The 121,896-nt window shown below is 41.5% G+C and overlaps 1 protein-coding gene across 6 annotated transcripts; it reads left to right on the forward strand.

Annotated features, from left to right (window-relative positions):
• The first annotated feature begins 53,843 nt into the window (after positions 1-53,843).
• LOC134344179 (TNFAIP3-interacting protein 1-like) lies at positions 53,844-108,670 on the forward strand. Of its 6 annotated transcripts, XM_063043550.1 has the most exons (12): positions 53,844-53,901; positions 53,990-54,071; positions 89,294-89,395; positions 90,762-90,827; positions 91,882-92,004; positions 92,551-92,679; positions 94,931-95,056; positions 95,733-95,858; positions 96,011-96,085; positions 99,946-100,113; positions 104,485-104,563; positions 106,174-108,670. In XM_063043550.1, the coding sequence occupies exons 3-12, from the start codon at positions 89,306-89,308 to the stop codon at positions 106,203-106,205; spliced, it is 1,014 nt and encodes a 337-aa protein (XP_062899620.1). In that variant the 5' UTR covers positions 53,844-53,901; positions 53,990-54,071; positions 89,294-89,305; the 3' UTR covers positions 106,206-108,670. The 6 variants fall into 6 exon arrangements, with proteins under 6 accessions (XP_062899620.1, XP_062899621.1, XP_062899615.1 ...); XM_063043545.1 differs by lacking the exons at positions 53,844-53,901; positions 53,990-54,071 and adding an exon at positions 76,873-76,986; XM_063043548.1 differs by lacking the exons at positions 53,844-53,901; positions 53,990-54,071 and adding an exon at positions 84,922-85,301.
• Positions 108,671-121,896: the final 13,226 nt, after the last annotated feature.

Consider the following 121,896-nt stretch of genomic DNA (forward strand, 5'->3'; position numbering starts at 1 on the left):
GAGTAGTTTTTAAATGGTGAGAAGCTGAAAACTGCTCAAGTTCAGAATGGCCTTGATGTTGATGCACACAAATCAGTGAAGGATACCATGCTGATACCCTAAACTGTTAGGAGGACAAAAGAATAAGTTGGTCTTTGTTGCGAGGGTATTTTAACGTAAGAATAAAGACAACTTACCTGAATAATATAGTGCCCACATGGTACTGCAACTGAAATATGGTGCATGGTTCCAGTAAATAAAGATAAAGGGTACACATCTGGTTTTCAGTAAGCAACTAATGTCCTATCGGTTTAGTCAACTGGGCCTATCTTCTCTTGTAGTTTAGAACCCTGTGCGGTGATTACATTAAAACTACAAAATTGTGAAGTTTAACAAATAGCTCCAAGGACATAGTTCCTCCTGGCTAGGGCATCCAGTACCTGGTCTTAGAGTGAGGGGTGAAATGTTTTGGTTTTAAGATAGTGAGAAATTTCCTCACCACTCAGTAAAAAAATCTTTGGATTGCTCTATTTACATAGGCTTCTGGGGCCTCAATCAATAACCAGTTTTTGGATAATAAAAGAAACAAAGGATACAAAGTTGGTGCAGAAAAGTGGAGTTGAGCTTGAAAATTTAGTTGTGACTGTACTAAATGACAGGGTAGGGATAGGGGTCTGACGGTCCACTTCTGCTGCTATTTCTTATGTGTTTAGAAGTGTCACCTAGGGAAAGCAGAAAACAAAAGGGAAAAGAATTAGGGGTTGATTAACAGTAAACAGACACAAAAGATAAAAATAATAATTAATCAGATTGTCAAAAGACAGATACATGTAGCTGTAGCTCCTATCCTACCAAAACAGAACACTCATTTATTGGAAGAAGGTAGGAGGAAGAGCTGTGCAAAGTTTACAAGAAATTAATTTAAATCAGGTCCATTTTCACTTTTGTTCCTGATCTGTAGGGGTGGTGTAGTAGCATCAGTTTTCTGCTGCTGTCTGTAAGGAGTTTGTACGTTCTCCCTGTGATCACATGGTTTCGTCTGGGTGCTCCAGTTTCCTCCCACAGTCTAAAGATGTACAAGTTAGTACATTGGTCACATGGGTACAATTGAGCATCGCTGGCTTTTGCTGGAAATGCATGTTACAGTGCTGTATCTCTAAATATAAATCTATAAGATATATATAAAATAATAGTCTCCATTCCACTTTTCCATATTTCCTGATGGATATAGAAGGGAGCCATTTGTTCCTCAGGGTCTATGCTTTCCCATTCTCTACTAATATTCCCACTAATATTCCTCAACTATGCAACTATGGGCACCTGACAGTGGCCTTTTAACCTAAAAGTCCTCAAACCTTTGTGATGCGGGACAACATCCGACACTCAGTGGAAACACAAGGAGAATGGACAAACTCCGCATAGACAGCACCAGAGATCAGAGGTGTATCTAGGTCATTGGGAGCAGTGAGCATCAGCTCTAATAGCTGCCCCCACTGTGCACTCATGAAATCAATGAAATAGCAGTGCAGGTCTGAGAGGCAATTTTCCAGCATGATGCAGACAATTGTAGCAAGACTCTGCTCTACTGTCAGTGTCATTGTGAGGTTCAGCAGAGGGGCAAAGTGATGGACGCAGCATCGTCTGAGGGCACACGCGTGCATGTCCAGAACTCACAGCCATTCATTCAGAATCACTGGCAAAGCTCACAAGCTCCTATTCCTTGTTACTGCTGCTGCAGCTAACTGACAGCACTCTGTGAGACATCTCACAGTTCCCCAAGACCCTATGGTGAAAGGATGAAATCAGTGGTCACAAAGAAGCATTGGAAAAGTAGTCAGCAGAATGTGCATCTTTAAAGGAATGGCTGTTCCTGGATTTTAACTAGGGAATAGGATTTCTCTCTCAATTTGACTCACATTTTATGACTGAGGAAGTTATTTCTGGTGTCCCTAGTTAAGGTCAGTGATTCAACATTGAATCTGAAACTACTCAGAACTGCCTGAGTCAGCGCCTGTTACAAGGAACCAGGCAGTCATTTAGGGAACCTCTGAAGCCCATGCCTTCTTCAGCTTAACTAGATAAGGGCAGAAGGAGTTGAAGAATGCCATTGGCCTGGATTTTCTGTGGAAATGACAACAATATTGTCCTGTGGCAACACCAGAATTTCTACATACCCAGAAACAGAAGTCCCAACTTGGCCATTATGGTAACATACATCAAAGTTGCTGGTGAACGCAGCAGGCCAAGCAGCATCTATAGGAAGAGGCGCAGTCGACGTTTCAGGCCGAGACCCTTCGTCAGGACTAACTGAAGGAAGAGTGAGTAAGGGATTTGAAAGCTGGAGGGGGAGGGGGAGATGCAAAATGATAGGAGAAGACAGGAGGGGGAGGGATAGAGCCGAGAGCTGGACAGGTGATAGGCAAAAGGGATACGAGAGGATCATGGGACAGGAGGTCCGGGAAGAAAGACGGGGGGGGGGGACCCAGAGGATGGGCAAGAGGTATATTCAGAGGGACAGAGGGAGAAAAAGGAGAGTGAGAGAAAGAATGTGTGCATACGCTAGGCCCCACCTCCCCCTCGTACCCCAGCTGTTACTCCTTTTTATGCACACATTCTTTCTCTCACTCTCCTTTTTCTCCCTCTGTCCCTCTGAATATACCTCTTGCCCATCCTCTGGGTCACCCCCCCCCCGTCTTTCTCCCTAGGCCTCCTGTCCCATGATCCTCTCGTATCCCCTTTTGCCTATCACCTGTCCAGCTCTCGGCTCTATCCCTCCCCCTCCTGTCTTCTCCTATCATTTTGCACCTCCCCCTCCCCCTCCAGCTTTCAAATCCCTTGCTCACTCTTCCTTCAGTTAGTCCTGACGAAGGGTCTCGGCCTGAAACGTCGACTGCGCCTCTTCCTATAGATGCTGCTTGGCCTGCTGCGTTCACCAGCAACTTTGATGTATGTTGCTTGAATTTCCAGCATCTGCAGAATTCCTGTTGTTTACGTTGGCCATTATGGTGCTCAGTATGGGAGAGGTAACCAGGGCACTTCAAAGTGCATTCATTTCTTACCTCATCCGGCAAATAGTGTTAGTTACAGGAAGACACAACTGGTCGGAGTTAAAGTGAACGAATGTGGGAATCCAAGGGAAGAAAATATTTTTCAAATAGAATAAAAAAGACATTGTTTTTTGCTCTAATTGTGTTCTGTATTGTAAAAATTGTGTTTAATTAATGGTTAATTTATTCTGTATATTCCTTGTGAATGATACCATGTGCCTGTGATGCTGCAGAAGTGAGATTTTCATTGTCTGTGAGTACATGTATTTGTGTATATGACAATAAACCTAATTTCAACTTTTCTTTAATAGATAGTTTCTTATAAATCCATGAAAGATATTCCATTTAAATCCAGGTATATTTTTTTAAATATTTCATTCAGCCACCACCCCAACCGTGCATTCCATATACAGATTATGAGACATAAAACCATAAGGTATAGGAACAGAATTAGGCTATTTGGCCCATTCCGGCATTTCATCATGGCTGATCCATTTCCCTCTCATCCAGTCTCCTGCCTTCTCCCCGTATCCCTTCATGCCCTGACTAATCAAGAATCTATCAACCTCTGCCTTAAAAATACCAAAATACTTGGCCTCCACAGCTGCCTGTGGCAATGAGTTCCACAGAATCATCAGTCTCTAGCTAATCATCAGTCTCTCCTTCCTCATCTCTATTCTAAATGGGCGTCCCTCTATTCTGAGGCTGTGTCCTCTGTTCTTAAACTTCCCCACCATAGGAAACATCCTTTCCACATCCACTCTATCAAGGCCTTTCAACATTCGATAGGTTTCAATGAGATCCCCCCGTTTATTCTGAATTCCAGTGAGTACAGGTCCGGAGCTATCAAATGTTCCTCATATGACAAGCCTTTCATTCCCAGAATCATTTTCATGAATCTCTTTTGAATCCTCTCCAAGGTAAGCACATCCTTTCTTAGATTTTGGCAGCCAACCAGAAATGATGATGATGATGATGATGGCATCCATCTGTCTCAAAGGACAATGGAAGCGGCCTCTCCAGGGCACAAGCTCGGGCAGAAGTTATGGAAATATTGGGATATCCAGTCGTCAAGATCCCCTCTCAGCCTAACCGAAGGGCAGCAAAACAATATGTTTGGCACCAGCTTGGCTGTAGGAGCTGCTGGAAGGATGTTCAGTGCCGTCCAGACACCTTAGGGGCTCCATTCCAGATTTTTAGTCTGGGTTTACTCTCATAGCCTTTGCCTCTCCTGAGGCTGCTCACAAAGCAGTAGGGATATTTACACAAAGCTGAGGATTAGGTTCTCGAGCGCCAGGATGTGTCCATACACTAGTGGGCCTGTGTGCTATGTGTGCAGGGGTCAGACCTCCTCCCTGTCCTCTGTAGTTCAGCCTGAGCCCAAAGGGTGTTTATTTTCCATCTGTCTTCAGCGAGGAGGCACTACATGAGGCTTGATGTTGAAGAGGCTATGTACCGATGGGGAGAGACATGTATTCAGCTTTTCTTTTCAAGAGCCTGCTAGCCAGCAGTGGAAGCTGAAAGCGAGAATGACCAGCACTACCTGGTATACTACCACACTAGATGCAACACAACAACCATTTGATACACCAATAAAAGCTCCATTTATCCCATTCTTTGCCTCCTGCCAGTCAGTCCTCTATATATGCTGGTATCTTTCCAGTAATACTGTGCGTTCTTAACTTGTTAAGCAGCCTCATGTGTGGCAGCTTACCAAAGGCCTTCTGAAAATCCAAGTACACAATATCTACCGATTCTCCTTTGTCTATCCTGCTTGATATTTCTTCAAAGAATTTCAATAGATATGTTAAGCAAGATTTTCCCTTAAGGAAACCTGCTGACTTTGGCCTGTTTTTTCATGTGCCTCCAAGTACCCCAAAACCACATCCTTAACAATCGACTCCAAGATCTTCCAAATCACTGAGATCAGGCTAACTGACCTGTAAATCCTTTCTTCTGCCTCTCTCCCTTCTTGAAGGGTGAGTGATATTTGCAATTTTCCAGTCCTCTGGAACCATGTCAAAATCCATTGATTCTTGAAAGATCATCAGTAATGTCTCCACAATCTCTTCAGCCACCTCCTTTAGAACCCTGGGGTATAGACCATCTGGTCCAGGTGAGTTACATATCTACATTCCGACATTTCAGTTTCTCAATCATCCTCTCCCTGGTAATAGCAGCTTCACTCACTTCAGTCCCCTGACATTCTTGAACCTCCGACATACTACTGGTGTCTTTCACAGTGAAGACCAATACAAATTACTTATTCAATTGTATGCCCTTTCCTTATCCTCCATTATTACCTCTCCAGCATCATTCTCCAGTGGTCAGATATCTACCCTCGCCTTTGTTTTACACTTTCTATATCTGAAGAGAGTTTTGGTATCCCCTGTGTTCTCTCCTAAACTTTCTTCCACTCAATTTAAAAGGATGTCCCTTGGTAATTGTCATGGCTGCCCTAGGAAAAAGGTGCTGGCTGTCCAACCTATTTATGTCTCTCATAATCTTATCATCATAACCTCTATCATCATCCTCCTTTTTCCAAAGAGGAAAACCATAGCTCTCTCAATCATTCCTCCTAAGGTATGGTCTCTCATCCAGGCAGCATCCTGATAAATCTCCTCTGCACCTTCTCTAAAGCTTCCACATCCTTCCCATAATGAGGTGACCATAATTGAACATTATCTTCCAGTGTGATCTAACCAGAGTTTTACAGAACTGCAACATTACCCTAACTAATGTAAGCCATCACACCATATGCCTTCTTCACCAACTATCAAATCTGGACATTGACCTCAATATCCCTCTGTTCCTCCCTCTGTTACCTAAGAATATGGCCATTAACCTTGTACTCTGCTTTCAAGTCTGACTTTTCCGAGTGCATCACTTCACACTTTTCTGGATGGAACTCCATCCGCCAACCTCTGCATCCTGTCAATATCCTGTTGTAACTTATGACAGTCTTCTATAAAATTGATAACTTCACCAACCTTTATGTCATCCAGAAACTTATTAACCCACCCTTCCACTTCCTTATCCAAGTTAGTTATAAAAATTAGAAAGAACAGATCCCCGCAGAACACGACTAGTTATCGACCTCCAGACAGAATACACTCCCTTTACTACCACCCTCTGCCTTCTGCCAAGCTTCCATCAATTCAATGCTTCGTGACTTTCGAGATAAGCCTTCCATGGGGAACATTGTCAAAAACCTTACCATATTCCATATAGATCACATCCACCACTGTACCGTCATCAATTTGCTTCATCAATTCCTCGGAAAGCTCAATCAGGCTCAAGAGGCTTGACCTGCCCTTCACAAAGACATGCTAATCAGAATCAGGTTTATTATGCTGAGGACTTTAACCACAACAGCTTAAAGACTGTGTTCCCCAAATTCCTGCAATATGTGGATTTCAAAACCAGGGGAGACAACACACTGGACTTGGTTTATACCAATACACCACAGGCGTACAAAGCAGCCCCCCGCCCCAACTTGGTCACTCTGACCACATATCTGTCATGCTAACACCAACATATAAACCACTGCTTAAACGTGTGAGAGCAGAGAAAAGAGAGATAAGGGTCTGGCCAAAAGGAGCAGCCTTAGCACTACAAGACTGTTTTGTGTACACAGACTGGGACATATTCAAAACAGCAGCCTCCTATGATGACCATACAGACATTGAGGAGTATGTGGAGGCAGTAATCAGCTGCATAGCCAAATGCACGGAGAATGTCACTGTGATGAAAACCTTCACCGCACGTGAATGACAACAGAGGTGCATTCACTACTGAAGGCCCGTGACACAGCCTACAGATCGGGGGACAGGAGTGCGCTTCGCTCAGCCAGGTCTGCGCTTTCACTAGGGATCAGGAAAGTGAAAAGGGCCTACGCGGGCAAAATACATGGACACTTCTGTGACACAGGTGACACCAGACGGATGTGGCAGGGAATTAAAGCTCTGACAGACTACAAGATCAGGCAGAAAACTGATGACAGCGATGCCTCTCTTCCAGACAGGCTTAACAATTTCTTTGCACGCTTCGAAGCATCAAACACTACAGCAAGGGGGAGAGCCAGTCCCTTTTTACCATCTGACCAGCCGGCTCTAATCATTGATCCAGAGCAAACACGGAGGACCCTTGCCAGGGTCAATCCACGAAAAGCGGGAGGTCCCGACAACGTCCCTGGACGTGTGCTCAAGGAATGTGCTGATGTGTTAGCAGATGTCCTGACAGACATTTTCAACATCTCCCTTAGTCAAGCCATTGTCCCCAGATGCTTCAAAACCTCCACAATCATCCCTGTAGCAAAGAAATCAGTTCTAACCTGTCTGAATGATTACCATCCCGTTGCCCTGACCCCCATTGTGATGAAATGTTTTGAAGGGCTTGTCAAGCCTCATATCACAGCCAGCCTCCCCTCATCACTGGATCCTCTGCAGTTTGCTTATCGTCCAAATCGCTCTGCGGAGGACACAATATCCACCACACTGCACGCAGTTCTCTCTCACTTCGACAACAAAGACACTTATGCCAGAATCCTGTACACTGATTTCAGTTCAGCGTTCAATACCATCATCCCGCAGAGACTAGTGGAGAAACTGTCGCTGCTTGGCCTTAACACTGCCATGTGTCGCTGGATTCTGGATTTCTTGACAGACAGACCACAGTTAGTCCGTGTTGGCAGGAACATCTCTGACTCCATCACGCTGAGCACTGGATCCCCACAAGGCTATATGCTTAACCCATTGCTGTTTACACTGCTAACACATGACTGTGCAGCCGAATTCAAGGAGAACCTGATCATCAAAATTTGCTGATGATACCACAGTGGTGGGGCTCATCAGCAAAAATGATGAAACAATGTACAGGGAGGAGGTCAAATACCTAGAGAGCTGGTGCAGTGATAACAACTTGATGCTTAATGTCACTAAAACCAAGGAGATGATCATCGATTTCAGATGGTCTCAGCCTGAGCACACACCCCTCAGCATCAGCGGCTCCACAGTGGAGAGAGTGGAAAACATCAAGTTCCTTGGGGTGCAGATCTCGGACAATCTCACCTGGTCCAGGAACACCACTGGGATTGTGAAATGGGCCCAGCAGAGATTGCACTTTCTGAGGAAGCTTAAACAAGCATCACTCCCCACCAACATCTTAACTACGTTCTACAGAGGCGTGATTGAGAGTGTGCTGATCTTTTGCATCACAACCTGGTACTTCAGCTGCAGTGCTGTTAACAAAACAGCCTTGCAGAGGGTGGTTAGGGGAGCAGAGAAGGTTATTGTGTCACAGTGGCATTGGGAGCAAGGGTGGACCCAAATGCAAGACACATCTTGTGAGGTTACTTAGATTTAATTTATTGTTCGATACCAGGAGAGCAAGGTAGGAGCAGGAATAGCGAACTGGACAAGGGCTGAGGACTATGACCAGGCTGGGACCAAGGGTCTGGGCTAGGACTCGGAATCGGCTCCCAGAACTAGAGGAGACATGAAGAGGCTAGGGTATGGACTCTGAGCCCGAGACTGGGCAAGGACCCAGTACCTGGGTCTTGCCTCGGGCTCGGACCCCAGAACCAGGCATGGACATGACATGGGCTAGGGAGAGGAGGAACATGGGAACACAGGGCCTCAGTCTCGGGAGAGCAGGTACATGGAACCATGGACACATACACAGAACACAGAGTTGGGACCCCTCCTTGGGTACAGGACATAGGGCCAGGACTCATGACCCTCCGCGGGGCAATGGCAAGACAGCCTGACTACCCCACGGAGGCGAGGACAAGACACGACAAAACATGACCCCCCACGGGGCAACGGCAAGACGGCCTGACTTACCCCACGGAGGCAAGGACAAGACAAGACAGGACACGACTCCCCGCGGGGCAACGGCAAGACAACCTGACTTACCCCACAGAGGCGAGGACAGGACAAGAGAAGACCAACACGAATGAACACCAGACAGTACCTATCTAGCTCCAGTGATGGAACTAGACTGAAGTGCAGGCGGGAGCTGCAGACAAGGGCTAGAGGCAAGAGGGGCAGAGAAGGGATTCAGACAAGGGGGTAGGACAGGAATCACAGACCACCAGGGCCAGGACTTGACAGAGAACTGGGAAGCCGCAAGGGCGAGGACTTGACGTGGTACTTGGATGCTGCCAGAGCCAGGACATGGACGTGGTACTTGGATGCCACTGGAGCCAGGATGTGGACATGGTACTTGGATGCCACCAGGACCAGGACTTGATATGGTACTTGAATGCTGCCAGGACCAGGACTTGACATGGTACTTGAATGCCCCCGGAGCCAGGATTTGACTTGGAGCCTCCGGGTAGTGGTGAGCTCTCAACTCAGCCTGGGAACAGTAGACAGTGGTTCTTGATTCCCTCCGGCGGGTTAACTGACGGACCCACCTCGGTGAGGAAACTTTGCAGGCTTGCTTTGGTGAGGTAACTTGACAGGATTGCTCCGGTGAGGAAAGGTGAATTACCGGCACTCGTTTCGGGCGGAGACTAGGCTTGCTCCAGCCAGATGACATTGGCATGCCATGACTTTGCAGACGCTCCCGCACCGAATGGCTGAAAGCCGGAGACTATAAACTACTGCTTCAGCCGAGTGTTAATTGCCTCTAATCACCAAAGTCGAGGGACATGGGAAAACAGGGAATCAACGGTCCGGATCGTAACATAAACAAGCTAAATTTAAAGGGACCCTGATCCGGACTATGACTTATTGGGGTCTCCCTACAGTCTGTCCAAGACCTCTTTCAAAGTCGATGCCTCCAGAAGACACAGTACATCATTAAAGACCCCTCACACCCTCTCCATAAACTGTTTGTTCTTCTGCCATCAGGCAAACGTTACAGGAGCATCAAAACTAAAACCACAAGGCTACTAAATAGCTTCCTCCCACAGGCAGTCAGACTGCTAAATAGCTGCTCCACCTGACTTTGCTTTGGACACTTTTAACTTGCACTGGACACTTATAACTGATTTTAACTGACACGTGGCTGTTGTGTTTTACTATTTATTGTTACGTTTATTATTTAGTGTTGCGTTTGTTATGTTATGGTTGCACTGCTCCTGGGAAACACTGTCTTATTCTGCCCTGCAGAGCTGATGTACAGTTAGAATGACAATAATGTTTTTTGAATCTTTATCACCGGCGTGTGACGTGAAATTTGTTAAATGAGCAGCAGCAGTTCAATGCAATATTTAATCTAGCAGAGAGAGAAAAAAATATTAATGATAAATAAAATAAAACATAAAGTAAATTAATTATGTATATTGAATAGATTTTAAAAATGTGCAAAAACAGAAATACAGTACTGTATATTAAAAAAAAAAGTGAGGTAGAGTCTAAAGCTTCAGTGTCCATTTCGGAATCGGGTGGCAGAGGGGAAGAAGCTGTTCCTGAATCGCTGAGTGTGTGCCTTCAGGCTTCTGTATCTCCTACCTGATGGTAACAGTGAGAAAAGGGCATGCCCTTTTAATTATTCTTAATTAGACTATGCTTTTCCAAATGCTCATAAATCCTTTCCCCTAACAATCCACTCAATCCCTAAGATTTACCTTTGTTCCTTTCTTGAACAAGGAAAATGTTTGCCATCCTGTAATCTTCTGATTCTACTCCTGTAGCCAGTGAGGATGAAAAGATCATTGTCAATGTCTGAACAACCTCTTCCCTCACAATAGTGCTTGTGACCTCTAAAAAGTAGAAAAGCATAAGATTACATAGTAATCCTTATACTAAAGTAAATGGAAAAATAAAGCCAGAATAAGTGTCTCAGATTATGACCCTTTACAGAGTCATAATCATAGCACAGAAACAGGGCCTTCAGCATATCTAGTCCATTTAAGTTGCTACTCCCATCGACCTGCACTGGGACCATAGCTCTCGATACCCCTACCATCCATGTACCTATCCAAACTTCTCTTACATTTTGAAATCAAGCTTGCATGCACCATTTGTGCTGGCAGCTCATTTCACACTCTCACGGCCCTCTGAGTAAAGAAGTTTCCTCTCATATTCCCCTTAAGCCTTTCACCTTTCACCCTTAACCCATGACCTCTGATTGTAGTCCCACCCAACCTCAGTGGAAAAAGCCTGCTTGCATTTACCCTGTCTATACCCCTCATAATTGTGTATACCTCTGCAAAAATCTTCTCTAAATCTTCTATGTTTCAAGGAATAAAGTCCTAACCTAATCAATCTTTCCCTATAACTCAGGTCTTCCAGACCCGGCAACATCCTTTTATGTTTTCTTTGTACTCTTTCAACCTTATTTACATCCTTCCTGTAGGTAGGTGGCCAAAACTGCACACATTTTAGTTTACTTTCGTTTTCAAAATCTCATGAGTATATGCACTTCCTGCCCTCTCTACTCAAATACAGTTAGTGGGAAGAACAAACGTCAGTGCAGGTTGAGCAGGTTGAGTTTTTTTCAGTAATTTGCTTTCACACCTGTAACTATGTAAAAGGTATATTTCTTTTCAAACTAGCCCATTTCCAGTAAACGCCTGCCTGTGGGTTTCTGTGGCTGGAGCAAAGGTAAGCAGGTGACCTAAACCATTTGAAAGCCAGTGATAACTAGTCTGCAGTGGATCTACATACAAGACCCATGGGCTTTTTCACTCATGATTTACTGTATATTCAAACAAAACTTATATGCTTATTGATAAAAATTGTGTGAATGTTGCTAGACACTGCTTGTTTGAAAGAAATGCATGTCACAAAGTGAAATTAAAATATTTGATTGGCTTTATATCAGAAGATAACGCATTTTTTGAAAAATAGCTGAATAATTATTTCATAATTTTAGTGCACCATAATTGTTGCAGGGGTTAGCCAGAACAGATAGTGAAGTGGTTGTGGAGGCAGATGTTGTTAAGACCTTAGAACAGGGGTCCCCAACCTTTTTCGCACCACGGACCAGTTTAAAATTGACAATATTCTTGCAGACCGGCTGACCGGGGGTGGGGGGACGGGGTTTCAAGTAGGGTTAAACTCACCTCAGCATGTCTTTTACAGTTAGGGTTGCCAACTTTCTCACTCCCAAGTAAGGGACAAAAGTAGCAGTCAAATCCTGGGACACTTTACCCCAGGAAAGACTACTATGACCATGAAGCCTTGCGTGGGCACCTGTGTGCACATGCGTGACGTGCGCATGTGATGTGCGCATGCGTGTACGTGCCGATTTTTTTTCCCGCAAATTGGTTTTGCCTTCATCTTCCCGACTACACTGTACATACATTATTTCTACTTTATAAAGGCTGTGTATTTATCATATTATTCCTGCTTTTACTATATGTTAGTGTTATTTATTTTCGGTTTTATGTATTATTTGGTATGATTTTTTAGGTTATTTTTTGGGTCTGGGAACGCTCAAAATTTTTTCCCATATAAATTAATGGTAATTGCTTCTTCGCTTTACGCCATTTTGGCACAAAAGGTTTCATAGGAACACTTTACCTTAGCGGGGGAAATACAGGAAAAACCAATTTAGCCCAGTATACAGGATGTCCCTGAAAATACGGGACAGTTGGCAACCCTATGTTCAAGTTCAACAGTGCGCGACAGGGAATGAGGAAAGGGGCATCTGACTCATATCGTTTCCTTGCGGCCCAGTAGCACATGCTTTGCGGCCCCGGTGGTTGGGGACCGCTGCCTTAGACAAAGTCAGGAATCAAAACGTTGAGTGTGGTGGGGCCAATGTTCTGAGCTGTGTGCATTTCAATGTAAGTAGTATTGCAGGAAAAGCAGATGAGCTCAGGGCATGGAGCTTGTGGAATTATGATATTGTAGCCATTAGTGAGACTTAGTTGTGGGAGGGGAAGGACTGGCAACTCAGTATTCTGAGGTTCTGTTCTCTTAGATGTGATAGAACAGAAGGGATTAAAGGAGAAGGATTGGTGTTACTAGTCAGGGAAGAAATTATGACAGTGTTCAGTCAGGACAGACTGGACAAGCCTTCTACTGAGGCTTGATGGGGTGAGCTAAGGAATAGGAAAGGTATGACCACTTTAATAGTTCTATATAAAAGACCACCCAACAGTCCGCAAGGAGCATTCGTAATAAGGTGGATGGATGGAAAGTGCAGATTGTCATTAATGATCATGATATAGTTGGGATCACAGAGACATGGCTCCAGGGTGACCAGGGATGGGAGCTCAACATTCAGGGATATTCAATATTCAGGAGGGATAGACATGAAGGAAGGGGAGTTGGGGTAGCGTTGCTGGTTAAAGAAGAGATTAACGCAATAGAAAGGAAGGACATAAGCCGGGAAGATGTGGAATCGATATGGGTAGAGCTGCGTAACACTAAGGGGCAGAAGACACTGGTGGGAGTTGTGTACAGGCCGCCTAACAGTAGTAGTGAGGTCGGAGATGGTATTAAACAGGAAATTAGAAATGTGTGCAATAAAGGAACAGCAGTTGCTGAGGAAGAGGATTTCTTGGAATCTATGCGGGATGGTTTTTTGAACCAACATGTAGAGGAACCAACTAGAGAGCAGGCTATTCTGGACTGGGTTTTGAGCAATGAGGAAGGGCTAATTAGCGATCTTGTCGTGAGAGGCCCCTTGGGTAAGAGTGACCATAATATGGTGGAATTCTTCATTAAGATGGAGAGTGACATAGTTAATTCAGAAACAAAGGCTCTGAACTTAAAGAGGGGTAACTTTGAAGGTATGAGACGTGAATTAGCTAAGATAGACTGGCAAATGACACTTAAAGGATTGACGGTGGATATGCAATGGCAAGCATTTAAAGGTTGCATGGATGAACTACAACAATTGTTCATCCCAGTTTGGCAAAAGAATAAATCAAGGAAGGTAGTGCACCCATGGCTGACAAGAGAAATTAGGGATAGTATCAATTCCAAAGAAGAAGCATACAAATTAGCCAGAGAAAGTGGCTCACCTGAGGACTGGGAGAAATTCAGAGTTCAGCAGAGGAGGACAAAGGGCTTAATTAGGAAGGGGAAGAAAAGATTATGAGAGAAAACTGGCAGGGAACATAAAAACAGACTGTAAAAGCTCTTATAGATATGTAAAAAGGAAAAGACTGGTAAAGACAAATGTAGGTCCCCTGCAGACAGAAACAGGTGAATTGATTATGGGGAGCAAGGACATGGCAGACCAATTGAATAATTACTTTGGTTCTGTCTTCACTAAGGAGGACATAAATAATCTTCCAGAAATAGTAAGGGACAGAGGGTCCAGTGAGATGGAGGAACTGAGCGAAATACATGTTAGTAGGGAAGTGGTGTTAGGTAAATTGAAGGGATTGAAGGCAGATAAATCCCCAGGGTCAGATGGTCTGCATCCTAGAGTGCTTAAGGAAGTAGCCCAAGAGATAGTGGATGCATTAGTGATAATTTTTCAAAACTCGTTAGATTCTGGAATAGTTCCTGAGGATTGGAGGGTGGCTAATGTAACTCCATTTTTTAAAAAAGGAGGGAGAGAGAAACCAGGGAATTATAGACCGGTTAGCCTAACGTCGGTGGTGGGGAAACTGCTGGAGTCAGTTATCAAGGATGTGATAACAGCACATTTGGAAAGCGGTGAAATGATCGGACAAAGTCAGCATGGATTTGTGAAAGGAAAATCATGTCTGACGAATCTCATAGAATTTTTTGAGGATGTAACTAGTAGAGTGGATAGGGGAGAACCAGTGGATGTGGTATATTTGGATTTTCAAAAGGCTTTTGACAAGGTCCCACACAGGAGATTAGTGTGCAAACTTAAAGCACACGGTATTGGGGGTAAGGTATTGGTGTGGGTGGAGAATTGGTTAGCAGACAGGAAGCAAAGAGTGGGAATAAACGGGACCTTTTCAGAATGGCAGGCGGTGACTAGTGGGGTACCGCAGGGCTCAGTGCTGGGACCCCAGTTGTTTACAATATATATTAATGACTTGGATGAGGGAATTAAATACAGCATCTCCAAGTTTGCGGATGACACGAAGCTGGGCGGCAGTGTTAGCTGTGAGGAGGATGCTAAGAGGATGCAGGGTGACTTGGATAGGTTGGGTGAGTGGGCAAATTCATGGCAGGTGCAATTTAATGTGGATAAATGTGAAGTTATCCACTTTGGTGGCAAAAATAGGAAAACAGATTATTATCTGAATGGTGGCCGATTAGGAAAAGGGGAGGTGCAACGAGACCTGGGTGTCATTATACACCAGTCATTGAAAGTGGGCATGCAGGTACAGCAGGCGGTGAAAAAGGTGAATGGTATGCTGGCATTTATAGTGAGAGGATTCGAGTACAGGAGCAGGGAGGTACTACTGCAGTTGTACAAGGCCTTGGTGAGACCACACCTGGAGTATTGTGTGCAGTTTTGGTCCCCTGATCTGAGGAAAGACATCCTTGCCATAGAGGGAGTACAAAGAAGGTTCACCAGATTGATTCCTGGGATGGCAGGACTTTCATATGAAGAAAGACTGGATGAACTGGGCTTGTACTCGTTGGAATTTAGAAGATTGAGGGGGGATCTGATTGAAACGTATAAGATCCTAAAGGGATTGGACAGGCTAGATGCAGGAAGATTGTTCCCGATGTTGGGGAAGTCCAGAACGAGGGGCCACAGTTTGAGGATAGAGGGGAAGCCTTTTAGGACCGAGATTAGGAAAAGCTTCTTCACACAGAGAGTGGTGAATCTGTGGAATTCTCTGCCACAGGAAACAGTTGAGGCCAGTTCATTGGCTATATTTAAGAGGGAGTTAGATATGGCCCTTGTGGCTACGGGGGTCAGGGGGTATGGAGGGAAGGCTGGGGCGGGGTTCTGAGTTGGATGATCAGCCATGATCATAATAAATGGCAGTGCAGGCTCGAAGGGCCGAATGGCCTACTCCTGCCCCTATTTTCTATGTTTCTATGTTTCTATGTTTAGAGGAACAAATTTGTAGAGAGATCACAGGCTGTTGCAAGAATATTGGGTGAACAAGTAGTCTTTGGGTATTGCAAGTCTGTCTTTGCTGATGCTTTGCTGCACACTTGTGTGCTCAGTGGCGGGTGCTGATTCTTTTTTTTTTGCTGGTGGTGGAGGGGGGATCATTGGTTTCCTGCTACTTACACGTGGGAGGGGGGAACCAGGGGGGTGGGGGCTTTAGGGTTCTAACATTTAACTGGGGGCACTCCTCTGTTTTTGTGGATAGTTGCGAAGAAAAAGTATTTCAGGACGTATATTGTATACATTTCTCTGACATTAAATGTACCTTTGAAACATAAGGCCGTTATAGTAGGTGATTTTAACTTTCCACATACTGGCTGGGACTCCCATACTGTAAAAGAAGTAGAATGGATAGAGTCTGTCAAATGTGTTCAGGGAAGTGTCCTTAATCTGTACATAGAAGTCCCAATGAGCAAGTGTGCAATATTTGATCAGCTATTCGGGAAAGAGACAAGGAAGGGACTGACGCTTGTATAGGGGAACGTTTTGCACCTACTGATCATAATGCCATTAGTTTCAAGGTAATTGTGGAAAAAGATAGGTCTGGTCATGGGTTCAGATTTTATATTGCAGAAAGGCCAATGTTGATGGTATCAGAAAGGATCTGGCGAGTGTGGATTGGGACAAAGGTGTACTTGATAAATGGGCAGCCTTCAAAAGTGAAATTTTGAAAGTACGAAGTTTGTATGTGCTTGTCAGAATAAAAGACAAGATAACAGGTTTAGGGAACCTTGGTTTTTGAAAGATATTGAGGCCCCAGTTAAGAAAAAAATAGGCGCATAGTAGGTATAGGCAGGAGGGAACAAATGAGGTACATGTGGAGTAAATTAGGGTGGATAACTCCCCAGGGCCTGACATGGTGTCCCTTGGACCCTGTGGGAGGCAAGCACAGAGACTGCATAGGCCCTTGCAGAAATGTTTAATTCATCTTTTAACAACTGTTGAGATACCGGAGGACTGGAGGATAGCCAATGTTGTTCCACTGTTCCACTGTTTAAGAAAGGCACCAAGAATAAATAAACCAAGAAATTATAGGCCGGTGAGCCTGATACCAGTAGTGGGCAAGTTACTGGTAGTTATTTTAAGGGACCAGATATATGAGTATTTGTATAAACAAGGACTGATTACGGATAGTCAGCATGGCTTCATGTGTGCTAGGTCATGTCTAACCAATCCTATAGAGTTTTCAAGGCAGTTACTAGTAAAGTTGATGAAAGCAAGCCAATGGATGTTGTCTTCATGGACTTTAGCAAGGCACTTGACTAACTTTACTTACTTACTTTATACTTTATTGTCACCAAACAATTGATACTAGAGCGTACAATCATCACAGCGATATTTGATTCTACGCTTCGTGCTCCCTGGAGTACAAATCGAAAGTAAATATTAAAAATTTAAATTGTAAATCATAAATAGAAAATAGAAAAATGGAAAGCAAGGTAGTACAAAAAAGCCGAGAGGCAGGTCCGGATATTTGAAGGGTACGGCCCAGATCTGGGTCAGGATCCGTTCAGCAGTCTTATCACAGTTGGAAAGAAGCTGTTCCCAAATCTGGCCATACGAGTCTTCAAGCTCTTGAGCCTTCTAACAGAGGGAAGAGGGACGAAAAGTGTATTGCCTGGGTGGGTCATGTCCTTGATTATCCTGGCAGCACTGCTCCGACAGCGGGCGGTGTAAAGTGAGTCCAAGGACGGAAGATTGGTTTGTGTGATGTGCTGGGCTGTGTTCACAATCTTCTGCAGCTTCTTCCCGTCTTGGACAGGACAACTTCCATACCAGGTTGTGATGCACCCTAGAAGAATGCTTTCTACGGTGCATCTATAAAAATTAGTGAGTGTTTTAGGGCACAGGCCAAATTTCTTTAGTTTTCTCATGAAGTAAAGGCACTGGTGGGCTTTCTTGGCAGTGGACTCTGCTTGGTTGGACCAAGTCAGGTCATTTGTGATATTGACCCCAAGGAACTTAAAGCTTTTGACCTGTTCCATTTGCGCACCACCGATGTAAATGGGGTCGTGCAGTCCGCTACTCCTTCTGAAGTCAACAACCAATTCCTTCGTCTTGCTGACGTTGAGGGATAGGTTATTGTCTTTGCACCATGCCACCAGGTTCTTAATTTCCTCTCTGTACTCAAACTCGTCATTACCCGAGATATGGCCTACAATTGTGGTGTCATCAGCAAACTTATATATTGAGTTCGATGGAAACTTGGCTACAAAATCATGGGTGTATAGTGAGTACAGCAGGGGGCTGAGTACACAGCCTTGTGGGGCACCGGTGCACAGAGTGATTGTAGAGGAGAGCTTGTCCCCCTATTTTTACAGCCTGGGTCCTGTCTGTGAGGAAGTTGAAGATCCAGCTGCAGATCTGAGTGTTAAGGCCCAGGTTCCGGACCTTAGGAATCAGTTTATTTGGAATGATGGTATTAAAGGCAGAGCTGTAGTCAATGAAAAGGAGCCTTACGTATGCGTCTTTATTCTCCAGGTGTTCTAAGGAGGAATGTAGGGCCAGAGAGATGGCATCTGCCATTGACCTGTTGCTCTGGTAGGCGAATTGCAAAATGTCGAGGTTGACTGGTAGGCTGTGGTTGATGTGTGTCATAACCAATCTCTCGAAGCACTTCATAGCAATTGATGTCAGAGCCACAGGTCGATAGTCATTCAGGCATGCCACCTTGCTCTTCTTCGGCGCCGGGATTATCGTTGCCTTCTTAACACACGAGGGGATCTTAGACTGAAGCAAGGAGCAGTTGAAGATGTCAGCAAACACTCCAGCTAACTCGCTTGCACAGGCCCGGAGAACCCATCCTGGGATGCCATCTGGGCCTGTCGCCTGCCTTGGATTTATCTTCAGGAAGGCCCTTCTAACGTCCTCCTCGGTGACAATGAATCTCAATGCCACCAGGTCCGGTTCATCCGGAGGGAGTGGGACGCTCCTCTTCTGTTCGAATCTTGCGTAGAATACGTTAAGTTCATCAGGAAGAGAAGCGCTACAGTTATTGATATTCTCAGTCTTTTCTTTGAGCCCAGTGATCTCATTTAGACCCTGCCATAGTCTACCGGCATCCCTCTGGTTAGCCTGGGCTTCCAACTTGGCTCGATATTGCCTCTTGGTGCCCTTAATGGCTTTCCAGAGATCACGCCTGGATTCCGTGCAGCGACTGCTATCCCCGGACCTAAAAGCCGCAGCTCTAGCCTTTAAAAGGGACTTGATTTCATAATTCATCCAAGGTTTCCAGTTAAGGAATACCTGGATCGTCTTGCAAGACACACAGTCCTCCGTGCATTTCCAAATAAAGTCCGTGACAGCTGAGGCATACTCATCGAGGTTAGCTGCCGAGTCCTTGAATACTAACCAGTCCACCGATTCAAAGGAGTCACAGAGGACCTCATCCATTTCCTCCGTCCAACGCGACACTACTTTTGACACAGTGACCTCCCGCTTCAGTTTCTGTTTGTAAGCCGGGAGGAGGAGAACGGCCTGATGATCCGATTTTCCAAAGTGAGGTCATGGGACAGAACGGTAGACATTCTTGACTGCTGTGTAGCAGTGGTCAAGTATATTCGGGCCTCTAGTGGGGCAGGAGACATGTTGGTATAACTTTGGTAGCACCTTTCTGAGGTTGGCCTGGTTAAAGTCCCCGGCTGTAATGAGCAAAGTCTCCGGATACCTGGTCTCAAGTTCACTGATGTTGGCATACAGTATGTTCAGAGCACACTCCACGTCCGCCTGGGGGGAATGTAAACCGCTGTCAGTAAGACCGAGTTGAATTCCCGTGGCAGATAGTAGGGACGACAATTCACTGACAGGTGTTCCAGGTCCGGGCAGCAGGAGCTTGTCAGTGCCACTGTGTCCGAGCACCACGCAGTGTTGATCAGTAGGCAGACACAACCTCCCCTCGTCTTGCCCGAAGACGCCGTGCAGTCCATCCGATGGATCGAAAATCTCTCTGGTCAGATGACACAGTCAAGGGTGGCAGGGGAGAGCCACGTCTCAGTGAAACAGAATACACAGCAGTTCTGCATCTCCCTGCAGTTGGTGAGCATCCCTTTAAGATCATCCACCTTGTTCTCTATGGCTTGCACATTAGCTAGTAGGGTGGTGGGCATAGGGACCCCAAAGCCCCTCAGCTTCAATCTGACCAGCAGCCCAGCTCTTTTCCCATGCTTCCTCAGTAAATAGTGCATCTTTCCAGGTTTCAGTCGATGCAGTGTATTGTTGTCAGCTCTTTGAGGTTGGTGGATGCGTCCCATGGGGATCGATCGGCGGGTTGCGTCGTCAGGCGCTCCGGGTCAGGCCAAGTGACAGGGGAGACTCCGCTGCCACTTCCAGCTGCTGGGGGCCCAGGCTGTCAATTGGGTCGGGCCCCGAAGCCGACACCTAATCCCAGAGGGCCGGGCTCCTGGCTGAAATAAAGCTGTGAGCTGAGTCACGGTTAACAAGGTCCCGCATGGCAGTTTGGTCAAGAAGATTCAGTCGCAGCATTCAAGATAGGGTAGTAAATTGGATCAGACATTGGCTTTGTGGGAGAAGAAGATGATTGTCTCTCTGACTAGAGGCTTGTGACTAGTGGGGTACCACGGGGATTGGTGCTGAGCCCATTGTAGTCATCTATTTCGATGACCTGGATGATAATGTGGTCAACTGGATCAAGAAATTTTCAGATGACACCAAGATTGCAGGTGTAGTGGACAGCAAGAAAGACAATCAAGGCTTGCAGTGCTATCTGGACCTGCTGTAAAAATGGGCTGAGAAACGGCAGATGGAATTTAACATAGAAGCATAGAAAGCCTGCAGCAAAATACAGGCCCTTATGCCCACAAAGCTGTGCTGAACATGTCCTTACTATAGAAACTACCTAGGGTTCCCCACAGCCCTCTATTTTTCTAAGCTCCATGTACCTGTCCAGGAGTCTCTTAAAAGACTCTATCGTATCTGCCTCCACCACTGCTGATAGCAGCCTATTCCACGCACTCACCACTCTCTGCGTAAAAAACTTACCCTTGACATCTCCTCTGTACCTACTTCCAAGCATCTTAAAACTATGTCCTCTCGTGCTAGACATTTCAGCCCTGGGAAAAAGCCTCTGACTATCCACATGATCAATGCCTCTCATCATCTTGTACATCTCTATCAGGTCACCTCTCATCCTCTGTCACTCCAAGTAGAAAAGGCCAAGTTCACTCAACCTATTCTCATAAGGCATGCTCCCCAATCCAGCCAACATCCTTGTAAATCTCCTATGCACCCTTTCTATTGTTTCCGCATCCTTCCTGTAGTGAGGTGACCAGAACTGAGCACAGTACTCCAAGTGGGGTCTGACCAGGGTCCTATATAGCTGCAACATTACCTCTCGACTCTTAAACTCAATCCCACAGTTGATGAAGGCCAATACACCGTATACCTTCTTAACCACGGAGTCAACCTGCGTAGCAGCTTTGAGTGTCTTATGGACTTTGACCCTAAGATCCCTCTGATCCTCCACACTGCCAAGAGTCTTACCATTAATACTATATTCTGCCATCATATTTAACCTACCAGAATGAACCACCTCACACTTATCTGGGTTGAACTCCATCTGCCGCTTCTCAGCCCAGTTTTGCATCCTAGCAATGTCCCACTGTGCCTCTGACAGCCCTCCACACTATCCATAACACCCCCAACCTTTGTGTCATCAGCAAATTTACTAACCCATCCCTCCACTTCCTCATCCAGGTCATTTATAAAAATCACGAAGAGCAAGGGTCCTGAACAGATCCCTGAGGCACACCATTGGTCATCAACCTCCATGCAGAATATGAGCTGTCTATAACCACTCTTTGCCATCTGTGGGCAAGCCAGTTCTGGATCCACACAGCAATGTCCCCTTGGATCCCATGCCTCCTTACCTTCTCAATAAGCCTTGCATGGGGTACCTTATCAAATGCCTTGCTGAAATCCATTTACACTACATTTACTGCTCTACCCTCATCAATGTGTTTAGTCACATCCTCAAATAATACAATCAGGTTCGTAAGGCATGACCTGCCTTTGACAAAGCCATGCTGACTATTCCTAATCATGTTATGTTGCACTTTGGGTGGACCAACCAGCGTAAGTCCTACACAGTGAACAGTAGGGCACTGCGGGGTGAGGTAGAACAAAGGGATCTGGAAAAACAGGCCCATGATTCGTTGAAAGTAGTGGTACAGATAGATAGATTCGTAAAGCAAGCTTTTGGCATGTTCGCCTTTGTAGATTAAAGTTTTGAGTACAGGAGATGGAATGTTATGCTGACGTTGCATAAGACATTGGTGAAACCAGATTTGGACTATTGTGTGCAGATTTGGTCACCTACCTACAGAAAAGATATAAATAAGATTGAAAGAAAATTTACAAGGATGCTGCTGGTACTGGAGAACCTGAGTTGCAACGAAAGATTGAATAGATTAGAACTTTATTCCTTTGAATATAGAAGATTGAGGGGAGATTTCATAGAATTAAATATTATGGAATATTATGAAAAACTATGTTGTCAGGGTCATTTTAATTCACACAGAATGTCAGTTTGGTGCACTCACATTTTTTGAGTTATTTCTGATTTTTGTACGTCAAAATCTTTTTATTCAATTTCTATCATAAGCTAAGTAAAAAGGGTTATGCGCGTTGAAAATGATATCATGTGGGAAAAGTATAATAAAGAAATGAATCCTGAGTGTGGGTCAATGGTGATACAAAGTCCTTTGCCCATTTTTCTGAGTTAGGATGAATAGTGACACAAAGTCCTTTGTCCATTTCCTGAGTGAGGGTGAGATGACTAGTGATACAAAGTCCTTTGTCCATTTTCCTGAGTGAGGGTGAGATGATTAGTGATACAAAGTCCTTTGCCCATTTTTCTGAGTTAGGATGAATAGTGACACAAAGTCCTTTGTCCATTTCCTGAGTGAGGGTGAGATGACTAGTGATACAAAGTCCTTTGTCCATTTTCCTGAGTGAGGGTGAGATGATTAGTGACACAAAGTCCCTTGTCCATTTCCTGAGTGGGTGTGAGATAAATGGTGACACAAAGTCCTTTGCCCACTTTCATAGTTGGTGATAATGTTAACAAGAAATGTTTAAAAAGGAACACTTTTAAAAAGGCACAAATGTTTTTTGTGTGTAAGCACATGTATGAGTCCCGTTTATAGGCAATATGTTCAATTATACCACAAGGCTGTGAGTGAGGGCCCTTGAAAAGACCAATTATGTTTCCTCAAACAACGATGCACATGCCGCTCACCATGAGCTGTTTAGTAATATTAAATATTCGTAATTTTACTGATTTGTATAACTCAGTTTCAAGTGGTAAGTGTTATAAGGTTAATGTTTCTATTCTACAAATTACTTTAACAGAAGCAGAAAAGGTCAAACTTTGAAATGTGTTGCCTGACAGATTGAGTAACATCAAAATGTCACCTCACGTTTTGGTAGGAGGCATAAGCACTATGTACAGTAAAGGGTAGTGCAATAAATCATATCTGATAAAGTGGATGCATTATGCATTGTCAGATTGTCCAGTTCAGTATGAGGATTCATTGAAACAAAACAGTCTGAAACATTATGACTTTGCATTTTCAAAGGTAAGTGCAGGTGATTCAAAGTAAGTGCATCACCCTTGGCCAAGGAGTCAACCCCTATTCTGACACAGCATGTTAAAGTGACTGATTGAAATCAGTCCCATGCAGTAACATAGAAGGTGGAAGTCAAAGATTGGTGCTCTCTGTTTCTGAAATTCAAATCCACTGATTCAATTGAAAGGAATTTCAGGATTCACCGTGCTTCAACTGATAGACTATATTATGGAGAAGCATAGTCTGATTAGGAATAGTCATCATTGCTTTGTGAGGGGCAAGTCATGCCTCACAAGCCTGACTGAATTCTTTAAGGAAATGACAAATTTATGTAGGTGGAGCAGTGGATGTAGCGTATATGGTTTTGATTAAGTTGCTTGGCAATGATCCCCATGGTAGGCTCATTCAGAAAGTCAGGGGCATAGGATCCAGAGAAATATGGCTGTGTGGCTTGTCCACAGTACGCAGAGGGTTGTAGTAGATGGAATGTGTCCTGTCTGAAGGTAAGTGACCAGTGGTGTTCCGTAGGGATCTGTTTTAGGACCCCTGCTCTTTGTGATTGTTATAAAATGACTTGAATAAGGAAATGGAAGTTTGCAGATAACACAAAGGTTGGTGGCGCTGTGGATAGTGTAAAAGGTTTTTGTAAGTTACAATAGGACATTGATATGATGTAGATCTGGGCTGTGAATTGGCAGATGGAATTCAAACTGGAAAAGTGTGATGTGATAAACTTTCCAAGGTTGAACTTGAAGGCAAGGTATAGGCTTAATGGCAGGATTCTTATTAGTGAGGAGGAACAGAGGGATCTTGGGGTCCATGTTCATAAATCCCTCAAAGTTGCCACACAAATTAGCAGGGTAGTTGAGAAGGTAATGGTGTGTTGGTCTTCGTTAGTCGGAGGACTACGTTCAAGAGTCACAATGTAATATTGCAGTTCTACCTGGTTAGACCACATGGAATATTATGTTTGGTTCTGGTCGCCTCATTATAGGATAGAGATGGCTAATACACGGGAGTACAATTTTTAGGCGATTAGAGAAAAGTCTCGGGGGGGATGTCAGAGGTATGTTATTTGCACAGAGAGTGGTGGGTGCATGGAACGTGCTGCCAGAGATGGTGGTTGAGGAAGATACATTAAGGACATCCAAAGAATCTTAGTAACATGGATGAAAGAAAATGGAGGGCTAGGTAGGAGGGAAGGGCTAGATTGATCTTCGAGTAGGTCACAGGATTGGCACAGTATCATGGGTTGAAGGGCTTGTATTGTTCTGCACTGTTCTATGCTCTAAATCATATGTTCAGTGTGTTTACAAATGAGTTGAAAACTTAATCCCAACATGTTTAGGCCCTTTGTTTTGCTATTGAGTCTCTTTCTCTAGAAAGTAAATATCACAGCTATCCAGGTGACGTAGTTAGAATATTAGTTAAAATGGCGACACACAGAGCTGCAACAGCTCCTCCAGCAACTCAAACCACTCACACAATCCCTTACAGCAGTGGCTCAGCAGTGGAAATTGCAAGCAGTTTCAAACTCCGAGAAGTTCACATCACACACAACCTCTCAAGGTCCCAGAACACATACTACACAATTAGGAAAGCTCACCAATGCCTCTACTTTCCGATGACGCTGAAGAGAGCCAGACTATGCATATCAATACTCATGTCCTTGTACAAGTACACAGTAGAGAACATCCGAACATGCTGGTGCAGAAACTGCATTGTGATGGACATGAAGGATCTATAACTGCACAACGTATCACCAGCGTCAACCTATCCTCCATCAAGGACATATACACAAAAAGGTGCCGGAAAAAGGCCAGTAATATCATAAAGATACCACTCACCCTGCCCGTGGAATGGTTGTCCTACTCCCATCAGGGAGGAGGCTACATAACATCCAACCAGGACCACCAGACTCAAAAACAGTCACATTCCCCAAGCAGTAAAGCTGATCAACACCTCCACCCACTAACACACCACCACTAGTTTATAATTTCCAGTCAGAGTTACCTTATGTACAGACACTCTTGGGCTTAGCGCCACTTTTTGGACATACAATCAATGATCAAGCTATCTTATGCATTTATATTTACTGTTATCTTTATTATTATGTCTTTTGTCTTATTCTGTATATTTTTCTTTTCACTGGATCAGATCTGGAGTAACGATTAGTTTGTTTTCCTTGGACCTGCCACAGAAACATTTGTCCACTCATTTGAAAGGAAGGGAATTACTGTGGGGGATCCACGTATCGAGTTGCTTACATTATTTTGATGTGACTGGAGTTAGTTAATGCATTTAAATATGATACAAAAAATAACAAAATTTTCACAAGTTTGACGACCAGCTAAGTTGTGACACAGTTTAGCCAGCTGCCAAAGTTGATTGTAAGCAAAGCTTGCCTGGGTCCAAATGACAAAGTTCTATTGCAATGACCCAGCTCTGACCTCATCATTAGTGGTTGGAAGCATTTTGAAAGAAGCTCTAGTGGGTTAGACAATGATAAAACATACTCTGGCATTTACTTCATGACTGCATCCCCAATGTTGCATAATTCATGCTGGTAGCCACCCTTGCTTGTTTTCACTCAGTCCTGGGACTCTCTACAAAGCCTCACATTCATCCATTATTGTTCCCACTCATTAGCCTGCAAGGTTATCACCACCCGTGGTCTTTGTTCAGGTATCAGAATTATAAGTTGTCTTTAAAGCAACTGACAATGACATTTTGCCATGAAGCAATGGTAGTATTTTAAATCTGACAACACTATCTGACTTAATGCTGTTCAACACGCAGCTTCAAGTCACAGTTTTCTTTTATTTGGAGAATAAAAGAATTATAGACAGGATTCAAAGGAGGTTCATGAAAATTATTCTGGATTTGAAAGTCTTATCGTATGAGGACCATTTGATAGCTCTGCACCTGTACTCACTGGAATTCAGAAGAGTGAGGGGATCTCATTGAAACCTATTGAAAGGCCTCGATAGCATGGCCGTGGACAAGATGTTTCCTACAGTGGGGGAGTCAAAGAGCAGAGGACACAACCTCAGAATACAGGGAGATTCTCTTAGGACAGACAGGGCATTTCTACTTTGTGACTTGATTACCTGACTGGCAGACCACACTACGTGTGCTTGCAACACTGTGTGTCCGACAGAGTGATCAGCAGCACTGGGGCTCCACAGGGGACTGTCTTGTCTCCCTTTCTCTTCACCAGTTACACCTTGGACTTCAACTACTGCACAGAGTCTTGTCATCTTCAGAAGTTTTTGGGTGACTCTGCCATAGTTGGATGCATCAGCAAGGGAGATGAGGCTGAGTACAGGGCTACGGTAGGAAACTTTGTCACATGGTGTGAGCAGAATTATCTGCAGCTTAATGTGAAAAAGACTAAGGAGCTGGTGGTAGACCTGAGGAGAGCTAAGGAACCGGTGACCCCAGTTTCCATCCAGGGGGTCAGTGTGGACATGGTGGAGGATTACAAATACCTGGGGATACGAATTGACAATAAACTGGACTGGTCAAAGAACAGTGAGGCTGTCTACAAGAAGGGTCAGAGCCGTCTCTATATCCTGTGGAGACTGAGGTCCTTTAACATCTGCAGGACGATGCTGAGTATGTTCTACGAGTCTGTGGTTGCCAGTGCTATCATGTTTGCTGCTGTGTGCTGGGGCAGCAGGCTGAGGGTAGCAGACACCAACAGAATCAACAAACTCGTTTGTAAAGCCAGTGATGTTGTGGGGATGGAACTGGACTCTCTCACAGTGGTGTCTGAAAAGAGGATGCTGTCTAAGTTGCATGCCATCTTGGTCAATGTCTCCCATCCACTACATAATGTACTGGTTGGGCACAGGAGTACATTCAGCCAGAGACTCATTCCACCGAGATGCAACACAGAGCGTCATAGGAAGTCATTCCTGCCTGTGGCCATCAAATTTTATAACTCCTCCCTTGGAGGGTCGGACACCCTGAGCCAATAGGCTGGTCCTGGACTTATGTCCTGGAATAATTTACATATTACTGTTTAATTATTTATGGTTTTATTACTATTTATTATTTATGGTGCAACCGTAACGAAAACCAATTTTCCCCGGGATCAATAAAGTATGACTATGACTATGACTGCCTGAACTTTACTCGGGTCCATTTACACACTGGAAGGGCTGTGTATATGGCTCAAAAACAGCACTTGCTCTTTATGGACACACACATCTCTGGCTTGGCATAAAGGTTGTTCTTGAGGAGACATCTGAGAACTCCCTGGACATGCTGAACATGTTCCTGGTGAGAGTGGGAATAGACCAGAATGCCATCCAAAAATTAAAAAAACTAATTCAACATGCACTCGAGCGCATCATTGGCCAGGGCCCGAGAAACAGCAGGGGTGTTAGCCAGACAAAATGGCATCACAAGGAACTCATTGTAGCCAGTGGAAGCATTGAATGCGGTCGCCATTCCCCAAACTACTGGTGCTGCATTGTACAAGTGAGGAAGGAGGGGCTCTGGGTTAGCATCATCCTCAGACATGTTGAACTGCAGTTTTTGCTATTCTTGCTGCCAGGATGGTAGGTGAGGGTGAAATTAAGCCAAGTGAAGAAGGCAGCCCGATGGGCTTGATGGGAGTTGAGTTTCTTAGGGTCCGGAATGTAGGAGAGGTTCTTGTGATCTGTTCATACTAAAGAGGGGTGGTCTGTCCCTTACAGCCAATGTTGGCATGCTTCCAGGGCCTCCTTGACAACTAGGAGTTCTCAGTTCCTGACATTGTAATTATATTCAGCCAGAATCAAGCAACATAAAAGCAAGGCACAGGGATGCAGCTGGACATCTGCAGAAGAATGCTGGGAAAGTACAGCTCCAATGCCAACATCCGATGCATCCACCTGGACAATGAATGGCCAGGGTGGGTTCGAGTGTTGCAATACTGGGGGAGTGGCGAAGCATCACTTTAGTTCTGAGAATACGTAGTCTGCTTCACTTGTCCAATGGGATCCTGCAGAGTTTTTCATGTTGAGTGCGTTTACGGGAGCCACAATGGAAGTGAAGTTTCTGATGAAGTGATGACAAAGTTTGCAAACCCCATGAAGCACTGTACCTGTTTGACTGTAGATGGCTGGGTCTACTTTACTTGGTTCCATTTACACACTGGAAGGGGTGTGTATATGCTCAAAAACACCACCTGCTCTTTACGGAAATCACACATCTCTGGCTTGGCATAAAGGTTATTCTCAAGGAGACATCTGAGAATAAACATTTTGCTGCAAGTCTCAAGGTTTGCTGGATATTGGGACATGCTAAGCATGGTCCTGGTGAGAGTGGGAATAGACCAGAATGCCATCAAATATATGAAAACAAACTAGTTCAACAGTTTAAGCATTGAATGCTGTATTTCACTCGTCCCCTTCTCAGAAATAAGAAAGATAGCAAGGATGTAACATTGAGGCTTTATAAAGCACTGGTGAGGCCTCACTTGGATTAATGTGAGCAGTTTTGGGCCCCTTATCTAAGAAACAATGTGCTGGAATTCAGAAGAATATAGGGGGTGGGGGAGGTCTCACTGAAACCTATTGAATGTTGGAAGGCTGAGATAGAGTGGATGTGGAGAGGATGTTGGTAGTGGGGTCGTGGGGTAGTCTAAGACCAGAGGGCACAGGCTCAGAAAAGAAGGACATCCACTTAGATTGGAGGTGAGGAGAAATCTCTTTAGCCAAGGAGTGGTGAATTCTGTGGAATTTGTTGCCACAGACAGCTGTGGAGGCCAAGTCATTGGGTATATTTAAGGCAGAGGTTGATAGATTCTTGATTAGTCAGGGCATGAAGGGATACGGGGAGAAGGCAGGGGATTAGTGCTGAGAGGGAAAATGGATCCGTCATGATGAAATGGTGGAACAGACTCAATGGGTCAGATAGCCCACTTCTGCTCCTATATTTTATGGTCTTATGGTCCTATTTGAACCAGGTTGTAAGCATTACGCAGATCTATCTTGGCAAATATAGGTGCTCCTTGGAGACGTTCAAACACAGAGGCAAGCAGGAGAAGACAGCAGCCGTGCCTCACTGTGATGCTGTTGAGAGGTTGATAATCAATGCAGGGATGGAGCTTGCCATCCTTCTTGCTCACAAAAAAAGAAGCCCGCCCCTGCTGGCGAGGTTGACGGACAGATAAACCCCAAGGCCAATGCCTTCTTGAAGCATTCTTTACAGTGGTGCAGTTGTTTAGCCAGAGCAGAGGCAGGGACGTGACATTATGCTTACTGAAGATCTCAAGAATATCAGCATCTTCAGCTGGAACACCAGATAGGTCCACACAAGCTGTTGGCACAGAATGGGATATGTTGAAAGGGGCTTGAACTTTTAGCGACCAATCAATCCACAGGTCATGTCGAGAAAGACCAAGGAAAGCCAAGCACCAGCAGCAGTTCAGGCATATCAACAACATAGAAAGAGAGCTGTTCCCAATGGTTGCCCTCCGGCACAAGTTGGATCGGTTGTGTGGAAAGGTGGATCTTGCCAGCACCCTGAAGCAGATGAACTGACCTTTAATAAGAACTGTGCAGGAAAAAGGAAAAACAATGAATGCTGGGCCAACAGGCTAACGCCAACACTGTAGCTAGGGAGCATTGACTTATTACTAAATGAATACTGCTCCATTACAGCATCAAACAAAATGGTTAGTCTTCTTTCCTGGAATAAGGATGAAGGCAAGCAGGAAGCATAGATGTTGCTGTGCTTTTGGTCAAGTTTCAACAAGACTGGAACAAAAAAAAGGCAGTTACATGCCACCAACTAGGAGGAGGAGGAGAAGATGGCGGCCTCTCCGGTGAATGATATCTGTTATCTGTCAAGTAGGGTACCGTGCACGATTCTGATTTGATGGAGACAGATGTGAGTACGGAGGAACATCTGGAGAAACTTCTGAAATGTCTGCTTTGCTGCCACTGCTACTGTGTGGTAACCGGAATCTCCGGAGCAGAAGGCCCCGAATCCTCGGCTTTGCTTGTTTCAGCGGCCAAGGTGAGGTCGAAGGCGCTCGGCAGAAGATGGCACTCGGGAGGCTGTATCGGGGGGGCTGGTCAGAGGCTCAAAGTTTTCGGATGGATGGACTCAGTGTCGGCTGTGGTCGGGTGCTTCCAAGGCATCGGCAAGTTGTCAGTGCCTGAAGGTTTATGGCAGGGAGTTTCTCCCTATTGCCGCCTGCTATCGGGGACTCGGGAGTCGATTGGGGCTTGAGACTTTTTTTTTTACCGTGCCCATGGTCTGTTCTTTATCAAATTATGGTATTGCTTTGCACTGCTGTAACTATATGTTATAATTATGTGGTTCTGTCAGTGTTAGTCTTTGGTTTGTCCTGTTTTTCTGTGATATCACTCTGGAGAAACATTGTATCATTTCTTAATGCATGTATGCATTTCTAAATGACAATAAAAGAGGACTGAATGTTCTCATAATCTAAAAAAAATGAAACACTAATTGGCTAGAACGTGCATGCTCATGAGCACCATTGCCAAACGTGTTCTGCAGCCCACCTGCAAGGGCGCATATACCCTGCGATAGAGTCCAGGATGTGACACCCACTACAGAGATCAAACCATGGACTGAAACCAAAGTAATGCTTTACAATCAGAAGTGCTATTTTGTATCTAAGATGTCAGACTGAAACTGTGACATCATATAGAAGGTCACTCAGGCCTTGGCCAGCATTCATCCCAAATCAGCACCTAAAACAACAGACGGAGTCAGGGAGTCGTGGAGAGAAACAGCGCTGAAACAGCTTCTTCAGCACATCACATTTGTACTGATCATCAACCACCCATCTACATTATTCCTACACTAATCTCATTTTCAACAGTTCTCCCCATCTCCTTCCACTCAGTTGTACACCAGGGACAATGGACAGAGACTGATTAACATACACCTTTGAGATATGGGAGGAAATCGGAGCAGCCAGGGGAAATTGGCAAGTCACAGGGAGAATGTACAAGCTCTACACAGAGGTCACTGCAGATGAAGATTGAATCTGGGTCTCTGGCACTGTGGGTAGCAGCTCTACCAGCTGCACCACCACATTGCCGCAGTTATTCATTCTATAGATACTTGTGGGAGCTTGCTGTGAATAGATTCATTGCCACGATTGGGAAATTCTGAGGTCATAAAAAGTGCTTTCTCCACTATTTTATTAATTATGCAAATACTTTGAAGGGGAACTAATTTTTATTTTTATATTCAGTGTATTGTGTTATACTAAGATTCATACATATTTATGCACTCAGTCTAGGTCATAACTCATAAGTTGTAGAGGCCATTTGGCAATTATCCTGAGCTTGGAGCATAGTTTCCTGGAGACTTTAACTCAAGGAGCTCACCTGCAAAGATTCTGTTGGACTCTGCCCAAACCTGCAGGGAGCCTATGAATGGGAGGGATATTTTCTTCTTCAGAACTCTGGTGGGCTTATTCCCATAGAGTAGTATCCTGACTTAAATTAGTGCTTGGGGAAGCTCAGCTCGGTAGAGGAGGAGGATATCCAGAAACAACGAAGGTCCAAAGTTTCCTTCTGTGCCATAAAAAGTTCCTGCTAAATTAACTATGACAGCTGCCATTGTGAGTTACAGGTCAAAATTACCATCAGGATCAGATAACCTGCACACAGTGAAGGAATCAGTTGCCTTCTTATAGACAGTGGGACTGTTGGAAGTAAATAACTACGTGAATATAAAAGATATGGAGATGGTGGAGATCTAACATAACAGCAGACAATACTGAAAATGCTCAGCAGGTCAAGCCACATTGGTTGGTAGAGAAACAGTTCAATTTTAACAAGAGGCCTTTGACCTGAAAACTTACGTCTGTTTCTCTTCCTGCAGATGAGGCTTGAGCTGCTGAGTGGTTTCAACATTTCCTAGTTTTATATTGGTAATAACTTCCTGTCTGCTTGAGGCTTATCACACAGTCACAGAGCAATACAGCATGGATAAAGATCCTTTAGTCCAACAAGTTCCCCCCACCCCATCTACAAACGTAATTCCAATTTCCTGTGTTTAGCCCATATCTCTCTAAACCAGTCCCTCCTATGCACCTGTCCATGATTCTTGTGCTTCTTAAATTGTGCTATTGTACCTTTGTCTTTCAGCACCTCATTCCCTAAACACACCACCCAATACATTAAAAAAATATTGTTTCTCAAGTTCTTTTTAATCTTCCCCCCTCACCCTAAATCTATGCCCTATAGGTTTGGACCACTATACCCTGGGAAAATACTGCTACATCCACTTTATCTATACTCCTCATCATTTTATAAACCTCAATAAAGTCGTCCCTCATTTCCTAAGCTCCAAAGAACAAAGAGCTAGCTTGGACAACATCTCCCTATAATTTATGTTCTCCAGTCCTGGCAACATCCTTGTAAATCTTTACTGCACTCTTTCCAGTTCAACCACATCTCTCCTGTAATGAATACAGTACTCCAAGTGTGGCCTCACTAACAACTGCAATATAACGTCCCAACTTTTATAATCAATGCCCTGACTGATGAAGATTTTTCATCACACTGTCCACCTGTAATGCTGCTTTCAATAAACTATTCAGTTACGTGTACTCTCAGCTTCTTCTGTTCCACTCATAGTACAATCCTACACTGTTGTGCAATTTTCCCATTATAGTTATTTTAAAGTTAATTTCTGTTATTCTATGTCTTTTAGAAAGAACAAAAAAGAAAACCTGACTTTAGGCTCGCATAACTGCTTCTATACTTGGCCTAGATAGACAGAACTGTCCTCACTGTTTCCTGTAGGCAACTCAGTGTTAACACAGTAACCTTGCTGTAAATGCTGGATGGTTTATGTGCCTAGAAATTACATTGCATAAAGATGCTTTTTATGCAGTATTATGCAAATGAAAATTGACTTCACTTGGAATGATAAGTGATAACAACCATTTCTGGGTTATTTAGCAGGTCTTCAAAAATTTGAGTGGATAATTCTGGAGCAATTCACCATTGTATGACTCACATAGTTTCCATGTCAGTTGTGCACAGATCATTATCGTTCACTGCAATTTTGGAACGTCGCAATGGAATCTAGGTTCTCATTGGGGACTGACAGGACAGTCAGGTTTTAATACTGCAACAGAAGATTGGCTTCCTGTCAGAGAAGTCCTAGAGCTTACTTTAATCTTTGCCTTCCACAATCCTCTCCTATCCCAGTGTCGTTGACAGACACTACCTGCTGACCAATCCCCAGGGCACAGACTCTCATTTCTGAGAGCTCCTGATGTTGGAAGTTCTAACTGTCTCAACTTCCCTAACTGTCCTGACTTCCCTCCGTTAACCATTCTCACCTCTACAACCCTTTGATCAACCAAGGTCCCTGACTCAGTAATCATTGAACCACCCTTCCTGGGCACAAACATGATCCCTGTTTCTCTTCCCACATATGAGGTTTGACTTGCTGAGTGCTTTCAACATTTCCTAGTTTAAAATTGGTAATAACTTCCCATTTGGCTTAGCCTGATCACAAAGTCACAGATCAACACAGCATGGATAAAGGCTCTTTGGTCCCATGAGTCCACCTACCAATCTTTCCTGAAGACGATCAGGCAGCTTCCTAACACGGACCTCCACGTGTGATCTGACTGCTCACCCCCATGCCAACTTCCTACTTTCCTCCTTTACACTTTTCAGTTCACATTGTTATAGACAATAGGTGCAGGAGTAGGCCATTCGGCCCTTCAAGCCAGCACCGCCTTTCACTGTGATCATGACTGATCATCCACAATCAGCATCCAGTTCCTGCTTTATCCCCACTACCTTTGATTCCACTATCTTTAAGAGCTCTATCGACCTCTTCTTTGAAAGCATCCAGAGACTTGGCCTCCACAGCCTTCTGGGGCAGAGCATTCCATATATCCACCACTCTCTGGGTGAAAAAGTTTTTCCTCAACTCCGTTCTAAATGGCCTACCCCTTATTCTTAAACTGTGGCCTTTGGTTCTGGACTTACCCATCAGCGGGAACATGCTTCCTGCCTCCAGCATGTCCAATCCCTTAATAATCTTATATGTTTCAATAAGATCCCCTCTCAGCCTTCTAAATTCCAGAGTATACAAGCCCAGTTGCTCCAATCTTTCAACATTTGACAGTCCCGCCATCCTGGGAATTAACCTGGTGAACCTACGCTACATTTCCTCAATAGCAAGAATGTCCTTCCTCAAATTAGGAGACCAAAACTGCACACAGTACTCCAGGTGTGGTCTCACCAGAGCCCTGTACAGCTGCAGAAGGACCTCTTTGTTCTTATACTCAATTCCCCTTGTTATGAAGGCCAGCATGCCATTAGCTTTCTTCACTGTCTGCTGTACCTGCATCCTTGCTTTCAGTGACTGATGTACAAGATCACCTAGATCTCGTTGTACTTCCCCTTTTCCTAACTTGATTCCATTTAGATAACAATCCGCCTTCCCGTTCTTACTACCAAAGTGGATAACCTCACATTTATCCACATTAAACTGCATCTGCCATGCATCCGCCCACTCATCCAGCCTGTCCAAGTCACCCTGCATTCTCATAACATCCTCCTCACATTTCACACTGCCACCCAGCTTTGTGTCATCAGCAAATTTGCTAATGTTACTTTTAATCCCTTCATCTAAATCATACCATGGAACTGTGCAATAACATATCAGTAGCATCCAATGCCTTTGCAAAGACTCAAGGGATTTGCAGTAGGGGACCCAAGATCAATCCAGACATTAGCATACTGATACAACACCCATCTGGCACACCCACATTGGACCTCCAGAATTTCTAGACATTGTTTTTCACAAGATCTTAGATCTTCTCAGTAATAAGAGCTGAGAACAGTGACATCCATAATTGCAGCCAGGTCCTCTCTCTGGAGAGAAGATGCAGTTCTCTCCAAAGTGAGCAGGGAAGACTCTTGTCCTCCAATGCCCCTCTTAAGCAAGTCACTCCAATCATCTCCTCCACCTTCTTTTACATCTATAAGTTATTTGATCTTTGGATCCCTGCTTACTATCCAGTCTAATTTCATGAATCCTGCTGAGACCAAAACATAAGAAAAGCCAAAGGACAATGGTGTGAGAGGATTCATTATAAGCTTTGAAGATTAGCTCCTGCTTTAGGCACTTCACAGTTATGACTGTGTGGTTAAGTACAGCTTCAATACCATGTTCTAGTTTACTGATGACACTAAGCTGTTGTAGGCCAAACCAAAGGATATGACAAATCAGCATATAGGAGGGGAGACTGAAAATCTGGCTGAGTGGTGCCGCAATCACAATGTCTTGCTCAATGTCAGCAAGACCCAGGAGTTGATTATTGAATTCAGGAGGAGGAAATCAAAGGTCCATGAGCCAGACCGCATCAGGGAAACAGAAGCGGAGAGGGTCGGTAACTTAAAATTCCTCAGTGTTAACATACCTGGGCTCAGCACATAAGTGCAATTACAAACCGTTTGTATAAAGAAAGCATGGTGGTGCCTTTATCCTTGGAGGTTGAGAAGATTTGCCATAATATCTAAAACTTTGACAAATCTCTATAGATGTGTTCTGGAAAGTATATTGACTGGCTGTATCACAGCCTGGCATGGAAACACTAAAGCCCTCGAATGGAAAACCCGACAAAAAGTAGTGGATATGGTCCCAGCCAATCACAAGTAAAGCCCTCCCCATCGTTGAGCAAATCTACAGACGTTTGTACATGGAGCATTGCCATAGGAAAGCAGCATCCATTATCAGGGACCCCTGTCCAACCATGTCATGCTCTTTGATCACTGCTGCCATCAGGAAGTAGGTGCAGGAGCCTCAGGACTCACACCACCGGGTTCAGGAACAATTATTACCCTTCAAGCATCAGGCTCTTGAACCAAAGGGGATAACTTCACACACTGATCACTGAAATGCTCTCATAACCTATGGACTCACTTTTAAGGACTCTTCTTATCATGTTCTTGATATTTATTGCCTATAAAGTTCCTAAGGCAGCACCTTCCAGACCCACGACCACTACCATCTAGAAGGACAAGAACAGCAGATACCTGGGAACACCACCACTTGGAAATCTCCCTCCAGGTCACTCACCATCCTGATTTGGAAACATATCACCATTCCTTCATTGCCACTGGGTCAAAATCATGGAATTCCTTCCCTAATAGCACTGTGTGTACCTACACCTCAGGGACTGCACTGGTTCAAGAAGGCTGCTCATCACCACCTTCTCAAGGGCAACTAGCAATGGGCAATAAATACTGGCTTAGTAGGCAATGCCCGCATCCCATAAATGAATAAATTTTAAAAAAAGAAACAAGTAAATTTATTATTATTGTTTCTTTTTTTTTGTTTTTGCACAATTCATTGTCTTTTGCACACTGGCTGAATGTCTAACTGATGAGGTCTTTCATTGATTCTATTATGGTTATTTTCCTCTTATGGATTTGGTGAGTATGCCCACAAGAAAATGAACTTCAGGGTTGTATATGGTGGCGTATATGCACTTTCATAATAAATTTACTTTGAACTTTGAACTTGAAAGTAACCTCTGCGATTAATGTGTAGTAAGTGATGGATTTAAAATAGAGCTTAAGTAAAAACATAAAATGCTAGAGATAGTTGGCAGGTTAGGCTACATCTGTGGGAAAAGAAACTGAATTTATATTTCAGTTCAAAGACTTTTGGTCAGGACTAGGAAGAAGAGAGAATGAATTTGTTAAGCTGCAGGGATGGTGGTGAAGGGGAAATCCCTGGGTTACCATGGGGACTGGTTTATCTGTCAAACAGCGAATGGGAGTAGTTACAGAGACGAAAGACCGTAGGAGTTGAAAAATGTAGATCAAGGTTAGTTTAGTTATGTCCTCCAATTCCAGAGAGAAAAAGCAAAGATGAACAATTGATGCAGGCAGACATCAGGTTACCTGAAATTGTAGGCTTCAATATGAGTCCAGAAAGCTGCCAAGTACTGAGACGGAAGATGATGTGCTGTTTTTCAAACCTACACTGGGCCTCACTGTAACAGTACAGAAGCCACCAACTGAATGGGAGTGGGATGGAGAACTACAGTTGCAGGGAGCAGGAAGCTCAGGGTCACCATTGTGGACTGAACACAGGTGCCTATTCTATGGTTGGTTTCTCCAATGAGAAAAAAAGCAAGTTGTGAACATTGAATTAAACGTAGTCAATTGAAAGACTTGCAAATAAATTACTGCATAGAATTGACTTTAGCAGAAATGCTCCCTGTTAGTTATGCCTTGATATGTACAGACAGGATGTTATAAATTCTGGTATAAATTTGATCCTCCCTGGTTTCTATTCCCAGAAGCAAAGTGCCCAAAATGGCTGAGAGATGTAAGGAGATAGAGGCTGACCTGCATCACTGGCAGTGGCTCTTCTTCACTCTTGCCTTCCATATACAATGTGTGATGTCATCTTTCTTGTCTTAACATGCTCCTGAATGTATTGTGAAACTGGAGCTGCAAATTGATGTCCTTCAGCTTATACGGGAATCTGCAGAGATGATAGATAGTATGTTCGAGAGTGTCGGAGGGCAGAAGTGAGTGCAGTTGCTATTATTAGGGAAAGGGTGCTTGGGAAGCTGAAGGGTCTGAAGTTAAGTAAGTGGCCTGACCAGATGGACTACACCTGAGGGTCTGAAAAAGGAAGCTGAAGAGATGCTAGCCTGGACAGATCATTGGCTGATTGGCAAAGAGTGGGAATAAAGATAAATTTTTCTGATTAGCTGCTGGTGACAAGTGGCATTTGGACTACTTCTCATTACAGTGTATGTCAATGATTTGAATGACAGATTTGATGGGTTTGTGGCCAATTTTGTGTTTGATACGAAGACAGGTGGAGGGGCAGGTAATGTTAAGGAAACAGGGAGGCTATAGAAGGTTTTAGACATATCAGGGGAGTGGGCAAAGAAGTGGCAGATGAAATAGTGTCCAGAAATGTATGGTCATGCACTTTGGCGGAAGGAATAAAATAAGAATGTAGATTACTTTCTAACCGGACAGAAAATACAAAATTCTGAGGTGCAAAGGGACTTGGGAGCTTTAAAGGTTAACTTGCAGGTTGAGTCGATGGTGAGGAAAGCAAATGCAATGTTAGCATTCATTTCCAGAGGACTAGAATATAAAAACAATGATGTAATGTTGAGGCTTTATAAGGCACTAATGAGGCTTCACTTGGTGTATTGTGAGCAGTTATGGGCCCCTTATCAAAGAAAGGATGCGCTGATGTTTGGAGAGGGTTTAATGAAAATTCATGAAAATGAGGAGTATTTGATGGCTCTGGTCCAGTACTCACTGGAATTTAGAAGAATGAGGGGGATCACATTGAAACCTATCTAATTTTGAAAGGCCCAAATAGATTGTATGCGAAGAGGATATTTCCTACAGTTGAGGAGTCTAGGACCAGCTCAGAATAGAGGGACGTCCATTTAAAATGGAGATGAGGAAGAATTTCTTTAGCTAGAGAGTGGTGAAGCTGTGGAATTTGTTGCCACAGCCGGCTGTGGAAGCCAAATCATTGAATATATTTAAAGCGGAGGTTGATAAATTTTTGCTAAGTCAGGGCCTGAAAGGTTACGGGGGTGAATGGGTTTGTGAGGTAAATGGGTCAGCCATGATCAAATAGCGGAACAGATTTGATGGGCCAATTAGTTTAATTCTACTCCAATGTCTTATGGTCTTATAGGCACATATCTGACTCCTCAAAAGACTCGCAGGAAAAATTTCCTATAGGTAACGGGAGCAGAGAGGATATAAATAAACATTAATATTTTAAATAGTACCAGTAGAAAATACTTTCATAACAAAAAAAATCACAAGGTGTTTGAAGTTGACTTGAATGACTTTGTCACCCTCAAATACCTAAATACTGATTAAAATCAGATGATTAAAATCAGTATCAGCAGTTTGAAAATAGAGTACATTTTACTGAGTAAACTTCTTTAACAGCTACTATTCCTTATCAATGCCCCTGGCCATATCAACATTAAAAGATGCTAAACCCATGATACATTAAAATATAACACTTCAAATTTTTGACACCCGTACACTCTATTTCAAGTTAACTTGCAGACAAATCATTCATGTCTATTCCTTTATAAGAATGCAAAGTAACAATACGAAGCCACGCTGCTTTCAGCAGCTCTTGGGGGGATTTTCAGCAGCATGTCACTCTGACCTTCATATAAATTGTTCCACTCTTACTTGTGTGCCACCTTCAGTTGAGACATCATTTTAAACCTCTGAAACCGTATTTTTTTTTTACTTCTGTGGGATATTTGGTTAACCTTTATCACTTCTATTTAGGCTTTTCAACAATCTGCTAAACGGGGATTTTCAAAGTCCAACTTCCTCCTCATGTTATTTAAAGTAGTTCTTTGAATTTATTAAGCATTTAATTCCTGAAAATACATAATTCTTGTATGATTATCTTTTTTATGATTATCAGAGGAACCAAGTTACTTCCTCAAGATAACAGAAGTACCCTGATATCAGACAGTACCTCACTCTGCTGCTTCACATGGTTGCCTTGCAATGGAGATATTAATAGGGTTATTCTGAAGATTCCAGGAACTAGCTAGTACATCGTATGAATGAAGAAACACATAGTGATATTTTTTAAAAGGTGGCTTGATATATACTGTTCATGATCAGAAAGGAATAGAAGGTTATATGGATCCTCCCAAGATCACACTCATCACAGGACATGCAATGTGAAGAAATAGCTGAGAAATGGACTTAGCATAGTTTATGAAACTCCACACCTTTCTGGCTGTAGGGGTGAATGGTTATGTTATAGAACTAATTATATCTCTCTCGAGTCCATATCAGAAACACTATTACATTTGCCAACCTGAAAATTCCAATCAGAGGAATAATACTTCATATCCCTCCTTGGTGGCTTCCAAGCTGATACAAAGCCAATGAAATGCATTCAGCATCCGACCAGAAATTCAAAGAATAGTGTTACTTGCAAAATAACTGCGAATAAAAAAAGTGCTACAGCACACAAATGTAAAAGTACTGAGACAGTACAATACGGATGCAATACTGCTCAGCGCTGTGATGTGAGGTTCAGCAGGGTCACAGCCTCAGGGAAGAAGCTCTTCTTGTGCCTGCTGATGCGGGAGCGGAGGCTCCTGTAGCGCCTACCGGATGGAAGGAGAGTAAAAAGTCCATGGTTAGGGTGGGATGCATCCTTGATAATGCTTTTCGCCTTGCCCAGGCAGCGTTTATGGTTGGTGTTCTCAATGGTGGTGCCGATAATCCGCTGAGCAGTTTTCACCACACACTGGAGTGCTTTGCGGTCCAATACGGGACAATTGCCATACCACATTGAGATGCAGTTGGTGAGTATGCTCTCAATGGTACAGCGGTAAAAGTCCATCAGTATCCTGGGACAGAGGTGAACTTTCTTCATGCTCCACAGGAAATAAAGGCACTGTTGTGCCTTTTTGATCAGGATGGAGGAGTTCAGGGACCAGGTGAGATCCTTGGAAATGTGGACACCAAGGAATTTGAAGCTTGATACACGCTCCACTACAGTTCCGTTGATGTAGATGGGGACGTGAGTGTGACTCCTGGCATGCCTGAAGTCCACAATGATCTCCTTCGTTTTCTGGGTATTAAGGGCCAGGTTGCTGTCAGCACACCACGCAGACAGGTGCTGGACCTTGTCCCTGTAATTACACACATAAAGGAAAATGATAGCAGTTGTTAAAGATAAATCACCTCAGCCCCAGGTCTATGCTATGGGAGTTCCTTGGCCCAATACCTTTGGTCCAGCCACCTGCAGTTGTTTCACTGGTATCCTTTTTTTTAATTAAAAAAAGGGATATTTGGTGATGATTCCATTCAATTCATAATCCTAAGGAAATGAGTCACTACATTCCCACATGCATCAAGATCTGTGTTACACAGGAATTGACAACTCTCCATAATGATCTTCTCCAAACACTACCTCAACATTCAGGGGTATTAATTTTGACCAGTTCCCCATTGTCAACTTCCTGGGGGTCACAATTAACCAGACACTCAACTGAACCAGTGAACATGAAAATGGTGGCTCCAGGAAGAGGTCCAGTAAAGATCCAATAATGAATCTTCTCAAAGTTTTGACCACACACTAAAAAGAAACCTCAAGAATATCCACCACATCTACCACTCTAAATATTCATTTCCTTGGGAGATGTGTAGCTCGGGTGGATGATGGGAGAGTTGCCAGTTGATGTTCATGGATCCTTGCGTGTAATTTTCTTCTAGCTTGGTCAACTAAACTGAAGAGTAAAAGAATGAACCAAGCTAGTAGACCAGCCAACTTGAGAGAAAACTATCCACGAGGATCCAGAACATCAACTGGCTAAGAAGCAGCATGACCAACTCCCCCTGGTCTTTACCCATGAGGATCAAAATGGGCACAAATTCACTGGGCATCAATGAAAGTCATGGCACAAGTGAACACACAGCATGCAAGAGAATTTCTAGAAGCGTGGATTTCCATGAACAGTTCTGTAAACAAACATGTAGACCTCAATCCTATTTATGATCCAATGCCAGCAAAATTCTAGACCACAACATATGAAGTTCGCCATACTGCCAATGAATGACAAGTTTTCCTCCCCACATCTCAAATGAGTTTCTGGAATGATGTCCAATCAGCTGATTGAAAAGTATATAAAGGCCAAGCATTTGGAGGGTACACCACAATCAAGAGAACACTGTCAATGTCTCTTTGCATGGTGACAAAACGCTTGCAAGTAAATTGCCAACATCGGAGAGCAAATCAACCAACCATTCATTTCCAGCACTGTTGGTGGATAGGACTGCAGGATGTATCATTTACAAAATCCATAGCAGTCATTCTTCTAGACTTGTCTGATGGTGCCTCTATAATCTCCATCACCAGTGAGGGTAAATCAAACGGCGTATGGGGACACCACCAGCTGCAAATTCCCCTCAAAGCCCGCAATCACAGAGAAATATATCGCTGTTCCTTCATCATTGATGGAATTTCCCTTAATGTTCACTAGAAGGAAAAAGAAGTTGACCTTGACAAGTTGACAAGAGAAATGAACAATGAATAACGAATACTGATTTGCCAAAGACCTGAAAAATGACACACAGAAGTTAATCTGTCTATAGGCAAGTTGAGTTAAGGTCACTGGCATTGATGTCAAAGCAACATTTTATTTAATGTCAATGGAAATTAAGGGAAGTTCTGCTCTGGCTGGTCAAGTCTTGCACAAAGGAAGTAATTTGTGGTTGTTGTAGTTCAGTCATCTGAGACCCAGCAAAGAAAGGGAAAATTGAAGAACATAAGAAATAGAAGCAAGAGTGGCCCACTTAATCCCTTGTGGCTCACCTGCCTTTCGATAAAATCATACATAACCTTTAAACTCTAAGCCACGTCATTTGTTCTAACTTCATATTCCCTTGATTGCTTTAATATCCAATTATCTATACGTGTCAAATATCTCTGATTTGAATATACTCAGTAAGTGAGCTCCAAGGATCTTTAAAGTACAGAGTTCCAAGTATTCTTTATGTTCTATTTAGTTTCATCTGACTCCTGACTTAGCCGGCTGGTGATGTCGTGGCACCTGCACTGGACTTTGAGGCGAATGGTCCCGGGTTCAAATCTGGCCAGCTCCTTGCACGCTTTCCATCCATACTGACTTGAGTGCTGAGCTAGTAACTCGACCTCAGGATAAAACAGACAAGAATGCTAAAGCAGAGGCAAGGTTGTCACCCAGTTCACCATGAGGTGAGGCAAGGAACAACAACAGGTCCTGAATGGCTGATCTCTATGTGATGAAATCCTGGCCTTGGTTCATTCCAATCTAGGAAAGTATCATCCTTGTATATTCTTCATGTTTAAATGTATTAATATAAACTCAACCCATCTTATCCATCCTCATACAAAAGTCACCCCACCTCAGGAATCAATCTGATGAACTTTTTTTGTTCAAATCTCTTCCTGAGACCAGAGCTGCAAACAAGAGTTTGCAGAATCTATTGGTCTCTAAATAACCACAGCAAGATGTTTTTATTCTTCTGCTTAGTTTTTCTTCCAAAGTTCAACAAGACATTTTGCCTTCTTAATTTATAAAAGATTTGGTATTATTTTCTCTTACAACAGTGATGGATTAAATTAACCTGATTCAAAATAATTCAACAAATCAAAACTAGTGTCTTAAGTTTAAATAAAAGAAATTACAAAGGTATGATGGTTAAGTGGGAAAGAAATGTTGGTGGATAGGCAAAGTTAGCACTTAAATAGTACGTGACCTACAAATAGGAAACAGGATATATTCTTCTATGACACAAACCCCAACAGGAACACTGAACTATCCATGGCTGACAGGAGAACTCACTATTAAATCAAGGAATGAAGCTTATACAGAAATGCTAACCAGCCAAAATGTTTGATAGATCAGCAATGGAAGAGCAAGAAATTGATAAAGAAAGCCAAGAAAGAACATATGAGTAACCAGGCAAAACATATAAAACATTAAAGAGCTTCGGAAACACTAGGGATGGTTAATCTGGCTCAATTACAGAGGATTTATAATGGGGAATGGGAAAATAACACAAAACTTAAATAAATAATGGTGTCTATTTTTATGCTTTAATAACAAAAGCATCCAGTCCACACAGGGTACCTGACTGAGTACTAAAGACATGTGCTGATCAACTGGCTGTAGAGTTCACCAACATTTTTAACATCTCCTTTCAGCAGTCTGAGGTACTCACCCACTTCAAGCAGACGTCAATTATATTGTGTCCGAGAAGAATGTGGTAACCTGCCTCAGTGACTATCATCCAGTAGCTCTTATATCCACAGTGATGAAATGTTTTGAGAGCTTCGTGATGAAACATCTCAACAGTTGCCTGAGAAGTGACTTGGATGCACACAAGTTTGCCTACTGGCACCACAGGTCCACAGCAGATGCAATTTCATTGGATCTTCACTCAACCTTCAATCTTTATCAATTACAACTCAACATTCAGTACTATCATCCCCTCAAAACTAATCAATAAGCTTAAAGACCTAGGCCCCTATAATTCCTCGATTTCCACACATGCAGACCCCAGTCAGTTCAGACTTGCAACAACATCTCCTCGACAATCTCCACCAGCAAAGGTACACCATAAGGCTGTGTGCTTAGCCCCTTGCTCTACTCATTCTGCACTTAAGACAGTGTGGCTAAGCACAGTTCCAATGTCATAAACAAGTCTGCTGATGACAGCAATGTTGTTGGCAGAATTAAAGGTAGTGGGGTATCAGCATATAGAAAGGAGGTTGAAAATCTGGCTGAGTGGTACCACAACAACAATTTCTCACTCAATGTTATAAGACCAAAGAGCTGATTATTGACCTCTGGAGGAGGAAATTGGAGGTCCATGGCCCAATCTTCATTCGAGAATCAGAGGGAGAGTGGGTCAGCAACTTTAAATGCTAGCATTTCAAAGACCCTGTCCTGGGCCCCGCAAATACAAAGAAATCACATCTACTTCCTAGAAGTTTGCAAAGATTTGACATGACATCTAAAACTAGAAATAGAAAATCAAGGGTCTAGCAAGAATAAAACAACTTAAAGAAATTATTATTGATGTCAAATGAGAGAAATTGTAACACAAAAAGCAGATCAATCCTTGCAATCTACAGCCGACAAATTTGAAAGAATCCACTATAGAGTCAGTGGATGTATTTTCAATTATCTTTCAGAATTCTAGAGATCCTGGAGTGGGTCTTATATATTAGATACTAACAAATGTGAGTACCTATGTAAAGAAAAGAGGAAAATATGGAATCCCTTACCCATTAATATCAGTAGCAAAGAATATGTTGAATTTATAATAAAGGATTTACTAACAGAGCCTGTAAAGATAAATAATTGGATTGAGAAGAGACAACACAGATTTAGTAAAGGGAAATCACGTGGGACAATCCAATGGAGTTCTTTCAAAGTGACAAATGAAATAGTTAGGGAGAACCTGGGAATATAGTACATTTAGGTTTTCAGTAGGCTTTTTGATAAAGTTCCATGCAGGAAGTTGGTCAATAAAGTTAGAAAAAATGGAATTGGTTATATTTATAATCGGTTATCAGACATAAAGCAAAGAGGGAGATAGTATAGTTCTTTCTTTGGTTGGCATTATCAACACCAATAATTTGGCAAATGGAATAAATGTCACCTATTACCAAATTTGCTGATGATATAAAACAAGGTGGTATTGCAAATAGAGAGGCAGACACAAAGAAGCGTGTATGGGATTGAGGTAAAGTAATAGAGTGGGCAGGAACATGTTAGGTGGAATATAATGTGGAGAAATGTGCAGACACCTACTTCAGCGGCCATATCTGTAAGAAGAGCACTGCTAAATGCCGACTGATTAAGAAGTGTTTATTTTCAGAAGGACCTAGGTATGCTTGTACACAAGTTGTTGAATGGTAATGAGCAGGTGCAGAAAACAACTGGGAAAAGAAATGCTATGTTGGCTTTTATGAAGACATTATTTGAGTACAGCCTGACTCTTGTTCTGAATTCTTGTGTTCGTTGATCAAAATAATTGATCTCCCTTCACCAGATACATCTTTCTAAAAATCCAGTAATTTCATGTTTATTCTCCTTAGGCTAGATTTTTTTTTAAATATCCATTTCACTTAATAGCTTGAATTTAAATTCCCCTGCTGCTGTGGTGGGCTTTTAACTAGCTTCTCTGAATGAATGCTCCACAACTAAGGCTGCCCCCTCCCACTCCCCAGTTATTTTAACTTATCCCTAAATGAATATGCTCAATGCTGCTGTAAAACTACCAACTTGATAAACATGACAATGTCAATTTTAGTTTCACCCTCGCGCCTTGCCCAATGGAACATCTCACCCCAGTTCACTGACTTAATCAAGGTGAGTGGACAAATGGTGTGAGGTTTCACCTTTGATCATTCAGGATAGGACTCTTGCCATCTGAGGTACTGACTACTGTTTCCCATAATTTGAATAGATATGCTGATACTTCTATAGCATTGAGTGTTTGCTCATAGAAGCAATCTGCTAGATGAACAAAGCAGTCTTAAACTTAACTCTCCTCCTACAGTGGGAAGAGTGATGGTGTCTTACCCAGGAGTCTTACCCAACCTTTCTCTAAATCATGGCATTTGATTGCTGCCTTGGTTTGTAATGACGGAGGAATCTATTGTCATGTAATCATTCGGCCTTGAACAGATTTGACCTAGGCTCCAGCATTGCAGTTTGGAGTCCAATTGTTACCTTCTGGCATTTTCAGTAGCTCTCAGCTGTTTGAGGAAATTGATTGATGTCAGGAAAACAAGGGGTGTTTCTCATTGGCTTCTGATCAAGGTCTAGGCCTCCCTCCTATGTGGCACCTTTTACCAACCTCTGCTGAGGAACAGACCTGCAAGTTCCTGGCAGAGATCTCACCAGAGCAGCTGGCTGTCCAGTCCTGAAACAGGATGATAACATGATAAGGAGGTCCAGATATTGGATTTAATGGGAACCTGACCACTTGATATAGAATTTCACCAGATAATAGCAAAGGTTAGATGTGGTTTACAGCTGTATCAACTTCCTATTGCATAAGCAATGAGTGAGGCTCAACCTGGCAGCAACTCAGCAAACCATTGCAACATGTAAAGGGGATGCTACCTAATCCACTCCTATGACATTCCTTTCTCACTAATTCCAACAGAGGGTCTATCTTTCCTAGGATCAAGGATGACTTGTTTTCATTGGGCTCTGTGGTGGCTGGGAGACTGATGCGGGAGATCAGATGGTGCTTGAGGAGTCTGATGGGACGGGTCAGTGAGTAGTTAAGGAGGTGGTGTACTCCATGTGCTGCAGACATGTGACCTTGAGGTTCTCAATAGCATCCCACATGTACATTCCTCATTTTGAGCAGGAATGTGTCATGGATTCTGAGGAATCAATGCACATTTTGTTTATTTTCCAAGGCTTTCAGCATATCCTAAGTCTTCTCCTTTGTGCATCCAATAAACTTTTTCTCTCTTCATGGCATCCCATTAACAACCATTCACTCGCTCCACTATTGACACACAGTGGAAGCAGGATCTACCAGATGCACTGAAACATTTCACAAAGACTCCGTATGCAGCATCTTCCAAACTAATAACCACTACCAATTTCAAGGACCTGGCAGTGAAAGTTATGGGAGCAACACCACCAGAATGTTGGTCTCTAAACCTGAGAGGGCCGCTAGCGAACTCAAGTGCAGGAATCAGAGACGTCAGCAATTCAAATAAAGCAAAAAATTTATTATGGAAATTAACCAGCAACACTAACAAGAACTCAGGCAAACTACACAGAATCCTGAAGAGCACAATACACTGAAGAGTTCGGTCTGAGTTTCACGAGACAACAGGGCCGGATTAACCTAGTAGCAAAAGTAGCATATGCTACGGGCCCTACATTTTCAAGGGCCCTGCACTAAATGCTTGCAAGCTGCAGTCTGGTGAAATCGGCATCTCACTGTATTCTCACGACAATCTGGCAACGCTGTTGTTTTCATGGTGGGGGAGCTGCATGCTGCATGCTGCATGGTGCGTGTGTGCAGGCGTATGTTGGCTCCTTGCTGTGTTGTGGTGGCCTTTGTGCTATCTGCCACGATCCCCAGCCGCTGCAGCATGCGCTGTGCACTGCTGGAAGGTGCGCTGCTGACTTTGACTCTGCACTATGTTTTGTCGTCTGGACCAGTTGAAAGATTTGTGAAGTTTTTGGATATGGAAGGTCATAGTGCTGAACAGCTCACTCAAAGTTTACTTGACTCTTTAAAAGAAAATGACATTGATATAAAAGACTGCCGTGGTCAAAGTTATGACAATGCCGGCAACATGAGTGGCAAGTATAGTGGCTTACGAGCACGAGTTAAAGAGCTGAATGAGTTTGCAGATTACATTCCATGTTTTGCACATTCACTAAATTTGGTTGAAAAATGTGCTGCTGAATGTTGTCAAGAAGCATTAATTTTCTTTCAATTTGTAGAAAGCCTGTACTCATTTTTTTCTGCTTCTACTTTTTGGTGGGATCTCCTTTCTGCTGCATTATCTGATGGTGGTGCTCATTTGCCCATTGTGAAAAGAATGTCAGATACCAGGTGCTGATGCAACAAAAGCACTTTTACACAGCTTTTCTGCAATAAAACAAGTCTTGGATGACATTTCAAATAACAATGATCTGATGCAAGGACGGCATTGGGAGCAGACCCAAATGCAAGACACAGACACTGAGGTACTAGGAACAGGACTGGGGTTATCGAGATAGCAAGGTGAGTAAGGAAGAAACGACGCTGGACGTTGACACAGACCCTGGACTAGACTAGATTCAGGGCCTGGGCGAAGACTTGGTCTAGAAACACGGGCCCCGGATGAGGAACTAGGAACGAGGAGCCTGGTCTAGGACTCCAAGAAGGAGACTGGAGAGGGACCTGGAACCTGGGTCTTGATTCGGGCTCAGACCCCCGATCTAGGTGAGGACAAGATGTGGCTACAAGACTGGACGAGGCTAGGCTACAAGTCTGGACGTGGAACTCCTGCACAGGACGAGGTTCTTGGACGTGGCTTGGACTGGACGAGGGATCTCCAGCACAGGACGAGGGAACTCCAACACCGGGCTGGGCGAGGAATCTCCAGCACAGGACGTAGCTCTTGAACTAGATTTGGCTCGGCTCTTGGACTCAGCATGGTTAGGCTGTTGGGTATGGAGCTGGGACTCCTCTTTGGAGCGCAGGGCTGGGACCCTTCCTAGGATGCAGGTCCGGGACCCTTTCTTGGACGCAGGGACAGGACCCTTTCTAGGAGGCAGGGACAGGATGGCTGCCGAGGTAAACTGCCGAGGATTTGGATGAGGACGATCCCGCACAGGACGAGGAATCTCCAGCACCGGGCTGGGCAAGCTACTCCTGTGCTGGGTGAGGACACGAAGCTCAGACTTGGACAGGGCTGGAACATGGCACCTGGACTTGGTCTTGGAACACAGGAACACAGAGCCTTGGACTTTAGCACAGGAACAGGGTACACAGAGTCAGGACCCCTCCTTGGGAAGCACAGGACGTACGGCCAGGACTCGCACACAGAACACGGACACTAAACACAGGGACACAAAGAGACAGTTCCAAACTCAACAATAGATAGTTTCTTCTCTTAGCGTGGCAAGGCTGCAGTCTCACTCTGGCAGTTAAACTTGATGAGGTTGCCGGTGAAGGTTTTAGAAGGAAGGGGAAGGGAAGAGAACAGTCCAGCAGGGAATCCTTGGTTTGAGAGGTATTTATGTGCCAGCCCACAATGAGAATCAGGTACCTCAATTAAGGCACCCAACAGAAACAAGGAAGAAAATAGGAAAACCCGGAACAAGGATCAATAGACCAGACCGTGAATTGGAATGTGGACTTCATGGACCAGCCCATGACATGATCAGAAGGCAGAGTGTCGACAACAGGCTCATGGACTACTTTCAACCATGATGAAGTTGGAAACAGGAATAATGGTCATATTGTGGGATCAAGTATTACAGCATTTTCAAATGACCGGTGCTTCTTTGCAATCTTCTAGCCAAGACTTGAACACAGCTTGTGCACTCTATGAATCCTTGCATGGATATATTCAAGCTATGCGGTCTACTTTTTCAGACATTGAGCAAAAAGCCAAGGATCTGACCAAGTGTGAAGATTATCAACAGCAAACTCGAAGAAAACACAAGCAAAATCGTGCGTACGATTATTTCAGTGGTTCCAGCACTCTTGATCCACTTGTTGAGTCTCAAACGTCTTTTCAGAAGTTTAAAAGCTGAACATTTCTTGCCATTATTGACAGCTTGCTTTCTGCCCCGTCAAAAAGGCAGAAAACTTATCTAAAGGTGAATGATGTTTTTGGATTCCTTCATCAGTTACAGTCGTTTACACCCAAAGAGATCGTAAGGTGGTCATCAAATCTTATTAAATCATATCCGGAACATCTAGAAGAAAGTCTTGACGAAGAATTTGTGCAGTTTACTGAACTGTTGAAAACTGATCTTTCTTCTCATATTGGTGCCAAACAAGACCTTGTAGAGTTACAGTTGTACCATCTGATAACTGACAATTCTTTGGAGTCATGTTTTCCAAATGTAAGAAAAGCCTTGTGCATCTATTTCTCACTCATGGTTACCAACTGCAGTGGAGAATGCTCATTTTCAAAACTGAAAAGGATTAAAAATGAACTAAGGAGCACCATGGGTCAAAACAGATTGAACAATCTCACTCTAATGGGCATCAAACATGAACTTCTGCGTGAAATAGATATTTCCAGTATCATCAACAAATTTGCTCATGCTAGATCTAGAAAATGTAACTTTGAAATTGTAGTTTTGTTACTTTTGACATTTGAAATTGATACCTACATGTAAGTAATACTATTACGGAAGTGTCAGGCATTTGTCATATTATCTGGCTGTATAGCAAATGAAAAAATTGAATTACTTTACTATGCAAGTAAATAATTTATGTTTTAATACTTATGTGCATTTTTTAAATTTAGGGCTCCTTTATAACATATGCTACAGGCCCCGCACGAGCTTAATCTGGCCCTGCCAGACAAGGATCCACAACAACCAAACAAGGAGGGGTCGGCATGCCCCCCTGAAATACACCCTGGAGCATGTAGGAATTCAGTACCAGTCAGACAACATAGGTGTCCAGATGACACAATAATCCCCAAAGCCAAGAACTACAGTGCAAGACATTGAAATACTGTGCTAATTAAGTAATCGCAAATTGAACAAAAGTGATCATTATAAAGAGATCTTAAAAATCCCCATGATCCCAAATGAGACACCGGCAATACAAGGTGAAAGCCCAGAGCTAGAGCAAAGACAAACTATTAGACATAAAATGTAAACAATCCAGGAATATTGCATATTCATGAGGTGACACTCAGAAAATACAGTCCACATACTAACAAAAAATCCCTTTCCCTTTAAATTGTCCCTGGTTGTGACAGAACCATACACCATCCTGACTTGGAAACAACATTAACTCCCAACATTAAATGGTTCATGACTTAACATCTCTGCAAAAAAATAATCTGATGTCTGGCAGCTAGGTGGCAAATTAAATGCAGATGCTGGAAGTTTGAAATATAAATGCATTACTGTGGAGGAAGGCACGAAGGGATTCACACAAGTATAATGATGCATTAAATGATCACCCGTTAATTCAGCCACAATCAACACACACACAATGCAGGAGGAACTAAGCAGGCCAGGCAACAGCTATGGAAAAGAATAAACAGTTGCTGTTTCAGGCCGAAACCCTTCATCCAGGACTGGAGAAAAAAAGATGAGAAGTCAGATTAAGATGGGGGAGGTGAGGAAGAAATAGAAGGCAATAGGTGAAACTGGGAGGGGTGGGGGTCAATTAAAGAGCTGGTGAAACAGATAAAGAGCTGGAGACGGGGGAATCTGATAGAAGAGGACAAACACGGTAAAAGAAAGGGAAAGGGAAGGGGAAGAGATGGGCAGGTAAGGAGATAAGGAGAGAGGGGGAGGGGAAAGGGAATGGGGAATTGTGAAGGAGAGGAGGAGGAGGTGGGGCATTACAGGAAGTTCGAGAAATCCATACTCATGCCATCAGGTTGGAGACTACCCAGGCAGAATATATCTTGAGCGTAGCCGCATCGTGGCAGTAGAAGCTGTCATGGATGGACATATGGGAATGGGAATGGGAATTAGAATTGAAGTGGGTGGCCACTGGGACATCCCGCTTTTTTTCTGGCTGACGGAGCACAGGTGCTCGGTGAATCGGTCTCCTACCCTACATCGGGTCTCACCGAAATACAGGAGACCACACCGGATACTGTAGATGGCCCTGACAGACTCACGGGTGAAGTGTCGCCTCACCTGAAAGGACTGTTTGGGGCCCTGAATGGTAGTGAGGAAGGAGGTGTAGGGGCTGGTGTAGCACTTGCTCTGCTTGCAAGGTTAAGTACCCGAAGGGATGTCAGTGGGGAGGGACGAATGGACAAGAGATTCGCGTGTACGGAGCGATCCCTGCGGAAAGCAGAAAGGGGGAGGTGGGGTGATGTGCTTGGTAGTGTGATCCCGCGGGAGATGGCGGAAATTACAGAGAATTATGTGCTGGACGCGGAGGCTAATGAGGCAGTAGGTGAGGACAAAAGGAGCCCTATCCCTGGGAGGATGGGGTGAGGGCAGACTTGCGCGAAATGGAAGAGATGCGGATGAGGGCAGCGTTGATGAAGGCAAGTCTTTTTTTAAAGGAGGAGGATGTCTTCTTCGTTCTGGAATGAAAATCCTCATTCTGAGAGCAGATGCGGCGGAGACGGAGGAATTGAGAGAAGGAGGTGACGTTTTTACAAGAAACAATGTGGGAAGAGTTACAGTCCAGGTAGCTGTGAGAGTCACTGAGTTTGTAAAAGACACAAGCGGATAAGATGTCTCCAGCGACAGAGACAGATGGAGAAAGGGGAGGGAGGCCTCGGAAATGGACCAGGTAAATTTGAGGGCAAGGTGGAAGTTGGAGGCAAAGTTGATAAAGTCGAAGAAATCAGCATGGATGCAGGAAGTAGGATGTAGTGTAGGAAATGTTGGGGCATTAACACCTGTGTAGGCTTGGAACATAGACTGTTCCACGTAACCGACAAAAAGGCGGGCATAGACCCATGTGAGTGCCCATGGCTACACCTTTCAGCCACAATGATCTCTTTAAGCATCAATTAATGTAACTGAATTTCACTGAACAGCCGAGGAAATGGAGGTGGGGACTGATATTCAGTTTCATCCTCCGGTCTGGGCTCGAAATACAGTGAGAGACAGCAGCACCACTTCTTTCTGAGAAGTTGTAGGTAAAACTGTGTCATTTGATACAAAAAGTTCAATAAACCTACATACTCATTTTGTAAAAAGAAACGGCCATTTACGGTCAATATAAAAAAAATGGTAGGGAGGGATTTAGTAGCTATTCTTACTGTAAATTACAGCTCAGTAATATTGTTGCCGTTGTTGCTGATGTAAAGTTTTCCACCGGTGTAGGCTGAGGCTTCACCCTTTGCCGAGGCTTTCCCGTAGGGCTTCCTCCTGCGTTACGTGGGAGTATGTTTACCCTTTGCTGCGAGGCGGCTCGGTAAACGAGGGAATCCTCGTAATTGCGACATCACGTAAGGGGTGGGAATGGGATGTTCAGTTCATCTCCACTCAGTTTAGAGAAATCCGTGGGTTTGAAACGTTTTAACGAGGTTCCGGTGAAAAACTAACTATATATCTGAGGAATTGCCCTTTGAAAAGGGTGGGCTCGATTATTCTTTTACATACATATATATATATTTTGGAACAGCCACTCTCACAGACTGACTTTTCCGTTTTACTCACACCAGGCATTTCTCCGTGGAGCCGCTTCATTTTTGCATTGACTATAATAGCGAAGAGTTGAAAGAGTCATTCGCAAGTCACGTCGTGGTAAGCAGTATTTAGATCTTCTCTTTGTATATGTAAGAATGGTGAAACCGTTTAAAAATAACTCTCCAACATCTGGTTTATATGAAATCAAAATGTATCTGGTCAGTTTTCACGTTGAATAAGAAGGAATTCCTACCTTGCATGTTTTATTAATTTACTATCATCTAAATTGTTGGGCAATCATTGTCTTTAAATATATATAATAATACGTTTTTAAAGAAGGGAATCAATGATAAAACACAGTATTTACTATATAATGAATATTTCATTTATAGTTATTCATATAGGAAATGTTCTTTTTAAAGAATTATGAATTGGATTCTGTGCAGTATGTTGTCCATTCTCAAAATATTCAAACCAAATCAAAAGGAATTCCAGAGGACCAGGATAAAGAATTGCCTTTCAGGAATAAAAAAAACGGAAAATGCTGAAAAACACTCAGCGAATCATTCAGCCTCTGTGGACAGAGAAAGGATCAACTTTTCTGATCCAAGACTTTCGTCAGTTGCTTGTTGGCCAACAAATTCAATTAATTTGAACGTAGAAAATGTAGATGACTTTAAAGTACCGTCCACATTGCTGAAAACACTTACCCTTAAAATAAACAGTTCCTTATATTTGACAAAAGTTGGTAATGACCAGCCATTTCTAACTACACATTTATTATTTTAATATGACTCTCAAATCTGTATCTAAGATCACAGAAGAACATTCAGGAACATTGCTGAACAGATACTTTAAAAAAAGCGAAGTGCTATTTGGTTAATTCTCAAGACAAGGCACTGCATACTGAACTGTAGAAGCAGCATATTTTCGGCAGAGCAAAGTAGCTCCAGAAACAACAGATCAGATGAAGGCTCTGCAGGCTTACTAAATAACAAACTTCTGGGTGGACAGGCATCATTGTTCTCAATTCTGGTGTGATCCAGCATGTAAGTACAAAGGTGAAACATCTCCAGCCAGAAATACAAAGATAATTTGTTTAGGTCCAAACCATCAAAAAATCAATCTTTAGCTAACTTTATTTTATGTCAAATGTATGAAGATACAAGTGGACAACCTGGACTTAGAAAACAGCGAGGTATTGTCATAGGCCTGCTGTTATATGTCTATCTATGTTACTTCAGTATAATTACTCAGCTGGTGCCAACTAAAAATGGAAAATAGCTTGGGTATGCCCTGTTCACAAAAGCAGGACAATCTAATTAATGGCAATTGTTGTCCAAGGTACTATGAAGTGGCACTTATTCACTGTTTCTGTCCAGGCTTCTTGCCCAAAAACTAATTGAAAGCAATCATGAACAAATGAACTAAAGCTTAAAGTTTTTAACATTAAGGCAACATTTAACGAAGCATAGGTTCAAGCAACCTAGTGAATTTGAATTTAGTGAGTATCGGGGGAAAACTTTCTTCCATCCGGTCACACATCATAAAAGAGGCTGCTGTGACTGTTGGAGACCAATCAGCCCAGACTCGGGAGTTTACAGATGGAGTTCTATCAGATGATATCCAATATCCTCACCATCTTTAGCTGGTTCATCAATGGCATTCTTCCAGTATAAAATCAGAAGTGGTGATGCTTGCAGAATTCCTTTCCGTTTTTGACCAATAATTAAGCTGTTTGTATTTATGCACAAGAAGCCATGGACAAAATTTAGGCAAAATTACTCCTCATAGTTGTGCCCACCTTCAACATCAGAGAATGTAACCATCTCCCTTGGCAATTAATAATATTTTAAAATCAAGCAATGTTGAGTTAAAAGCAGGTTTGTAATAATTGTGCCGGCTTCTCAATATTTTTATTAAACAACTGAATTCCATTGAGTGAATTACTGGTTTAAAATTCACTGTTACTCTCCAGTAACTCACTGCAGGAGTCCATAATCACATTTATTCTGTCAATATTGGTTACAAGGAAAAACATGCAAGTTTGAGATGATAAGCACGCAACCCTTGGGATGGATTGAAATAGCGATTATTCTGAGAAATAGATGCATCCATAATAGATGTTTTAATAACTAGAATCAAGACATATTAGAATATTTCTAAAACTAAAGAAAGCCAACAGTTCGGTGATTTCGGATTGACACATTGCAGCAAGCTGTTCTTACTTCTGACTTATAAATATTATTAAACAATATTTGTAACTGGCAGATTTAAATATAAAAAAACTCCTTCCATGCAAGTTTCCATTGAGCTCTACAAGTGCTTAATGCTTGGGATAGATGTCAGGCAAAATAGTCAGAATTCATGCTCCCAACTCATGGACTATTTATTAAATTCACAATATATGGAATAAAACTAAGGCATGGAAGCAGCCTGGTAGAATAAATGATTAATTTATAACAGGCTATGAAGTTTTTTTGGAAACTTATCAAGGTTCTAAGTGGCATATAAAGTAACTACTGAAATACTGAAAAGTGTCACAAGTATTCTTCTATAGAGGTTGAAAGATTTCTGTTGTATAGCCCTTCCAATGGTTCTGGAGGACAAAAAGTCAGAAAGACAGAATCTTTTTATCTTTTTATGCTAATGCCATTTCCTTTCACTCTTCACAAGAACTTTATACATCCCCTATCATTAATCTTTTCTCAAGGGTCGTTTGTTATTTCCATTTAGTTGAAACAAAATGACATTCAATAATATCAGGAAACCAAAATTCAAATATGATGGCAGAATGTAGTATTAATGGCAAGACTCTTAGCAGTGTGGAGGATCAGAGGGATCTTGGAGTCAGAGTTCATAGGATGCTCAAAGGAGCTGTGCAGGTTGACTCTGTGGTTAAGAAGGCATACGGTGTATTGGCCTTCATTAATCATGGAACTGAATTTAGGAGCCGAGAAGTAATGTTGCAGCTATATAGGACTGTGGTCAGACCCCACTTGGAGTACTGCTCAGTTCTGTTCGCCTCACTACAGGAAGGATGTGGAAGCCATAGAAAGGGTGCAGGAGAGATTTACAAGGATGTTGCCTGGATTGGGAAGCATGCCTTATGAAAACAGGTTGAGTGAACTCGACCTTTTCTCCTTAGAGCGATGGAGGATGAGAGCTGACCTGATAGAGGTGTATAAGATGATGAGAGGCATTCATCATGTGGATAGTCAGAGGCTTTTTCCCAGGGCTGAAATGGCTGCCACAAGAGGACACAGGTTTAAGGTGCTGGGGAGCAGGTACGGAGATGTCAGGGGTAATTTTTTTTACACCAAGAGTGGTGAGTGTGTGGAATGGGCTGCCGGCAACAGTGGAGGAGGTGAATACGATAGGGTCTTTTAAGTGACTTTTGGATAGGTACATGGAGCTTAGTAAAATAGAGGGCTATGGGTAACCCTAGTAATTTCTAAGGTAGGGACATGTTCGGCACAACTTTGTGGGCCGAAGGACATGTGTTGTGCTGTAGGTGCTCTATAACCCTAGAGACCCAAGCTAGCCGCCCCCCCAGCCTCACCCACATCTTCTCTATTTCATGAACATCCATGCTCACCCCATCTTCCTGCACCTTTACAGTGAGATTTCCCCTATTTCTTAACTACCACCCCATGAATTTCTGCATCCAACACATCATCCTCTGTAACTTCTGCCATCTCCAAAGGAAGCCTGCCACTAAACATATCTTTACCTCAACCCCTCTCCACTTTCCCTTATCCATTCCACCCTCCCGACTAATCTCCCCGCCACCCGCCCCCCCAGTATTTATCCCTGCACATGGCCTAAGTGCTACACCTGTCCATTTGCCTCTTTCCTCACCACCACTCAGGGCCTCAAACAGTTCTTCCAGATGAGGCAACACTTCACCAATGAATCTACCGGGGTCATCTATTGTGTCCACTGTTCCCAGTATGGCCTCCTCTACTTTGGTGACACCATTGCAAGTTAGGGGACCACTCGTTGAATATCTCTGCTCCATCTGTCAGAAGCAGAAATTTCCCAAACACTTGAATTCTGATTCCCATTCCTGTTCCAACATGTCGGTCCATGTCTTCCTCTTATGCCAAGATGAGGGCACCCTCACAGTGGAGGAAAAGTACCTTATTGTCCTTCTGGGTAGCCTCCAACCTGATGGCATGAATATCAATTTCTCCTTCCAGTAAAAAAGTCTCTCCCCACTCCCCTCTCCTCTTCCTCATCTGGCCTCTTACTTCTTTTCACCTGCCTATTACGTCCCCTGGGTCCCCTCCTCCTTCTCTTTCTCCTATGATCCACTGTCCTCTCCTATCAGATTCCTTCCTCTCCAGCCCTTTACCTTTCCTACCCACCTGGCTTCACCTATCATCTTCTAGCTAGCCTCCTTCCCCACCCCACTCCCCCACCTTTTTACTCTGGTGTCTTCCACCTTCCTTTCCAGTCCTGAAGAAGGGTCTTGGCCTGAATTGTTGATTGTTTATTCCTTTCCATAGATGCTGCCTGACCTGCTGAGTTCCTCCAGCATTTTTGTGTGTGTTGCATTTTTTTAAAAATCCAGCAAGCCTTGAATAATGCTTGTTATATGGCGGGAAATTTTTATCCACAGTCTTTGTCCAGAATGAGAATTTAAGGGAGATTTTTGCTAAAGGATATTAATATATACAGATTTTTTTAAATTTCTACTTTATTTATAGAGATTTTTTTTTTCCTTGGGTGTAAAATACCAATGGAAAACTCTGTGCTTGCTTTGGAGGGAAGTACAAGGGGGATGTTAGAGGTAAGTTAAGAGAGTGTATGGGTAGAGGCAGATACATTATGGATATTTAATATAGAGAGGCACACAGATGACAGAAAAATGGAGGGCTATGTTGGAGGGAAGGGTTGGATTGATCTTAGAGTAGGTCCACAGGCTGGCACAACATTGTAGGCTGTTAGGCCTGTGTTGTGCTGTACCGTTCTACGTTTTATTGTGTTTTTCTTCAATCATGCAGCATTTGTACTTTTATTTATCTTGTTTTAAGAATGCTGCACTGGCTTTTGCAACAAACAGGGAGTCCACTGATGCAAGACCATCAAGAGTAAAAGAGCAGAGAGAAATGGGACAAGAAACAATGTTATTGTGAGAAAGTTTTTTAAAAAAAGATATTTTTCAAGAACTAACTAAGTTGCAGTCTGAACTAAACTGTTTTTTATTAATTGCTGTTTTTTATTTAATTGGAACTTAAAGAGCAAAAATTGATGAATGTTGTGAATTAAGCATTTTTTAAATGAGCAGAATAGCCAATTTTGTCATCTGCTAGTAAACTGAAGAAACTACTCAAACATAAACCAAAAAAAGAAACAAAAAACTGAAATATTCATAGAAAACTATAGAATTGTACAGCACAGAAATGGGACATTTTGGCCGATCTCATATGTGTTGTCCATGATGCATACAGTACCTTTGCTAATTATATTTGTCGGCATTATACCAGTATCACTTAGTGTTTTTCCTATCTGTGTACCTGTACAAATTCCTTTGAAACATTACAGTTGCGTCTGTCTCCACCACCTCCTCTGGCAGCTTGTTACAGAGAACCACGTGAGAAACTTGCCCCTCAGCTTTCGTTTAAATTTCTCCCTGCTCAACTTCATCACCTTCCTCTTTGCTCTAGGCTCACCTCACTGGGGAAAAAAGAAACCATCTATCTGATTCAGGTGCTTTCTGCATTTCTGAAAATAAATAGTGGTGTTAATGTAGGAGCTGGCTCTAGCTCATTACCAGAAACATTAAATAAATGTAGAGGCTGAGGCAATGGAAAAGTTCTTCTCTTCAGGTTTGCTGTTACATGTTTGCTTAGAATAGTACAGTTAGCCTCAGCACCTTTTGTGTAATTGTTCATACTGTACAGTTTTTTCTATGTCTACCTCACAGCTGGTAATCCATGCTTGATTTATTTATTCAGAGAGTGTTGTGTTCTGTTGCGAGGTCTTTTGCTGTGGAATCATCTGCTGACAATGCTTAAAGATGGAGCACTAAGTACTGATCTGAAGCGGTAGAAGTTGACTAGTCACCATGAGGCTAAAGCGTTGAGTTCCAATCCCCAGAGAAAGAACCAACCAACAACTGAAAATATAATAGAGTTCTTGAGCATTCATTTACGTGTCTGATTCAGTTTTAAGTCTGGCTTATAAATTGCATTTCCTCAACTTGTACAGTATATATGGTACCTACCTACATATAATCTGTTACACAGCTGGAGTAAGATTACTTTTTCCCAGCAAGTTGCTCTGCCCAAAATCCGATGAAAGCCTCCACCTATTCTGTTATCTTGATTGCAACTTTAAGGAAAGAAGTGTTTGGAAGCTAAATAACACTTGCCCAGCATTTTGTGTCGGCTACCGGGAGGCCCAACTCTTCCATTCTAGCTGAATATCTATTCCACATGCTCTATTTTTATCCCTAGAGGATTAAAGATTATTGACAATTTAAACTGTAAAACAAGCATGATGAAGAAGAATTTGAGGGGCAAAGAGACTTGGGTGCCCTTGTACAGGATGCAAGTTGAGTCGGTGGTGTGAAAGACAAATGTAATGTTAACATTCATTTCAAGAGCAGTGAAATATCAAAAGCAAGGATGTAATTAATGTTGAGGCTTTATAAGTCAATGGTGAGGCCTCACTTGGGATACTGTGAGTAGTTTTGGGCTCTTATCTAAGAAAGGATATGCTGATATTGGAGACGGTTCAAAGGAGGTTCACAAAAATAATTCTTTTATTGAAAGGTTTATCATATGAGGAGCATTTGATGGCTCTGGGCCTGTACTTGCTAAATTTAGAAGAATGATAGAGGATCTCATTGAAACCTATTGAATGGTGAAAGGCCTTGATAGAGTGGATATGGAGAGGATGCTTCCTGTGACGGGGGAGTCTATGACCAGAGGACACAGCCTCAGAATAGAGAGATGTCCATTTAGAATGGAGATGAGGAGGAATTTCTTTAACCAGAGAGTGGTGAATCTGTGGAATTCATTGCCAAAGGTGACTGCGGAGGCCGAGTCATTGACTGTATTTAATGCAGAGGTTGATAGATTATTGATTAATCAGGGCATGAAAGGATACAGGGAAAAGGCAGGAGATTGGGACTGAGAGGAAAATGGATCAGCTGTGATGAAATGGCGGAGCAGATTCGATGGGCCAAATGGTGTAATTCTGCTCCTTTATTTTATGATCTTATAATCTTGTGGTCTTAGGACTTCAGATACAATATCCAAGTCCCAATAAACACTATTCCTAAATAATATAACTCCTCAAAGGCACCTTCAGAATTAAGTTGATAAAACTAAAATGTAAATCTGATTTTTGACGCAAACTAAATTAGTAGCCAGAACACAGATTAATTTTAGCAGTGCCCTTTTTCCCTTCACTCATGATTTTTTTGTTCCAACTTGAAAGTTTTGGCAAAGATATTATCACCATGCTGTTTTAATAAGTACATTGAGTACATTGTACACTGAGTACATTGGTCTTTCCCAGAAAATGACTCGGTGATTTCTGTTTAGTTCTCTATATTCACACAGTCATCCAAAAAGCCAGTACCTTTCTTCTGATTGTGAAGGATAATATTTGCAGCTATATAGGTAAGTTATCACACAATTCCTGTAAAGCGTGAAAACAAAAAGAGAAGTGGGGAACCTGTATTTTTATTATTTAAAAATAACGTAAAACTCTCAGAATATAGAATAATCTGACATCCAGAAATAACCCTAGTTATTGCAAAAGGATTTAGATTTTATTGAGGAAGGTGTGCTTATTAATTGAATCTTATTCTTCAAGGTAAAGGATATTCTGTTACTATCCCTGAAACATGGCACTTGCATGTTGGTTGCACACTGAATAAACAGTAAAGTCTTATTTTATCATAACCAGAACAAAGGGATATCCTGGTTATACTGCGACACAGAGGAATAACAATATTTCCATAAGAAGCTGAGAGCCTTTTCTATTAAAGTGAAATGATTTATTATTAAAGAATTCCACTTGTATGAATAGCCTGTTTAGTGATTTCAGCTACATCTTATAAAATCTGAAGAAAACTAAGCATATTGATTAGTCACTGCTTCCTTTGCCAGGATTATTCATACACAATTGAAATACCAAGAAACAGAATTATAGAATCACTACTGAAACAAGCAGTTATTTTGATGTTGTTCCCAAATGAAAATCAATCCCAATTAGGGTAACACACACAAAATGCTGGAGGAACTCAGCAGGCCATGCAGCATCCATGGGGGAAAAAGCATAGTTAATGTTTCGGCAAGGGAGGGGAGGGGGTAGGGAACGTCGACTCAGACTATGAGAGGCCTACGTCGGGCATTTTCATGCCTTACAAGGCGCAGATTGGAAGTCTGTGTGGGGCGCCACTCCTCGCTAGAGCAATGTGTGGTGAAGTGCCTTGCTCAAGGACACAAACACGCTGCCACAGCTGAGGCTCGAACTAGCGACCTTCAGATCACTAGACAAAAGCCTTAACCACTTGGCCACGTGCAAGACTGGACAAAAAGATGTAGATTTTAAAAGGTAGGAGGAGGGAGGAAGAGAGAAACACCAGGTAATGGGTGAAACCTGGAGGGGGAGAGATGAAATAAAGAGCTGGGAAGTTGATTGGTGAAAGAGACAGAAGGCCATGGAAGAAAGAAAAGGGGGAGGAGCACCAGAGGGAGATGATGGGTGGGCAAGCAGGTAAGGTGAGAGAGGGAAAAGGGGTTGGGAAATGATGAAGGGGGGGGCATTACCAAAAGTTTGAGAAATCCACATTAATGCCATCAGGTTGGAGGCTACCCAAACAGGAGATAAGATGTTGTTCCTCCAACCTAAGTGTAGCCTAATTACAGAATGAGAATGGGAAGTGGAAATAAAATGGGTGGTCACTGGAAAACCCAGCTTGTTCTGGTGGATGGAGTGCAGATGCTTGGCGAAGCGGTCTCCCAATCTACGTCGGGTCTCACCGTTTCACAGGGGGCCACACCAGGAGCACCGAACACAGTATGTGACTCCGACAGGCTCACAGGTGAAGTATCGTCTCATCTGGAAGGACTGTTTGGGGCCCTGAATGCAAGTGAAGGAGGAGGTGTTGGGGCAGGTGTAGCACCTGTTCCACTTTCAAGGATAAGTGCAAAGAGGGAGATCAGTGGGGATGGACGAATGGACAAAGGAAAGCAGAAAATGGTGGGGAGGGAAAGATGTGCTTAGTGGTGGGATCCCATTGGAGATGGAAGAAGTTTTGGAGAATTATGTGCTGGATGTGGAGGCTGGTTGGGTGGTAGGTGAGGACAAGAGGAACCCTATCCCTGGTAGGGTAGTGGGAAGATGGGGTAAGAGCAGATGTGCATGAAATGGAAGAGATATGGTTGAGGGTAGAGCTGATGGTGGAGGAAGGGAAGCCCCTTCATTGCAGAATGAAAAGCTTCATCCTGAGAGCAGATGCAGCAGAGACAGAGGAATTGAGAGAAGCATTTCCAGCATCTGCAGATTTTCTCTTGTTCGTGAATCAATCTCAATTCATCAGGATTTTCTTGAATAATTACAACATTTCTTTGATTACTTTGGCCAACCCTGGCAGTTAAAGAACTGATGTAGCATTTTGGCTGACTGAATTAATAATATTTTCAGTACTCACTTTCTACAGAATCCAATGTGCGTACTGTTAAGTGACAAGTGAAGAGAGCAAGGGCACATATGATCAATATGTGCAAAAGCTTGCAGCACAACTTGTTTCCATTTCCTTTATGAAGGAAATAGTCATTATATGTATCAAACCATTCAATGTGTAAAATAATGAGGATGTTGCCTGTATTCAAATCCTCCCAGCTTTCAACTTAAGTTGAACAAGGCTTCAGACAAACAAACCGTGATATACAAACCATGCTCAGGAAGAGTAGTGGCATTTGAAATTTAGTTAAAGGATTTGTATTTATTCCTTTTAATATTTCTAAAAGGAAATATTTGTAAAATGAGAATACTAGTTTACGATTGGTATCCCCTTCACCGCCTCCTGTGGCCTGTGGTAATGCTTATGACAAATCATTTATTCAGATCAGAACATTAATGAATGTCTAATTAAAGTTATATTATAAAATTAAGTTGCATCACTCTTCTGATCATCAATAAATTGAAACAATTAAGACTGAGCTTTAATATTCAGCAAAAAAATAAGGATTCAACAAACTTACAAACAATTTTCACTTATAGGTCAATTAAGATGGAGGGAGAAAGTGAATTGCTATCTGAATTAATATATTTCTTGAAACTAAATAAAGCATGCACAAAAGAATAGTAACATTATGCTCCTTCAATCAAATTACATTATTACTGAAATAATTAGGGAAACTTCAGTAATGTGAGTCATTCTAATCAATACTCAACTGGGTTAACATGCCAATTAGTTCAGTAGGAGAACATGGCTGCTGCGGTCATAAAGCTCACTTGCTCCACTGTTAAACTAGGTGACTGAACAGTTTGTACTTCAGCTCTGGTCATTGCTTCCCCTCCATCAATGTGATTTCTAGTTGGGTAATAACTCATGGGACAGCACTAACTGTTCCCATAAGAATAAAACATTTTACATCATGGAAATAAATTGCATGGGGAAACACCACACCAATCTGGAAATCCCCCTCAGAACACTTTACACTGGCTTACAGATATGCAACCTGACTTCTGATAAAACAATATCTCCCTCTGATTAAAAATACTTAATATTGTTTAAAAAAAATTAAATTAACGTATATAAAGCAGTCTGGCTGTTATTTTCAGTTTTTAAATAGTTTGTTAAAGCTATTGGCATGATTTTCACCACAATTTAGTATTAGTCTCTCTGGTAAATTTCTGGGTAAAATTTCAGTTTTAATAAAGGGAAATGAGCATCTGCTTTGTGCTTAATGAACTGTTGAATTTATAGAAATGTAAAGATTATTTTGAAACTTGTGATTTGATGCAAAATTCTCTAAAGAAAAGCTTTGTCCCACTCTTTTTCAAAAGAACTTTAGTGAAATACTTTTATATCCCGTACCAGTACTGGAGTGAATGAATAATAAGAGCAGAGCATGGGAAATGCTGAGTTAACTGAGTTATCTTTAAGGTTGAATATAAATTCAAGTCAGCAATGTTACATGCTCAAGTAGCAACATGTCAGATCCAATTGATGGAAGCTCAGTTTTGATATCTGTTAATAGCCGTGCACGCTTTGCACTGGGAGGGAGAATGACTATGGATGCACAGTTGATGGGTCCCCATTGCCAAGAGTGCCACAGGCCTCTAGGATAACCAAAATGAACTGGTTTAGTTTGTTGGATTGAAGTGATTAAAGCTGTGAATTTGTTGACCCAGAAACCAAAACTGCAAATGAGTGGAAAAAAACTTCAGTTTTTTTTTTAGTCTGCATTTTCTCTAGTACCGACTATTGGGCGATGGAGTTTACATAGATCTGATCATATTTTACTGATATAAGTTTTATTTTAGAAAATCTAAAATTGCTGGTGCTGTAATCAATCATAGAGCTATTTCTACCGTCCAGTCACCTATCTACAGCTAACACAAAATAATACAACACATAGCACTTGTCACTAATGGTGTTAGTTATTCACAACTAGTTTGGCTGCAAGCTGAAGATGGCAAAGCAAATTTTAATTTGTATGAAGGATTTAGACTGAACAGTATACCATTTACAATTGGGTAGGGTGGTGTTTAAGCCTATCACCTCAATTGGGGCATAGGCTGACAACAGTAGTTCACGAAAGTCCTCTATCCTGGCCAGTCTTTTACATTGTCTCCAGGTGCAGCCCAAGTTGGTGTATCCTTCCTCTCCCAGGGATGAGGCCTTTGGATCTTCTGTTGGCATTTCTGTAGCTCTGTGTTTTTACAGGATGGGGGTCCTAGCCCCATACCCCACCTTCTCCTTTTGCAGCCAGAGTTACAATTAGATAGCAGCTACACTTATTTATTATACATCTTATTGTTCCATTTTCTACTACTGACCATAACACTGTATTCACTTTCTCAAATTTAATGCTGATCACCAAACTGTTGCTAGACTGTGGCTATTAGCCCATTAAACCAGCCCTCCTCAGTCCTATGTGGGGGTTTTGGTATGACCGTGCAGGAACCAGAGGACCAGATATCAATACAGATAAAGTGCAAATGGCTCTGTCTTTATTTAATTCAGAGTAATTAGGAGATGGTATTGTCTGAGTTGTTATCACAGACAGTTCACATTTATTATATTTATCAACAACAGAATACAGATAACCTCTGTGCTTACATAATGGACATTTGCCCTTATGGAATTCACAAATCACTACCCAAAAATTTAGGACATGGAATAAAATTCCCTCATACTGATTTTGCATGAAAAAAAGTAAATAAATCGACACATTTCTTTTTCAACTTGTGTATCCTGATACATACACAGATAATGAGGGCTTCATTATGGAAAGCCGTGATATGGGCCATTTACTAGGAATGGTTGTCCATGTATCAAAAGCAGCTGGGAGAGTGCGCTTGGGTATGACAGAAACAGTCACTAATAAAAATGTGACAAAGAGGTTGTAATTTTCACTGATAGAAGAGCAAAACCATATGGACCGGAACACAGGTAACAAGTAAATAGGTGACGATCTAAATAGATGGAAAAATATTTTGTTTGCAAATGTTTAAAATGAAATAAAGCTAAAAACTGGCATTTGTGACCTCATATTCAGTGATGGAATGGTGGAGTTTACTCGATGGGCCGAATGGCTCCTATGTCTTATGGCCTTGTATGTATTTATGGAATGTGGGAGGAAACTGAAGCAACCAGAGAACCTCCAAGTGGTCACAGGGTGAACATACAATCTCCTTCCGGATAGGTGCTGGAATTAAACTCCAATCATTTGATCACTGGCACTGTGACACCCAATTAACTTCCAATCTAATGTACTACAATTGGTGTTCACAAGATGGCTTCCTCTACAGTGGAGAAACCAAATGCAAACTGCCTTGTGGAACAGCCACACACAGTTTGCAGGACTGAATCTGAGCTTCTGGCTGCTCGTACTGTTACAATGAGGATTACTGCAACATATTACACAGACAAAGTAGCTTATTCTGATCTTTACTGTCCCTTATCTACCACATCAGATGATTTGGTTCTACCTTTGTTCTAACCATATGCCAACACCACCACCGCCCCCCCCAACAACCTCCTCTGCTGCTGAAAGCTCACTTGTTTCCTCTCCACAGTTCCAGACATGAAACATTAACTGTTTCTCTTCCTGTAGATGCTTCCTGACAAGCTGAGTGCTTTCAGCATTTTCTGGATTTAATGGGTAAATTTATTTTCTTCATTTTTTTTTTTGTTGTCACCAGTTGAGGTGTGAGAACAGAAAATTAGAAACACATCCAGAGCAGTCTTAGGCTGGAGGAAGGTTAGTGCACTTACGATGCCAGTGGCAGAAATTAAAACTGTGCCAGCCTTCATAACTAAATGGGATATTTGGATGAAGAAAAGGGATTTGAGGGAAAACTGTTGAGAATAGACCAAGACTTGGAATGGTTGCATATCTACCAAACAGCCTGTTACTATTATGACCAGTAACATGTCATTAACCAATGTATCATAAATCACAAAGCTACTATTAAACTTCATGGCACTGCACCAGTTCAAACACGAAATGGCCACTCCAGTATGTAATTGCTACATCTTCTAATCACTCTCCCTCACACCCAATAATGACTGCTTCCTTCCTTTTGCCAGAACTTACTTAACACCTGGTGCCAGGAGACACAAGATGGTCAAACTGAAATATTAAGCTGTGTGGGAAATCAGGCAGAATCAGCTTCTTGCCCTGAAATGAGATAGCATAAAATAGCCCTTTTCGGTACTATATATTCTTTGGAACTTGAGCATTAGGTAGCAACAGAAAATGGTATTTTATTAATGCCATTCACAGAGGCTGTGCTGTTCCAATGTAATAATCATTCCGTTAATCCTTTCAAAGTCCCACAGTACCTTTAACTATCAAGCCTGTTCCTCCACACAGTTAGGGAAAGAAAAGTTTAAATGATTTAAACTGCCTGCTAAAACATAAAGCAGAAAAGGGTCTTGACACCAAGTTTTAGGGTTTTAAATTCCTCAGAGGCAGGAAGAGGATGTGTGTGCCTTCATCCCACAGTGCTCAGATTCATTCCCTGTCTCTCCTTTTTACTCAGTTACAACTGCCCAGTATTTGCCTCTTCACCAGAAATGTAACCAACTGCTCTCTCATTAGCAAACACCAACACTTTATAATTTAAGATAAATCAGTTTTGAAGGGAGGTTTTGAATGCCAGGCACAATCATCTGAGGACCCTCTGGGTTTTAGGGGTAGGAATGGGTGAAATATTTGTGGGTGAAATATTTGTGGGTGATTGTGGGGAAAATGGTGACAAAGTAGTTGAGATGACCAAAGTGCTCAGTTAACAAAGTGACCAGTGCCAGTCAGATGTATCCAAAAACGAGATGATACCATGTGGTTTTCTCCATATCCTTGGTCCGGACTTCTAGATTAAGTCCTATAGCATAATTACTCATAATTTCCTATACAATGTCCAATTGTTTTCTCCTGCAATTATTCACCATTCTTTACCTCTAGATCATTATTATAAAACACAAATAGGCCTTACATTAGATACCAATTTGCAGAAAGTTTAACACATCAGTTTGGAGAACATTGTAAGAACTTGTGTCGCAAACTCTGTGATATGTAAGCACAATGTATGTTGCAATGGCTATATGGGAGGTTGGAAACCCATTTTAAAAAAAGCACTCATCATTCTGACTTATGACATGTGCTTCAGGCTACATTGTATACCTACTAAATTGCTAGCTATGAATAGTACTTCAACATCAGAGATATCATCCTAGAGAGGCTTGCAATGTAGTTGCAGTATTGCTGTAATATTATACTCATTGTACTTGAGCTGAAGTCTCAGGACAAAGTAATTGCTACATGTAAGGAGTTCAATTTCAATTCAACCATATATGAACATCCAAACGAGACAGTATTACTCCAGGGCCAAAATCCAAAATGCAGTACTCAGTCACACAGCACAAATCACATGTAGCACATACAAGATAGCAAGCATATGAAGATATCAGTAAGATATAGCCACACAAAAAAAAAGTCCATACCCGAGCCATGAATGCTGCAGAAATCTGCAGTCGACCACAGTACAGCGTGTCTTCTGCCAAGTGGACACTGGGGGGCGGTACTGTCTTCTACCTGGATGCCATGCCACACTGCCCCTGCTGGAGAGCACCAGCTCCTGGCAGCTGTAAACAGGCAACACTGTGGCTTGTGGCCTAGTCCCCGCAGTTTTGTATGTTCTCCCTGTGGGTTTCCTCCAGGTGCTCTGATTTCCTCACACGCTCCAAAGATGTACCGGTTAGTAGCTTAAGTGGACATCCTATGATTAGGCTAGGACTAAATAGGTGGGTGGCTGTGCAAAGTGGCTCATTGGGCTGGAAGAGCCAGTCCCACACTATATCTAAATAATATAAAATAAATCATAGTCAAATGTGTACATAGACTATTGAGTGAGTAAGTATATTTAAGTGCCAGGTGTACTAGTGCCATGACTTTCAGTACATTATTATATCAATCACTGCTGTTCATTGGGTGGTGTTTCTTTCAATAAAGGATATTTGGTTGAAAGCTCTGTTCTTGCTGCTTGTTGAACACCAGTACAGAGCAACCCATGGATGTAACCCTGGTTACAAATTTGGGCTATTGCTACTACGGATGGACCATGAAGAATTATCAAGTGGAGAGGGAAGAGACAAGGTATATCTTTATGGAGCAGTAGTGATGGCAGGCAATGGGCATGGCAGGTATGTTGGTGAACAAGAAAAATATGAGAGGTAACACCCTCTGTTGCGTATGTAGAACATGCGGAGATATTGCTGAGGGCAGATGACGTAACTGAGGTGCTGAGAGAGGACACAGAACAAAGCAACGTTAAAGAGTGTTAGTCCACTGGGCACAGGGACAGAGACAAATGAAATCATAATGGGTTTATTCGCACTGCAAACCAAGCGTGAGGTCTCTTATAAGGATATTGAAAAATGTTAAGGTGACATTTTAATCCAGTCTCCTCAGATTTTTGTGAGTTACAGACTTGATATGTGCAGTAAATGGCTGGAACACTCTTGTATACTTTGATAATATGCATAATTTGACCCTTTGAAGAGATAAGTGAATGTGCTATCAGGTTAAAGACCAAAAGATGCAACTTTCTGACCTATTTCAGTTGGGCACGGTGGTGTGCAGGTTGGCAAATGACTCAAATACACTGGTGCTGATGTTCAAGGAAATATTACTACTATGGAAGAGGCATGGCAAAGCACAAAATAAATGGATTAGTATTGATGTAGATTTACATTTTTGTCATTTCAAGATCCTTTATGCAGGCAGAATGAATTAGAAATGGTGGTGTGGGCTTCTTCATAGTCACTTTACACAGGAAATCAGTAGATCATAGGAGCACCAGAGCCAACAGCAGTGTGAATCTTGTGAACCAATAACCTTGCTGTATTGGTTAAAGGAGCTACCCATCCTCAGAATGCTCATTCGAGATGAACTGATAATTGGCACTGAATAGTGGGTGTGGCACAGACATGTGAGTGCTTTGTTTTGGTAGAATGTAGACATTATATTTATTGTCTATCCCAAATTACTCTTAAACTGAGGGGACAATTAAGAGTAAATCACACTGGGTGGATCTGGAGCCACATGAAGGCAAGGCTGATATATTACACAAAAATGGTTGAATTTCGTTAATAAATTAGATGTTTTTTTACACAAATCCAGTGGCTTCATGGTACTGTTGCTAGTTTTCCTCAGTATTCATAGTGTATTTAATTAATCTGAAAATCCCTAAATACTATATGGTAATATAATTATGAAGTAGAATTCATAATCAGGGCTCTGAATTAGTAGTCCAGAATTCTGGCCATTGATCCTGTAACTTAACCACCACTTAACCCCCAAGGAAGGAGTCCATTACTGGTAACAAGTGGTCCAATCCCCAATATACACTTTTCCTTTCTACTCACAGTGATCTCCTGCAGTTACTCACAGATGAACTGTCACATACCCCGTGACGGGTTAAAGAACCAGCAGAGATGGAAAACACTTTGGAGTCCAGTATTGCTATTAACTAATAACATTTATTAGTAACTATGTAATACTGTAATGTAAATGTAGATAAATCAAGCAGGTTAGCAATGATTATACATAAGTCGGTAAATCAGCAGGTGTGGAAATATATGTGAAAAAGCAAGCTTCTTCAAGTCTAGGGCTAAAAAGATACAGTCTTACGATGATGAGTAAAGTTCAGTTCAGTTTGTGGTGTTGAGTTGAGTAGTAATAGAGAGAGAGAGAGGGAGAGATTTGAGTCTTCAGTTGAGCTGACCCTGTCGATCTTCTCATTGTTCTCCGAAATCCTTTAAAAGTCACTGACTGTGACTTCAACAAAGGGGACCAGTTTTCTATGGTGGAGCTATCAACCCAGGCAAGGGTGGACACATAGACAACTCCCCACCGGTCAAGCCCTTTCTCACTGCAAGAGCAACCAATCGATCTGCCTGATTGATCCTCCAAAACCCCACTTTTTCTGTGGGCACAACAAAGCTCATTCAGTGTCCAAAAATATGTGCCTGAAGTCTATCATCCAACCTTCTATTTCATCTCCCTGTACTGAGTATCAACTGTCTCTCAAATAACTCTCCCTTCTCTGTCTGTGTAGGAATACAAGCAGGCAATGTCCTTGGAGAAAGTATAAACAACCTGTGAGCAGTCTTCGTCCCTCTCCCCTCTCCCCTCTCCCCTCTCCCCTCTCCCCTCTCCCCTCTCCCCTCTCCCCTCTCCCCTCTCCCCTCTCCCCTCTCCCCTCTCCCCTCTCCCCTCTCCCCTCTCCCCTCTCCCCTCTCCCCTCTCCCCTCTCCCCTCTCCCCTCTCCCCTCTCCCCTCTCCCCTCTCCCCTCTCCCCTCTCCCCTCTCCCCTCTCCCCTCTCCCCTCTCCCCTCTCCCCTCTCCCCTCTCCCCTCTCCCCTCTCCCCTCTCCCCTCTCCCCTCTCCCCTCTCCCCTCTCCCCTCTCCCCTCTCCCCTCTCCCCTCTCCCCTCTCCCCTCTCCCCTCTCCCCTCTCCCCTCTCCCCTCTCCCCTCTCCCCTCTCCCCTCTCCCCTCTCCCCTCTCCCCTCTCCCCTCTCCCCTCTCTTTTCAAAACAACATGTTGGTGTTAAATAACTCTCTCTCTCTCTTTTCCAAAGCACAGTTCATAGGGGTTATGTAATAGTGGCAAAATGTAATTTCTGACTAATTTGTATATGATGGGCCTTGTGCATTTTGTCAGATACTTGTATGGAATAATGGAAGCTGTGTTAATGGGGTTAACTTAGAAGGGACATAGTGTACAAATTAGTAGAAAAAATCTCAGCATGGAGCTGTTAAATGGCATAATTCAGGACAGACAGAAATTTCACTGACAGATGAATGCAGGTAAAAACCTACTTAGCAAGCATCTGTGTGGGACGTGGAATCATTTTGGGGACAAAGGTTTAGAAATTTGGATGTGCCAAATGTGAAATTCAGATTAAGATGTCAATCAAAAGCCATGAAAGTATATCATTTATGAACCATACAAATTCTTTCAGTTAATTAACATGTTGCATTATTGTTGAAAACAAGCTTTGTAATGTCCTAGGAATATAGCACTGATTTGCTTTGGGAATGCAGAAAGAATGCTTCAACATTTTGTGAAAAAAGATTGTGAAAATGCTAAAGCTTTTGCCCTCAGCCACTAATCAGAGTGATCACGTGACCAATAACAGAGACTCAAATTTACTTAGAACATACAACAGTACAAGAGAGGAACAGGCCATTCGGACAACAATGTTGTGCTGAATGCCCTTGGGAATGAAATGTCTCATTTTGTTCTCCTAGTGAGCTGTTATAGAAAGCAACAGTATATAAGCAATTGCTTTCTGAACTAACTATTAACAATATATTTGCGTATCATTCTGTTTGTTACTGACAATGATTGTCACAAAAGTAAATCTAGTATGCTTTAGCTGTAACACTGGACAACAAAGATTTTGCTTCCTGAATACCTTTCGGTGTATCTTATGAATTTTGGACTACTGATCATGAAAATCACCATGAAATTTCCCTACTGTGCACCATTTTAATAAACTTATGTTTATTATTTCAATTCATAATTCAAGTCAATTAAAATGTTGCCTACAATGCAAGCTGGAAAGTATTCTATCTTGTCCAGGTATGCTTGGGCATGCTAAGACAGCACAGCTGCTGCATGGCAGGATGGGTTTTAGTGATAATTATTGGGTTCAGGACTGTAAGGATGGAATTTGCTATCAACAGGCACAAAAATTTCTATCCCAAGCCCTCCTGTTCCATGATCCTCTCGTATCCCCTTTTGCCAATCAACTTTCCAGCTCTCGGCTCCATCCCTCCCCCTCCTGTCTTCTCCTATCATTTTGGATCTCCCCCTCCCCCTCCCACTTTCAAATCTCTTACTATCTCTTCTTTCAGTTAGTCCTGACGAAGCTGCCTGGCCTGCTGTGTTCACCAGCAACTTTTATGTGTGTTGCTTGAAATTCCAGCATCTGCAGATTTCCTCGTGTTTGTGTTACAAAAATTTCTATGAAGGATTTTGATATTTGAGACAGATGCTTCCCAGAATAACTGATGCCAAGATAAGGAAAGCATTTTTGTTGGTCCACAAATCATACAGGTCATCAATGACAGGCAATTCGAAGAATTTCTAGTGGGACTGGAGAAAATCACATGGAAGGCATTCAAGGAAGTTGTTGAAATTTTTCTCGGCATCTACAGAGCACCAAATTACACGCAGCTGTTTGAAAGCATGCTTCAAGCATATAAAACCATGAAATACAACATATCACTAAAGATTCATTTTCTGCATTCCCATTTAGACTTCTTCCCTGCAAATCTTGGTGCTGTTAGTGACGAGCATGGTAAAGGGTTTGACCAGAACATTACAGTCATGGAGAAAAGATACCAGGCAACTGTAATCCATCAATTATTGTTGGACACTTAAGCAAGAAGCCTCAGACACTGAGTACAAATGAAAATCATTAACAAAATATTTTAACTAAGTTGACCTATTGCAAAGCAACAGCACCATTATGCAATGAAACACATTATATTCAGTAGAAGTTAATTTGTTGTTTCTCCAAATTCCTACGTGATACAAGAAGTCTGGAATTATACATTAGACTAATTATTACATATAATTAGACTGCTCTTCAAGCAGTCTATCATAAACAAAAAAAATTCTGAGGAAGCAACACTTCTTTAAAAAAAAAACTGTTGTCCGGTGTAATTAGCTCTTCTACAAATAAACTCCAGGCTGGTTTGAAATTATTTCTGTGGGTTTCAAATTAATAGATTTTTTTTGCTTTTGAGTTGGGCACATAAATGCTGGATTTCATCATACATGAGAATTTAGAACATGCTTGTTACAGAAACAGGTTATGTCTTTGTTTACAGTTTATAGATCCCAATGCATTTAATGAAATTTGAAGAAAATAATAGTGGCCATAGCTCCTTCAGAGAAAGCCATACCCTTACTTAGTACAGAATAATAGTGACTATAGTGATCAATAATAAAAGCAACCATAGCTCCTTCAGAGAAAGCATGACCTTTACTTGGTTCAGAATCAGGTTTAATATCTCTGGTATATGTTGTGAAATTTGTTGTTTTTCTGATTATTAATTATCCAGTGTGGGTCAATGTATTGCTTTCAAAAAGCCAGAAGTTGACAATTAAGGTGATAGCAGGAAATGAATGTCAATCAGAATAAGTCATACTTTTTGCAAATCAACACTTTCAGGTGAGAGTTACCGAGCTAAGAAAATGTGTGAGAGGAAGTTTCTAATCTCCATTTCAGATTATCGTTAAGAAAAATCAATTTCATTTCTCAAATGCTGGTTGGCAGAACTTATTAAAATAAATCTTCAAACTTTATCTGACTTGGAAATGGTAAGGAGACTACTAGACAGGTATATGGAGGAATTTAAGGTGGGGGCTTATATGGGAGGCAGAGTCTGAGGGTTGGCACAACATTGTGGGCCGAAGGGCCTGTACTGTGCTGTACTATTCTACGTTCTATGTAAAGGTTTTCTAAAATGAACTTTAGCACCAGTGCACATTTGTATGGTGATGTCATTATAGCTCTGGAAGCAATCTTCATGCAAATCATATTGCAATGATGAGACTGCACTAATTCATACACCTAATGTGAGGTGAAAAATTATAATCTCAAGTAAGTCAATTACTATAGTAATATGAATTACTCTCTCTCTCTGGCTATCCATCCCATAAGATGATGATGGTTCCTTTCAGTCAGTTAGTGGGGTGGTACCCCACCCCTCAGAAAGGAACAGCGTGTGGATGAGTGGATTTTAGATCAGTAGGGGGTTGCACAGGTCCAGACCCACCCTCTCGACATCCCCTCCCAGATCCAGCGGCATGGTGGGGTCCAAGACGGCTGGGGGAAGTTCTGTTGCAGTGAATGGCCAGACCAAGCTTCGATGCAAGGAATGCCCTTTCTGCACTTCACGGCACATGTTTGCTAGATGGCCATTGACCCTACGAGAGGGTTCATCCGCCCTTTGACAGGTCTTGTTTTTCGTCCTGCAGGGTGTCTGTCACCCTCCTCACCAAGCAAGCCTGGTGGGGGAGCTGGTTTAGTTGCCAACCACCCGACCATGCGACAGGTAATACTGGGTTACCTGGTACCAGTAGCACTCAGACGAGTGACCTAACCAGTAAATGAATTACTATTCCATTTATCAACTCTATAAATTGCTCTTTATTTATTAAAGAAAATTAATAACAGGATTGTGAATGAATAAGTAAAGAAAATAAGAATTAAAAGTAGGTCAGGATTTCGTAATGGACTGTAGGCTTAGAGGAATTTGCAAAGATAGGGTAGTATAAGATCAAGAAAGAATTTGTAAATGGTGACAGTGATTGGGCAATAACTATATTAATGCAGGTCAGTATAAAAGAAGTGGAGTCTTAAGATGGATCACCAGAGTGTAGTTATGCCTTGTACATGGATTACCTTACAGTGTCATTCTGGCAGCCAGCTCTTGAGGTCAATTAGGAACATTCGGGCATGGGGAAATCACAGAGGGCAGACAAAGGTGACAGACAGACCAGGTCAAGAGTGATCTGACACATTGTTTACTTAATTTATTTACTTAGAGATACAGTACCTCGGCCTTTTGAGCCACACTGCCCGGCAACCCCCAATTCAGCCCTAGCCTACAGGACAATTTACAATGACCAATCGTATGTCTTTAGACTGTGGGAGGAAACTGGGGAGCCCCGAGAAAACCCATGCATTCCCCAGGGAGGACGTACAGACTCCTCACAGATGACATGGGAATTGAACTCTGAACTCTGATGCCTCAAGCTGTAATGATGTCAAGCCAACTTTTGCCTGATCACGTTAGAGGTAATAAGCAAGTAAATGAGGAATAAATAAAGGCCTAAGATAAAACCTCCTGGCATTTCAGTAGGTGTTTGAGGGTGAGCCATTGATGGCATGGATGGAAATCGAGGCAGTAAATGGTAATGTCGTGGAGTGGTAAAGAAAGAAAGTGGATCTGCTAATTTGTGTAAAAGCCACAAAGAGATTGCATCACAGATAACACTACCTTTGTGAACTTCACTTTTGCTGTTGAAGTCAGAGTTGCAAGGGAGCTGTGTCTAGTAAAAGCAGGAGCAACTAGGCTCTCTGAATGCACTCTCATCTTTATGTTAATCAGGTGTACAACTGTGAATGTAAGTACTGATGCACACAATTGGAAGGAGAAGGTGAACAAAACTATGGGAGAGCAATTTGGAATTGCCTCCAGGCACCAGAGGACAAATACAGATGAAGAGAATCCTATAACCCAGCAGGTGAGTGTGTCACTATCCCCCTCTTAGTTGCTGCATCAGTGTGGCCAACTCAAACTGACAAGGGCACTGCATAAGATATAACCTTACAATGGTTTCTTACTGTACTTTTCTACTGCTCTAAAATGTTTTGCAGCTCAGAAAGAGCAGTTTGTCACATAACACAACCCTTAAACACCTCAGCTTTAAATTGTTTGTTAACAGTTTCTGTTTTATGCGTAACAAGAACGGAGAGTGCTGGAAGTGCTCAGTTCATGAGGCTGCCTCTGTACGAAGAGAATCAGAGTTAACATTTCAGTTCAGAGAACCTTCGCCAGAACACATCAGTTTCCAGTTTGTTCTCTTTCCACAGATGTGATCTGACCCACTTGAGTATCTCCAGGTTTTCTCTTTTGGCTTCAGGTTTCCAGCATCTGCATTCTTCTTTCATATTGTATATATATTGCAGTGAGTAGGCGATTGTTTAGTAGCACCAACAGGAACCAGCAGTGGAAGTAAGCGAACTAAAAGGCTAATCTAAACTTCATTTTATGAAATCATGGACTGCCCATACAGTATGCATTTCCCATTATGGTGCAGCCACCATTGTACATGAAGGAGATGATAGAAGACTTCCGGTATCATTTGATCTGTGAAATCAAGTAGAAGACAACATTTGAAAAAGGTCCTGAAGAAGGGTCACAACCCGAAACAACAACTCCTTATAAATTTCCATCCATGCTGCCTGAGTTCCTCCAGCCTTTTGTGTGTGTTGCTTTGGATTTCCAGCATCTGCAGAATTCTCGTGTTTATGATTTGAAAATATTGTTGACTTGGTATGTTAAAAAAAAGAAATGTTTCTACTTTATGAGCATCCAGGACTGGATATTCTTCCTCTTTTCTGCTTAGTCAAGGTTCTGAGTTTGAGAATAACTTTTTCTCTATTAATCCTATCATGCAAGGTGAATGCTATTGTGTACAGTGGTCATTCCTAAGAACATAGTGATGGGGGGCGGGGGGTACCATTTTTGTAGTGTTGTCATCCTCATGGTGAAGCTATTTGCAGAGCACTGGAGAACTTTTATTCAGGAACAACAATATAATTAGGAACCAGACATGGGTGATAAAGGTGGTTGTATTCCTCTGTCCTTGTCCTTCTAGCTGGTTAAATTGGAATGCTTAGGAGATGCTGTGAAAGAAAAAAATTGTCACAGTACAATTTGGAGTATTGTGTTCAGTTTTGGTCACCAAATTACAGGAAGGATATAAATAAGGTTGAAAGAGTGCAGAGAAGGTTTACAAGGATGTTGCCGGGACTTGAGAAACTCAGTTACAGAGAAAGGTTGAATAGGTTAGGACTTTACTCCCTGGAGCATAGGAGAACGAGGGGAGATTTGATAGAGGTATATAAAATTATGATGGGTATCGATAGAGTGAATGCAAGCAGGCTTTTTCCACTGAGGCAAGGGGAGAAAAAAACCAGAGGACATGGGTTAAGGGTGAGGGGGGAAAAGTTTAAAGGGAACATTAGGGGGGGCTTCTTCACACAGAGAGTGGTGGGAGTATGGAATGAGCTGCCAGACGAGGTGGTAAATGCGGGTTCTTTTTTAACATTTAAGAATAAATTGGACAGATACATACATGGGAGGTGTATGGAGGGATATGGTCCGTGTGCAGGTCAGTGGGACTAGGCAGAAAATGGTTCGGCACAGCCAAGAAGGGCCAAAGGGCCTGTTTCTGTGCTGTAGTTTTTATGGTTCTATGGTACAGGTTATAAGTGCTGCAAACATATATTTAAACTGCTTTAGAAAATATAAACAGATGGTGCTTAAAATACCCAGATCTGCAATTTTACTTTTCAATTAGGCTGCTTTGTTTCTTGTGTTGTTGGAGAGGCACTTATCTGCTTTGTCTCGTAGGGCAGTACGGTAACATAGTGGTTAACACAATGCTTTATAGTACCAACAACCCGGGTTCAATTCCCATCTCTGCCTAAAGGAGCTTGTGCGTTCTCCCCATGACCGTATGTGTTTCTTCCAGGTGCTCTGGTTTCCTCCCACATTCCAAGGACGTACCAGTTGGTAGGTTAATCGGGCATTGTAAATTGTTCCATGATTAGGCCAGGATTAAATCTGGGGATTGCTGGGATAAAAGGGCCAGAGAGGCCTATTCCACACTGTATCTCAGTAAATATTTTTTTAGATAGTGGAGAGAATTTGGGGGGTTAGGAATTGATACGGTGTTTGTGGGGAGAGTGGAGGTAAGAAGATGCTAATAACAAAGACTCGACCTATGATCTTTAATTCAGAGGTAAGTGTTGTAGGAGTAGTACTCTGCCCATTGGATCGTGCCAACAGAAAGCCCAAAGCCTCACTAGGATACCACCAGTCTTGCTCCACGTCATTGGTTCTGGGCCGGTTGCAAGTTTGGTCTACTCCAGTGCTAACTGACTGGCATGTAGGCCTGAGGTAAGAGATTAAGAAAACAGACCCTGGTAAGAACTCGGATGATAAAGCGGTGGGATGGACCATTTTAGGGTTGTGAGAAACATGCGAAGTAAGAAAATAGTCTTTTCTTATTGAGTGATTCCAGCACAAACTTCAAGGGCCATTGGTTAGGCCACTGAATCTTTAATATGAAAGGACAGGACTGTACAGCTCATGCCCTGATGACTTGTACCTGTAAACGTGCAGTCAAAGCACTGTAAGTACGCATGACCCTGATACGCATATTTAAAAATCTCAAGTCTGCTCCAGGCATGGAGGAGACTTTGTCAAGACCAGCTCTACCCCCTCTGAATATTGCAACAGCCGGGGGAGTAAGAAAACCCTGGGTATTCTAGAAACAGGACTCGGTGGGTCAAGCTGCACCTGTCAATGCTTTGGGATGATACCCTGCACTTGGACTGAAAGTGTAGTGGATTGGCAGTATGAGGGTTTGGATTTAGGGGTGGGTTTGGGATAGAGGCTAGTAGGTAATTGGTGGAACCAGATGGAGTGTAACAATGGGCGGGTGAAACCAAGTGGGCGGGGGAGTGCAATGGTGGCAGAAGTAAACAATGGGAGAAGAAAACTCAATGGGCAGCTGAATGTGTGTTGGAGAAGAACACGAGGGAGTGGTTCAACTGAAAGTGGAAAATTTAATGTTCATACCATTGGGTTTTAAGCTACCCACAAAGAAAGTGAAATGTTCTTCCAGTTTTTGTTTGACCTCTCCATAGCTATGGAGAAAGATGAGGGCAGACAGCTCAGTGTAAGAATGGGAAGGAGATTTAAAATGATATGCAACTGGATTCTCGAGACGGTAATTGTAGACAGTGAGGTGCTCTACAAGATGGTCTCCATGTCTTCACATCAGGGTGGTCAACATTACACTTGATATATTTAGTTGTTGGCTTCCTGTTTTTCAAGCCAACAATGTTGAAAAAGGCCCTTTCATCTCTTCCCTGTTAATAGCTTGCAACATGGTATGGTTAATTTGAGTTTTTGCTGTGGCAGAGAATAACAGAATAGCAATACACGTCATCTTTTGGGACATTACAGTGGTACTCAGCTCCACTTAAGCCACTATTATTAACTGTGAAGTGGAAAGCAGTGACTGGAAAGAGCAGTAACATGTAAAGGGCCCAACTCCCTCACTGCAAAACGGATGTGAATGAGGCATACCGTAACAAAACTGGCCTAGGTCTGTTCATACTTGTTCCTTGTACAACAGCTAATATCTTACCCAATCGCATGTTTTACTGGGACACCTCCTACCTCCAAATGCAGGGAGGGTCATAATAACTGCAAGACAATGTACTGTGTTTTCAGGAGGTACTGTATATCCTTTAGTTTTCTTGTTTTCTTCATGGAACTTTTCTTGACTAGAAAATTAATCGCAAATAATAAAGGGGCAAGAGTGCTCTAATCATTGGCTAGCAGTTCTGTACCACTCACAGCTCAGAGACAAACGAGTAGTCAGAACTGAGTCTCCTCTTTCCCATTGCATTCACCATTGAGAGGGCTCAGAATAACATTATGGCTGGACCCTCAACTTTGCCCCAAGGATGTAGGTGAATGAATAACAGCCCCCTTTATTTGAATAGGATCACCAACCTAGTGGGTAAAAAAGTATGTATAGATGAGTATTTGACTTCTCTTATCATCCTTAATAATATGTTCTTTAATGTCTTTAATATTTAAAATGTTTAATTTTTGAATGTAGTCAAACAGATTTTCAATATATTTGTCTGTCAGAGACATTTTAAAATGTTTAAGAATACCTTTAACTGCAGTGAGCTATCAAAGACCAGTAGGATGTTCAGAGTGCAGGGCCTTGGGGACTGTCAACTGAGGCCTGATGTCACTTAGATACTCCCACTCCACATCTGACAGTTCTCTGGTACAAAGGGTCAACTCACTTGGTGTTTGCATCCAAAGACAGCAAGCACAGGCAGATGGGAGATGTGGTCCACAGCCAAGTCAGCAGTTCAACATTATACTGAGCCAGATTGTGCTAGGCCCAGCCTGCGTCACTAATGCAGCCCTACACTATTCATGCAGATGCACTTGGCATTTGCAGCTGTGCAGCTCCCTACGGTTTCCGGGCTTTGCTGCACAGCTGTCATATGGAGCAGTCTGCGAGCCATGACTCAACTCCAACAGGGAGCAACACCTGATGATGGCCAGAGCAAAAACGATGAATGAATATCTTTAAACAATCAATAGAATTAAGAATCATGTACGTGAAAACAACAATGAATTTGTTCAGAAGTTACCTGGTGTAAATTAGAATAATTAATATGAAATAAAATAAAGAAAATAAATTTCTTATCCTCACCAACCTTTTCTATTCGGAGTGCTAGCCCATTTAAATGCACTCAGGATCCCACTGAGTCTGCTCTGCTCATGCCCGATTTATTATGTCTCAACCCCATTTTCCTGCCGACTTCCTGTAACGTTTGACACCCTTACTAATCATGAACCTATCGACCTCTACTTTAAATATTCCCAATGCTATCTTATGATATCTTGTGTTTGCACACGACACGAAGCTAGGTGGAAAGGCAGGTAATGTTGAGGGAGCAGGGTGTCTGTAGTGGACTCAGACAAATTAGGAAAATTGCTAAATGCTTGGCAGATGGAATACAGAGTACGGAAATGTGTGGTCATGCAGTTTGGTAGAAGGAATAAAGGCATAGACTATTTTCTAAACAGGGAGAGAATTCAAAACTCAGATGTGTAAGTGAAGTTGGGAGTCAGTGTGCAGGATTACCTAAAGGTTAACTTGCAGGTTGAGTCGGTGGTAAGGAAGGCAAAACACAGCTGAATGTGGCAATAAATTCCGTATAGATTCAGCACCCTCTGGCTAAAAAATTCCTCCTCTTCTCTGTCATAAAGGGCTGTTCTTCTATTCTATGGCTGTGCTCCCTGGGCTGAGACTCCCCTACAATTAGAAACATCCTCTCCACGTCCACTCTATCTAGGCCTTTCAGTACTTGATGGGTTTCAGTGAGAACCTCATTCTTCCAAACTCCAGCGAGTACAAGCCTAGAGCTATAAAATGCTTGTCATATATTAACCTTTTCATTCCCAGGATCATTCTTGTGAACCTCCTCTGGACCCTTTCCAATCCCAGCACACCTTTCTTGGATAAGGGGTCCAAAACTGCTCACGATACTCCAAGTGCAGTCTGACTGATGCCTTATAAAGGCTCAGCATTACATCCTTGTTCTTGTATTCTAGTCCTCTCGAAATGAACGATAACGTTGCATTTGCCTTCCTTACCACCAACTTAACCTGCAAGTTAACCTTTAGGTAATCCTGCACACTGACTCCCAACTTCACTTACACATCTGAGTTTTGAATTCTCTCCCTGTTTAGAAAATAGTCTATGCCTTTATTCCTTCTACCAAACTGCATGACCACACACTTCCGTACTCTGTACTCCATCTGCCAAGCATTTAGCAATTTTCCTAATTTGTCTGAGTCCACTACAGACACCCTGCTCCCTCAACATTACCTGCCTTTCCACCTAGCTTCATGTCGTGTGCAAACACAAGATATCAATTCTGTCATCCAAATCATTGACATATAAGATCGGTGGGTGGCATAAAGCTAAGGGTTCCATTTCAAAGTGTATTGAGCCTCTCAACTCAGGTTGACCAGGAAGTACTCCTGGACTCAGGCTTCCCCTACAGATTTAATATGGACGTTGCGCCCAATTTGGAGCTAAAGGGAAGCATATTTCACAGTCCTGGAAAGAAGCATCAGGCTGACAGTGTAACTGAGTACAGCGGTAATCAAGAAGTCCATGTGCACACATCTCATCTTGAGCGCATCGGGATTTTCAAGCTTCAACAACCATCACAACTCAAGCTTCAGTGTATCACGTTTGGTAGTGACGTTCTTGTGGTCTTGACCGCTGGCTCTATATGCAACTGCTTGCTGGTGATTCGCTCTTTTTTTCCAGTGTTCTTACTCAAAGCAGCCCTATAGGCAAACTTCCAGGGAGGGAAAACTAGAAGGGTTAGAAAGGATCATGTTGTGGTTTGCCTTTGTGTTATTCAATGAGAAATGGATAAAGCTTACACAGTCTTAACACAAAGGATTAGGATGCCCTCCTCCAATTTTTCCAACCCCTTGACCATTACTCCTTTATTGCCTCCACAACCAATAACCTTCAGCTTTATCCTAAAGGTACTCATGACAGCCAGATGTTAGAATTTGGCGGGCAAGTCTAAGAGGCAGCCTCCAATGGCCAGTGTGTTTTTCCCCATATCAACCAGCTTGTAACATGGCGCATCTCAGGTAGCAGCGTTCAGAATGTGCCCGTCAGAAGTCCTGTGCCACAAGTTGCAAGCTTCTGTATGCCTCAGCAAATGTCACACGATGGCCTGCAGCCAGGCTGCAGGTACAAAATGAGAGTTCTTTCCATTGTTTTCAAGTTCAAGTTCATCATCATTCAACCGTACACATGTATTACAGCAAATGAGCCAACATCTCACCTGACCAAGGTGCACAACACGGTATATACTGAATCACATAAACTAATATTACATCAAATAAATGAACAAGTAATAAGGTGCATTTACAGCACAAGATTAAAAAGTAAACAGTAGAACGCTATTGCAGCTTCCTACGTAACGAGACCTGGGGATGGCAGAGAGTTCAGTAGTTTCGCGGCCTGGGGGAGGAAGACGTATTCCATCCTGACAGTTCTTACCCTGATGTTATGGTACCTCCTCAGTGGCACAGCAGTTTCCACATTTGGGTTGTACCAAATGAACTATGTTCGAGTAATTAAATAAAGATATAACCATACAACAATTACAGTCTGGAAACAGGTTATCTCGGTCCTTCTAGTCCGAATATTTACTTTGGCATTCCTCCGAATGCCACAATACATTTTCCCTTCTTTTAATAAGGGTGGGAAAATTTCCCATTTTTTGGTTTGTTGTTCCCAGCATGCCATAATAACATACAGTAATTGGTTTGAACTTTAAGACAATTGAAAATATTGTCATTTCAACATCTGCTGCAAACCTTCCCTGGCATAAGGAATTTCCCCTGGGACAACTACATAGTGTAGAGATTTAGTTATCTGATTATTTGTATCAATATTTTTGTACTTTTTTTCTAATCAGTTTATGAGATTATGGGGAGATCAGCGGCTAGAAGTAGGGAATGGGATTGTTCCGTGGGTTGGCGTGGACTTGATGGGCCAAATTGTCGCTTTCTGTGTAGTGTGGAAATATGGGCCCACGTTTAGAGTTAATACCTGATGGAGTTTGGGACGTGAAGTCTGAGATAGAGGGAAGTGCTATTTCCGTACGTAAACAGAGACCTCCAAGGAGAAGGAGCATTGTTGAATGGCCCAGCACATTTCCCTCCTCTGTGGAAGTGCAGGAACCCATACCATGCCCATCATATTTGAGGATCCAGCCAGGTACACCACCAGCAGAGTGTATGCTTGAAATCGCGAAGACGAGTGTGGTAAGGACGGCCGAACAATACCGAGCAAAAAAAAAGAAAGCCGGGCACGTCAGAAACTAGGTCCGAAGTGACTGCGAGGGCTGAAGCCGCGGCGCCGGGGTGGGTGTCCGCTTGGGCGGATGCCGACCTCCGTAAGTGGGTGGCACCGCATAGCACCTCCTTCGCGTCCCGGCACCAGAATGCCAGCTGATGCCAAGGCCGTCAGTCAGGCTCCAATAGGGGGCAGCAGCAACACCTACGCACCTGTCATTTGATCTGCACCGACAGCTGTATGCAACTCATACGATGGGGGTCTGACTGATTAATGGTTTCACAGAAAGCAACATTAAAAGCTGGGAGATATTGTTGAATCTTCCAATGTCGGTAAGGCATGAAGTTACCGCGTTAGCGCGGGGTTTTTTTCGCGTAATTTTGAGGAAGATAATGATGTCAGTTGCAGCGCTGATCTGTTTGCAGGCAGCTTGCGGTGGGTGTGGATCAGTATATGTGCGTTAAAACTGTTGACACAGCCTGGTGCTGGGAATGTGCTCTGAGGCGATGCGAAATGGCGATACCAGCACTCCCTTCGCTGTCAGCATCTGCAGCGCTCTACGGCGCCAGCCATATTGGTTGGGGTTCAATTCCCGCGCTGCCTGTAAGGAGTTTGTGTGTTCTCCTTGTGACCGTGTGTTTCCTCCGGAGCTCCGGTTTTCTCCAATGTTCCAAAGGCATAGTTAGGGTTAGTGAGTTGTTTGCGTGCTGTGTTGGCGCCGGAGCGTGTCGACACTTGCAAGCTGTCTCCAGCACAATCCCCTGGACTGTGTTAGTTATTGACGCCAGACGACGCAATTTCGCTGTACGCTTCGATGTACATGTCACAAATAAAGCTAGTCTTCGGGTAACCAGGCAGTGCTTGTATTTCTGGTAAAGAGCAACGCGTGTGATAGATGCCAACGGTTCTGTTTACAAGCGGGAGAGCCGAACTCAGCTGCGAGAAGCTGGCTTTCCGTTTCGTTTTTGACTGCAGCTTCTGTGGTCTCCCGTGCACGTGCAAAGGTTTCTGGAGAATGGAGACATAGGGAATCAGGACCATACAGTATCGTGAAGGGAACACCGCCTGGCCTGCTGTCAGTTTTACAGCAGAACCACAAAGGAAGGTGTGGCCAGGGGTGGGATCTGGATTTGAATTGTCATTTGCTGCTTTAAACGATAGTAGACTTTTTTTTGACAGCACTAACAGCGCCTCTGTGTATCTGGAGGCGGAAGTCTAAATGGCAAATAATGGACTGCTATAATGAAAATCTGAATGGTAGTCTCTGAAAAAGGTTAGAATTACAGGAGCGCTCACTCCTTCATGAAAGCGGAGTTTATGTTAATTTAAACAAGCCCATTGATAATTCCAATTGCGAATGATTTTCTAAACAGAAGTTTGATATAGTTCTGAGTTTTCTGCTCTGATTAAAAAGTCACGGATCTGAAAATTTAACTGTTTCTCTTTCCACGAATGCTGCTGCGTGCTTCCAACATTTTCCTGTTTTTGGGTCGCATTTCTGTAGCTTTTTTTAAGTTTTCGAATTTTGAACTAAATCTACGGTCAAAGGCAAAATATAGATTGGAAATAAACAAGAGCTACGGTAGAAGAGACAGGGAATGGCGCTTGACATTCAGAGCACTATGAGTGACTGCTTGAGGAGTTTGCCTGACAGGGCGGGAGGTTTCAATCAAAGTATACTGCTGGCAAAGTTCAAGCGGCTGAACGCTTTTCCAGCTGGATTGGTGATTTGATGTTACTCTCAGATTGGCTCGTGCCTTCGAAATTTTCACGGGATAGGAGGGAATTAACTTTCTTACATCGAGATGCCACGATGTGGTATCGTTGCTGCACAGACATCATAAATTCAAATCTCGACCCCCGCCGCCTTCCAGGCGCTGCGTCATGCAACATAATGGCTATTCTGGTAACAGTAGCAAACCCGCGATTGATTATATCAGAACGTCACTTCAAGGGAGGAGCAGGCAGCATTATAGTAAATGTTAAAGCAACTTCAGCGCTGTTGTGCAAACCGACAGTGAAATGTCGCTGAAGTAATAGCCTGCATGAAAAAAAATCACAATTGGTGTGAAACAGTGGAATTTCCAGATTACTCCACAAGTAACTAACTTATTAGTCATTGCGTATGATGCAAGACGTTCATGTACATTAAAATCAAACTGTATTTCATTAATGGGTGTTCTGTACATCGGATTTAAGCCTAAAGGGGTCATGGAGTTTAATGACGGGAGCATAAGTTTCGTAGTTAAGCAATTACACTGACGTGTGCGTCTGAATCTCGACTTCTTATCTCCGTCCAGCGAGGAGGCTCTGTGTTGATAGTTGTATCTACGTGCTTCTGAATAGCAGATTCGCATGCAAGTAACAATTAAAACACAGTCCTCCGCTGTAAATTCTAACACTACTGTACGTTTTATGAGGCAAGGTGTACATTCGGACATCCCACCCTCCTGCTACGGTACAGAAATAATTGTCAGTGACCATCAGTTCATTTCCTGACTCTTCCGAGTGTTGGTGATGGCACCTGACATTGAGCACGACCACGGATCGACTTAAAACAGAACAAGCTATGCTAGTTTTTCCTGTTCTATTCAAGAGGAAGAGGCGCTCTGGCTGCTTTATATTAACGATGATGATCAATTTCGAACAAGGAGGGCCACATTCTGTAACAGAGACAATATGCGGAACATCTATTACATTCTTTCATGAGCTCATGTTCAGTCGCTTGTACTGTGCAGTGATATTGTTGGTCTTGACTCGTCCGCCACTGGCGAGATTCACGGGCCGTTCCACTTCCAGGTATTGTTTGATTCGGTTTAGTTTCTTAGTCATTGGAGGGAGACATAACTGGTTTGCAACATATCGGGAAGCCCAGTTCTGTTTCACATCAGCTGTCATAAAAAAAAATGTTGAAATGCCTTTGTGTAATTTGGTGTGGCTCTAAATATGTTAAAGGAACTGGGATGGTTTAAAAGCCTGGGATTGAAGGGAGATTTGATTCATAGGACTATATTTACCAGTCGGAACTGGAAATACACGGTTTTCATCTTTGCTTTGAAAAGGCCAATACTTATGGTAAATAAGCAAAGAGCTTCGACTGAAGAAAGGGAGATGAGAGTTCATATTGAACAGGTAGAGTTGTTTAACTTTGCAAGATCCACAGCAGTTTGTACACCTGGCCTGAAAGGTTCCTTAATTTATGCCTAGATGACTGTAACATCAAAATAATACTGGATTTTTTTTGTACAGCTAGAAATTGTAAAGCTCTGCTGAGTTTCTTTGTCATTGTGTGCTCTCTACTTGTTTATTTCATCTAAGGAAAATGACAGGAATTATTTCAATAAAAAGCCCACCCTGAATTCCTTTGGCACCTTGGATATCCACAGAAAAATGGAGAGGAGAGGTAGTTGAGAAGTGCACAATCCAGTGGAAACTAGGCTGAAATGGCTGAGAGCTTTGTCAGTGAGTGATGGTGAAATAGGTTGTATAATAGGGTTGGCAGAATCAAAAAATCAATAAACTGAGTGAAGTCTGCAAAGTTTAGATGAAAAGAAGAGGCAAAGAGACAATGTTTTTCACTATTTTTAGTATCAGTGTGGGCCAATAATGTAGGGGATGTCTTTACTCTGATGGATTGGGTCAAAGGAGGAAGCAACTCTGCAGAGAAGTTACAGCAGCTACAAGGCATTGGTAAGTTGGTGGTCAGGCTGAACCAATAAGATTTAAGTATGGCATTATGGAACAAGTAACTATAAGGGAGGAAGTGATAGTGTTGAATGACCATGGAGGAGACAGGAGGTAAGGAGTGAGTGCCAAGCCTGTGACTGAGGCTTTTAAACTGTTAACTGAGGTTTGAGGTTTTGTATCATTAAACATTAATATTCCTTGTACTGTATTGTTCTCAAAAAATAATTGCTGAGTGTGAATTAATGAGCCTGTTAATGGGAACAAATTAAATTAATATACATAAATACAGCTAATAATATTCATGAGCACCATAAATGTTTCAAATAACTTCCTCTGATAGTAGTATTTGAGCAAAGTATCAAATGAATGAACTGGAAACTCAAAAGAGTATGGAAGTCTCAATGAATTTGTCAGTGCATTGATTTTCTCGAAAACTGATCTAGAACTAAAATTTGCTCTCAATTAAGTAAAAATATTTTCAGTCTTATCCACAAGTAAACCCAGTTTGAATTCTGAATGTTAACAGCAATTGACATAAATTGCAAATTTATGTCAAATGAAGGCAGTTGAATGGAAGCTAAAGGCATCGGACAGAAATAAGAAAATTAAAAATCTTTTCCATCTTTTTCCTTCATAGAATATAACTGGAATGGAAATTGAAAACAAGGGGGAGCCTTCATTAAATGAAATGGAGGCATTTGAAAGACAGATTCAGACTTTGGAAAATCAGAAAAAAGAGGTATCTAAATTTTGAAACTGTCATAGTTTGCCTTTTTTGGTTACAGTTCCACAAATAATTTCACAGTGAAAGTTTGCCAAAGCATTTTGTACCTGAGGAATGTGACAAAAGTCAAGGTCAAAACAAAGACAATGAAATTACAAGGGCTTCTTCTTGAGAAAGGAACTTTAAGAATGAACTTAAAGTGATGTAGGGAACTAGACAGATAGATAGGTTTCAGTCAGGGATAGGTTAAGTTATGATCATAATTTGTAGTAGGGAGTGGGGAGATCATAAGATTGAGCAGGCATTTGTCAATATGACTTGGTAGCATTGGTTAAGGGTTGGTAGAAACTTTTTAAATCTAAAGAATAACTAGTTTGTCTAAGTATTGACTTAGTTTTGAAATCTTGTCCAGGGTGAAACAACTGGAAATTACATTCTGCTGGTTGGAATTAAGCTGAAGAAATGTTTATTCTGCGGTGCTGTGCTATAACCATTGCAGTTAAAAATCCTGGAAATTCTCTATTTGAAACATTCTATTTACTTTTCCCTGAATTCTCCTTTGAAACACTTTTCTTTCACCTTAAACCAATTCTTTCTTGTTTTTGGTATCCTTACCTTGGAAAAAAGATTTTGATTATCTACCCAATCAATGTCTTTGAAATTTTTATGTATCTCTACCAGGGAGTGGTAGAGATAGAAATAGAGATAATGTTTTGGGTGAATGACCTTTCATTAGAATAAGAAAATTTGGAATTGTAAGAGATTTTAACCAAGAAAAGAAGCAGGGAAAAGTGATGTGCCAAGTAAAGAGCAAAAGGGATGGCCTGTAAAATAGGTTAATAAAAAGTAAGGATAGACCTAGAGATCTGAGAGGGAATGTAATAATGAGTGGAAGCTATTAACTGTGTTGCCTGAAAATCAAATGGAAGAATTGTGAACTGAAATTGCAGAATTCTTTGTTGAGTTAGCAAGTCTGTAAAGTACTCGATCAAAGGACAAAGTGCTGTGCCTCAAACTTCCACTGAGATTCACTATGTTTGGTGGGGAATTAAAGCAGTTACAGACTGGATGCTCAGGGTCCTGTTTGGAAGCATATATTGGAATTTGGATTGGAAGTGACTGATGTTTGGCCAGAACATTGTGAAGCCTATTAGAATATTAAAGGGGAGGAAGGGGATGAAGTGTTTTGTGATGGTATGTCCTGCATTAGAATGAATTCTTCCAAGTTTCTGAAATTCCAGAGTTGTTCCCTCCTTTTTTATGCTTTTTGTATGTCAATGGAGTGGTGCATTCCAAAATATTAAAATTTCAAATGATTAACCTTTTAGTCTATGTATTCTGCAATGTGTCTTTAATTTGGATTCTAAATTTATTGTTGTAGCTTTTGGAGATAAACAAACAATGGGATCGTGAATTCAGGAATATGAAGGCATTGTATGAACTAAAGGTAAAACGCGGCAAACTTTCAACTTTCAGTTCCAGTAATTTATTAAAATAACCCCAGCTACCTCTTTCCTGGCTTCCCATAGCAACCTGGATTAGTTCTGATCTGGCCCTTGGGGTTTAAAAACCCTTATGTGTCCCTTAACACCTAACACCTCCTCCCTCTCTTTGGTGAACAGGATGAGATGTATTTATTATGGACTCCAATCACATTGCCTGACACTACACATAGATTGCCTCTTTTTATTCCCAAGGGCATCCATTCTTTCTCCTGATCTACTTACAAAATGTCTCAGATTCTCTTTGATCATATTAACCAAGGATATTTCATGGCCTCATTTTCCCTCCTAATTTCTTTCTTAAGTTCTCACCTACTATATTTCTCATGAGACTTCCTCAATACCTGCTATATGTTTCTATTTTCTGCAGGTCAAACCATTAATATCCGTTGTCTTCCAAGATTTCCTAATCTTGCCATCTTTGCTTTTCACCCCGACTGGAACATGCTGGCCCTGAACTCTATAACTCCCCCTTAAAATACTGCCACTTGTCAGCTTCCCTTTTACTCATCAGCATCTGCTAATAAATATATACGATAACGCATAAATCCAGAAAAGCTTTGAAGCATTATACAACATTTTTGCATTAAATTAGTACAACTGCTTTATTTTCATTTTTATTTAGCATCTTTTCTAACACACATTTGGATAATTGTATTAATTTAATGCTAGACTGTTCTGAAACACCCCCTAGTGAATTATGACAAAATTACATCTTTTCTATCCAATAATCAGGCCATTGGTGTATTAATTTGGTTGAAAATGCTGTTTGGTGCTGAAAGAATAACAAGGCAGGGGAAATAAAACAAGCATTTAATAAATATATTGATCTTTTGTTTGAACTGTATTCTCTCTGTGTTAATTGTTTTGCCAAGATGAATTCAATAGCAAGTACTGATATTTATGCAACTTAATGCATGCCTTAGTTCTGCACCCTTTTGAATATTTCATAATATCGCAGTTTATCATAGATCCTACGTTATCTCTTGTATTCCACAGATGAAGGAAAAGTTCACCAAATATCAGCAGTCACTGAGTGCCCTGGAGAAGGAACTGGATCAGAGGCAGAGGGATTTTGATAAGAAGCTGCTGCTGGCCAAAGCCAGACTTGAAACAGCAGAAGTATGTCTTTGCTACTATTGGCTTGAAAATAAATGATATGTAGTTAGCAATGAACAAGTTATGAATGGCACGGTAGCATAGCGGTTAACGAAACACTTTACCGTTCCATCTGTAAGATTAGGGATCAATTTGTGCTGCTGACTGTAAGGAGTGTCTACATTCTCATGGGATTCCTCTGGGTAGTCCGGTTTCCTCCCAAATTCCAAAGGTGTACAAGTTAGGGTTAGTAATACATGGACAAGTTACGTTGGTGCTGGAAGCATGGCAACACTTGCGGGCTTCCCCACCACATTCTGGTCTGTGTTGGTCATTGACGGAAAACAATGTATTTCATTGTATGTTTTGATGTTTCGATGTACATGTGACAAATAAAGCTAATCTTTATCTTTTAAAAAAGCTGTTCTACTGGAATGATTGAACGTTATTGTATTCCAGTGATGCAACTAATATATGTTCATCTCAGTAAGTGTGATTTGGAGTTGGTTGAACTGGTCTCCACAAATCTGGTCTTTTATATTACTTACATTTTTCCTTCCCTTTTTTAAGGAAGAAAAACAGGCACTAAATGCAAAATTGCTTGAAGCTGAAGAACAAAACAAACAGTTAAAACAATGTCACTCTTCAACAAGCAAACGGCAGGAATATTATGAGCATGAAATTGCTTATTTGAATAAGGTTTGTAAAGTTGTCATTTTGTTCATATCCACATGTTCATCTGTAGCCTGGGGCAATAACTACACAAACAAATTGGTCTCTCACCGGGAGATTTATTTCCCATATCTACAATGACAAAATAATTTGCCAATTTTTAAAAAATGCAGCTCTCTCTGCTCCTAAACTAGAAAGCTGCTGAAGCATGAGGCCACTAACGTTCCATTTTAGCAAACCTTAAGTGGATAACTTTTGTCTGTCATGGTCTTAGTAGTAACATTATGCCAGCTCCTCTCATGATTTTCAAAATTTCATAGTTTTATCTATTGGCAAATTAAAATATAAAATAAATAACAGGCTTCTGTCGACAGAAGACACCAGGTTAGATGCCAGATAGTGCTTTCATATGGTATGAAGTACATGAGAGCATTGCGTATTCATACAAAGTATTGGAACAGAAATTGGACTGTTGGGGACAAATCTCGAGTCATAGAGCCAGGTACAAAAACAGATAGCTACCTACAGTAACATCATCTCCCATTCATCAAAACTTGGTCTATATAATTAATCTCTGACTTGCTGATTCAAGTGTTTGTGCAGATGTCTTTTCTCAATAATTTGGTAATTGTGTGTGTGTGCGTGCGTGCGCGCGCCACAGTAACATTACATAGTGCAACGCTATTATAACTTGGGGCTTCAGAGTTCAGTTGCAGCGTCCTCTGCAAGAAAGTTTGTGTGATCTTCACATGAGCTTGTGGGTTTCCTCCAGCTACTCTAGTTTCCTCCTATAGTCAGCTAGTGGATGAATTGGTGATTGTAAATTGTCCTGTGACTAGGCTAGGGATAAATAGTCGGGTTGTTGAGTGGTGCATTTCATTGGGCACAACGGACTTGTAACTCTAAATAAATAAATAAGTAAATAAATTATTATGCTTTCTCTTCCATTCTGGCTGTGCTAAATTGAGTTCTTAGTTTCCTATTACCTTTAAAGAAAAGTCTAAGTGGAGAATTTTCTTCCTTAAATGGGGAAAAAGGGGACAAAGAAATTCAGAAGATTGCCTAACCTGCCTTGCTTGGGAACAGTGCATTGACACTGCCCTGTTGAGGGAAGGAGTGGGGACTGATTAAGGAGACCTAAGGAACTGACAAACTAAGTACAGGGGAGGAAAAAAGAGGTGTCTATACCACTTAGCAAAAACATTTGAAGGGCCAAAATCACAATAAGAGCATTTTTAACTATATGACAAAAACATATGGAAAAGTGAAATAAGAAATTGTACAAATCAATCAATTTGGTAACTAACTCAATACAATAATTCCAAACCTTGGAAACAGATGTGTTCTGTATTACTGGATTATGTCCACCAGTTTATATTTAAATATCACTCTCCTGCTGTTTCACACAACATAGAAATTCACAGAGGAGAGTTGAAGTACTGTTTTGAAGATTTATGGTTGAAGTTTTGAATACTGTACATGGAACATATTTAGGTGCAACTCCTTGACTTTCTAAACATTGCAGTGAAGATTGCTTTCCTGCTATAATAGATTAAACCTAAATCTTCTGTGCTGATTTCAGAAAGAAGCAATGTGGAACCTTTTTTTTTGAAAAATTATTACACATTTTTTATGTCAGTCAAAAATTATGAATGTAACAACAAACAGGGTCATAAGCCTTGTTGCTATTGCCAAGATGTAGCACTTCCAGGAAGTTGAGAAGATAGAGAACTTTGATAACAAATTCACTTTGAACTTTTATAAATTCTGCAAATAAAGGAATTTTGTCAGCATCAGAAGTAGACTCCTCATTAGCACTTCATTGGTGCTGATGACAGATATACTCCCAAAAAACAATGTTCCCATCACCCTCCCCCCGTGTTATATTTCAAGGGTTGGCAGAGGTGCTCTACAGTTGTCAAAATCTTTTTTTTCAGTTGTTATAGCTGGTGAATATGTTTCAAAATGGCTCTCGTTGGTAGTTTTTCCAGGTCGCTGATATTGTGGTTACTATTTGGCTAGAGATTTCACTGCTGAGCCTGTGGAATTTTCCCTGAACAGTTCTGTATCTTACAAATATTTAGCTAAGCAGAATGCAGAGCTCTAGGCAAAGGCTCCAGATGGGGATTCAATAACTCAAGTCCATGAAACTCCATCTTGGTGTATCACCCCAATCAGTACACTGTACATCCTGACTCATATTTACTCAGCCAGAGTTACGTAAAAATGAAGCTTAGACAAAGCTTTTGAGACTCATCGGAAAATATTTCTGTTGCAGGCTTTGTCTGAAGCTTTAAGAGAGCATAATACTTTTTGCATGCCGCACAGTTTTGATAGAACAGAGACAACAGGAAAATCTCGTCCTGAAGAACTGACAACACAGATTGAGGTGCTAAAGCAACAGGTAACACATTCTTCATTGAAAATTAGGCAGGAAATAGTCATGTGCAGTACTAATCACTGCAAACTTACATCTTAGAGAGCTCCACTCCTTTGTTTGATTTATTTTGCAAGTATTTTTATTTATTTTAGAAATTTTCACTTTGATTTCAATGTATCTATGACTACAGACCTTTTGTTTCCAAAATCTCTATTCTAGGGCATTTAATTTTATTAAAACTGTTACATAACTGCAACATATCCATACATAGAAGGAAAAGATGTTGGTTCATTTTCTCTGTATGTGTGTAGCCATTTTTATTATTGAAGAGTGATTGGAGATCTCAGAAATATAAATATGCCCATCTTTATTGTCTTAATGCATGTTAAGTATTTAGTTTACCAAAATCCTAAGCCATGCATTAAAATTAGTGCAGCTTATTCAGAGTAGGATTCTGTTTAGATTTGATATGATTAATATCCTGGCACTGATTCAGGCCTCTCATCTCCTTGTGTCTAATTGGAACTTTTTTTTCTGCTGTTTGCAATTCATTTCCATCTTAAGTTACCTTAGAAAAGTGATGTTGATAACTGCAGGAAGTTTGCATTATTTGTTCTGTATAAAAACAAAATTATTGACCAGATAAGATCAATGTAAGTTATACTCTCAGGCTTTTAAAATAATTATGATTCTGTTAAAGGTGCAGATATTTGAAGAAGACTTCCACAGAGAAAGGTGTGATCGGGAGAGAATGAATGAAGAAAAAGAAGAACTGAAGAAAAAAACTGAACAGCTACAAACAAAACTCACATTACTTAACGCACGGGTAATGGCATAATAATCGCCCTTCTCCAATGAGTTTGTTTCATTGTCTTCAACTACTCATATACATAGCTGCTTCAAGTTCCACTCGTGCTTTATTTATTTGTTCATGTGATGAGCTGTTTGCAAAGGAAATTTTCTTTATTTGTCTTACAGCTTAAAACTTATGAAGAAGATTTCTTAAAAGAAAGAAAAGAAAAGGACTTACTGGGGAAGAAATTAAAGAAGCAGGTAAAGAACGTACTGTTAAATATATACCATAGGAAACTTCTCCCAACATCATTTTACATAAGTCAATGAGACATTATCCGTTACAAATATCCAACAAGATTTAAAAGTGCCTTTTTGAAAAGAAAGTTATGCTAGTGCAAAAGTGGAGGGCAACTATTACTTATAAACCATAATTACATCTATTTTCTATTAGATATGCCAAGGTCAGAGTCACAGAACATGGATACAGGTCCTTTAGCTGTCAGAATCCACACTGACTTTTAACACACCTATTTACAGCGACTCTTTTTATTCTCTCCACATTCCCAGATTCTTCTACTCACGTAGAACAGAAAACATTACAACACACTACAGACCCTTCAACCAATGATGTAGAGCCGATCTTTCAACCGACTCTAAAATCAGTCTCACCTTTCCCTCCATTTTCTGTCATCCATGTGCCAATCCAAGAGTTTCTTAAATGTCCTTTTTAAACAGATTTCTATTATGTTTTGTTTCAATTGATTGTGGTGTAAATTATTATGCATTGTTAACTTGTCATTTCACAAGAAAATGTAAAATTGTATGAATGGATCTGAATTAGAAAAAGAATTTGACTATACGTGTTGAATCTGGACACCACACAAACACAACCAGAAGTTTTTCTCTAATCTGTTGTAAATTTGGGGAAAACCCAGAATGAAAATCTGGGATTAAAAAGCTTATCATATGAGGACCCAGACCAAAATACTTGCCCTTCTAGACATTGCTTTAAAGGAGGCAGCAATTTTCCCAATGATTACCTGACATAAGTGTGTGAGTAATTATGTTTGTAAGTGTGCAATACACAGTGACTTATTGTTAGGATAACCCATATTTTCTCCGAGGATAAGATTGTAAAAAAATAATTGTGTTATTGCTGATTAATTTCTAATGTTGAACAGCCACTATATAAATATCTATCTTTCATTTAGAAAGACACTGCATCTTATCCTGATGTAAGGAAGTAGATTAAGTTAATCTATGGAAAGGTTTCTTTATCATAGCTATCCCGAGTTGACAGTGTTTACAGCTCCATTTCCAAGTGTTCAATATTTTTTGCTATCCACAATAATGCTGTCTTGTTGATTCATTGCTTTCTTTCATTCTTTCTGACCCAGATCAAAATACTTGCCCTTCCAGGCATTACTGTAAAGAAGACAACAATTTTCCCAATGAGTACTTGACTTGTAGGTCACTTACAAGTATGTTTGTTTACAATGAGCGCTACTTTAAAATATTGCAGGCTGTCCCTTTTTTTCCTGCGAAGAAAAAAATCAAATGTGTCAGCGTAGAGTATCTTTCAGCAGTGTCAACAGCATTGTGCCACTTGGAGACTGATAGCTTTCAAAGAACTCCAGTATTCATGTCCTTTGGAATCACAGGCAGATAACAGTGGCATTGGGATGGGGTGGAGGCAAGAAACTCATGTAATCTAGCAATTTCTCTGTGGTGGTTTTTTTCTGATTGTGTGGGAGATGTAATGAGGATCGATGAGCAGGGTAGCAAAGAGACAAGCAGCAGTATACTTGATTTTTATGGTGCCAGGAAGAACATCAAATAATGCCTCAGTCCCTTCTAAAACTTATTCAAAAACCCTGCACACTGGTCAGATTGCTTTGCTTTTAGCAAAAAGCTTTGGCTTTAGAACTAAAGGCCCCAGTCAGAATGGCAACAAGCCAAATAAAGTCAGGAACAAGACAGTGAGTCTGTACTCCGATTTCATACAGACTAAACTCTTGTATTTGGTAAGAATGATGATGTATATCAAAAGCATCCAAATTAATATCTCTACATCCAAATCTCATCTCATATTTTAGTTTTTTTTAAAAATTAGATCCAAAGGAAATGTGAAAAGAGAAAAAGTTTATCATTTTAAAGGATTCAAGTAGAATTATTGAAGCTTACATTCCTTCAGAAACTGTTGGAGTTTTCTCATAATCTTCCTCAAGTACTCTCCAATTGCATTCTGTATATTCTTGTCGTGTTCAATTCCACCACACTTGTGCGAGACCTTAGAAGTGCACTGTTAAATAACATTAACACAGGAGCAGATATATGGTGAATTTTCCTGTTGTTACCTTTGTTTTGGATTGCCAATTATGATTAATGAGCAACTTACTTGAACAAGTAGCTTTGCTGTACCTGGTCTATCAAGTCACTTTGCAGAGAACAATCCACATAACTGAATATACTTAGTTATGGCATCATTTTGGAATAGATACTCTCCAGAAATTTGAAACTCAGAGATGCAGTGGCCAGTATTGAATTCAGTGCAGCCAGCAAATCAGAGAAGCCTAGCCTGACTTTCTTGTTTCTGTTTTGCATTCAATGCACCAGTTTATAGTCAAGTGAATTGCATTAACATCTTGCCCACATTGCATTATTTGCTGAGAAGTTAGAACTGGTGCCACATTTTATGCTTGAATCAAACATACCAAGCTGTTTTGTACATATATGAACACATAGCAACTGTTTCCAGTCAAAGAACTGATTACTAGGAAAATGGGCTAGGTACTAACTGGTATCACTCACCTAATATTTTTCCAGTCATTAATGAAGAGTTGGCATAGTCAATGTGAATTATTCTCACCGTTGCTCTGTTGGAAGAAATTAGAACAGCAATACACATTACACAACCTTTTATAACCCTCAACAAATCAAGGAACATGCCCCCACCCAGTACGATGCCAAGTAGATTTGAAGTAAAGGGTTCCAAATGTGTTGTTGCTTGCACGTGCCTATGTTTTCAAGGTGCACATACTCGCAGCAAGTTGGGTCTCAAGATCTTGCAACATAAATCATAGTGCAGAGGATCACAACCTTGTCGTGGATTGGAGGTCTGCATGCCTCAATGTCACAGAGAGCTATGCTGGCTTTATGCTTTGGCTCTTTGTAGGGTCATCCATGCAAACAGGTCAAAGGGTAGAGGTCAGACTAAGAGAGGTCCACAGGTCCTCCAGGTTCAGGGGTTCAGCTCAGGGCTAACAACCCTGACTGGTCAAACAAAACTGTTACAGAAACAGCAATGAAGAATCCTTCTACATCTGTGTGCGGTGGTAAGAAGACGGCCAAGGGCAGACGGATAGAGGGAGGATCTCCATTGCTTCCCTAAATACCATGGGAGCAGCAGGCAGTAAGACAGAGATGCTGCAGTGTTGGTTTGGGAAATGAGCCCTCGATTTGTGGTGGACTGAGGTCACTTGCAACACACAGACTCTCACACTGAAGACACATGTATGCCCTCGCCGTCATTTTCACTCATCTCCACACCAGCATGTTGTGCCACTGCCATGGAGGAAAGTCCAAGTCTGGGAACTGTTTCCCATCTTTCAGAGAAGCAGTATCTGTGAGCTCTGAAGACTGTGGCTGGGTGAAACCATCAGGTTACACCTTAATGCAACTAATCCACTGTAACTATTTTTCAAAGGTAATCGTTCCAAGTTCTGTTATTTTAATGGAGTCCCCTGATTGGGTAGTAATGCTAAGCTCAACAGTAATTCAATGCAATAAATGGATGAAAAGTTATTTCTGCTCAATTGTGTTTTGTGATTTTTTTTCCATCTCTGAATGAAGGGCTGAAATCTCCTTGGGAGATACAAATGTAGAGTTAACATGAAAATAACTGAAGTGAACAGCTGAACTACTTGTAAGGGGTGGCTTTAGGTCCAGCTGTGGTGTGCTCAGAGGAACAATGATGGTTTTAAGTGATGAAAGTTGGGCTGCTTTCTGGTTCTTAAAATAGAAAATTGAAGACACAACATATGACAATGGCTTAAAATGAGCATTAATGAAGATACAATGACAGAGTAGATCATTATTGCTTTTTATGTTTCTCACAGGCCCGGGAGCTTACCCAGGCACCTGCAACCCCTTGCCTGCCAGTTACCTATGCACCCTGTGCACCGTGCGTTAATTATGGACATGCCCCTTTCGGAATTCCCATTCACTATCCAGGCCCAGCAATTCTAACAGCACAGTCAGCAAACAGAGGTTATCAGCATCCTTTGGTGAGTAGTCGTTAATTTTGTACCACTCCGTAAAATATAAAGAATCTCTGAAAGTAATTTCTAACATAAAGAGAAGAGAAGAGAGGAAATAAAGTGTATGGAAAGTACACTCATTCAAGCCATTCTCCCCTCTGATTAACAAGGCACTTCTTGTTCGTAGAACTGCTGCTCACTGGATGAGTTTTGTTTTTTTTGCTCCATTCTCTATAAACTCTCGAGACTGTTGTGTGGGAAAATCCTGAGAGATCAGCAGTTTCTGATAAGCTCAAACCAACAATCATTCCACAGTCAAGATCACCTGGATCACATCTCTTCCACATTCTGATGCTTGGTCTGAACAACAACTGAACCTCTTGACCATGTCTGCATGCTTTTATGCATTGAGTTGCTGCCACGTGATTGGCTGATTAGATATTTGCATTAATGAACGGGTGTACCTAATAAAGTGGCCACTGAGTGCATTTTTTAAAGGTACTCATGCCCATATCTATGTAAATATATCCCTTGCTCTATAGAAAAGAAAAACATAAGATTCTCACTTCACTAGAGACCTTCTCCTCTTCCCAGGTATTATCACTGATGAGAGGGTCTGCTTTCATCTGTGACTGACCACACTTGATTATAATGAGAAACCAGATACAAACATTCCCACTTCAGAACAAACACTTGGTTTAAGTAGACAACTGCAAGAACTTTAAATTGAACATCCTCTTCTCTGTTTTACTCTGTCATTCTCTTTCTCTCAACTGCAAATAAACTGTTATTTCCAAAGTACGCCTGTTACTGTATAAAGTTCAAAGTACATTTATTATCAAAGTATGTATAATTTATACGGCTTTTGAGATTCGTTTCGTAACAGGCAGCCACAAACAAGAAGCCCAAAAGAGCCCATTTTGGAAAAAGACTAACAAACACCCAATGTGCAGAGAGAAAAATAGCACAAATTGTGCAAACAATGAAAGTATGCAACAACATTCAGAATGAAAGTGAGTGCATAGACACGAAGCCCAGAGCAGCCACAGCCTCAGCCTCAATTCATCACACAGCAGAATTGAAAATTAAATGACTTGTTATTGGTAAATGTGATTGAATTTCACTTATTTTTATGGAAGAACAGGAAATAAACAAAAAGAGAAATTGCTTCCTTCCGTGCCACATCGTCCTATGTACTGCTTATCGGGATCAAGTTTATTATTTCTGACTTAAATGACATTAAAGAGTCTTTTAAGAGACTCTTAGATAGGTACATGGAGCTTAAAATTAGAGGGCTATGCGGTAGGGTAACTCTAGGCAGTTTCAAGAGTAGATTGCAACATTGTGGGCTGAAGGGCCTGTAGATTTCTATGTTTCTATGTGTTTTATGGCAGCCATATAATGCAAAGGCATAAAATAGCAATACATTACAAAACTAAATAGTGTAAAAAAAAAGGTGTTCATGGACATGTAGAAATCTGACAGTGCAGAGGGAAAAGCTGTTTCTGTAACATCAAACCTTAGTTCATTCATGTGAAGTTACCTTTGCAGTCAGTTCAATTTAAGCTTCTTGCTGACCGCATTAAACCATAATGAGGATGTGGCCTCAGCAATAAATACAGGCCGGCGTGTTCATAGAGGAGCATGGGGTTTACTCGAGGATGGGAAATCACAATAAGCTTGAAATAAATTTTAAACAAGCTGCAGTGGGGCGAAAACGTGTCTCAGGCAGCAAAACAGAATAGTCACTGGTGAATTGATATCCTGTTTTATGATTCACTATGGCAGGCTGTCAGCTTACTGTCACATTGTTTGATGCTATATTTCAGGACAGAGTTTTGCCCCATTGTGCCTGGTGTTCACTGTATTACCCACACATTTACAGTATATAGATCCACAGTTTCTGACAAGGACTGGTTCATCAGCAGGTGTCTGGCTGCATGAGACTTTTGTTTATAAAGGGAGAGAGGGACATTGTGCATAATTATAGGCTAGCCAATCTGACATCAATACTGGGCAAATTGTTGGGAAAAGTTCAAAAACATGGTATAAATCAGCATTTTGAAAGGCAGTAGTTAATCAAGTGGTTTGCATTGATTTGTTAAGACAAGTCATGTCTAATTTTCCTTCCCCCCCCTTCCCTCTTTCTCTATTCCCCACTCTGGCCTTTTACCTTTTCTCACTTGCCTATCACTTCCCACAGGTCCCCTCCTCCTTCTCTTTCTTGCATGGTCCACTCTCCTCTCCCATCAGATTCCCTCTTCCGCAACCCTTTATCTTTCCCACCCACCTGGCTTCACCTATCACCTTTCAGCTGGCCTCCCCCTCCTCCCCCCCCCACCCTTTTATGCTGGCATCTTCCCGCTTCTTTCTCATTCCTGAAGAAGGGTCTTGGTCCGAAACATCGACTGTTTACTCAGCTCCACGAATGCTGCCTGACCTGCTGAGTTCCTCCAGCTTTTTTTGTGTGTTGCTTTGGATTTCCAGCATCTGCAGATTTTCTCATATTCCTAATGTTTATCTTTTTAACTGAAACCTCTTAGCAGGTAACAATGTGTTTTAAATGCTTTTGATGAGGTTTACAAACGTAGATTATAGCAAGGTGTTTAACAAAGTCTAGATGGCAGATCACTCAAGAAAGTAGAAACGGGAAAGGATGTGCAATGGGATAATGCAGTGCTCAGGGTGAGGACTTGCTTTTTGTCATATTGGTCAATTATACAGGTTTGATTAGTTATGGTATTGAAATTAACAGAACAGCATCAGTGAGGAAACTATGGGGCAGATTGGTGGCTTGGTTGAGTTATAAATAATGATTCCATCCAAAAAAAAGGCATGGTAATGTGTTTGGGAAGGGGTAAAAATCTAAAAGGGTCCATAATAAATTATATAGAACATTTAAAAAAATGTAGGACAAAGGCTGTATATCTTTGAACCCTGAAGGTAGGAGAATTGGTAGAAAAGATTGTTAAAAACGGCATAAAAGTTTTATTGGTAGATTTTGAGGTATTGAATAGAGGAGCAAGAGAGATCATGATAGATCTATATAAAGTACTGCAAGTGGAGTAGTCAAACTCGAAGAAGGATGTGGTGGAACGAGAGAATTTGCAGAAGAAATTTGCAAGAATGTTGCCAAGACTCGAGAGCTTTAGCTTTAAGGAAAAATTGGTAGGCTGAGGATGTTTCCTTTGGAATTGAGGAGGCTGGATAGAAATTTAATTAAAGTTTATAAAATTATGAGAAGCTTTAGTGTATTTCCTAACTAGGTGCCATAGATGTCAATTAATTAGTAGACGGATTAGCAGAGGTTTGAGAAAAAAACTATTTCATATAGTGAGTATCTGTAAATCACTACTTGAAAGAGTGAAGAAACTATATTTAAAAGGTGCCAAGTTAAGTTCATGAAGAACCATAACTTGTAGGACTTTGAAACACGAGTTGGTTCATAGATAACCAACCTTAAACGATGGCCTGAATTGCCTCCTTCTGTTGCACAAATGCCATTGATTCTATGGATATATCATTGGGTCTGATTTAATTTAGTTGGGTAATTCCTTCATAAAGATTTACATTTTTAATGTGGATTCACAGGTGAATGCAAATATCAAAGGACTGGATCTGGAACAGTGCAGGAAACACATGAGATACCATATTATAAAATAGAGCCAATTAATACAAAGACCGAGAACTGAATATAGTTTTGTTCAATAATGCAAAATCTGCAGTAACAAATTAGTATCCCATTTCATACAACACCTGTTTTTTTTATTTCATCTGGAAAAGCAGTTCATAACTCATCCATTTTTTCTTTTGCCAAGACAAATATCTGCTCCATTCTGCCTTACTTAAAGTTGCCAAGTGTGTGTTTCCTGTACCTACTTCCCTAGCAAGGAAGATGTTTAAATTACTTCCGCAGCTCATTACTGTTGGCTTAGCATTCCCATTCATGATCAGTCCCCCTCCCTCTCCACTATAGGTTCTCTGAAAATTACATGAGTAATGTCTAAAATAAGATGGCTTTGAATTTAAAATTTGAAGTACATATCTTCAGAAAAGTGCTTGGAAAACAGGATGTTGCAAAGTCTAATCCTGGAATCTTGTCTTCATTGTGCATTTATCAGTTTTCCCCATTTTTGCCATTATGTACTCAGTTCAAAGTAAAGTTTTAATCTGTCTTTTCCAGCAAGAACAACTTTGTAAAAGAGACATTTGTTGCTGTGGTATAGTCAAACAAGATTATGTGGATCAGATGAGTTTAAAAGTGTACCTTTGCATTACTTACCATTAACACTGGAACTATCCTCTGCATCTGGACCAGAGAACACAGGACTGTCTTTTCACTTTCATTAGGTCTTCAATATACTTGCAGCAATTTTTCAATTTTTGTTTAACTTGCAGGCAGAATATCCCTGGTATGTTCCATACACCAATCAGCCCTCATCAGGTCAGCAAAACCGTCAAAACTGCAGATCAAAAGGTAAGAATTTGACCAGTGCTACATGATTACACTAAAACAAAATTCTTGATATTCTTTGAATAATGGAGCATAAATTCAAACCCATGTATAAATCAAACATTCTTTTGTCTCAGTACTTTCATAGAACATAGAAATCTGCAGCACATTACAGGCCCTTTGGCCCTCAATGTTGTGCCAACCACGTAACCTACTCCATAAACTGCCTAGAATTACCCTACTGCATAGCCCTCTATTTTTCTAAGCTCTAGTACCTATCTAAAAGTCTCTTAGAAGACCCTATTGTATCCACTTCCACCACCACTGCTGGCAGTGCATTCCACACACCCACCACTCTCTGTGTGAAAAACTTACCTCTGACATCCCTCTTGTACCTACTTCCAAGCACCTTAAAATTGTGCCCCCTCGTGTTAGCCATTTCAACCCTGGGAAAAGCCTCTGGCTATCCACACAATCAATGCCTCTCTTCATTTATACATCTCTATCAGGTTACCTCTCACCTTCCCATGCTTCAAGGAGAAAAGGCCAAGTTCACTCAACTTATTCTCACAAAGCATGCTCTCCAATCCAGACAACATCCTTGTAAATCTCCTCTGTACTCTCTCTATAGTGTCCACGTTGTTCTTGTAGTGAGGATCGTTCTTGTAGTGAGGTAACCAGAACTGAATACGGTTCTTCAAGTGGGGTCTTAACTAAGTTACTACAAAATTACCTATTGGCTCTTGAACCCAATCTCACAGTTGTTGAAGGCCAACACACCATATACCTTCTTAACAACTCTGTCAAGCTGCGCAGCAGCTTTGACTGTCCTACAGACATGGACCCCAAGATCTCTCTGATCCTCCACACTGCCAAGAGTCTTACCATTAACATTATATTTTGTCTTCAAATTTGACATACCAAAATGAACCACTTCACACTTGGAACCCATGCTTCCTTATTTCCTGAATGAGCCTTGTATGAGGAACCTTATCAAATGCCTTACTGAAATCCATATATACACTACATCCACTGCTCTACCTTGTTACATCCTCAAGGAATTCAATCAGGCTCTTAGGGCATGACCTGCACTTGACAAAGCCATGCTGTGTATCCCTAATCAGACTATGTCTCTCCAAATGCTCATAAATCCTGCTTCTCAGGATCTTCTCCAACAACTTGCCCACTTCTGAAGTAATACTCACTTGTCTATAATTTCCTAGGTTATCTCTATTCCCTTTCTCGAGCAAGGGAACAAAATTTGCAACCCTCTAATCCTCTGGTACTTCTCCCGTCCCTATTGATGATGCAAAGATCATCGCCAGAGGCTCAGCGATCTCCTCCCTCACTTTCCACAGTAGCCTGGGGTATATTCCATCCAGACCTGGCAACTTATCTAACTTGATGCTTTTCAAAAGCTCCAGCACATCCTCTTTCTTAATGTCTATATGCTTAAGTGTTTCAGTCCACTGTAAGTTATCCCCACATTTTCATTTTTAAGATGCTTGTGGATGGGCAGAGCATTTAGATAATACCAGTAATGACAGTCATTGCAAAGCCTAAAATCAAATGGTAGCAAATAAAACTTGAAAATTGTTTTCAATTAATAATGAATTTTCTATATTTATTTTCAGATGTTACCTCAGCAAAAAGAAATCCAGAATAGCAACTTACAGAATAAAATCATTGCTGTGACTGTTTGTCGATGTTTTAAAACAACACTAGATCTTTGCTAATTATTGCTCTGATGTAGTTGCCCTAAGTTAATGCACATTGTTGGCTTCTTATTCTAAGAGAAACACGTTAAAGAATAATACAGAAGCTTGCCTCCATTGATTGTTTCAACAACAGTAATAGTTTATATTTGCAGTTTAATGTACTAAAAACCCCCAAGGTCTTTTACGAGCATTGTAAGAGAAAGTTTGGCATGCAGCTATATTCAGACATATTAAGGAAAGCAACCTTGCAGGCTGCCCAGCATGTCCTTGATGCAAACAACACATTTCACTGTATGTTTCGATGAACATGTGACAAATAAAGCTAATCTTTAAATAAAGAAGCAGAGATCTATGGAGGGAATCAGTTAGTAAACTGATACTGTGGCCTTCAATGGTTGGAGTAATAAAAATCGAGTTGATTCTGAACTAGAAAGCACTGAACTTACTTTGCACATTCTTGTTTTTCATTTTGTTAAGCTACTTCAGGTTGTAGTTGTGCCTTTAGCTCTGTAAGCTGTGAGCTCTGAAATTTCCTCTCATCGCCTTTTCGGGTTCCCTGCCTCAATGGATATCTTACATGATTCTCTGTGGTCACCCATCAAGATGTTTCCTTCTTTGGCTTAGTATCAATTCTAGCTTTCTTGAATTCTTGTGAAGAGGATCACAATGCTTTGCGTTGTTGCAGGTACCGCAGAAATGCTGTTGTTGGTCTGCCCCTTTCTAGCACTTCAGCACAAAACTTAGGCTATCACTAGGGTGCAGTATATGAAGGAATGAATAGAATCATAGAATGATCCAGTGTGGAGACAGACCCTTTGAGCCTGAGACCTCAAACAGCCATATACGGTATATTAATCATGTAGAGATCCTGCTTTATAGCCCTCCCCCCATGTTTCCATCAATGTCCCTAGATTCTGCCATTCATACAGTAGGGATAGGTTAGAGAACCCAATTAACTTAACAATTCACACATCTTTAGGATGGGGAAGGAAACCTCTGCATCTAGGGGAAGTCCATGTTGTTTCAGAGAAAACATGCAAACTCTACTCAGGCAGCACTAGAGTTTGGAATCAAACTGTGAGGTAGCAGCTACGTTTCTGTGCTGCCATAATGCAATATTGTTGTTTATGAAATTCTTTTAATGTGGTATCCAACTGATTTCTAGTTCTAGTGGTCAGTGACCTAGTTGCTTCTGAAACATTAGTTGGTGTCTAGGCCATTGTCTCTCCTGAGACTAACAGCAGCTAGACAAGATTAACTGGCCAATCATCTCAATATTTGCAGGACTTGGCTGAGTACAAAATGCCTGTCCAATTGTCTGCAATATGATCTGCAAGTAAATCTGTTCATTATGTTATGTTTTTTTAGATCTTTTGAGGGGCATGGGACCGTACTTATAAACACTGCTGTTGCTCAAATGGTGATTTGTTCTGTACTGCATGTCTCAGGTGCTAAATGTTCGTTTTTCCTGAAATTTACATGAACTGTTGGGCACGTGGCCAAGTGGTTAAGGCTTTTGTCTAGTGATCTGAAGGTCGCTCGTTCGAGCCTCAGCTATGGCAACGTGTTTGTGTCCTTGAGCAAGGCACTTAATCATACATTGCTCTAGTGTCTGTGCGAGGAGTAGCACCCCACACAGACTTCCAATCTGCGCCTTGTAAGGCATGAAAATGCCCGATGCAGGCCTCTCATGGTCTGAGTCGACGTTCCCCCCCTCCCTCCCCTTACATGAACTGGAGATATGGCTGGGATATTTAAGTTGGCCATATCAAAATGTTTAAAATACCTTGAAGTAGTGCCTCCCAGTGGGAGAGGTAGTGTGGATAATTCATATCTTAAACCTGTGGCTACTCAGATTTCTTTTTTTTTTGCACCTGTATCATTTTGTGTACAATAAATTTGAGGTAAAAACTAATCTCACCTTTTCACTGTTGATGATTCTCCACCTGAGATGTGTAATTCTCCACACAAAAAGGGTATTAAGTAGTACTGGCTGAGTTGGGGATGGGAGTAATGGGATTAATATTGTGGCTAAAACAGCCAATTTTCTCTTTAAGGAGCAGAAGCAACAGAAACTATAGCAAATCTCCAATAACTCCAGGGGAATTTCTGTGGACAAATAACTGAGATTTGTGTAGTTACATACAAATTAGAGACATAATTCCAGTGCCAGTCCTGAGATTAAAAACTTAGTTTTGTATTTCCAAACATATGTAAATCAGAAAATTTCTCTCAGTATTCATTATGGATACTGGTGCATGAAAACATTTAATTTTCATTTGCTTATAGAATAACTATTGCTAAGTTAATATTTTGTATCAGTCTATTATGAAATGTTTGTGTAAATATTAAATGTAGAACCCTTTGTAACATATTGTGACTGTTAAATCAAATGTTTTTGGATAAAAAAGGAAATTTAAACTGACTCTTTGTGTGGTTATTTGGAAAGTAACTTAAAGGAAAACCTATTCATAACGCAATCACATATTTCTTCAGGTTTAGAGATAATTAGTGTAATCTTCTAATGTCAAAACAAGTTGTAAAAATATCAGCCATGGAACAGAGATGTTGAATACTATTTCTGGATTATAGTTCTGGTCCTGTGTGATAATCATTGAGTTATTGTGCAGAAGGGGGCCATTAATTCAGCCCATCACACTTGGAAAGAACACCCCATTAGTTTCACATTCCTTGTTTTTCCCACACCCTATATTTATCAAACTTCCTTTTTGAAACCTATCTGTTATGTATAAGATTCCTATTAATATGGTTTAAGGAAAGCTTTAAAGCAGTTTAAAATAAATGAGTGAGCAAATTCATTACAATTTGGGAGGAAAAGTATTTTATACATGTCCAATGGCAGAGTTTCTGTCCTTCTATTCAAACAAGGTGGTTGAATTCACACTGTTTGGCATGGAAAATGAACAGCAACAACATTCCATTACAAAGGGATTAATTTATGACACAAATGGGTTAATGTTTTTGTTAGGAATCAAAACGATGTCACTCACATTTGCTTCTAATTTACCAACTCCAGCCTTCTGATCTTTAACACTGTTACTAATCAGGAAAGAAGTGGGTGGTCTCGTTCTGTAGCTTATTTTGTTTAGACTTGTCATCATGAATAACACTTAGTACATTAACTGTCTATCCAAAGTAAAACAAAGCAGATAATTGAACATGAAGAATGGGTTAGATTAAGCTAGATGCAGCCGTACCTTGTATCCATTTCTCACAGGATACTCATGACCGTACTTACATTGAGCAGAACACAACATCTTGCAGGCCTCATTGCTGTTGGTGCTTCATGAGACAGAGTGGGAACAGTGACTTGACTAAGGATTGTGGAAGCTAGGGCTTTGTCCATAGACCACCGTGATGGCCTACTGAGAGCTGGTACCACCAGAAGACCTCATCTCATTAAAGGCTGAAATGCATTTAAAACTCCACTCCAATTATCTAAATTAATTTGAAATATTAATAGTAATTAAAAACAAGGACTTCACTTATGTTTAGTGAAGATTGATAATGAAATTCAAATAAGTGATACTGCTCTAGATGCACTATGTACAGTTATCATGATGCTGAGGGGCCAGTTTTGAGTTGCATCTGACCTTTCATCACATTACCATTACAGAGGACAGAATACTGTTTTTTTTAATTTCAGAAATTCTATGGGATGAATAAATAACTTGAGATTCAGTGAGGAATTGTGCTGAGATGAAGCCAAGAAGATTGAGAATACATTTTCGAAGGAATATTAATGCTTGAACCAAGATAATATGGGAATGGAAATGGGGCAAATAAATCCTGTAACCAAGAGACATTAAACTGGCAAAAGGGGACAGATCATTTAGGCTATCTTCATGCAATGAACATTTTATACTTTATAATTTATTGTGGCCTAACAATTGGTACTAGAACGTACAATCATCACAGCGATATTTGATTCCGCGCTTCACACTCCCTGGATTACAAATATTAAATATTATAAATATTAAAAAAATAGTTAAAATTAGTAAATATTAAAAATTTAAATTATAAATCATAAATAGAAAATAGAAAAATGGGAAGTAAGGTAGTGCAAAAAAACCGAGAGGCAGATCCGGATACTTGGAGGGTACTGCCCAGATCCGGGTCCGGATCCGTTCAGCAGTCTTATCACAGTTGGAAAGAAGCTGTTCACAAATCTGGCCGTACGAGTCTTCAAGCTCCTGAACCTTCTCCCGGAGGGAAGAGGGACGAGAAGTCTGTTGGCTGGGTGGGTCGTGTCCTTGATTATCCTGGCAGCACTGCTCTGACAGCGTGCGGTGTAAAGTGAGTCCACAGACGGAAGATTGGTTTGTGTGATGTGCTGCGCCGTGTTCACAATCTTCTGCAGCTTCTTCCGGTCTTGGACAGGAATCTTCTGCAGCTTCTTTCGGTCTCTTACAAAGGGAGAGGACCAGTGAGTGGGGATTTTCATGGTTCAGGCTAGTTTATTAGCTGTTCATAATCGGTTTGTTTAGTCACCTCACAAGAACACTCACCCTTTTTTTAACATTAAATGCTGATGAAAAAATGTAGATTTCAGTACTTGACCATTGATAGGAAAGGTAACGGCAAGGAAGCGACACTTTTAATACCACAATTCCATTGTCTTTTATCAGGGCAGTGAGACTGGTGGTATTGTGTAACTGCTGCAACATGCAAAAGGGTATAATCTTGGTCTTACTCAACTAGAGCCTGTGGAATGTTGTTATAGATACAGGGATGAATTTCCATAGGATTTTTCCAGATTATTTTAAGGGATATCTGGAGCTTTATTGAATCATGATTTACACAAGAAGTTCAGATAGCAAAGTAATAAAATCTATAAGAATCACATCCTGCCTCCTCCAGATAAATAAAGCACATTTTATTTCCCAGTCATCTGCAATGTGGAGTTTGAAATTTGGAATCAAAAGGAGAATGCAATTAATGATCATATAATGCTATATATCAGCACCATCATCATACTGTGCACACTATTTAGCAGTTGATTACAGATGATAAGTCCTGCATTTTAAAGCAGTACCATTTTCCCCAACAGCAATTCACTGCCTGCGTCATCTCTCATACTTACATCTATTACTTGTGATTTTTTTGTGTACTTTGGAATGAGTGATTTTTAATGTGTTAAAATCTTTTCACTGAATAACAATTAACTACATTTGAGCACCTAAGTGCTTATTATGCGGACCTTTGACGTATCTCGAACTACGCCCTGGAAAGCAAAGTACTGAAGGCCTTAGCTTATAAATGCAGTAGATTGTATTTATAAAGAGAAAATGCTTTCAAGGAAGATTTTGAATTTTTGAGTAAGCAGGGATGACAAAGGATGCATATTCCTAGTAAGCATTTGGCATAATTTCACATAAAAGCAAATTAACAAACGTGAGAATACATGGAATTGGTGACAATCTGTTTGCACATAGAGGGAATTGATTAGGTGTTAGTACAGAACATGACGATAAATGTGTGTTGTAGTATATTGTGAGCTGATGGACATCCTAGAGCCAGTGAATACATTTTGGGAAATACTAAGAGCTTCAGAACATATGCTAACACTTTATTGATAAATAATGACAACACCACATGTGCATATGTTATATTATTGTTCTCGGTACCCCGGCTTCCATGGGTTTTTTAGGAGAGAATCTTTTTGTATTCCCATTGAGATGTTAGGATTCAAATCAAGATTTTTATTATATTTGAACTGCTGTCCCTCCTCCCTTTTCCAGGATGGGCTGTAATAAATTTAAGTGTCTAATACATCAACAGTTCTGCTGGGGGATCCTGTGGTAGAATGTAACATTGTAAGATACCAGAATGGGAAATAAAATGAATGCTGACTCAAAATATTTCATCTCAAGTAATCTCAGAAACTTGTCTTTCCAAATGTGTGCATGTGGCACAGTGAAACAACTTGTAGGGCTGCTTTCTCACAGCGCGTGTTCAATTCTGACCTCTGGTGCTGCTTAGCTAGAGCGAACAGTACACATTCTTCTTGTGATTGTGCATTTCCTCCGTGTGCTCTGCCTTCTTACCATGTCTCCAAGACATGTGAACTGCTTAGTCAATTAGCTAATGTAAATTGCCCCTAATGTATGGGTGTGTGGCAGAATTTGCAATTGATGGGAATGGGATTAGTGTAGGGTTACAGTATAGATGATCAACATGGATTTGGGCAGCCAAAGGTGCTGTTCCTTTGCTGTATGACTTTATTACGTAAAAAGTTCACAAGAAATTGGAGCAGAATTAGGCCATTTGGCCATTTGACTCTGCTCTGCTATTCCATCATGGCTGAATTATTATCCCTCTCAGCACCATTCTCCTGCCTTCTCCCCATAACCTATGATGCCCTGACTAATCAAGAACCAATCAATCTCCTCTCTAGATATACTCAATGATTTGGCCTCCACAGCCACCCACGGCAATAAATTCCACAGATTCACCACCTCCCGGCTGAAGAAGTTCCTCTTCATTTTGTTTTAAATAGGCATCCCTCTGTTCTGAGGCTGTGCCCTTTGGTCCTAAACTCACCCACTATAGAAAGCATCCTCTCCACAGCCACTCTGTTTAACCTTTTCAATATTTGAAAGGTTTCAATGAGATCCATCTCATTCTCCTAAACAGCAGTGGGTACAGGCTGTAGCCATGAAACTTTTCTCATGTATTAACCCTTCATTCCTGGAATGATTATTGTGAAACTTCTCTGGACCCTCTCCAAAGCCAGCACATTCTTTCATAGATAAGGAGCCCAAAATTGCTCACAATACACCAAGTGTGGTCTGACCAATGTCTTATAAAGCCTCAGCATTAAGTCCTTGCTTTTTTATTGTAGTCCTCTCAAAATAAATAAGGTTGCATTTGGTTTCCTCACCACTGACTCAACCTGAAAGTTAATCTTTAGGGAATCCTGCACAAGGACTCCTAATTCCCTCTAAACCTCTGATTTTTGAATTTTCTCCCTATTTAGAAAATAGTCTATGCCTTTATTCCTTCTACCAAAGTGCATGGCCATACAGCCCCCTACTGTATATTCAATCTGCCACTTCTTTGCCCATTCTTTTGATCTGTCAAAGTCCTTCCCCATATCCCTGCTTCCTCTACACTACATGCTTCTCCACTGATCTTTGTATTGTCTGCAACCTTGGCCACAAAGCGACAAATCCCATCATCCAAATAGTTGACATATAATGTGAAAAGAAGCAGTCCCAACACTGACCCTACGGAACATCATTACTCACCAACAGGCAACCGGAAAAGGCCCCCTTTATTCCCACTTTTTGCCTTCTGCTATTCAGGCAATCTTCTATCCATGCTGGTATCTTTCCTGGGCTCTTATCTTATTAAGCAGCCTCAAGTGTGGCACCTTGTCACAGGCATTCTTTAAATCCAAGTACATAACATCCACTGACTTTCCGTTGTCCATCCTGCTTGTTATTTTCTTAAAGAATTCCAAAAGATTTGTCAGGCAAGATTTCCTCTTACAGAAACCATGCTGATTTTGGCCCACTTTATAACCATTATAACCTTTCAGCTGGAGCACCAGAGACTGAATAATATGCAGGGACTGTTTGTTGATACAGATTTACAGCATTCAAACAGTTTTGCTTGAATTCTGGTCTGTAATATGACAAAAAATCTTCAAGTACATTAAGTGTTAAAAGAATCAATCGCAACTTTATTGCACATTCAGCTGTTTGCATAATTACACATGGCAAGTGTCAAATCATATTGAAATGAGAGCAAATAAAGAATATGAAATTATTGTTGACTTTCTGATCTTCCTGGGCTTACTAAAATGTTCATGGTATACACTGCTACATTTGTAGGACTATATCTGATTGTCTTGTTCTGCAGTTTTTACAGACAGTACATGTTGACATGGAATATTTAAGATTATTCTCAAAACCTGACCAGTACACAAAGTTTCTGCCTTCAGATTTGTGTTCCAACTTTATCATCTAAGCTTTTTCTTCTTGGAATAAGAATATGATGTCCTTGTGATTGTCATAACATTTTTACATTCTCATATGGTGGTATTGTGTGCCTGCAATTTTTCAGCCTAATTCTCCCTAGCTATTTTATCATCTTAAATGAAGATAATTTTCATTCATTCCAATTATGCCATAAAAAACTCTCACTTTCGATGATAAGTTTATAGGCTGCCAATATTTGTGTTGTCTCATTCCCCATTTACGATAAACATTGATGTGGCTGTACTGATGCCTTCCATGCACCGTTCAATTCTGTCTTTTCTCCATTTATCCACAGCCCTCTGTCTCTCATCTGTCTGCTAGCCACAAGTTTATTGATTTCTATGTGCAAGGTATGGAAATTTTAGCATCTCAGCTGCTTTTTTTTTACCTTCCCAACAATGGAGCATCCAACTTCCATGCGCAGCAGGTTCTTAAATGAGCTTCCATTCAAAACATTGTTTTGTTCCTCTGCATTCAATGTGCATCTTCTTAAAATTCTCTCTGCACATGTACTACCAGATCTGCTGAAAATAACTGAGTATTTTTTTGGATTTTTCTGCTGTTCTTTCAAATTCTCCAGAATCTGCAGCCTTTTTGTTTTAGAGTAGATTATTTGCATGTGGCCGATGTGTACTTATTGTAGAGTCAATGAGAACTGCTTTAAATATTCATTGCCAGACACCAGAAGCCTCAGGATATGTCAACTCTTGTGCTTATGTCACATGAATCATTCTATTGAGATGTACTCATCGCCTATTTGCATATTTAATACTGAAACAGAAAAGAGGAGCAAGTGTTGACCATTCAGTCATTTGTGCTTATTCCATCATTCCATATGATCATCGATGACCATCCAGATGAAGTGGTTTGTTTTGGCTTAATTCCACTATCCCTTAACCAGCCAGATATGGCTTTATCTCCATATCCCTGGACAATTCAGATGCAATGATCTGTTGTGGCTTTATCCCCATATCCAGTGACCATCCAGATGCAGAGATGCTGTGGCTGTATCCCCATATCACTTCAACCCACCATCTCCTAATATCTAACTCCTTAAATATATATTTAATGATTAGACTTCTGCTGCTTTCTATAGTATAGAATTTTACAGTTCAACCACTCTCTGAGAGAAGAAATTTTGCCTCATCTCTGCCCTAAACCCTTAGACTGTAATCCCTGGTCTTGGATTTGCCAGCAAAGGGAATATCCTTCCACCATTTAATCTCTCCTGTTCTGTTAGAATTTTGTGGATTTCTGTGAAATCCCCTCTCACTCTCCTAAACTCTTATAAATGTAAGCCCAGTTGACCCAGTCTCTCTTCATACATCGGACCTGCCATCTCCAACTGTGGACACATGATCACGTTACCAGATTGTAGCGAACGGTATCCCCCAGAGGTCTATATCATGACCTCAGCTGTTCACAATCTTTGTTAATGATTGGCCTGAAGAGCAGAGAGCTGCATTTGTAAATTGAATAGCAACACCAATCTCTTTCAAATCTCTTGCTAGCTGTTCCTTCAGTTAGTCCTGACGAAGGGTCTCAGCCTGAAACGTCGACTGTACCTCTTCCTAGAGATGCTGCCTGGCCTGCTGCGTTCACCAGCAACTTTGATGTGTGTTGCTTGAATTTCCAGCATCTGCAGAATTCCCGTTGTATGGGAGATTGATAGGATGGCGTGATGTTTACAAGGGGAAAGTGTCAACAGAGAGAGATTGCTGCATCCAAGTGCAGAAGGCACGTAAAGTGGGCAGGGAGAAAAGACTAATGCGATGTTGACAGAAAATAAAAAGCTAACTGTAGTTGAACAACTCTGTTTTGACACTGTTAGATCCAGAATCAGAATCAGATTTATTATCACTGTCGTATTTGACAAGAAATTCATTGTTTTGTGGCAGAAGTACAGTGCAAATATGTATAATTACTATGAATTATAAAATCTTCATTAACTAGACACTAGACACCAGAAGACTACAGCACAGTACAGGCTCTTTGGCCCTCTATGTTATGCCGACCAATATATTCCTTAAAAAGAAACATACTAAACCCACACTACCCCGTAACCCTCTATTTTTCTTTCATCTATGTGCCTGTCCAAGAGGCTCTTAAATACCCCTAATGTTTTAGCCTCCACCACCATCCCTGGCAAGTCATTCCAGGCACCCACAACCCTCTGTGTAAAAAACTTACCCTGATGTCTCCCCTAACCTTCCCTCCCTTAACTTTGTACACACGCCCTCCAGTGTTTGCTATTCGTGCCCTGGGAAACAGGTACTGGCTATCCACCCTATCTATGCCTTTCATAGATAGACCATTCAAAAGTCTGATGGCAGAGGGGAAGAAGCTGTTCCTAAACTGACAAATGCATGTCTTCAGGTTCCTGTACCTCCTCCCTGATAGTAGCAACAAGAAAAGGGCATGTCCCCAATGGTGAGGGTCCTTCATGGCAGATGCCACCTTCTTGGGGCAGTGCCTATGAAAAGTATACATACCCTCCACCCCTTGGAAGTTTTCATGTTTTATTGTTTTACAATATTGAATCACGGTGGATTTGATTTATTTTTCTTTTGACACTGATCAGCAGAAAAAGGGTCTATTATGTCAAAGTGAAAACAGATCTCTACAAAGCTTTTATTGACAGGAGAAGGGGCAAAGGAGGGTTACTTGTGCCTTAAAACCAGTCACTTCAGGCAGATGGGGCTCATCAGCCGTGGTTGGCAGCTCATCCAGGAGAAGGAAAACACTGATCTCAAACTTCTGCTGCCTTGCAGCTCTCCCCACCCATAGGGAAGGCTTCAGGAGTAAATCCTGAGCAAAATATCCAGAGCTGGAATCCCTAAGCCAGTCCTACATTGAGTTCAATGTTGGCTGACAACTACTGTGATGCTGCTGGTCCCAAACTGTGTGGTTTTCTGCCGTTTCTTCGGGTTCTTCAGATACGTGGAGAAGGGAAGCTTGCTGCATGGGCAACAGCTCGCTGTCCGTATAGTACTACCCAGGCGTGCGTACCTAGACAGCTAGGACACAACATCCATGGTGAACTTGACTGATGGAGGTGTCAGACTCGGAATTACATATATATATATAATATATGTATACATAAATTAAATATGTAGTCAAGAATAGAGCGAACAAAAGGGAAAAAAATAGTCAGGTAGTGTACATGGGTTCACTGTAGTTTACAGTTAGTTTGAGACTGAGCAGAGTGATGTCAGGAAGCACTTTCACCACAAAGTAAAAAAAAGACGTGTAAGAACTAGAAGCATGAGCCCTTCCAGTCTGCTCCACCATTCATCAGGGTCTTGGCTGCATTTTTTAATTTTAATGCCACCTTTCCAAACTATCCACATATCCCTTAATTCCTTTAATATCCGGAATTATATCAATCTCAATCTCAGCAGCCCTCTAGGACAGGGAATTCCATCAATTCACCATCCTCCACATGAAGATTCTCCTCAACTCAGTCCTAAATGGCCGATCCCCTATTCTGAGTCTGAGATATTGCATTATGTTGGTTTTCTTTTGATATAGATAATGGAAGGAATAAAATCTTAAGCCTGACATATAACTGGAGAATGAGAAGTGTTTATAATTTTAGTAGAACACCTGTGTGATTGCTATTGTTTTTTGAAGCAAGGGAGAGTGGGCTAAATCTATTGGTGGTTCCAACGGTTGCTGTGTTCACGCAGGCAGACACCTGCTCTGCCCCCTTCTCCTTCAGGCACAATCAGAGCAAACTAAAAGGGATTTTTGCATTCAAAGGGTGCAGCAAACAGAAGGAGAGCTGTGAAGATAAACAACCCAAGCTTTGTTCTTCCATCTGTAGGGGAGAGCTCAGATTCTGTTAGATCTTACAAGGCTTCATTGGGTCTCTGTTTAGAAATTGAAGAGAAGAGACACATGAAGTCACTTGCTGCTGTGAGACTGCCAAGGATACAGTTTCTCATAGTGGCACCAGGTAAAATATATATATTATGTAGGGAAGGGACGAGTTCATTTAGGCATTGCTTCCTGCTTCCTTGGCACCATTACACTTTCAGCTGCATAAATGGGGCACTTTTATTTGTGTCTACAATATTAACCTATATTATTATTTCTGTGAAATCCGTGGGCATAAAAGAGTTCAATCTCACCCGCTTTGAAGAGTTTCTTTTCATACTGTGTGAATACTATTTGCCACAATGCAATGATGTAATCAGGTCACTAATTAGGTCTCCATAAAGCAAGAAAAGAACATAAACTGGCAGCAAAAAAAATATTTTCCAAATAGATTTCACAAGGTGGTACGAAAATGCAGATGAGAAATTGCATACCCTTTGGAAAAAGCTGCTAGTCACCTTGTTATATCTTACAAGTATGATATTTCTGTGAGTGATAGAAAGAAACACCACGGAAACAATCCTTTGCCCATGGAGCCTGTACCAACCATCAAGCATACAATTTTTATACTAATCCCTTTTTTTAATTCCAGTGCCACATGAGGCTGCAGGATTCTCTAAAAGTTAACATGCAGGTTGAGTTGGTGGCAAGGAAAGCAAATCTGATGATAGCATTCATTCAAGAGGAATTGAATATAAGAAACAATAATGTAATGCTGAGGCCTTATAAGGCATCAGTCAGACTGCCCTTGAAGTATTGTGAGCCGTTTTGGGTCCCTTGTCTAAGAAAAGATGTGATGGCATTGGAGAGAGTCCTGAGGAGGTTTATGAAAATGATTTCAGGACAGAATAGAGGGACATCCTTTTAGAATGAAGATGAGGAGGAATTTCTTTAGCCAGAGTGGTGAATCTGTGGAATTCATTGCCACTGGTGGCTGTGAAGGCCAAGTCACTGGGTATATTTAAGGCCGGGATTGATAGATTCTTGATTAGGCATGGTATGGAGTAATACAGGGAGAAGGCAGGAGATTGGGTCTCAAAGGGTAAAAGGATCAGCCATGATGAAATGGTGGAGCAGACTCAATGGGCCAAATGGCCTAATTCTGCTCCTTCATCTTATGGTCTTATGGTCTAATGAAGGATCTTGACTCAAAACATTAACGCTGACTTTGCTTTCCACAGATGCAGCCTGATGTGCTGAGTACTTCCAGCATTTTCTGTTTTGATTTTAGACTTCAAGCATCAGCAGGTTTTTTGATATCCATCTCATCGTCCCCATATTCTCATCAAATCCACCCCCCCCCCCACAGACTCTGCCATTCATCTATACACTAGGGGCAAAATACAGTGGTTGCACGTTCTGTGGGATGTGGGCAGAGACCATATCAGCCAGAGGTAACCTGCACATTCACAGGAAGAACAACTCACAGCACAAGATCAAGATTAAAGCTCGGTTGCTTGAGTTGTGAGTCCATGGCACAACCAGGCTGTACTTTGGGTACTAAACAAACCACAGTGTGATACTAACTGACATGAGTTTGAATAGGGGCAGTCAAGAAAACAAAAATTTCAAAAACGAAAGCAGAAAATGCTGGAAGAACTGAGCATGTCAGGCTGTATTGGTGGAGAGAGAAACGTTGCAGGTAGAAGATTCTTAATCAGAACTGGGAATCAGAGAAAGGAAGCTTGTTGCACTGCAGGGAGAGGATGTCTCTGGATGGGAAAAACCAGGACAATCTAACGATGATGACGATGTCGACTCAGGCCTGAGAGGCCAGCGTCGGGCATTTTCATGCCGTACAAGGCGCGGATCGGAAGGCTGTGTGGGGCGCCAATCCTCGCACAGACATTTCGCAGTATTATTTTATTTTACGAGGTAGAGTTGCGAGGTCAACACTCAACCCGGTACGGAAGGAAAGCGTACTCGGGAGCGGCCCAACTGGATTCGAACCTGGGAAACTCCGTTCCGGAGTCCGGCGCTGATGTCACTGCTCCACCAGCCAACCTCAAAGAGATAAGCATTAAACAAGGTTATCTGTTAATAAGTGAGGGAATGGGAGCAGCTAGTGAGAACATAGACATCAGAACATTGACAGAGAACTGTGGGAGTTTGAAATGCAGAGCAAGAAAACATGCATGGTATGTCAGATTGGGCATGTCTTCCATTTCCAACAAGAAAGAAAGAAAAAATAGAAAAAATTCAAGTTGAGTCAATATCACAGAAAGTTGACTGATAGAGACCAAGTAATCAAATCACTTCAAGCTGTAAAGTTCAATATTGAGACTGAATGTAGTTGCTCCTTAAAGTGATCACCTAATCTACAATGTTTTCTCCGTTGTAGAGGAGAGCACACTTTAAACATCTAATGTAGTGCACTAGAATGGAAGAAATGAAAGTGAATTCCTGCTTCTCCTGGAAAGATTGTTTGAATTACTGGATTTTGTGAAGCAAAGACGTGAAAAGATAGGTATTGCATTGCAAACAATGAACTTTTGTTCTGGACTGGTTGCAGACATTTTATTCCCAAATTGAATGATGTTACAAAGGTGTGGTTTCAGTACAGGAAACATAATTCACTTTAACCCCTGAAGAAGTGTTTGTAAGATCTGTGGAGAAGGTTCCATTTCTCCTCATAATATTATTCCATTGCACAGCAATCGAGATTACATATACACTAGAAAGCTTGTAGAACAGATTTTCAAATCCTATTTTGTGATATTTGCCAGCCTACAATCAAGTCTCAACATTTAGGCATGCTTTGCAGTTGATTTTATGGCTGTTGAAAGAAAGAAATGGCCAAGAAAAAACTAATTCAGCAAGGACCCTGATTCCACTGCCTGCTACCTGCAGGACCAGCAGATATAGTTTTGGAAAACTGACTTCCTTGCAGTAATGCCAAGGAAATTGTGAAACTGCCTCCAACACAAAAAAGGAAGACAGAAAATATAAAACAAAACTGTATTTGCTGTAAATTCAAAACAAAAGTGGAAAATGACACAAACACTGTGGAAGGGGACATAATCTTCTCATTTCTTTGTCAGAACCAGAGGTCTTCAATCTGAAATGTTATCTTTCCACAGACCCTGTCTGACCTGGGTATTGTCAGAATTTTCTGTTTTTATCACAAATAATAAAAAGACTGTTATCATTCTGAAAAGTCTTTCTGTCATTGATTAAGCAAACAATAAAATTAAGTTGTTACAGAGGTGGTACTATGTAAAACAGCGTAAGGCAGTGACAGTGAATCTGCCATCAGTTTGACATTTCTCCTGATTCAGGGTTAGAGTAAAAAATGCTCCCTAATTGGCCATGATTAAGATCAAATTCAGAGGCTACAGCCTTCCCAGGAAAATACTTGGTGGAAACATTGATGTCTAGTGGAATATTCTCAGTAAATGACAGCATCAGCTACAAATACCACAGCCCTGATCCAGGAGATGTTTAAACAAGGCAATGCAGAGTGATTTGGAGAGATTTCAAGAAGTACTTTTCTGGAAAGGAGAAGCATGTGATCTTAATATAGACCAGAAAATGCTATTGACAATAATGGTAGATGATTGCTTAATACACTTAATGGCATCGTTCCACTGCATTTTCACAGCAGCATCGACTCAGTTGTTTTAAAATGCATTCATTAAGTGTTTATTCACTACCAACGCCAACAGTGGAGCCTAGCCTCCATGTACTTCAACTGAAACAACAGGGACATCTGGACCACACACACAGCACAAATGTGAAAAGTTTATTTTGTGAG

Source organism: Mobula hypostoma, chromosome 3 (genome assembly GCF_963921235.1).
Source record: "Mobula hypostoma chromosome 3, sMobHyp1.1, whole genome shotgun sequence".
Classification (NCBI taxonomy): domain Eukaryota; kingdom Metazoa; phylum Chordata; class Chondrichthyes; order Myliobatiformes; family Myliobatidae; genus Mobula; species Mobula hypostoma.

What these genes read in the sequence shown, in the direction of transcription:
- LOC134344179 (XM_063043545.1), top strand. Translation starts at nt 76,912, where the DNA reads ATGGGAGAGCAATTTGGAATTGCCTCCAGGCACCAGAGGACAAATACA. An exon ending in TGGAAAATCAGAAAAAAGAG is followed by an intron (nt 89,396 to 90,761) that starts GTATCTAAATTT and finishes TTATTGTTGTAG; the next exon opens with CTTTTGGAGATAAACAAACA. An exon ending in TTGAGGTGCTAAAGCAACAG is followed by an intron (nt 95,057 to 95,732) that starts GTAACACATTCT and finishes ATTCTGTTAAAG; the next exon opens with GTGCAGATATTTGAAGAAGA.